The 132731-nt window shown below is 43.1% G+C and overlaps 1 protein-coding gene across 1 annotated transcript; it reads left to right on the top strand.

The window, feature by feature from the left end:
• Positions 1-12868: 12868 nt before the first annotated feature.
• Positions 12869-123184, top strand: LOC137656705 (uncharacterized). The gene is made up of 15 exons (XM_068390930.1): positions 12869-13139; positions 22957-23128; positions 36897-37089; positions 42284-42485; positions 54545-54698; positions 59459-59637; positions 64630-64795; positions 65105-65394; positions 78127-78234; positions 78520-78683; positions 81330-81455; positions 90441-90572; positions 91344-91461; positions 99339-99493; positions 122260-123184. The coding sequence occupies exons 1-15, from the start codon at positions 12987-12989 to the stop codon at positions 122363-122365; spliced, it is 2418 nt and encodes an 805-aa protein (XP_068247031.1). The 5' UTR covers positions 12869-12986; the 3' UTR covers positions 122366-123184.
• Positions 123185-132731: the final 9547 nt, after the last annotated feature.

Raw genomic sequence — 132731 nt, 5'->3', positions numbered from 1 at the left:
GGTTAGAGATAAAAGTATGCGAATTGTGCTGTCTGTGTAGGGAAAAACTAGTGACATTAAACTTCTTGCAAGTTGCAATGCTTTGCACCTATAGTCCATTTCTTTTAGCGATGCATATTTGCACCGACTCGCAGCGGTGCCCTTTTAGCTCGGAAAAGTTTCCGGATCGCTGATTGGTTGGACAAGATAATTCTAACCAATCAGCCATCAGGAAACTTTTTCCGAGCTAAAAGGGCACCGCCGCGAGTCGGTGCAAATATGCATCGCTAAAAGGAATGGACCATAGGATTGTGGTGGCTTATTGGAAACGCCCCTGCCTGGAGATCTACAGGTTTGGGGTTCCACAGTGCTCCTCAATCTCGATAGTTTCATGTAGTCTCTGCAACCTCACTATCCTTGTAAGCTAAGGATGGGGATGTATGTTCAAGGAGTATGTAAGTTTACCTACTAAGTCATCAACAGCCATTGCCTGGTCTTCCCTGGTCATAGCTTGGATTGAGAGAGGGCTTGGGCGTTGATCATATATATATATATATATATATATATATATATATATATATATATATATATATATATATACATATGGCCAGTCTCTAGGGCATTGTCCAGCTAGCTAGGGTATTGTCACTGTCCCTTGCCTCTGACATTCATAAGCAACCTTTAAACTTTTAAACGTGTAGTGTGCCCACACTCATAGTATTGTGGAGTGAGCAACGATGGACCTAGAACTTGGAGAATAATGATATAAAAACAATGGTCAGGATATTTTTAATGTTATCATAACTATTCATGAGCACCCGTGAATTGATGTGCATGGTACCGCTAGAGAGTTATGGGGTCCTTTGACTGACCAGACAGTACTACATTGGTTCTTTCTCTCTGGTTACGGTTCTTCCCCTTTGCCTACACATACAACGAATAGTCTGGCCTATTCTTTACAGATTCTCCTCTGTCCTCATACACCTGACAATACTACCAATAATTCTTCTTCACCCAATGGGTTAACTACTGCACTGTAATTGTTCAGTGGCTACTTTCCTCTTGGTAAGGGTAGAAGAGACTCTTTAGCTATGGTAAGCAGCTCTTCTAGGAGAAGGACACTCCAAAATCAAACCATTGTTCTCTAGTCTTGGATAGTGCCATAGCCTCTGTACCATGGTCATCTACTGTCTTGGATTAGAGTTTTCTTGCTTGTGGGTACACTCGGCCACACTATTCTACCTAATTTCTCTTCCTCTTGTTTTGTTAAAGTTTTTATAGTTTATATAGGAAATATTTCTTTTAATGTTGTTACTGTTCTTAATATTCTATTTTTCCTTGTTTCTTTTTTTCACTGGGCTATTTTCCCTGTTGGGGCCCCTGGGCTTATAGCATCTTGCTTTTCCAACTAGGGTTGTAGCTTTAGCAAATAATAATAATAATAGTAATAATAATAATAATAATAATAATAATAATATGGTTTAACATCTCCAGGAATCCTCTCAGCAATAGCGAAGACCACGGCGATGTATTTTCGTTCTTGTTCGTTTTTCTGGTTTTTCTATTTCTACATTTGTAAATAAATCAGCTTTTTATTTAGTCCTGGGCACAGCTTAGCTTTTTGTTTTTGCACTTAGATCTTCGATACATGGCTCTGATTTTTTTTATTAGACCTGAATATGAAAAGGGTACTTTCTCTGAAACCGATTGTTCATATTAAATGAAAATATTCATTGTAAAATTTGGCTGATTTTTTTGTTTTTATCAATGCTGCCATCCCCGGTATAAATTTTAAACACCTATCTTTCTTTATATCTATCTACTTCACAATATCCTAGGTGTAAATATGTGGTTGCCGAATTCTTTAACGGAGAGTAGTGTACGGTGAACAATTTGGCCGATGAACAAAAACCCTTATAAAACTAAAAGAATAATACATCGTAGGCTTAGGATAATGGACCCTCCTTACCGTTTTCTTTTCATTGTTACTGTTTTACCTTTAAAGACATGCAACTAGTTTAGAATTTCACGTGTCATTCTTGAATTCGAATTTGCTTTTGAGAAATATATCCGATCTATGTCTTCCTCAATTGTTCAGTAAATCAGTATATTCAAAGATACCAAATATTTTTGGAAACCTGCCTATCCTAAAGATACTCGTTATCAATCTTATCTTATGATCTGGGTGTTGATCTATGGCATCGTCGTTACTTAGCTCATTATGCATTCTTTACAGGATTTTCCTAGTACCGACAATTCTTTGCAATCAAATCTTAATAAACTATGCCACTTACTACCCAACACTTGATCTGCAACATCTTTTTTCTCACGTAAGGCTCTATGACACAGTCATCGAGGAATTTTATCTTGGCTGGGACCAAATTAAGGAATGATAGTCATAATCGAATCGTAGAATCGGTGGAACTTCAACCGTTGCTAGTCCATTGTGGGGAAAAGACCTCAGACATGCCTTTATTCATGTCTGGGGTTTTGCCAGTATTCATCACCACGCTGATCAGTATGGCTTGGTGAGGGTAGGAAAATTTTTTTCTGATCGCTCACAGCAAACCAACGTACAGTAGTGTGGTTGGCTCTGACTATAGTACTGCTTTGCTGATCAGTGTAATACACAAACCCTTTCACCACGTTAAGGTATTCCCACTCAAAAAGGATATATATATATATATATATATATATATATATATATATATATATATATATATATATATATATATATATATGTGTGTGTGTGTGTGTGTGTGTGTACAGTATATATACAATCTGTGTATTATTATGTCATGTAGCTCTTGATATACCCACAGGCGTAATAAAAGCCTTATAATATCCGCTCAAATGGCATTAATTTCATTGTTCTGTTTTTTCGCTATCATGAAGAACATTCTATTTCAATAAAACTTCTGCAAGAATCATATGTAATGAGAGAGAGAGAGAGAGAGACGTGTCAATGGTATGCACTACGTAAAAAGTATAACTTATGAAAAGTGTAACAAGAAGCATCCTTCACTCGGTTTTTTTGTCGCCTAACGACAGCTACAGAAAATTTATTAAAATAGAGCAGTACAACGATAACGTTCCCAATCACAGCCTCGGAGAAGTGTCCATATGAACCACGTCCATTTCATTAATCCCTCCTACTTCTCCCGGTGCCTCTCCCTTTGGTCCACCTCCGCTTCGTTCTTTGTGGTTTCAGAACATCGCCTCTCCTCCTCAAGGGGTTTGGCGAGAGGAGGGGACTTGTAACTACATCGGAGACCCTCCCAACACCCTAAATCCCTCTTGCAGGTGGTATTAGTTGGCGCTTCTGAGATATTTCCGGATGGCAACGCGTGCATGACCTGCCATTTGACCCTCCAAGTAGCCCGTCCGTAGGTAAATATCCCTCCCCCACGAACTCTTTAGCTTTCAGTTACCGCCCTTTTTGTCGGTCAGCAACTAGGAGGATTAATTTTTCCTCCAAGGTCAGCAACAACCCCCGTTTCTGTTGCTATCCTGGTCGTCGTTGTTCAACTTCTCGCCATCCATTCTCCTTCCCGTTGGGCCTGTTTAAACTGTCGTTCACTAAGGGGTTCAAGGGGGTTCCCCATAGCAACTAGCTGCAATGCAACGACATAGTTTTCTTCTGTTTCTTTCATAGTTCGACATCCTCTCTCTCTCTCTCTCTCTCTCTCTCTCTCTCTCTCTCTCTCTCTCTCTCTCTCTCTCTCTCTCTCTCTCTCTTCGCAAAGTGCCTGTTACCAAGGTCTCGTGGATGTTTCCTGTCATCCCAGTTATGCTTTTAAGTCTGTCACTATGGACGCTGCGGTTTGCAGCCAAGGAGGTTACACCAGAGTCACGTAGAGGTTGAAGAGTTACCACTTGGAGCTCCTGCATATGCTTGCCAGATATATTGATACAATCTATGTCGGGGTCATGCCTCTATGGTTTTATGCGAAAGATGTCTTTATGATATACGAGTCCATTTTTTTTTCTTTTTTTTTTTTTTTTTGGTCGCATTACTTCTTGAGAAATGTTTTACTTGCTTCCCTTTGAAAAATATAGTCTTGATCTTAACTCATAAAAGTTGTTATTATTATTATTATTATTATTATTATTATTATTATTATTATTATTGTTGTTGTTGTTGTTGTTGTTGTTGTAATGATGATAATTATTGTTACGGCAGTTATCATACTTTTTTTTTTATGAAAGCGAGGTAGCCTATTTATCTTATGATACCTCGAAATCTGATCAAGAGATGTGCAATTCGTCAATTGAACTAAATCATCTTCTTGGCATTTTTTTTATAGAAATAGGCAAAATATTGGCAAAACTGGCCAAGAACATAAATTATATAAAAAAAAAAAAAACATGGAGGGACCTGCGGAAAGTGATAGACACGTGTAGAGGAGGGTAGGCTATGAAAATGGGGGAAAACGGATGCAATGAAAGACTTTCGGAGTTTTGGCGATGAAGAGATCAAAACGTCGTCGAGTTTAAAAATTTGGGGATTGCAGATTGCAGGAGGAGATTGGCGAAAATTCTTGGTCTTCGTTAGTGAAAAATGATGATGCAACGTTCTGTCCTTTAGGGTTAACGTCTTGAGTATCTCCTCTTTGTAATAAAGAGCATTATCAGACGAATAACTATTCAGTCTCTCTCCGCCCCCTCTCCCCGTCATACCCTGGTGAGTGGGGAGACCCTAAGAGGAACGCTCAGAAACCACAGTCGGTGGGATTGCGTGTCCGTGCACACCTTTCTAAATATTTAACCGTCAATTTTGACGGCTGGAGTACACTAATATATATATATATATATATATATATATATATATATATATATATATATATATATATATATATATATATAGCCTATATATTGGATCCTTCTCTCTGGTTACGGTTCATTTTCGTTTGCCTACACATACACCGAATAGTCTGGCCTATTCTTTAGGTATTCTCTTCTGTCCTCATACACCTGACAACACTAAGATTGCCAAACAATTCCTTCTCTCAAGGGATTAACTACTGCTCTGTAATTGTCCAGTGGCCACTTTCCTCTTGGTAAGGGTAGAAGAGACTCTTTAACTATGGTAAGCAGCTCTTCTAGGAGAAGGACACTCCGAAATCAAACCATTGCTCTCTGGTCTTTGGTAGTGCCATAGCCTCTGCACCATGGCCTTCTAATGTCTTTGGTTAGAGTTTTCTTGCTTGAGGGTACACTCGGGCACACTATTATAGTTTATATAGGAATTATTTATTTTAATCCTGTTACTGCTCTTAAAATATTTTATTTTTCCTAGTTTCCTTTCCTCACTGGGGTATTTTCCCTGTTAGAGCCCCGGAGTTTATAGCATCTTGCTTTTCCAATTAGCGTTGTAGCTTAGCAAGTAATAATATTAGTAATATACATATACATATACATATGTGTGTGTGTGTGTGAGTGTGTGTGTTTATTTGTGTGTATATATCTGTACATATACTTAATATGAATATGCATATATATATATATATATATATATATATATATATATACTGTATATATATATATATATATATATATATATATATATATATATATATATATATATATATATATATATATATATATATATATATCACTTACGTTAGTTGTCCTAAAAATATATAATATGCTTATTCTAAAGAGACTAGAGAGAGGGACCAATGAATCGCTGAGCTGCTGCTGAGAGGTGAATATGCAGGATTTAGAAAAGGTAGATAGAAGTTGTACTGACTAAATTTTTATTTTCAGACATGATATACAGCAATGTGTAGAATATAGAAATCCACTTTTGATGACATTTTATGGTCTATGGAAAACCTTTTGATAGTGTGCACCGGCCAATTTTGTGGAAAGTCCTGCGTTATTATAGAATTCCTTTTCAATATGTAAATTTGATTAAGTCTGTTCATGAATATAGGAAGTGCAAAGTTAATGTTAGAGGAGTCCTATCAAGTGAATTTTCAGTGAACAGTAGAGTACTTATGTTAATAATGGTAGGACCATCTGATTAAGTACTTTTCTGTTTAGAGAAAGCCGCCTTTCACCTTTCATGATCTTATTTTGTTTACCAAAAGCTCTCCATCTCATGTTTATCCTCCTTTTTTATTTCGGTCTTGTGCCTTGGAGACACCTTTACTGTCTGCCGTAAGTACGTATATTCACCAACAATCTCTTAGAGGTTCATCCAAAACCCTTATTTGTGGTCTCTGCATTTTCATTGAACATTATCTTGGTTTTACTCATATTAATTTTCAGCCCTTCATTTCTGCTTTCTCTATTCAAATATTCTATCATATTTGCAATTTTTCCCATGATTCCCAAAACAGATCTATGTCATCAGCAAATCTTAAGTTGTTAAGGTATTCCCATTAGTATTCATTACCACATTTTCTCAATCTAAATTTCTTAAAACTTCTTCTAGGCATGCTGTAAATAATTTAGGAGAGATGGGGTCCCCTATCTAACTCCTTTCTCAATCGTAATTTTCTCACTATACTCATGCAATTTTAAGATGGCTGTACTCCCTGTATAGATATCTTCAAGTGTCCTAATATAAGATTCATATATGCCTTGTCTTTGTAGGGGTTTCATTACTTCAAAAGTTTTAACAGAATTATAAGCTTTCTTTTAGTCTATGAATGCCATCCTTAGTGTTTTGTTATACTCTGTTGATTTTTCCATTAGCTAGTTAATTACATAGATTTGGTCAGTTTCTGAATATCCACTTCTAAAGCTTGCCTGCTCTTTTGGTTGATTAAAGTTTAGCTCTCTTTGTAAATATTTTATATATTACTGGGATTAAACTTATTGAGAAATAATTTTTCAAGTCTGTTGTGTCTCCCTTTTTGTGAATTAGTATAATAATAAAGATTTTCCAAGCTGTAGGTATAGAGCATTCTTGCAGAGATTTTATGTAGTTCAGCCAGTTTTACTACCATGAAATTTCCTCCATCTATTATTAAATCAATTGTTAGGCCATCTTTTCTTGCAGCTTTGCCTCTCCTACTGTTACGTTTGGTATCGGCTCATGTATTTTTATTGGTAACGTTTTTTCTTATATTACTTTTGTATAGCATTATATAGAAAGCCTCTGCAATTTTTGTCACTCCATCTATAGTGTTTATATTTCAATTTTTCATCCTTTAAAGCAAACACCTGTTGGCACCTTGTTCCAAGTCTTCTTTTCATCAATTTGATGTTTCTTCCTTTCTATGTTGTTTTCTCAATTTTGGTTTGATTGTGTTTACGAATGTCTTGGATTATTAGTTTGTTTATTTTTTTTTTTATAGTCAAGCTAATTCTATTTCATCTCTCTTGGATTTTACACTCATTTCCTATCTTTTCTTGATTAGGTTTTTGGTCTTTTCTGATAGTATTCCTTGATCTTGTTTAGTGACTTTTACACCTATCTCTTGTGCAGATTCCATACAAATTTTGTTAAATACTCTTCATTTCTTCTTTACTTGCTTCCATTTCACCATGTAGCTGGAAGTAACTATTTCGTATCGCTAAACTAAACTCATCACAGTTATCTCTTATTACAGGAGTGATTATTTCATTCCTTAAAATTAATCTCTCTCTCTCTCTCTCTCTCTCTCTCTCTCTCTCTCTCTCTCTCTCTCTCTCTCTCTCTCTCTTTAGATCTAAATAAATTTTGCTTCTAACCATTCTATGATCGCTTGACTAACTTTTTAGCATTGTTGCATCTTTAAGTAGATTAACCTTTTCACTGAGAATAAAATCTACTCCATGATTCATTTCTCCATTTGGGCTTCTCCACTTCCATTTTCTATGTTTCTTTTTATAAAAAGTGTTTATGGTTTTAAAATGTTTCTTTCAGCAAATTCTACAAGCATGTCTCCTCTGTAATTCCTTGTGCTTACTCAAAATTTACCAATTGCTGATTCTTCTATTTTCTTTTGACCCACTTTAGCATTGAAATCACACGAAACAAATGTAAATTGAGTCTTGTGTTTTTTCATTGAAATCTCCAGATCTTCATGAAGAGTTTCTATATTTTCCTCTGTATGGGATATTATTAGTGCATATGTTTGAATGATCTTCAGTTTTTATATGGGAAATATTTTTTTTTTACGTGTATCCATATATAGGCCTACATATAATAGGATTACCGTAAGCCTCAGGAGAGAAAGCTCATTTGGTATATATATATATATATATATATATATATATATATATATATATATATATATATATATATATATATATATATATATATACATATTATGTGCGTGGTGCGGGTGTGAACTTACTTAGGCCTACATGTGTACTGTCTGTGAAGTTTAGTGTACGTCTTAGTCTTCTCATTTGTGTTTGTGTATGTGTGTATATACTGAACACTGCTGTTTCAATGGCAGTAAGCAGTATAAACTGGAAACTACTGTCCAAGGAAGTGCCAGTTGTTTGAGTGGATGTCTATATATCTTACCTCAATATTCAATAGCTATGCATCCCTTGGTAAGAGTAATTATCCCTATATGAGTTTTCTTTCTTGTGGTCTACGGTAATCACAATTTCATTCGTGTAGGATGCTAGAAAAATATTTGCTTTCTTGCTATAGTATATTGTTTAAAAAACGAAAAACACACCAAATGGCCTAGGTATAGGACTTTTTGCCTCATGATTAATATCATTGTTACACAGAAAATTACAGAACGCCAAAATGTAGGAAGTTATGATCCAAAGAAGAAATATATTGATGTGACAAGAGTTAAATGGCAGTACAGTATTTGCAGCAATTGTCAAAGTAAATAATTATGTCTCTTAAGGGTAACTGAAAGGTGCATTGCTAGAAAACTCGGGGGAGTTGTTAAAATACAAATGGGATAGTAGAAGGATTGTATGGATGAAACTGAGTATGACAGGAGTATAACATGTGATACTACGTGTAAATAATCTACAGAGGGGAAAGAGTTAGAGTAACAAAGAACTTATGTTTTATTTGGGGATGGGTTGATCCGAGATATGAACCTGTTCCTAGCTGTGTTTGAAGAATGTGAAAGGGTAGTTGTTCCAGGAGATTTGAATGCAAATGTAAGTGACAGAAAAAAAAAAGATAATTTCTTGGTAAGTATGATGATCTGGGAATAAAGGAAAGAGAAAAAGATTGATGGAAATTGGTTTTTATTTTGGTGTGATTGTCAAGCACATTATTTCCAAAGAAGTATATTGATAAGTCTAAATGGGGAAGAGAAAATGTTGAGGAAAGCGTTCGCTAGATTAGAAGTAAGAGCACTTAGTGAAGAGAGGTGTGGTCGGAGGTATATTGTCCAGAAAAAAAAATGTTAAAAAAAAAAGTTAAAATGGATATGAGGAGAGAAAACTAAGAAATATCTGTAAATTTGGTAAAGGCAATAGATGGTAGAAAGAAGTGAGAAGGCATAGATGGAGAAAACATGGCGTTTTACTCAAATAAGCTTTAGGGATGATGGATGAAGAAATTTCACACGCCCTGTAGTGAGAGATTCAGCAGCATCGTTTAAAGAGGTCATGTTCCGAGGCTGAAGAAAGAAATAAAGATTAAAATGATTTTAACCAAAAAATAGTTTATGCTGAAGCAGTAGACATTATTTGGTGAGCCAAACTATATCCTCATATCAATCTCTTTTCTCTCTCTCTCTTTTTTTTGCATTAAGAACTTCAAACTTATTTACTATATTAAAATATGCGGTTCAAAGAACATAATACATGGTATGCATTAATACAATATGTAGCCTACAATATCAAAGTAGGAAGCAGCATCTATTAGTAAAAAATGTGCCATGGTCGCTAATAACGACATATTCTTATAAAGTAAATATGAAATTTTCATAAGCTAATGAAGAATTACCCATAGTCCATTGAACATTACATTTAATCCATTCACTTTTGTTCAGGCATCTAACTTCCCCAATGCATGGCGGCTCATGACGTCTCGAGCCTCATTAGCATATGCAAGAGATAACCAGTTTTTACTGGACCTTCGAGTGATCGTGCATTTGTATATTTCACTTTATAGGTGTGCAGCTACTGTACTGTATTATCTGCCTTATATTCAGACCGTCCATCGAATTTTAATAATGTTCAACTTTTGAAATGTTTGAAACCTTTTCCTATTACATTTCGACGCACTTCGTAATCCCTGGGTATTAGCAAATTGCTTATAATGAGATGCGTGTGCAGGTGAACCACAATAGGTCTCTAATAACAGAACTCTTTTTCTTTGTCGTGGCTATCAAAGTTGGAAGATATTTATTACCGTTTGTCTTTGGTGTTTAATTAGACATATTTTGTAGAAAGTTTCGAAATTCTCATTTTCTTTATAATGTGACCAGCTCTTGCATTTCATTACTGAATTTATGTGCTTTGACGTAACCATCAGGTGGATCTATCTTTGCTTTTGCCTATTCTTAGATATAATTTCCAAGTTATTTCAAACACCAATGAAATTTTCTCAAATATGGTCCCCGATCCTTGTTACAACGTCGGGCAATATCTACTAAAGAGTAAATTACGACCTGTGCCGATACGAGGAGGGGTAACATTGTTAGATAATTGTTAACAAAAATGTACTCCTCAGTCACGTGACATCATGATACCATGATAGGTGCACCGCGAGAGAAAAAGTTTCTGAACTAAATGGTAAGGCAAAACGAAATCCGGGAATTGATGATTTCGGTTAATCTGAGGTTTCTTTTGTACCAATGATGAACTACTGGAATCTAGATGTTAAACCATGAAATATCACAAATGCTCCTACCAGACCTTACGTCAAACTAAAATAATTGCGGGAAACGGAAATTAGACCATGCTGGTTCCTTGAGACACCACTTTAGGACAGACCACTCTTCAACACGCGAGCGCGCGCGCGCACACACACACATATACACACACACACACACACACACACACACACACACACACACACATATATATATATATATATATATATATATATATATATATATATATATATATATATATATATATATATATATTTTTTTTTTTTTTTCTTGGTAAAGCTATGAAACTTCGCTTAGGACTGGCTCAGCACTTAAGAAGTGGACAGTGTGTTGAAACTTGCAATATGTTTTATTAAGGTGTTCCATTCTGAATACAAAAGAGACTCCGTTTTGTCATTCAACAACAATGCGCCACAATGTTGCCAGATCAGAAAGAAACCCAAGGCACGTCCAAAACGTTACCCAGATCATCCCAAGTAAAGTGCGTTTGAATAATTATTATCTAGTCGACGAGTTACAGAGACTATACCACACCACAGTAACTATTACTAATAAGCACAAAGATAAGAAAAAATATAGATGTCCGTTGTGAGATAGCGATGAGGGAGGCTTAGTGAAAGAAGAAGATTGTCTGAAGATAGAACTCTGTCGATGCATTCAAAATAATCAACAAAAGAGGTGATAAAGGTTATTCATCTATTTAATTATTCCTTTATGGGATCAGTTCTTCCAATATAGAAGATTAGTTTTATATTTGGGACTTTTTACCTTCAGTTTTCTTTTGCTATGGGGTTAAAAAAAAAAGATTTGTCTGGTAAATGATCTCCTTGTGCTTACTTTACTAACTTTAAGGACTGCTAATTCTGTTCCTATATAGCAGGGGAACCCTACTCACTACAGGACCTACAGTCATTCTATCATGCTCGTTCGAAAACATTCAACATTTCACACCGCTTATTGCTCGTTTATTGTTAAATCGTCATTGTAGAAGTACTCACATTAGTATTTGTTCCCGGAGGTTTGTAAACTGCTACAATGGATATATTTTTTGCGTAAAGTTTATTTCTATTCAAAGCTTACCATGTGATCTTATGTACCTTTTATATAGGAATCCTACTAATTTGGTCACGATTCAGTTGACCTTAATGAAACATTGTTTTACCTCTGAACATCATGCAATACCCACCGGTCTATCACTTCCTATATTTAAACTGAAAATGAGAAATCTTCAATTGTGTGACTTTCCTCCGTTTCTCTCTGAGGCTACAACTTGATATTGTCATTCTCTTCCAATGCTCTTTAATATCTTTTTTACAGGTCAGTACATCTCTCTCTTTTGGATCAGTTTCTTTTATGGTTTCATTTTCTCTCCCTTTCTTGATTCCATTGAGCGCGTTACATTCCCTAGTTATTTTTCTTTCATATTGTAGTAGCTCATGTACTACATTATCCATTTACGTTATTCAACATTAAAATGCTTAATTTCATCCTCAGCATTCAGTCATAAACATGCTAGAACAACATTAGTTCCTTCCATTCTTGTATCATTCAATTATTCTTCTCTTCAGAGAACTCTAAATCAATTAATCAATCTACTTCTCTTCTGTCATTTACTGTACAATTGCGCACGTTTGACTATCTACACATATCACTTCTTCATCAGGATTAATAAAGAGCACTATTAATCCTGCTCTTCATCAGTATTATTTTCTTGTGATTCATTTCGCTTGCTTATCCATCTTTGCTTATTTTTAACACAAAAGCTAGTTCGCATTTTTCCAATCGTCCTTTTGTAGGCCTTGTAATGCTTAGGGTTCATGTGTGTGATAGGATAAGGAAAACATCCCTTAACATGGAGTAAAATAATGTTAGCAGATCCGTAACAAATGTTTTTTAATACAAAATTACTCAAAATAAACCTGTTTAGATCAATGGCAACGAAGGGTACACGAATTAATGTCCCATAACCAAATTGAGTAAAATTCTCAAAGTTTCAATTATAATAGAATTTTTTTTTACAGCATGATCAGAGAGGATTTCGATTTTAAATGGTTTTTTGGATCATGTGTTTGACGGAGCTCTCACCTTTCATTACCCCACCCTAGAAACATCCGCCAGGTAAACGGTTTTGGCAACAATGACAGGTGTTACCTGTTGAGGCATTCAGCAGGGGAAGACGTTGTACCTGTGATTTCCGTCCAACACAAAACCATTTTGAATAGTGTATATGTGATTAAGAGCAAAATGCAGGGCTTGATGCATCTTGCACTGCTATATTTAGCTGCTACAATAGGCTGCATTGTTGGGCAGTTTGAGTATTTGGAACAAGATGACTTCGACTTCATCGATAAGAAGCTGATGAAAGTTACATCTGAAAATTGCCATATTAAACCAAAGGTTTGTACTTTATAATGATGTATTGATATGTTCCTTGTAGTCCAAATGAATTTCCCAATTGAATGTCCATTTATGCACTGAAATGAAACTTTGTAGGCGTTTGGTTGACCAAGACAGTTTTAATCTAGCATTGGTCTGCGTCTTAAGTAAGCTACTTAACACGATTAGTAATAAAAAGGAACCATTTTTATCATAATTTGTGGTGTGATGTATATTGGATTATTTTGCCTATGTTGGAGGAAACCACTTTTTTTCCTGTATTTACCCCTTTCACAACGAACCACATTCACCCCTTACAACTGAAAATCCTTATTTCAAAATTGGAATATAAAGCACGGGATATATCCTAACCTAAGATTCCTACCTATCTTAACCTAAGATTCCTTCCTATCCTAACCCAAGATTCCTCTCCTTCCTTAAGGGTTCAAGGGTGGTGGTTGCTGGACCCTCTCTGTAACCAACCTAGGTAGCTCATATCCCTGTATTGACTTACCGACTGGCTTTCTTTGTGGTTGTTTGCCAGATGTATCTCCTACTTTTACTCATCATAATTGTAAAGTATGGCTTTCAGACAATTACCACATCTAGACTCTTCAAAACATCGGTTTTATTTTACATCTCACAATTTTCCCCAAACTATTTTAACCAGCATATTTCAATGAATCGTTACTAGTAAATTCGTTTATCTCATAACCATCAATTGCTGAGTAATGATAATGGAGGTAATCATTCTAAGTTTGTATAATTGATGATTAACGCAGAAATACTAACCCACGGAGCTAAGGCGCTTAGCGAAACATGTCCCGCTTCTCAGACCATAAGAACAATGACATACCGTAATGTTTAGTCATGAACAAAGCAAGCATACATCAGAGCAAAAACCAATAGATAATTAGCTCTAGTACGGTAAGTAATAGGGTATTTGTGATACGGTGAACACTGTTATGAACATGTATAGAAAATGGGATGGAAAGTCACGTTTTCTAGACGTCCGGAAGTCCTGGCAAACAAAAGGTCCAGTATTTTGATAGTGTTTCATTACTATTTTTTAATTGTGGTTTGAATATGGGGACATTTTTTATTACGGTGACTGGTTTTTCAAGATATGGGGGCCTTTGTATATCAGCGGCCAGTTCCTCCCATGTGAATTAAAAGTGGACATCAACTAACTTAGGCTCCCCCCCCCTGAACCTAACCTACAAGCCGTTTCCTTACCTACTTACCTAACTGAGGGGACTAAGTTGGCCATAATCATACAGAAAGGTGGCCACTATCATACATACACCACTGATGATGATTGGCAGAAACAACATAGTTTCAAAAAGTTAATTTAAACGTCATACAATATGACTGGTACGCGTTATATTTTAAGGAGTTTCTGACATGATTCATGAGGACATCTAGCGTAAAACCACAGGTTTTCTGTTATGGTTGTCATTCCACCATAACTCAAAAATTATGGATTTCCGACAGAAATCATTATCAAAAACGTTCAAAACACCAATAATTACACCATATTCCTGTTTTTTTAAAGCCATAAACAATTTTGTTACAAAATAAAAAATAAACGAAACACCAATAAACCATAATTAACACATCTTATTTCTAAATTATGAATTACGGACCTGGTATCACTATGCTGATTGTACAAAAAATGTTGAGCGAGTGGAAAAGTCTTAGAAAGGTCACATGGAAAAAGATTGTAGTAATCAGTTTCAATGGTAAAGAAAATGGGAAATTGGTTTTCAAAGACACTGAATTAAGAATTTTTAATAGAATTGAGTATCTAGGTTGTAATAAGTCTAGTCTCACCTGTATGATGTGGAGACTTCTAATATAGTAAATCTGAATGGGTGGGGGGGGAGTGTGGTAATGAACTAGTTTCTTAACAAAAAGAATGGTGATATAACCAGGTATATATACAGTAACTGCAGAATAAGATTATGCTTTGTGAGAAAAGTGTCAAATCCAGCACTAGTGAAATCAAAACCTTGCATTGTCCTTGACTAAACTGAAAATGCCATGACCTAACTTACCCCCCCCCCCCCATTTACCCATTTACTGTAACTGGCCAAGGACGAAGTGTTCTTGCTCATCAAACATTGTAATATCTTTGAACTGTGCACAAGTACAGTATATCCATTCCTAAAAATCTGCTGACATATGTGACTTTAAAACCTTGTATGATTTATGGCACTTGTTTCATGGATAAATTAATAGTTTAGACCAGGGCTGGATTAGGAACTTCAAAATAACATTTATCTACAAAACAGTAGTTTGCTTTAAGCAAATATAAGGTAGTGAATAGATTTCATGACATTGCTTAATTCACCCTTTGATCTGATGCAACATACCTCCTACGAACTTCCTTCTTACACAAAATTCCGTTGGGCCTTCTGAGTTTCCCCAAAACATCATGCATCTGGTAGAACTTTGAATGCCCTACCCTGCGGATGAGTACATCCCCCCCAGGTCTGGTCGGACAAAGGTATCCTTCCCTATTACAACTCTGGTCGTTGCCTTGTGTACAGGTCAACTGTCTGCCCGTAGTGCGACCTCTTTCATTTGTGTTGCATAGTCCACGTTCCCTTCCTTCCGTTGTGTCTCTGTTCAGCGTGTTTTCTATTCAGCATGGATTCCGAGCATGTGAAACGTCTATGTCTTGAGTGTAAATGAAAAGTCGTGAAAACACCTGTCCGGAGTGTGTTGAGTGGCCTGACTGGCAGTGGATTCTTATGACAATGAAGAGTAAGAAGAAGGGAAAGAAAGACGCTTTCTGTCAAAGAATAGTTACTTCCATGAGGAGTCCTTCTGTTCCAGCTGTGTCTTCTGCCCCATTCAATGATCTCGCTTTTTCTCCTTCGCTGGGAGGGGGTCCCTTGTTGTCAGAGCCGTCGCCTTCCCAGGAGCCCTCCGTGGAGCAGAGCCTTCTTGCCGTGTGGGCTTATTTTGGGTTCATTGGGGCTCCCTTGGCCAACTCTATGTCCAAGATGGCAGCTGCCTCGTGTGCCATTTTGCTTGCAGCTTCCCACCCCTGGCCACTTCCCTTGCAGCCTCCTCCCACCTTGCTAGTTTCGAGACCATCTGGCTGCTTCAGCTCACTCTCTGAGCCACGTGCGAGTGCTGGCTGTCTCAGAAACCGCCTCGCTGGCCACGTGGTTGTGCATTCTGCCTTAGGAGGTGCTTCACTAGACCATGTGGGCAAACCAGCCTCCCTGGTACTGTTATGGTTGCTTCGAGAGGTCCTCTTGAGCTCCCTGTACTAGTGGCCGGGCTACTGATCTGGTACCCCTCTTCCCCTTTGGGTCTCCTCATAGGGACCCGCAGCCGTTCTGGTCTATACCTGCCCAGCTGTTAACGCTGTCGATGATTAGGAGGCCCCTTGCTAAGGCAGTCCCAGTTCGGAGGTCAAGGAGATCTTTCTTTCCCATGTTATGACAGGACAGATGATCAAGGTAGGAAGAGACGATGGTGGAGGTCATCTCCCACTCCAGGATGTATCGGGTCTGGACTAGCCGAAGTGATAGGAGCCGCCGTAGGTCCTTGTTGCGTCATGGAGACAGGAGTAGGTCACCGTCAAGTAGGAGTAATCGTCATTGCAGCAGGAGTCCTAGCTGCCTATGTGGCCATTCATTCCCATGAGGCTCATAAGAGCTCCCTTGCTCATGACCTTTGGGTCCCAGCGGTGTTTGGGAAGGCGGCTTCTCCCATCCCCGCTCACTCCGCTGCAGCGCTGCCCGATGCGTTGAACGATGCTCCTTGCCACGCCGCCTGTCCCAGTGGTTCCAGCAGGGAGCACTAGTCATCGACACCACTCCCTCACCATCATCAACGCCCTGCTTGAGTTAGCTCACACAAGTGCAGTAGGCTAGGTTCTTCACCGCCGTCAGGAAGTTTGCCTCCTCCACGATCAGAAAGATCGCCTCTTCGTTCAATAAGGAGGCTTGTTGACCATTCTTCGGATGGGGATTTGTTAAGGCCGGTGCAAGACCAAGGCTCCTGGGAGTAACCTTCCATCTTTAGCCAGGACATCACCTTGATGAGTAGTTGGGTAGGACTTGCCTTTCTTGCGCCTCCTCCGATCGTAGAAGGTTCCTCAGAGGTGGAGAGGATCCTGGGTACTCCTCTGGAAGGTAAGCCACCCCTCGCTTTCCACCAATCGAGACCGATGTCCCTGGCTGTCGCCAATGTGGTCAAACTGATTGCGAGGCCCAGAAACTCCGTCAGAGCTTATAGCTTCTTTAAGTTCCTCCCGCTGACGAAGGTGCTTCACAGGCTCGTTTAGGCTCTAGAGGGCGTCGCATCGGGGCATCTGCCAGCTGAGGACAACCTGGCGAAGTTGGTCCCTGGCTCCACGGAGGACAAGCTGTTAGGTGGGGGGCTGTCAATCTCCTTCCAGGAAGCGGCCCGATGGAGGCCGTATTTTCGTTCGGCCTCGCACGTGGCTTCATGGGTCGACATATGAACACGGCCTGTTTTGTCTTTTATCACGCGTCACATCAAGTCCGACGATGAGAGGGAGCAGTTCTAGGAGTTGGTGCTGTCAGGGGACAAGGCAGTCAACTTCCTTTCGCCACACGTCTTCACCCAGTGGGTGAACTGTTTGCTTCGTCGGAGGGACACACTCCTGGATTGGCTTCCAAAGAAGACCCCCGGACAGGGAGGCCCTCTTCCCGGAGGACCTAGCCGCTGACACCTTAGAGAAGTGGTGCAGGGCTAACCAAAACCTGGTTCTCCACAGGGCCACTGCCATAAAGCAGTCCAGCAGCTGCCCTAGAGACCTTTGCCCTAGACCTCCATATCTGCCTCAACCTGCTGCCACTTTTTCCCACTCTAAATCCTCTGCCAGCTGCAGGCCTTGCTACGGACGATTCTCTAGGAGGAGATAGGAAGAGAGGCCCCAGTTCCTTCAGGGAAAATCAAGGGGATACCCTTGGACAGTGCAAGTCCTGAGGGAAGGCTACCGTATCCCTTTCCGGGGTGCCCTTCCCCTCCTCATCAAAGGGCGGAACACTTCCCTTCAATTGGAGGATCAGCTATGGAAGAGGTCCCTGGAAGTGGAGGTGGAGATGCTGCTGAAGGGGGCCTTGCAGAGGATAGATGAGGCATCACCAAGATTCTTCAGTCGCCTCTTCCTGGTGGAGAAGGCCACGGGCGGCTGGAGCTTCTCTTTCTCAAGGAAAGCCTTGACGAAGCAAAGGGACGAGCTCTTTTGTTCTGCGAGGAACTGGGAGTCTTCTTCAATTAAAAGAAGTCGCAGGTGTCCCAGTCGACGCGATAGGCTCAACTTGGGGATGGAAATCTGTACAGTGGAGGCCAGGGCTTTTCTGGCGAAGGAGAAGCTCGACCACCTGAACGAAGTCTTCACACTGTTCCTGCAGGGCTCTGTGGAACCTTTGGTAGCCTTGCAGAGACTTGCAGTGGATCTGGTGTCTTTGGAGAAGCTGGTGCCACCTGTCAGCCCAAATCGTGGCATCCGTCATCAGGCTCAACCAGCAAGTTTCCCCCATCTCAGTCATCCAGAGAGTCACTCTTGTGGTAGATGGATCGGTCCAATGCGTAGAAGGGCATCTCGCTGCAAAGGGACGAGGTCTTTTATTCAGCGATGAACTGGGAGTCTTCTTTAATTACAAGAAGTCGCAGATGTCCCCGTCGGTGAGATGGGTGTACTTCGGGATGGAAATCTGCATAGTGGAGGCCAGGGCTTTTCTGGCGAAGGAGAAGCTCGACCGCCTGAACGAAGTCTTCACACCGTTCCTGCAGGGCTCTGTGGAACCTTTGGTAGCCTTGCAGAGACTTGCAGTGGATCTGGTGTCTTAGGAGAAGCTGGTGCCACTGGGCAGGCCAAATCAGGGCATCCGTCATCAGGCTCAACCAGCAAGTTTCCCCCATCCCAGTCATCCAGAGAGGCACAAATGTGGTGGTTGGATCGATCCAACGCGTTGAAGGGCATCTCGCTGCAGGATCCTCCTCTGGAGCTCCTCATTTTCACAGATGCATCCAAGGAAGGATGGGGGCTGCATCTGTTCAAGGAGACCTGGACTCCAGAAGAGAATGCTCTTCACATAGCTGGAACTTTGGGCAGTCCAGAGAGCTCTTCAGTCCTTGAAAGATCTGAGTGCAGGGAGGGCAGTAGCTCTCATGTGCGACAACGCCACAGTGGTGGTGTACGTCAAGAAGTAAGGGGGAATTCAAGTCTCGGATGTTGTGCAGTCTGACCAAAGAAACCCCGGGACGGGCAGCAGACAGAGGGACATCACTGACAGTGATGTTTATCTTACCTTTCTTACAAGCTCTCTCCAATTAACAAGCACTTGCCTGAACCTGATGCCTAACCTATTTGCTTGCTATTTAATTACCATGTACAAATTGGATACTGAGTTCTTCCTTGTGTGCATGTGAGAGTGCGCTTCTGCTCGCCCATGCTCTACTGTTCATACACACATCCCACATGGTCCTCATTCATCGGAACTTGAATATTCTCCTGTTGGTATAAGCTTACCAGTTAGCGCTCATTCATCTATTTAAGCACTCGTTAAGTGGAGAGTGCGCATTTAACTTGGTATAGATTCTCTATAGTTCCACGATTATTCTTCTGTTCTCGTACAGTCCTAGTGGACGAACATTCTTCAGATCATGGATCCTCATCTGTTCGCACATGTGCATACTCTTCTGTGGATGTACCTGTTTGTTCACAAGGGCTCTCCCTTTCACGCATGTTCTATAGTTTGGGTGAACTCTGCCTTTAGAAACTGCTTTCCTGTTTAGGTGTGATCAGCTGTTTGTGGGCTAGCATGCTCAGTTGTTAACACCTGCTCTTCAGTTAGAAAACGATCCATTCACACGTCCACTCCGGATAAGACCCGCTCATACACACACTCCCATCAAGATCTGCTCACCTGTTAAATTGCCCTTCCACTTATGAGGTGTGTGACTATGTGATTAACCCATTTCAGAAAACTCACCGTTCAGTGCACTATCTTCAGAGGAGGATTCCTTACATGCAACTTACTGAAGGAAGGCTACCATGAAATACTATTCATGAGATCGGTCTCCGGATAAGGAGCTCAGCTTTGAGAGAGACTCCCTTAAGACAACTATTCTCAAATGAATCTGAGGAAGGGTGAGGCACACACCTGAGAGACCTGTTTGACTGAGGTGTGTGGTCAGTGGAAGAAAGCATCTTCACATAAACATCCTGGAAATATAAGCAGCATGTCTAGCTCTGTAAGCATTCCAAGAATGTTTGAGGAGGTGCTTGGTAGTTTTGATGAGCGATAACACCTCTGTAGTAGCCTACATCAATAAGTGAGAGTGCAGGTTGACAAAACAGATGCACATCTGGCTGGTGTATCAATACCATAAAGCTTTCAACCAGTTACATTCCTGGAGAGAGGAATATATTATTTGACACTCAGTTGCCAGAGAAAGGTTATATGGTTGGTGAGTTCTCCACATCTTTTCTAGGAGGGAGACTTTTTGCCCCATGTGAATGAACCATCCAGTTTGATACATGGCTAAGCAAGAAGCATCCAAAGTTTTGTTCCCCCATCCAGACCCATGAACTACATTCTAAACCCCTTCCAGCACCCATGGGTTTACTTGGATGCTTACACTTTACCTCCATTCAGCCTGATTTGCCTGGTGATCAGCTGAACGATGACGTCAGGTCTCAGGAGGACCCAAATTGCTCCCAGATGGCCTTATGACAAGTGGTATGCCGAGCACTAAGAGTAGAGGAAACTACCCTTTGGACCACGCGTCTCAGTAAGCTGCACCATCGGAAATACTCTACTACTCTTAAGCATCAGCAAAGAGAGTAGGCTGAGGGTGGAGGGAGGTTACTTGGTTTTGTACCAAGGTTCGTGGCCTAAACTCAGGAGTCATTGAGTCGTAACCTTGGGTTCGAGACCTTCTCCATCTGCTCTCAATGTGAAATGTTGGGTGGTAATTGAGAGGAGAGTGTCAGCGTCTCATCCTTAGTGCTGGCAAAACCAAGGAAGAGGTGTTGAGGGTTACATCTCTTTCTGGCTTTGTGAGACAATTAGGGCATATGCTACAACTTATTAGGGGTTGGGGGTACCAACTCGAACTAAAGCTGATCAGCTCTGATATTGATTCCACTTAAGTGATGGAGTTTTGATGTGCCATATGATTGTCACAGTCCTTTTTAAGGGTGTATCCCCACAAGTTCATCAATACTTTAGTTTTTGGGCCTGTGATGGTGGATCTAGTAGTTGATGTAGTCAGCCAGCTCCCATATGGGACAGGAAGCATTTTGTCTGTAGTAAAGTGTTATTTGTAAGTGAGGAGGAATTGTTGAATGACTTGCTCTTCTGCTTCTTCATTCCTTCCCCTTTCTTAGATTTGAAGGATTTTTACCGTTACATGCTATATCTGATATTGATGCTGGTAAGCTACATTTCTGAGCACCACTCTTATTAGGCTGGATTTGTAAGTACTGTAGTTCTCCCCCATTCCTCCCTTTACGAGGGGGAGGGTAGTGGAATGAATACCCAATCTTGGGCATCATGCACCAGGTACTGTATTTCATTCCAGACTGCCTTTCCCCTTTGGGGAAGAAATTCCTTCATCAACCAATTACTGTACTGTCCAGGCCCTATTAACCTACTTATCCTTATGATAGTTAGATATGATATTGTTGGAGTCCTTTAAAGTTATACAGTATTTCCCACCTCAACTACCCCTGTTAGTATTGAGCCGAAGGTCAAAAGTGAAGGGTTTTTGACTGGAGAGTGGGGATGGCTACTCGCCTGTCCTCACTACCTGTCGTTGAGTACCTCGTTAATGATTTCAACAGTCTTTCCAGTTCGGCTGAACACATTCCTTATTTTAAAGGATAACAGTTTGTATAACTGGGAAAACTTCAAATGACAGAATTTGTTATTTTTCTTCAGATCTTCCCAAACTCATGCCATCCCCACATAGTACAGTTTTAGGTATGTAGTTAATTCTTTCATAAAGCTAATGCTGAGTACAATAATCAAGTAGTTTTATTCTGACTGGGACCAAACTGTTTAGAAAGGCAGTTGTGTCATTTCCTGCTCCTCCACGACATCATCCATGTACTGTACTCCCTGTCCAAGAGTGGACAAGGTAGGATCAAGCAATTGCTCTTGATGATTCAGTAAATAGACCAATCGGCCTCCAAAAACATATTTAGTGCATATAGTAGTACAACAATTTAAAAACATTGTTAGCAAGTGACTCACTACTGGTTTTCTTAGGGAAGCCAAGAGATTTGTTATTTACTAAATCTAAAAACCCTTACTCTCTCGGTGAGGAACTGATGAAATTACCTTACTAGTTGTGACATTCACTCAAAATAGTGGTCTATGGCAGTAAAATGACTCATCTACAAAAGCTAGGCATTTTTGCTAGCCTGAGAAAGTCTTCCCTTTATAATTAGAATAATTTACAGCCATGAAAGACTAAAAGAATCTGTTGGTTGAATTCTAATGCAAGATGAGTAGGCATAAACAACCTGAGGCTTGAGTTCAAAGACAAGAAGACTAGTACAGTATGTACTGGTTGGACTAGTCCACATGATTGACTTCGGAAGTGATATGTTCATGGGGTTTTATCATTTAAAGAATACAGTAGTTGGTTACATTAGTGTTGTATTTGTTTTTACAATACAGTACCTTGAGGTTTTTTTATATAATGTTGTAATTCTGAATGTTTTTATTTTTAAGAGTATAGCAATAAATAATTTCGTAGCTGTTGATATTAGTACCCTAGTGTAACTGTTTAGTAGTAAGCTTGTGATTTTATGTTATCTATTTCTGTTTTCCAGATGGATTTGTACCTGCCTGAAGATAGTGTATCACACTTACCAGACATTAAGCAAGTGAACATCAACCCCATTTTCCCAAATCGAACTGCTCTTCATCATCTGCATAATATGGCTCATTCTAGGGCTTTCTTTTTCTCTTACATCCTTCAGTCACGCTTTAAAAGACCTTCACGTAAGAATTGACTTTTAATATATTCGTTGGAATTTTTATATATTTTTGAAGCTTAGTGACCCAAGGGGTTCTTTTTAAACAAAGCTAAATTGGCAAAATACAGTTGCTTATCAGGTGAAATTTTCATGAAGCTTAAGTTATTGTAAACATAATGTAGAATAGCTCATAAGAGTTTGAAGCCTGGGCAGTGGGTCCATATATACCCAGGCCCAAGACAAAATTTCTTAGGAAATCATGTTTAAAGTTATGATAAAAATTTGTATATAAATAAAAAGATAAATAAATGTAAATAAGAAATTTTGTCAATGATAAAAGAAATTCTTTCATGGGTAATATTTTCAAAAGTGTATGAATAAGAAATTTGTGCATCCTGGACTAAAGTGTAGTGCATTTAAACTTTCTGATGGTTATCAACCTAACCTGCATATGAAGTGCTGACTTGAGGCTATCTAGTACTGTATCAAGTTATTGCATTTACTATGATGGTTTTTTTATGGGTTTATTAATTTCCCACTGATCTTTTCAGGAGCTAGCTTCTTTATTTATTGATACAGGAGTCCTTACCTATATCAAAGCTATCTATATTGATTCTTTCTTCCCCTCCTATAATATATTCTTTTGCCCTCAATTACCTAATCGATTAACTCCTAATAAACAACTCCATCAAGTTATACCCCATTCAACCTATTCCTCCAAGTTCATTCTTCTTACCATTTAGATTTTTCCTCCTACCATTCTAAGTACCTTGTCTTTGCCTGTGTTCCCTCTTGCCTAATTTCATGATATTTTGTTGTCAGATTTCCATTTAGAAAATTTGTAATTTTCATTATTTGCATTTGTTCCGACACATATACAAACCTTCGCTATTTATAATAGGGTATTACTTTTGGCGCAGCTGAAAGACGAGCCATGATAATTTTAGTGAGGGATAACTACCCTATCCGCTAGTTAGCGGGTGGGGGGTGGGGTAGACTGGCTACCCCGCTCACTCACACCTCTCGGCTGAGTGACCACTTTACTTTTTGGCTCAGTAGAGGACGGACATGCTGCCCGTCTCTCCCGCAAAGACTGGCCTTGATGTTTTCGTTTATTTTTATTTTTGGTTTTCTTGTGTGTTTTGATTTATCTTATATATATTTGAGTGTATATATGTATAAATGGAAATATACGTTGTTAGATACGTGTAACTTTAGTGCTGTTGACATCGTATCCAACTGCCTCCGCCGTAAGGTTGTTGTCTTTCAGCAGGTTCTCAACACTGCCGTGTGTTTGTTTCATTACAGAATTAAAGTTTATAACAGTTCAGCTCCCTTTCGAGGAATTATCTTACATGGAAGGTGTCATATTCCCCGAATAGTGTATTTTGTGCAACAGAGAATGAATTGTAATTGATAACACTTTCTTTTTTTTCACATGTAAGAGTGACGTAGTACACATGTGGTAGCTCGTGAGCTGCCCTCTTTACGAGGTAGCATTCACTGTCAACCTTCAACTTGATGTTCCTCCTCTGAGGGGAACTTCTCTCTCTCTCTCTCTCTCTCTCTCTCTCTCTCTCTCTCTCTCGTGTGTGTGTGTGTATGTGATTAGTTTACGCCTATGCTTTTTTCCCATAGAGCTGGGAGAAAGCTTTACTTAGGCTATGTCCTCTTGCGGGAGGACTTCTTTCTCGTTCGCGAGAGATTTTTACACCTACGCTTTTTTCCCATAGAGCTGGGAGGAAGCTTGCCTTAGGCAATATCCTCCTTCGGGAGGACATCTCTCGTTCGTGAGAGAGAGTTCTTTCGCCTACGCTTTTTTCCCATATAGCTGGGAGAAACCTTGTTTTAGGCGATGTCCTTCTTCGGGAGGACTTCACTCTCGTTCGTGAGAGAGAGATTATTAAGCCTACGCTTTTTTCCTATAGAGCTGGGAGAAAGCTTGTCTTAGGCGATCTCCTTCGGGAGAACTTCCCTCTCGTTCGCGAGAAATAACTTGGAGCTTGCTGATCCACCTGGGGCGGTGGCAGAGCTTTCTCCGAAGCAGGTTATCCCTTCGGGGGAACGAGTCTCTTGTCCTCGAGAGAAGACCGCCTCTCTGCATTGGTGGCCCCCCGTTACACTTATGGTTCTCCTTCAGGGGCGGAGCGAGAGCCTTCTCTTAAGCGACATTCTCCTTCGGGAGAACAAGCCTCTTGTGCGGAGGTGTTATCTTGATCCTTCGTCATATTGACCCTGCGGGGTCTCATGACAGTGGAGTCCTTCGGGACTCCGCTCGAAACCTTCGGGTTTCAGTTACGCTGAACCTTCGGGCTCTCGTAACGATGGTAACGTTGAGCTTTCGGGAACTTGTGCCATCAATCAAGCTGACGTTTCGGGGTCTCGTGACAGAGGAACCTCGGTTCCTCGTTACGCTGATCCTTTGGGGCTTGTAACATTAGTTATGCAGAACCCTTGGGCTCTCGTAACTTTAGTCACTCTGACACTTCGGTGTTTTGTGACAGGGAAACTTCGGTTTCTCGTTGCGCTGACCCTTCGGGGTCTCGTAGCATTAGTTACGCTGAACCCTTGGGCTCTCGTAACTTTAGTCACTCTAACACTGGTGTGTTGTGACAGGGAAACTGCGGTTTGTCGTTACGCTGACTCGGGGTCCCGTAACATCAGTTACGTTGAACCCTGGGGTTCTCGTAACTTTAGTCACTGACACTTCGGTGCTTTGTGACAGGGAAACTTCGGTTTCTCGTTACGCTGACCTTTGGGGTTTCGTAACGTTAGTTACGCATAACCCTTGGGCTCTCGTAACTTTAGTCACTCCGACACTTCGGTGTGTAGTAACACCTCGGTGTTTCGTGACAGAGAAACTCCGGTATCTCGTTGTGTTGCTCCTTCGAGTTCGCGCAACACAGTTAACGCTGAACTTTCGGGTTCTCGTGACCAGAGTCATTCTTATTATGACAGAGTTTTTAAACTCTTGTTGTGTTGATCGTTCGCGCTCACACAACACAAGCTATCGTGAACCTGCGGGTGAGCGTAGCAGTGAGTTCTCTCAACAACTTGAGAGCTCTCGCGCGCACGACCAAGTTGGCGCGCACGGCCAATTTGGCGCGCACAACCAAGTTGGCACGCATGGCCAATTTGGCGCGCACAACCAAGTTGGCGCTCACGACCGAATCGGCGTGCACGACCTTCAGGCCCGCAAACAAAATGGCGATCATGGTGCGCGAGTTTATCTTTTGGCACGCCATGCGCGCTAGCAACCTTATGAGCACCAGATGCGCGAATAACCTCATGTGCTCCATGAGCGCGGAAAAGGTGCGCGCAATCGGGAAGGGCATGCGCACGAGCTCCCTTCCGCTTACCAACAGTGCGGCACAAGAGCAGCGCACTCGATCGGATAGGAGCGTACGACCATATTGGCGTGCAAACACGATCGGATTGGAGTGCACGCAACCGGTTGAAGTGCGCGAACAACTCTTACGATCCTTCGGGGTCTCATAATGCAGTTCACGCTGAACCTTTCGGTTTTCGTGATCATAGCCATACTTATATGACAGAGTGTTCACGAGTGCAGAAGAGGTTTACTCTTATGACAGAGTTTTCGAACTCTCGTCCTGTGAATTGTTTGCGCGCCCATCGTCATCAAGAGTTTTACTCTGATGACAGAGGGATGCCTGCTGCCTAAGGGTTTATGAATCCCTACAGATGACTATGACACAGATCCTTTGGGTCCTGGTCACGTATCACAATTCCTGGAAATTCCATCAAGAATCAGCGACAGAGTTCCTGCGGGTTCTCAGCACAACTCAGCTAAGGTCATGTGGTCGATGTCGGAGCTGGATCATCTCGTCAAAGGTGTTTTTGGAGCCTTTGAGGTTTTTAGTTTTCTAGACTGGTCGCTAGAGACTCTGGCAAGAAAAACTGACCAGATGGAAGGAACTTGGGACCTTACCATTATTATGTCCTGTATGGACAAGGCCCTCAGAGATGGGGCGAATGAGTTGGCTGCGCTGTTCTCAGCTGGGATCCTAAAGAAGAGAGCCCTGCTTTGCTCTTTTGCTTCAAGGTCTGTTACCATTGCGCAGAAGTCTGAGCTTCTTTACGCCCCCTGTCTCAACATCTTTTTCCCGAGTCCCTGGTTAGAGACATTACGCTTTAGCTGGCCCAAAAAGCCACCCAAGACCTATTATCTCGTTCAGCTCGTAAGCCCTTGGCAACCACTCCTTCGAAACGAAAGGAAAAGAAATTCCAGCAGCCCTTTCGGGGCAGGACTACTTCTTCAAGACCAGATTTTAGAGGAAGAAGGCAAGAGTCAGGACCAAGATCTACCAGGGGTTTGTTCAGACCTCGCTCCAGAAAATAAAGTTCGTCTCCTCCAGACAGTAGGCGCAAGACTGTCAGGTTTTTGGCAGTCTTGGAAGAAGAGAGGGGCGGACACCTGGTCCCTCTCAGTCATCAAGGAAGGGTACAAGATCCCCTTTCTGAAGAAACCTCCTCTCGCAGATGCTCCTCTGGCCTTAGTAGCCCGGTACACAGATCCGGGGAAACAGAAGGCCCTATTAGACCTAGTCGACCAAATGCTAGACAAGGGAGCGATAGAACCGGTTCGGGATCTATCCTCCCCAGGCTTTTACAATCGCCTGTTTTTAGTGCCCAAGAACTCGGGCGGATGGAGACCCGTCCTGGATGTCAGTTCTCTCAACGTCTTTGTGGAGAAGACAAAGTTCTCCATGGAGACGACTCAGTCGGTGCTGGCATCAGTACGTCCAGGGGACTGGATGGTGTCCCTCGACTTGCAGGGTGCGTATTTCCATGTCCCCATCCATCCGACTTCAAGGAAGTACCTAAGATTTGTAATGCAGGGCAAGTGCTTCCAATTCAGAGCCCTTTGCTTCGGTCTCAGCACGGCTCCTCAAGTCTTCACCAGGATTATGGCGAATGTGTCAGGCTGGCTGCATCAAGAGGGAATAAGGATATCCTTCTATCTGGACGATTGGCTGATTCGTTCACGATCGAGAGAGAAATGTCTGGAGGATTTACGAAAGACTTTTATGATGGCTCAAGATCTAGGCCTGGTCATCAACAGGGAGAAGTCTCAGATCAAGCCGAATCAGACTATTCTCTATTTGGGGATAGTTCTGAATTCAGTTCTTTTTCGGGCTTCTCCCTCACAAGAAAGACAGACCAAGTGTCTCGAAAAAGTCAGAAGTTTCCTGGACAAGATGAGGTGCTCAGCGAAGGAGTGGATGAGTTTGCTGGGAACTCTATCCTCCCTCGAACAGTTTGTCTCTCTGGGGAGACTCCATCTAAGGCCTCTACAGCACTTTCTTTCGAAAACGTGGAACAGAAAGACGCAGGCAGACTCCTTTTCCTTCCCCATCCCAGCAGAAGTCAAGAATCTTCTGAAGTGGTGGCTGGATCCAGCCTTGTTAGGGGAAGGGATCTCCTTATACAAGAAGAACCCAGACCTAGTGTTGTTTTCAGACGCATCAGAGTCAGGTTGGGGGGCAACACTAGGAAGCAAGGAGGTCGCAAGCTATAGGGAAGGAAATCAGCTGGAATGGCACATCAACAACAAGGAGCTGATGGCCATTTTTCTGGGGCTAAAGGCCTTCAAAGACTCGGTGTCTGGGAAGATTGTGGAGGTCAACTCAGACAACACCACAGCTCTTGCTTACATCAGAAAGCAAGGGGGGACTCACTCTCTGTCTCTGTTCGAAACAGCAAGGGAGCTCCTTCTTTGGGCGAAGGAGAACAAGATAGGCCTGCTGACGAGGTTTGTTCAGGGACAGAGAAATGTGAGGGCGGACATGCTCAGCAAGAAAGGGCAGGTCCTTCCCACAGAATGGACCCTCAACCAACAGGTCTGTCAGAGTCTCTGGAGGCTGTGGGGGAGACCCCTCATCGATCTTTTCGCCTCCAACTTATCCAAGAGGATCCCCAACTATTGCTCCCTGGTTCCGGACAAGGAGGCAATAGCAGTGGACGCCTTTTTGATGGATTGGACGGGGATGGACACACATGCCTTTCCCCCGTTCAAGATCATCAATCTGGTAGTCAGGAAATTCGCTCTCCTCGATTCGGGACGAATGATCCTGATAGCTCCTTTCTGGCCGATGAGGGAATGGTTCACGGAGGTGGTGGACTTGTTGATGGACTTCCCAAGAAGCCTTCCTGCAAGTCCAAAGCTGCTCAGACAACCCCACTTCGAGAGGTATCATCAAAACCCCCTCGCTCTCAATCTGACTGCCTTCAGACTATCGAGAAGCTTGTCAGATCGAGAGGATTTTCAGCGCAAGCTGCGAAAGCTATCGCCAGAGCGAGGAGGGTCTCTTCACAGAGGGTCTACCAGTCCAAGTGGGAGACTTTTAGGGCTTAGTGTAGGAAGCGCAAGATTTCCTCATCCACTACCTCTGTGAGCCAGAATGCTGATTTCTTGTTGTACCTCAGGCAGGACGCTAAGCTGGCTTTGTCCACAATCAAGGGGTACAAAAGTATGCTCGCTTCAGTCTGTCGGCATAGAGGCGTGGACTTGTCTCACGATAAGGACTTACATGACCTCTTGGAGTCTTTTGAGACAACCAAGCAGGTCCAGTTAAAGCCCCCTTCTGGGAACCTTGATGTGGTTCTTAAATTTCTGTGCACCAAGAGATTTGAGTCCATCTCACAAGCTCCTCTTAGGGAGGTTACGAAGAAAACCCTCTTCCTTTTGGCCTTAGCAACAGCTAAAAGAGTCAGTGAAGTCCATGCAATTGAAAAGCAGGTAGGCTTCAATCTGAATGGGGCAGTTTGTGCCTTAAGAATAGACTTCCTCGCCAAGAACGAGAACCCTTCAAAGCCCTGGCCAAGGACCTTTGAGGTTCCTAACTTGACTAATCTAGTGGGTCAAGAGCAAGAGAGGCTCCTCTGTCCAGTACAAGCCCTCAAGGCCTACTTGTCTCGCACAAAAAATGTGAGAGGCTCTTCTAGCTCCTTGTGGTGTTCTGTGAAAGATCCTCAAAAGCCCCTTTCCAAGAACGCTTTGTCTTTTTTCCTGAGGGAAGTTATAAGAGAAGCGCATCTCTTGTGTGAGGAGGAACATTTCTGACTTTTAAAAGTGCAGGCTCACGAAGTGAGAGCTATTGCGACCTCGCTTGCTTACCGCAAGAACATGTCGGTCAGACAAATTATGAATGCGACATTCTGGAGGAGCAACTCTGTGTTTGCCTCTCATTACCTCAGAGAGGTGAGAGTGGATTATGAGAAATGCTATACCTTGGGCCCATACGTAGGTACGGCTTCTGTATTAGGCAAAGGAGTTACTACCTCCCCTCAACCTTAGTTTTGTATACTTGTGCGTGGGTTGGTGTTTCTAATGGTTGTCTGAGGACATCGACTTGTGTACAGTCACCTCAGTCTAGTTAGATAATTTTTGTCTATTTTGCAAAGATTAGGTGGTTGGTTTTGGTAAGGTTGCCGTTTTTTATATTGGGCAATAGGTAGTCCTGAAGTCTAGTCAGATTGTTGGTCTCACCCCGTTGACAGACTCGATTGAGTGTTTTCAGCACTGCAGGTCACATCCTGGCTGACACTCCTAAGGGAAAGTGACTCAAGAGGCAGGAACCTTTGAAGTCAGCTACCTTAGCAGGTAAGGAATCAAGGTGTTTTTTATCCTACAACTTTTTTGGTTGTTTCCCCAACGATGTTTACTGTCTATCACCCTCCTCCAAGTGTGTTAATCAGCTATGTATATATAACTGCCAGGTAAGTTCTATTCATAAAAATGGAGTTTTTATGATAAAACAAAGTTTTGTGAATACTTACCTGGCAGTTATATATACATTTGAAGGCCCACCCACCTCCCCCCAGGAGACAGGTCGGGCATAGATGAACTGAAGAACAGAAAACGGGAATGATTCCTCGTACCACCCTTTAACGGGTGTAACCACCCAACCACCACAAGGCGGTTGCCGCATTTAGAAAAATTCTGACGAAATAGAGATTATTAGCTATGTATATATAACTGCCAGGTAAGTATTCACAAAACTTTGTTTTATCATAAAAACTCCATTTTTTCCTAAATATACAAACCTTAGCTATTTAATCACTTGCCCGCCAGCCCTATCCCCCTTGAAGTCCTACCTTCAAGCAAAGTGAGCTCAAGCACAGGTGTGTGTGAGGGGGGAGGGTAACAAGCTACCCTCCCCTACCCTCCACTAACTAGCGGTGGGGTAGTAAACCCTCGTTATAATTCTAATGGCTCGTTATTTCAGCTACGCCGAAAGTAATACCCCTATTAAATAGTTAAGGTTTGTATAGTTAGGAAAAATACAAATTATCTATGAATTTGTGATGTTTCGCATTATCACTAGACCTTTTTTCAGTGTACCTTATTGAGAGCCTTTTGATTGCAATTATTAGTTTCCATATGCTTAAGTAGCCTTTCTTTTGTTCATTATATCCTGTAGCCTCTTAGATCTACTGTTTCTCTCTGGCCATTTTTTCAAGAGGACTCAAAATTTCTGCTAGGAGGCCACCAGGTCCTTTAGTTTTAAGTTTTTACTTTAAACTTGCAGTGCCATATCAGCTTTACTGTTAAGTAATGCAAAATCTATAGAATGGTCTCAATTCTGATGGTCTGTCAACTGAAATTCAAAACTGTGACTGATTTAACCGATTTAACTTGTTAATTACTCTTAACCAAGTTTCCTTTTCAGTACAGTACTGTATCATTCTTTTGTATGGTTCATTATCTTTCTGCATAGGAGATTCATGTCCAGGTTTAATTATTCTTTTCAAAAGGTTTTCTGATATACTAATGTACTTTCTTGTATTAGAGAAAAAGTCCTTATCAAACTGCTTGTAACAAAACTTTATTTGAATCTTTATTTGTCTCCACACAGTGCACAAGCCCTCTTCCCTTACTCAGGAGAATGATATCACAAGCTGGAATACAGCTGTTGAAAGAGTTAACAATGTGTAAACAACTGGTTGGCAGTTTCCGGCCCAGCCCAGTAGCTTACTCACAGACAACTCACTTTGATTCTAGACCTTGGGTCGGCGTCAATGACCTTTGATGGCAGGATGCCAGAAAACCTAAAATCAATCAATCAATTAATCTAGACATTAGGGAGAATGAACATTCTCTGCAGCTTTCTCAATTACCAGGAAATGTATCCTCATGAGCGTTGCCTCTCCCGCAGAGGACACTCCTGCAGTGTGGGGTTGCCCTGTGCTGAGTGTCAGGAGTGGTTGCCCTCTGAATGGGTTTGGTATGGCAGGTGGAGGAAGAAATCTAAGAGCAATTCTTTCTCCTCATGATCCTCCTCGAGGTTGAGATTGAAGAAGGCTCGGCTTGCCTCTTCTTCCTGCAGTATTCTCCCTACTGTCTCTCTTTCTTTGGCTTCCTTTGGGGGAAGATTGGAGAAGCGGTGGCCCTTTTAACATCTGGGCAAGCCCTTGGGCCAGGGGTCCCTCCATTTTCCTTAAGAGAAGCAGAGGCTACTCCTCTTCAGGGGAGACTACCTTTTCAGATGATGACGCTGTATGGTTGCTGTGGCCCTCCATGAGGTTTGCTGGCTCCCTTTCGTAGACCATCTCAGCTGGACACTAGTAGCATCTCCAGCTCTTCTTTCGGAGGATGTTGGCCCTTTTGTGTTTGTGCCTGCTCCAGCAGATGCCTCTTTATCACCTTCAGAGGGCCCGGAAGGGTAGTTTCTCCCAGGATATCATCCCATCTGCAACGACCTTAATCTTCTCACTGAAAGTCTAAGGATTGAAGACACAGGAAGCGGCGTGATCCTCGCTATCTCCAAAGGTTTCCCCTTCAGGGTCTAGTACGCTCATAGGGATGCTAGCCAACGTTAGATCCTTCCTCGTCTGAGGAGGATTGTAGACTTGCCTCCCGTAGGTGGTCTGCCCAATCTGGATTTCTTAGAGACAGGTCTCCACCACATGTCTCCACCTCACACCCTTTGCCAAGGAACTTCACCAGTGAAAGATCACCTTTCTACTCCGACTCCCTTCTGGCCTCTACCTTGATCGTGACTCCTCCCATAGAGCCTCAACCTCTGATCGTGCCTCCTCTCATAGAACCTCAACCTACCAGTGTGCTTCCTCTCAATGAGCCTCCCCCAACAAGCCTCAACTAGATGCACCTCTGCCCAATGAGCCTCAACAAAACTCTCCTCGCCCAAACACATCACATCTATGTTTGCCTCACCTGGACTTACCTCGCCCAGCTGCACCTTACCTTTTATTCACTTCAACTAAATGTACCCCTTCTATGAGCTCACATCAACTAGATACAAATCTCATATGCACTATTCCTCAAGGCCACGACGGCACAGGTTGACGAAAAACCTGTGCCTGCTTAACACGTCACATGACAGACCCTACTCCTCTAGTCGTCTTTCTACCTTTGCTGTGGAGTTGCGATGTAGGGAGTCGATAGACTACAAGACTAAGCCTAAGAGGTCTTCCAATCCTCTCCTAGATTCCAGGCTTGTAAGAGTGCCTAAAGACTAACCCTACTTGGAAAATGAGTAGGACTACAACAGCTCCTCTCCCACCTCGGCCTTCGCTTAGAGAGGAAGATCAGGATTTGGGTGAACTTTGATCCCCTCGTAGCTGGCCTGGTACGGTTTTCGAGTGACAAATTATTTTGGACCAGATTCAGAGGATTTTGATGGGATTTTTCCGAATCCAGCAGCCCCAAAGTCCCCCCAGGATGCAGAATTAGGTCAGTCTGACTCCACCTTTTTCCAGGTTCTCCAGTGTATCTGGAAGGTTAACGGCCTGGAGGATGCACCTTCTCCCCTCCAAGGGTAGACAGCCAGCCAGTGACTGTCTTTGTCAGGCTCCCAGTAGCTCTATACCTCTTTTGGAACTTCTGTGATTTATCCTGGCCCAAGAAGTGCTAGACGAGGTGGACTTGCAGGTTTCTGTGAGGAAGGACTCATTGAAGGCAAGAGTTTTCCAGTCTCATTCCTCCAGCATCCGTCCAGCAGAGGAAGGGCTATCGTACAAGAGTCCTTCCTTTTCCTTCTCCGCTAGACCCTGCAGTGGTGAAGTTGAGAGCGAGTGGTCAGCAGATCGACTGGCCTTGTCCTCAACATCCTTCTTGGTGACAGAAGCCTCTTCTATGGAGGCTATCCTCCTAGCATCATCTTGGTTGGACCACTGGTCAGGAGTAGTTGGCTATTTAGCCAACAGTGAAAATCTTGCGCATCCTGACAGGCAGTGAGCCATTAAAGATGTGGTGCTTGCGGGCACAATGGCCATTGAGTTTCTGATGCATTGGGCAGCGAACCAGTGAACCAGTTGGGTTCTCAGATGCTAAGACGCCATAGCCCCGGGATTCATAGTTCAAGTCACGGGCAACCTCGATCTAAGTTATGGCCCCAAGTAGAATGGTAACTGAACCTTCTACATCTGCTAATTGAGACTCCAAGGGTATTGCCACTTTTGCATCTCTTGTGCGTTACACATGCCAGGATCTTCCACCAAGCAGTGCGATCCCTTCAGCTTCACATACTGAGGTTATCCAGCATCTCTCAAAGAAAGCCTTCGTGCGAAGTTGTGCAAGAGATGTCCGGATACCGACTGCATTCCTCCACCTACGTATGTCAGGCTAAGTGGGTCATCTTCCGTGGTTGGTGTCGTAGGAGGGGGGTCTCTTCTCAAAGCCTCTATTCTGCTCTTAAATAACTCTACTTTATCTCAACAAGGAGAAACTGCTCTGTTTCAGCATTAAAAGGCTATCGCTTAGCTTTAATCCAAGTATTTTGGCTAAAGGAGTAGACCTTTCTATTTAGGTAAAAATCTTGATGCTTATATGAAGTTTTGAACAGACCTGTCCTCCAGTCAAAGTAAGACATCTCCCATGGAATGTAGTGAAATTTTTTGCCTACTTGTGAACTGTTGGAATGAGCCTCAAATAAGAAACCTTATTCTAAAAATTACTTTCTTGCTCGCTTCGGTTTTGGCAAGACATGTTGGTGAGCTCCATAATGTTTCTTTTGACATCGCCCATTCAAGGGGTTGCAGGCAGGTCTTATTCACTTTCGTCCCTGAGTTTGTTGCTAAAACACAAAACCTATCAGTTCTGGTTGCTAGGTTTTTATCTTTTCAGGTTAATAGCCTTTGAGAGAAACCGATATTCCTGATTTGTTGCTTTTGTGTCCTGTGAGAGCTCTTCGGGGCTATCTCAAGCAAACTTGAATGACCAGACCAAACCTGCAGCACCTATTCTTTGATATGGGTTGGGTAAAGAAAGTTACAAAGAACACTATTTCTTCTTGGTCATGGGAGGTCATTGACCGTACCCTTTCACTCCTCTTTACTCAAAAGAATAGCTCCAACCAGAGCAATTATCAAAAGTGTTTATGCTTCACTTTCACTTAAAAATATTTTTTCTGTAGCACAGGTTCTTCAGGTTTCTTCAGGCAGAGGTATGGAAACATCAGACTACGTTTACTGCCCAATAACAGCGGGATATGACTCGCAGGTACCTAGACACGTTCACTCTAGGGCTTGTTGTAGCAGCACAGCAAGTGGTATAGCTACTTTGGCTCTGAATCTAGGAGTGGGTTTGGGATGAAAGTAAGAGAGTGACTGGCCTCTCCTTTTTCCTTTCAATCTTCCCCTCTCTTGGGGTACAGCATCAAGAGCCAAGCCAGCTGGAAATGAAGGTAAGACCCACTCAGCGTGTATATTAGTCTTTGTACCACGTTCCTTTACGAGGGCAAGGGTGATGTAGACTGGAAAACACATGTATTATAATTGCTTCGTTTGCAAGGACGTACACAAATCATTAAGTATTTAGCTACGTCTTATGACTCAGAGAGATTCAGCTCGAGGATAACCCTTAATGCCAGAGCCATGTAGCTTTGTGAGTTTGCTGAATGTCTGGTCTACTAGGTGCCAAGACCCTTATATCTTCAGCATTTTTTAATGCAAGAGGTTTGAGTGTTTGGGATAAGTTTTCAGCAAGTAGAACATGGAACGTGGATTTCCTTTCATCTAAGGACGAGTCTCCTATTTAAGGAACCGGTTTGTATATTGGGTGGGAACAAATCTGAAGGTAATTTATATTTTTCCCTAGCTATACAAATCTGAGTCCCTTTCTTTTATTTGCCCACCAGCACCAACACCCGAGTAAGTCCTGGCTACAGTCAAAGTGAGTTGTTTGAGCAAGCAGGGAGGCAGGCAGCTCCAAGCTACTGGGCTGGCAACTACCGAACAGTTGTTTAAACTACCATATTCCAGCCTGCGCTATTATCATTCTCCTATGTAAGGGACTCGGGAGATTTGTATAGTTATAGGGAAAAATACAAATTATCTTGCTGGATGTTGTTATATATATTTTTCATATAGAAATGATTTCTTGCTAGTTATTTTGCATTACTTTACTTGAATGGACTTCTGAGGCATAATTTATTTACGTGGGTGACTCACTTGGTTTTTTATGTATTTTTTAAGACAAGTCAAGCATGATCTTGAAAATTAGTTTCATTGATATTGGAACCAGTTCAAATTAGAGATCTGTTTAGTGATTAATCTATGTTGTTGCTAATTTTGTTGTTGTTAATGGTTAAATATCAAGGAGGCAGTGTTTATATTCTGAGCTTATATATGTGTTTTTTTTTCTCGATTTTGCTAAAGTAGTATTGTTTTATATGACCAAGGTCTGGTTCTTTTCCTTGTCTCAGAAGACTTTCCAATAGAATCCTTATCCAGTTACTCATATTAATACAAAGAATGTGTATTTTTTTGTTTTACTTTTTATTGATTTTATTGTTCAATGTAAATTTCAGTTAATGCAACAGAGAGTGCATCCGAGTATGATCCAGGATTTATGTACTATTTTCTTGGAACTGTAGCAGACGTAGCAGCCAATCCAAAGATAAATTCTAGTGGGATCTACTTTCAACCCAACATGGCATATTCATCATCATACAAAGGGTTCTTTAACAAGACAATGCCTCTGTTTGCTCCTCGAGCATTTAGGTAAGCCAGTACTGTAGTTTTCAAAATGTTTAATTGTGCTATTATCATTGAAGGTAATGGTAATCGGCTTTATTGAGTATTAGCTGAAATATAAAGCAACAAGCTACGTATGTAAATTACATATCTTTTGAAAGGAAGTTAACCATATTTTTTTATGGAGTGCAAAAAAACCTCTTTTATGGCAAATATTTTTTGTGGTAAAGTTAAGAGATATTTTTATGGGAGCTTAAAATCAACATTTAAAAATTTGATTATTTCTATAAACATTCCCTGGCATTCATATTGCTTCCTGCTTAGAGCTGGTTTAATGTCGACCTCTACCCTAATATCTAAAAATTTCTCATTTTCTTTTACTGTAATAGCATTCATTGCCCCTTGAGTGGTGTATTAGGATTATATGGTAGTATATGCCTATCAACCAGTTGCATTTTCAGTCCTCTCATCTTTTCTGGTTTTAACAGGTGTGTAGTTCTACCTGCAAATTAGCAGTTGAATGGCATCTGTACCAAACATTTTTAATAATGGTAGGATGACCCTCATCCTTTTAATCCAGGGGTGTCTTTTGAAGTAAAGAAACTGGCTGTATCTTTTCTCGTTTATGCCTCCGTTTTATCTTGATCTGTTAGGCAGGTGGGTATTGTAGGATTCAGTATACATCTTAATTACTAGGAAATCATGGCTGTACTCAAGATCCTTCAGACTCAGAAGTCTATAGTAATAGGTAAGTGCATGGCATTTTTTTCAGACAACAATACATCACAGGCTTACATTCAGAAGGGGAGGATCATGTTGAAATCCTTGTTCTGGGTTATGGAAGTGCTCTTATCTTGGACAGATCTGAGGAGAAAAATTCTTCTACCTCAGTTTATTCCAAGGAAGCTGAACATATCTGCACATCGGCTGAGCAGGAAACAAGAGCTTACGTACATCCAAACGATTGGTTTGTATCCTTTAGTGTGTCAAGAGGTTTGGGTAGTGATAAGCAAATTCAGGTTATCTTTAAACAGTAGGATGACAATGGTGGTCCACTTTTAGACTCTTAAGAGAGTTGTTTACAGATGGATGACCTCTGTTGCTGGAGTACCCGAAGAGATTGGCTTACATGACCAATTTCGAGGCTAGTTCACCCAAATTCCCACGATATATTTAACCTCATGGAGAATATCCACAGTATACTCAGAGAAAAAGATCTTTTTATATCTTCAAGATTGCCTATATTGGGTTTCAAAGATTTTATACCAAAATTTTTTATAAATGTCATTGGAGTGTAATCTGATTTTTGTAGACAAAGGAATGTTTCAGTAACAAGATCTAGTATATATAGCGTTAGTTGCATGTCTTGTTTTGAAAGTAAATTGTAAATTTCTACTATTAAGGGTGATAGAACCATACTTAATACTATCCTTAGGCATCATTGATTAGATTTCTCCACTTCTCGTGTTATTACGGATATACAGTGAACCCTCGCTACTTCGCGGTTCGACCATCGCGGATTCACCACTTCGCGGATTTTTTTCATAACCCATGTATATACATATATCGCGGATTTTCCAGAAATATCGAAAATACCGCGATGTGACCGATGGTGCGAGATTGGAGAAAGTAAGGAAAATTGAATCGTGATTGATTTTCAATATAAATGAAACTTTGAGGAGCAACAAAGATATCATTTGTTAGAGAGCTAGAGAGAGGTAAGGAATGGGAGGTAGTGAAAAGTAGCCCACAGAGAGAGAGAGAGAGAGAGAGAGAGAGAGAGAGAGAGAGAGAGAGAGAGAGAGAGAGAGAGAGAGAGAGAGAGAGAGAGAGAGAGAGGGGGGGTTTAAATGTAATAAACAAAAAAATTTGATAGGTTATAACACATTGGTGCTTATGTAATATCAACTGTATACTGTAGACGGTTTGAATAAGTTAAGAAATGGTATAAATGATACTTTGTTAGTGTATTCGTACACACTCAAGAGCGGCAGCTAGATGACAGCTGATCTAATCACAGCCAAAAGTAAAAAAAAAAGAAGTCAACAATACTCGATTTTCAAAACAAACCCGAAATTTAAAAACAAAAGTACACGCTTTCTTAATGTGCAATTAACTATTTAAAGAGTGGCAATTTTCTAGAATAAAATTATATTTCCCAAAAAATAGTGGTTTGCTGATGAAATCGGATGCCGTATTTTTAGCTATGATTGAAATGGATGTAGACTCGGCCTAATTATTTCGTTTCGTATTTAATTGACACTAAGAAAACTAATTTTAGTTTCTTCATCTAAATGTAAGTATTGTATAACACGAAGAGAGAGGGAGGGAGGGAGGGAGGGAGGGAGGGAGGGAGGGAGGGAGGGAGGGAGGGAGGGAGGGAGGGAGAGAGAGAGAGAGAGAGAGAGAGAGAGAGAGAGAGAGAGAGAGAGAGAGAGAATATCAGCTGTTGTACTCAAATGGCGTGTTTTTGTTTCGTGAGAATTTTATCGCCACGACTTTAACAACAACATACTGTACTGAACTTTACAGTATTATACAGACTACTGTAATATGATAAAGTAAAATATTTGTAATCTATTTTATATGAAATGGGGCTATTTTTTGTTTGTTTAAAATTTACATTTACGTATGTAAAACAACTCGCTCTCTCTCTCTCTCTCTCTCTCTCTCTCTCTCTCTCTCTCTCTCTCTCTCTCTCTCTCTCTCTCGTAGATTGTTTTCCTGCTTTGCTACGTATGTATGATTTTATATAGATACGGTAAATAATATTTGTAATAACATATTTTATTAAAGCTTTTACTGTAATATCATTATTTATCACTTTCATCATGCGCGTTAAATTCCTTAGTTTGTTTACTGAGCGTACTTTATGACGCCGTCGTTTCAGGCGGCGTCATAAAGAAAAAAATTTCATGTCCTAAGAAAAATTAAGTAAAACATTAGTAATAACCAAATCAACATACTTTACTGAATAATCAATATAATCGATGCAGAAACTAACCTATACACAGATGTGTAAATGCGTTTGTTTCTTCATTATAATCAGAGATAAACGTAAACAAAACATTGGTTGCCATTTTTTATCGTGCTTTTTGGCGTGTTTAGGAAACGCATGATATAAAGTCGACCTTAATATTTGTGCCTGTTTTAGTTTAGGGTACAGTAGTACATGCATTAAGTGTTCTGTACATTAAAGGGTAGTTTTTTTAACAGTACTACGTACAAGGGAAGGTTTTAAAAGTCTGAATATACATGTTAAATAAATAGGTAAATATGGTGTCACTACTTCGCGGATTTTCACCTATCGCGGCCGGGTCTGGAACCTATCTACCGCGATAAACGAGGGTTCACTGTATTCATTTCCTTTGCAATTGAGAAACCTCTGGTTGCTTAGGAGGTCTGTTGAAATTTAGATGCAGTGTTATACTATTTAAAGAATTGTCTTTTTTTAATCTTTTGTGAAGATCTCTCTTTTAAAGATTAAATCTAAGACTACTTCTCATGGCTTTGGCCCATGTTGAATATATTAGTAGCTAAGGTCTTTCCAATATTGTGGAATTTGATGTTGAGAAAATTATTTTCTCTTTTTTACCTATCTCCAGGGCTAAAAATTGTTATAAGAATAGGTCTCTCAAATTTTCAATAATATTGAAGAAAAGGTTTGTTAGTACTTCAGAAATTAGTTTTTTTTGTCCCACATGAGTGGTTAACCCTTTCACTACAAAGCAGTAGCTGCATGTGAGATTTGTCTTCATCAGATATACATGAACACTATATTTCCATGTTTCTTTGTTTTACTCTGATTACAAAATACATTTTTGAAAATTTTGCTTTATTTTCTATTTTACTTCAATCTAAACAGCTAAGTTCTTTCTATTAATTGTGAAGAGAATAGAATGATTTCTCAGAAAATTGTTTTGTTGATTTATTTTGTTAAAGCACAGAGATTTCACGAAAAAAAAACTATTTATTCATTGTGAAGTTATGACAGTATGTGATTGCATAATTATTCTTTGGTTGGTAGGTGCTGAAAGATATAAATCAAGGTGATATACATTTCTATGCACAGGATGATGTTAATCCATCCATCCATAACTACAGCTACAATGGCATGTACATGCTCCTATCATGCTAGCATGGCTAATGATGTATATGCCACCCTTCACTGGGTACTGCATGAGACCAGGAGACTGTTGCGACGTACCCCATAAATAACACTTTTCCTCTAATTTCCATAATCAGTAATTTCCACTTTTCTTTAATAATTTTGTTATCCGTTTCTGATGTTAAGGGTTATTAATCATTCTTTATCATTACAAAACCTTTAAAAATAAGTACTGTATACAGCCTCCTGGCTAGTACAGTGGTAACGTGTTTGCCTAGCATTCGCATGGCAGCAGATTGATCCCTGCCCAGGCCCTTGAGATTAAGCTGTTTACTAGGGAGGCCACTGCTGTGTTTGGGAACCACAGTGTGGGGTGGTGCTTGCCCGGCTGACGTTCGGTGAGCATCGATTCTGATGAAACTGGAACTGAAACCAGATACCTTTCACCTTTATGTGTAAACATCTTTGTGTGGAATGGATCGAGTGAATTTGCTCTATTTCTCATGGGAAAAATTATTCTATGATCTGGGCATTTTAGGTTTCAGTTAAAGGGAATTTCAGTTAATTGTATGATTATAGTCTACAACACATTTTCTATCTCTTTCCTTCATTATGTACCTCGATCAGAGTGTGGGATTCAGCAATATGAATGTAAGGGAATGTTCATAAAAATTAAGAGAATTTTTATAATAAAATTGGCTGTTTCTTAATACACACCTTGCATTCATATTATCTCCCTGTCTTCCCACTGACTAGTGATTCCAAAGAGCTGTTAGGAGTGATTAAAAAAGGCAACAAGGTCATAGGTTACGTAAGGACTCTTATTACCACACACTGCCATACTGTATACTGTATTCTTTTTTAACATTAACTTTAAATTTATACATTAATAAAAAAGTATTGGACATGAATCAATAGGAATTATTTATACTGTACATTCAGGTACAGTATTAAATTGAGCTAATATACTGTTCAATGGGAAATGGCATTGTGAAAATCATAGGCAATTGGTTTAAGAAAAAGAATTGGGAACTTTTTAAGATTATATGCTTTCACTAAAGGTGAAACAGAATCCCCCTTTTTTTTATCTAATTTTTGTTCAAAATTTCTCAGAATGGATGACTACAATGATCCTGTTCACTTGGAGCGTCTCTCAACATTGAATTTCTTTCAAGTAGAAGATTTAGGAGCAATCATGCCAACTGGCCAGAGATCTCATAATTATACTTTGGAGGACTATCGAATTAATGAGTGGTACTATTCCTGGTTGCCCCATACCAACCATCAGCAGCAAGATAAATTAACAACATATCAGGTATTCTAACAATTTTACTATTAATACGTTGCCTTGATAGTCTGGTTGAAGGATAATGATAACAATAATTATTATATTTTACTTACTGTACTCTTTTTTAATAATGATAATGGATTTAATTCTTAATGTCAGTGTTTAACCAGAGTACAGAGTCAAATTTACATTTGGGGTTCTTCCAAAGAAAATGTAACAAAAACAAATGAACACTGCAAAGAACATCCACCATTGCCTGTAATACATTTTGGAAGCAGCACAGTTGGCAGTGATTTTCATGTAGTTGATGTGGAATGTATAAGTGGAGTACAAATAATTTTATGCTCAGTAATATTGCTATGTATTTTTAAAAAGATATTTGTAGTACTAAAATTTGGCTTTAGAATTCTGATTATTGATGGGAAGAGTAGCCTTTTACTTCAACAGAAATCACTCTAGAGAATGTTGCCATATAATAGATCTGACCTAATATAATTAAAATGTTTTCAAGTTTTCAAATTTCAAATGAAGATTTAAGTTTTGGTTTGCCAAAATGTGCAGGAATTAAATTTCTTGATAATAGTGAGTAAAAAGTTATCGAGATTATTTACACAATTCATAGTAACCTTTTTTTTTTTAGTAGATATTTACTCTAATAACCGGTAAGAAAAGATGTTACACTATTTCTACTAAAGTTCATTAAAAGGAAATGATACTATGAGTTATTATATTTTTTGTCTGTTCTTATTGTACCTATCAAGCAAACCTCCTTTTATTTATAATTTGTAACATTATCATTATTAGTTAGGAGTCATTTCATTAAGAAATGATAGTAGAAATAGATATAGACTTGGTTTCTTTTTTCGACTCCACTTTCGAAGGTAAAATGCAAAGGTGTACATTATTAGATAGTAAACCAAGTTGAACAATCAAAGAACTTATTGTATTAGCCATAGTAAAGACTTGTGTCTAGATGGATTTTTCAAGGGTTGACATGTATTGTTTTTTCTAATTTGTAAAGATTGCAACCAATTGACATGAGCTGTTACTGAATGTGTTTGATAGATTACTGAAATTAACAGTAAAAAAGCAGCTTATAAAATTTGCCATTAGACAAGAAAAAACTGAGAGCTATACTAAAGTTGAATGTATAAAAAAAAGGTGAAGATGGAAACATAAAAGTTAATTTGTTCCGTAACTGAAATACAAACCACACTGTTTAATAGGGGTATTACTTTCGGCGTAGCTGAAATGACGAGCCATTAAAATTTAACGAGGGTTTACTACCCACACCGCTAGTTAGTGGGGGGTAGGGGAGGGTAGCTTGCTACCCCCCCCCCCCCCCCTCACACACACCTGTGCTTGAACTCACTTTGCTCTCGGCTCGGATGGTAGTCGGATGTGTCCGCTGTCATCCTCGCCGCTCTTGGCAGCCATTAATGCTTTTTTTTATTTTCTCTTTTTGACAGTTTTGTGTGTGAAGTTGGCCTCTGCTATTATGCGCACCTGCCCTGGATTACCCGACCGCCCCTGTGGAACGTTCATGTCGGCGGTTGAGACAGACCCTCACGCCCTTTGCCCTGCCTGTAGAAGTCAACGGTGTGATAGTGATGATAAGTGTAGTGAGTGCAGGGAGTGGTCTACCTCCCAGTGGGAGAGGTTTTCACGGCGACGGAAGAAGTCCAAACGGGATATTTCTCCATCGAAGGTTTCTTTGAAAGGAGGAAAACCCAAGGCCTCTTCTTCCGTTGCTCAAACCTCCTCCGAAGCTTCCACTCGGTCGGTCTCTTTCGAGAGACTGTCGAGTGGTAGCGTATACCGTGGTACTGTTTCCCGATCTTGGGGTTCGAGAGATGGGGTTGCCTTCCCTAGCGAGGCAGCTCCACCTCTCCCCCCGGGGGAGGATTTGTCTCTAACCCATCTTTTTCAGCTTTGTTCTTCCTTGAGTCTTGAGGGTTCGCCCTCCAAGGAAGCATTACTTGACTACATCCGATTGGGTGCCGCTATCAAGCAATCCCCACCTCCGTGTCGTTTGTCGACGTTGTGGTGTCAGAGGTATCCAATGTGGTATTTCCTACTACCTCTACCTCTTCTCACTGCACAGTAGCTGAAGGCTTAGTTTCTCCCATTCCTGTTTGACCGAGGGAGAAACTAAGTCCAACAGTCTCTCCTGCTGGTGTTGGGGGAGTTCACTTACAGAGACTCCTCTTCGGAGGACTGCAGAAGGTCAGCTTGCTGATCCCACGGCCCCTAGAGGGCGTATTCGTCGGAAGGCTCGCCTTCCTCTTCGCCATAGAGGCCTTCCTTCACCTGCGGTGAGGAGGCGCCTCTTTGGTTCTACATCTTCGTTGCAGTCCCCCGCAGAGGAGCCTCGTCAGCGATCACCGACTGTTCCTGCTTTGGTCCTGGACCTCTCAGCGGGTCGTTCGCGATCCCCTTCGGTGGAAGGTCGTCCTTTCAAAGGACACGTCGACCTTCCACCCATCAGACCTGCCGACCTGCTCTCACCGTTCCTGAGTGCTGATGCGCGCTACGCGCCGACGAATCCTGACCTTCACGCTCGTCAGGCATCATCTAACCCTAATACAGGACATCACGCGCTATGTCAGCAAAGCAGAGCATACGCGCCCACGTTCTCCTGTGCGCCAGGCTTTACGCGCCATGACTCACTTGCGCACCAGTGCGCCACTGCGCGCTAACGCTCTCCTGCGCGCCAGTGCTTTCCTGCGCGCCAGCCCTCTCCTGTACGCCAGCGTTCCCCTGCACGTCACTGCTCTCCCGCGTGCCAGCGCCTTCGGACAGCAGTCGTCTCTCCTGCGCCCCACAATCTTCGGATGTGGCTGCTGTGGGGAAGTCTTATTCTGACTTCTCACATGCGCCAGCGCTCGCCATCGCGCAGACACGCGCAGTCCCCTGCACGCGTCCACGAGGATATGCGCGCGTGCCCCGCGCACCCTCGCCCATCCTCGCTCATCCTCTCCTGCAGTTGCGCGCCACCATCCTAACGCGCCCCCACGAGCGTCACAGGCTTCATCTGCGCGCCCACGCACCAGGGGTATCTCTCCTGCGCGAGCGAGCCCTACAGCTTCTTCAGGGGCGCGCGAGCTCTTGCCCGCGAGTTCAACGCTCTGATCCTGCGCGCCCACGCACGCGCGAATATTCTCACGTGCGCGCGTCATCAGTCTCCCGCTCGCTCACGTGTGCGCCCACAGTCTCCCGCGCGTGCTTCTGCATGCCATTAGTCGCCTGCGCGCACGCCAGCAGTCTCCCGCGCGCGACCCCTGGTATTCTCCATCGCGCGAGCGTCAATATCCTCCCGCTCGTGAGGCTCCTGGACAACACACGGCAAGGTCACCATCGCTGCATTCTCCTCCCCCGCAAATGCATAACAGCGCGTATTGCGGTGGAAGGGAAACATCCAGAGGGGTCCAGGATCCCTATCCCTTTTCAGGCAAACCCACCTTTGGGAACTCCTCCCAGGGATCCCTTGATCCCTGTCCCTTCAGAGGGGGTGTCTGACAGCGCGTCTGTCAGCTGACAACCTTGGTTTGGTGCGCTAATCAGAGCTGTAACACAGGCTTTCAAGCCTGTTTTCTCTGAATTAGGGCACAGATCCTTGGCTGTCTACCCCTCTGAAGAGAAAAGGAGGAGTTCCGGACGCGGTAGCTTCTCCAAGGGCTAAGTTGACTCTACGTAAACCTTCGAGGCAGGCTCCTTCACTCCCCCAGACTTTCTCTCCTTCCCTGTCGGACGAGTATTTCCCATCCTCAGGGGAATCGCGTGAGGTGAGACTTTCCCCCATCGCACCAATGAGGGAAACCCCGCCTCGCGGTGAGAAATCTTCCCAAGTGGGGTCTGGAAAGAGCTTGCCATCTTCCATGTTGGAGTCCTACATCCTTCCCAGGAAGGAGTGGAAGGATTCAAAGACTTTACCAAAGTCCTCTATAAGACCAAGGACGGAGCCAACTAGTCACTCGGAGAACATCCGCGACTCTCCCCAAGAAGAGCCTTTGAGGACAGGAGACTTCACTGCAAATCAAACGTCAGGAGGGGAACAGCAAGAGTCAGAGCATGCGTTTTGGCAAGTTCTGACTCTAATGAGGGCTCTCAATGAGTTTGCCGACCCAGAGATCCTTCCTCGTGAGGGCAAGGACCGTGTATTCGGTACTCAGCAACCATCTAAGGCCAGTGCAGCTCTGCCCTGGTCTCAGTGGGTTAAGAGTACCAGGGACAAGACTGCTGTATCTCAGAGTTGTCCGCCTACAACCATTCCAGTGCCGGCAACAAGCTCCTCCCACCTCCTCGCGTACAGCAGAGGAGGTACTTTGAGATCTTGGAGGAGCCTTGTTTAGCTCTTCCTCTCAACCATTTGTTGGAAAAGCTTACCAGGGGAGTCCCTCTTGAGAGACTCTCCAACCGGCAGGTCTCGTTCTCGGCAACCGAGATCCTTAACCAGGAGAAGGTTGCGAAGTGTGCTATGCAAGCTACTTCGTGGCTGGACATCTGGTTAGGGACCTTAGGTATCCTGATACGCTCTGAGGATTTTTACAAAGAACGTACCAGGAAAGCTATGGAGACGTTCCTTCTCTCAGGCACTCGCACGATTAAGTTTCTGGCCCACCAAGTCTCGAACTTGTGGGCAAACACCATCCTGAAACTTCGGGATGCATTGGCTGAGAGATTCCATCGGAAGGTCCCTAGCACCGAGATCAATAGGCATTCTTCTTTAGAAGGAACGATCCTGTTTGAGCCTAAGGATGTAGAACAGGCCGCTGAGAGGTGGAGGAAGTCACACCAAGACTCCCTCCTTCATAGGGCTTTGACATCTAAGCCCTATAAGCCTCCAGCACCCCAGCAGTCCCGTCCGACTAAGACCGGAAAACCATCGACAGCAGCGAAGACAGTGGTGTCTAAGCCCATTCCTGTCAAGGATAGGAAAGGCAAAAAGTTCTCCAGGGGAGGTAAGAATCCTAGAGGGAGCAGCCGAGGCCGCAAACGCTAGGATTGGCAGTCCCTCTGCATGTCCACCAGTGGGGGTATGCCTACAAAGTTGCTCAGACAGGTGGCAGCAACTCGGGGCCGATTCCTGGACGATTACTGTAATCAGGGATATCGCATCCCGTTCACATTCTCTATCTCCTCTGACGACGAATCCAGTGTCATTGAGCTCCCTTACCGTGGGATCAGCAAGGGGGCAAGCCCTTCGGGCAGAAGTCCACACCCTGTTGAAGAAGGGTGCTATCCAAGAGGTCCTTGACGGTTCTCCAGGCTTCTTCAGTCGACTCTTTCTTGTAAAGAAGGCGTCTGGAGGCTTGAGACCAGTCATCGACCTCTCAGCTCTGAACAAGTTTGTCAAACAAACTCTGTTCAGCATGGAGACGGCAGACACGGTCAGACTAGCAGTGAGACCGCAAGACTTCATATGTACACTGGATCTAAAGGACGCGTACTTCCAGATCCCAGTCCATCCGTCTTCAAGGAAGTACTTAAGATTCAGCCTAGACAACAAAGAGTACCAGTTCAAGGTGCTGTGCTTCGGTCTCTCCACAGCACCACAGGTTTTCACCAGTGTTTTCACCCTAATATCGTCGTGGGCACACAGGATCGGCATCCGTTTCCTTTGTTATCTGGACGACTGGCTAATCCTAGCAGACTCGGTGTCATCCCTTCTTCAACACCGGAACAAACTTCTGAGACTTTGCCCGAATCTGGGGATACTGGTAAATCTCGAGAACTCACTGCTTCTCACTCAAAGACTGGTATATCTAGGCATGGTTATAGACACCAATCTCCACAAAGCCTTCCCATCAGACGACAGGATAGCAAGGCTGAGGAAGGTCGCAAGCTCTTTTCTCAGACGAGAAGAACTTCCAGCCCAATCGTGGTTACGTCTCTTCGGTCACCTTTCATCATTGGCTCGTCTAGTTCCCAACGGTCGCCTCAGGATGAGATCCCTCCAGTGGCGACTCAAGTCCTGGTGGAATCAAGGTTACGATTCCCCGGACGTCCTGATCACTATGGGACCTGCGGAACTGACGGACCTCCAGTGGTGGGTGGCAGACGAGAACCTACAAAAAGGAGTGGACCTTCTCGTCCTCCCCCCGAATTTGATGCTGTTTTCTGACGCTTCAAAGAAAGGGTGGGCGGCCCATGTACTGCACCACACGACCTCAGGCCTGTGGTCAGAGTCAGGAAAGTATCTCCATATAAATCTCTTAGAGATGAAGGCCGTCTTCCTGGCCCTTCAACAGTTCCAACAATACCTGGAAGGTCACTCTGTGGTGGTGATGAGCGACAACACCACAGTAGTGGCTTACATCAACAAATAAGGAGGTACTTTTTCGCAGCAGCTATCTCATCTAGCAGTAGAGATACTGAGATGGGCCGAAATCCACTCGATACCGCTATCGGCACGCTTCATTCCAGGCAAAAGGAATGTGCTCGCCGACAATCTGAGCAGAGCGTCTCAGATAGTGAGTACCGAGTGGTCTTTGGATCATCTAGTAGCCAACAAAGTCCCGACTATGTGGGGTTCTCCGACTGTGGATCTGTTCGCAACAGCCCTGAACTTCAGGCTCCCGCTGTACTGCTCCCCAGTCCCATACCCCAAGGCTCTCTGGCAAGATGCTTTCCAACAACGGTGGGACAACATCGACGTTTTCGCCTTTCCCCCCCGTTCTGTCTGATGAGGAGGGTGCTCAACAAGATCAGAACATCGGTCAATCTTTCAATGACCCTCATAGCTCCGCTTTAGCATCACGTGGAATGGTTCCCGGACCTTCTGCAACTCCTAACGGAGCTACCGAGAGAACTCCCTCCATGGCACAATCTGCTCAAGCAACCACATGCCAACATCTTCCACAAAGCCGTAGCTTCGCTACGACTTCACTCCTGGAGACTATCCAGCATCTCCTCTCTGAGAGAGGATTTTCGCAACAAGTTGCGGTCAGGATGTCTGGACATCTGCAAAAGTCATCCGCAGCAGTCTACCAGGCAAAGTGGAAAGTCTTCTGTGGTTGGTGTCGTGGAAGGGGTATCTCCACTCGATGCCACTATTCCAGCAATAGCGAAGTTTCTTGTGTATTTGCGGGAAGAAATGCGCCTTTCAGTCTCGGCAGTGAAAGGCTATCGCTCAGCCTTAAGTCTAGCTTTCAGGCTCAAAGGAATGGACTTTTCTTCATCGCTAGAACTTTCTCTACTCATACGTAGTTATGAACTTACCTGCCCTCATTCGGAAGTGAGACCTCCTCCATGGAACGTGGTTCGAGTCCTCAGGTCTCTTAAGAGACCTCCCTATGAACCATTATGCCAGGTATCAGATCGCCACCTTACCTGGAAGACGGTGTTCCTGCTAGCTTTGGCTTCGGCCAAGCGTGTTAGCGAACTTCTTGGTCTCTCGTATGACATCACCCATTCAAGGGGAGGGGGGGAGGTAACGTTCAACTTTGTCCCTGAGTTTATTGCTAAGACTCAGAATGCAGGGGTGGTGGACCCTCGGTTCGATTCCGTCCGGATTTCTAGTCTCCGCTCTGTAACAGATGACCCAGACCATCTATTACTATGCCCAGTAAGGAGCTTGAGGCTATACCTCAAAAGAACAGCTGCAGTCCGTCCTCGTGTGCCAGCACTATTTGTCAGCACAGGGAGGACTAAGAGGAGGGTCACCAAGAACACCATCTCTGCATGGATTTGTAGGGTCATTCATATGGCTTTGAATCCAGATCATCCTCCGCCACATCGCCCTAGAGCACATGATGTCAGGGGCATAGCTACGTCCCTGGCCTTCAAAAGAAATTTCTCTGTGAAGCAGGTCCTTCAAGCTGGGGTGTGGAAGCGTCAGACAACATTCACAGCCCACTACCTGACCCACAGGAGGCTCGATACATTCTCTATCGGGCCTGTGGTGGCTGCACAACAGATGGTTTAAAACCTCAAGCTCCTTATTGGACAAGTAGCCGAAGGTTGAGGGCATTGTTACACGGTTTTTAGTCTGCATGAATGAAAAGGTTTGACTAGCCTTTATTTTCATCATCCCCCTCTCTTGGGGAAAGCAGCATCCTGGGTTCTCTGCATAGCTGACCTCAAACAACTGCAGGTAAACCATGCTCCCTTGTGTTCCTAGTATTAAGTTAATACTGTTACGTCCCCATACTCTGACGAGGTGGTATTGGGAAAGTCCTAGTCTACAAGTTTCCATTGAAAGAACTTCAGAACAACTTCCTAGGACGAATCACACTTCTTCATACCTTCACACACAGCTTGCGTAGGCCGCGATCCTTGTGTAGCAAGGTTTTACTGAGGTGCAGGGACTCCTTATTTCTTGGGTGCTTACACACTCAAATATCAAGCCCCCGGGCAAAGCCAAAAGCCAGTACTGGCTAGGACGTCCACCCTTCCTAATGGGTGAGTCACCCCTATTAAATAGCGTGGTTTGTATTTCAGTTACGGAACAAATGACAAATTTGTAGATAATTTGTATTTTCCCTAACTATACAAACCTTAGCTATTTAACCAAACTTGCCCGCCAGCCCTATCCCCCTTGAAGTTCTACCTCTAAGCAAAGTGAGTTCAAGCACCGGTGTGTGTGAGGGGGGTGTGGTGGGTAGCAAGCTACCCTCCCCTACCCCCGCTAACTAGTGGTGTGGGTAGTAAACCCTCGTTAAATTTTAATGGCTCATCATTTCAGCTACGCCGAAAGTAATACCCTTATTAAATAGCTAAGGTTTGTATAGTTAGCAAAAATACAATTTATCTACGAATTTGTCATATTATAAGAGAAAAGTACTATGTCATGCAGTGAAAGTTTCCTGGGAACTCAAACCTTGAAATTCTGGGGGTCTGCAGGCGTATGTAATTTCAAGAGGCCTTCACAATTATCTATCTATATACCAAGGCACTTCCCCCAATTTTGGGGGGTAGCCGACACCAACAATGAAACAAAACAAAAAGGGGACCTCTACTCTCTATGTTCCTTCAGCCTAATCAGGGACTCAACCGAGTTCAGCTGGTACTGCTAGGGTGCCACAGCCCAACCTCCCACATTTCCACCACAGATGAAGCTTCATAATGCTGACTCCCCTACTGCTGCTACCTCCGCGGTCATCTAAGGCCCCGGAGGAAGCAGCAGGGCCTACTGGAACTGCGTCACAATCGCTCACCATTCATTCCTATTTCTAGCACGCTCTCTTGCCTCTCTCACATCTATCCTCCTATCACCCAGAGCTTTCTTCACACCATCCATCCACCCAAACCTTGGCCTTCCTCTTGTACTTCTCCCATCAACTCTTGCATTCATCACCTTCTTTAGCAGACAACCATTTTCCATTCTCTCAACATGGCCAAACCACCTCAACACATTCATATCCACTCTAGCCGCTAACTCATTTCTTACACCCGTTCTCTCCCTCACCACTTTGTTCCTAACCCTATCTACTCGAGATACACCAGCCATACTCCTCAGACACTTCATCTCAAACACATTCAATTTCTGTCTCTCCATCACTTTCATTCCCCACGACTCCGATCCATACATCACAGTTGGTACAATCACTTTCTCATATAGAACTCTCTTTACATTCATGCCCAACCCTCTATTTTTTACTACTCCCTTAACTGCCCCCAACACTTTGCAACCTTCATTCACTTTCTGACGTACATCTGCTTCCACTCCACCATTTGCTGCAACAATAGACCCCAAGTACTTAAACTGATCCACCTCCTCAAGTAACTCTCCATTCAACATGACATTCAACTAGAATACAGTATTTGGGAAGAATGGAATGTACGTTATGAAATTATTTCTTTTCCAAATAAATGCACACAATAAGTGCTTAAAAATATATATAAAGCATTAGAATGCCCTTCAAAAGCCTGTTAAAACTACCTAAGTAGTAAAGTATTGTATAGTGATAACAAGGAATGAAAGAAAAATATGTCCTTATTTTGTAATGCCTGCTGCATTTGTTGCAGTGGTTTGCTACACATTTTGGGGTGGAAGTACAGCAGATTGGTATCTGGATGCCATAATTTTATAGGCATTCATTTATTTGCTCTTAAGCACTCATGCCTTTACTTTACCTTTTACCACAGTCTATTTTCAAACTTGTGTTTTTTATACTTAATGTAACCTTACTTGTCACATTCAACTCCTACATTTTGCCCTAAAAGTCTTGTACTCACACACTTATACATTAATTAACATGGTATTCCACCTGTTTTCATTTATGATGCACAACTCTTCAAAATTTTTGACATTCGTAACCCTTCCTTTACTCTAGTGGTGAGATTCGAGAGTTCACTGAAATTTTTTGTTAGTCGTGTATTTACTGTATTTTTAATTTAAGTTCTCTGTTTATACTGGTTTTCTGTGCTTTGATGGTACAATATTGCCATTTTTTAAATTAGTATTTTCCCTCCAGGATAATTAAAATATATTGTACAATAATGTCATGATGTGAGTTTGGGCATAAAAATATAAATCATCAGTCTGTAATCCAGCGATTGTCTCTGATAATAGGTACATGTGGACAAATTTAAAATTAATATTGTGAAATTAGTAGGGAATTTTGTACAGTATGCAGAAAAACTGGTGATACCTTTTTATTTTTGCTTCGGACAAGTGTTGTTCTTAAGTTTCCGCTTAGTATTAAATCTTATATTTCACTTTGTAAACATGTGTATGTGAGACAACGTTGGTAACTTGTTATGGATAATTTTATCATTAAATAATGTTAGATCGTTAAAAAAAGACCATTTCATGCTAAAATGATACTTCAGAACAAAAATTAGATATGTTATTGTAGCATGAATCCCTTTGTCAGTGTGACTCCGTGAGAGTCAGTGACACTAGTCTTTGAGCTGTCTATCTGGATAGAAGGATTCAAACTGGGAAAGAGGGTGTCTAGATGGAGAACAGTTTAAGCAGAGCTCTATAGTCTAATGATAACAATTTATGCATTTGGGGTATGATATCAACGTTATTACTTATTTTTTGCTTGTATGTATAAAACAAAACTTGCAATAAATTATTACAAGTCATAGTTTAGACTATAGTCAATGCTACTTATATAATTCTAGTCTCCAAATGGGTTTTTTTCAGTTTGGGGAAAAATTAATAAACGAATAAATAAATAAGCGAGGTGGTGAGTTATCTTTGCTATTAGAAATATAATTAATTCTACCTTTCTATTATTTTACTTTTACTTTACGAACTGAAGACTATAATCAGGTCAGGCATATTCAGCCACACGTGTTATTTGCAGATTCTACAGAAAGACAATAACAACGTATCCTAAATTATACAGTAATAATAATAAAATTGATGAAGATGATAGGATGGCTCTGGAGTCTAGGTCTATGCTATTGGCTTTATAACTCTTTGTCGTCTTCTGCGGTTGTGCAGCAGCAGCGTCTCTTACCTCTTAGGATGGCTTTTCAATTTTTCTTGTTCATTATATCTTTTAGCCATCCATAAACAGTTGTTTCGTTGATGTTAAGACGATTGGTTATATCTATTTTTTTTTATAGAGAATCTGGTGAAATAAGCTTAACTACAATTACAGTTATCTGGTAGCTGTTGAGTGGCTTTAGCCATATTTGACAGAGGACTTGCTTGTGAGAGTGCCACCGTGAGACTGCCAGTTGATGTCCGGTTAGACCCTTCCCACAACTACATCTCCGATACGTTCTTTACGATAAATACTTGCCTATGGTGGCTAAAATGTCACTCATTAATTTTTTATTTTATCATAAATAACGATTATTGGGTTAATTTTTCCATAATGATCTGGCTGATGTTTTGATAAAAATATAGCATAAATTCTTTAAAATCATACTTAATGAACTGTATCTTTTATTGAGCGAAGTTTCAAAATGCTTCGTTCCTTGAACCTAGTCTCATTAGGTATGTGAAGAATTTGAGAGTTGCCAGTTAGTGTCTTTCGAACGAAAATCTCTGAATTCAGATATCACCAGTTTTGCTGTATACTGTACTAGAAATTATTATTGTTACATAAGTAGGGAATTGCTAGCTTACTATATGTAAAAGTTTCTTTGGGTGTAGTCTCATTACTGCTCATATCTTTTAGGTTAGAATCCGTTATGCAAACAACACCAATGAGACATATGTGTTCCATGGTCCTAATGCCCCTGAAGAAAATCCTGGACCTGTAAAATTCACTAGACCATATTTTGACTGTGGTAGATCCAACAAGTGGTCTGTTCCTGCCATCACTCCTTTTGGTAAGATTGACTCTTTTTCTCTTGAACTGATTTGTGATCAGGTTAATGAATTAAATTTGTTTATCTGTTGATGTAATCTTATTTTTCATGGCTGGAATTTGAAAATTAATACTATTAAGCTTGAAGAGCAATGTTGATGTGTTGGATATTATTTTGTAGCATGTAAATATATTCGGAAAAAGAAGAATGGTAGTGACTTGTTGGTTTACTTTAATTAAAATACAATTTTTCCTACACTGATACAAACCCTCATTCGCTACTATAGGAGATGTTTTAGCGCAAGCTAGAAAATATGACAGGAAAACCTTTACAAGGTCGTTACGACCGGGCAGGTAGTTATCCACCTGTTAGAGGTGGGGTACTGCCGGTCCGTAGCTACTGTTTACTTTCACTGGGATTCTAGCCGTTGCAGAGGTAACACCGCTTCTCCTGTTTTTGTTTGACTGGCAGACTAGCCTTTCTTTTTTGTGCTTTTGATAAATTCTTTTTCTTTGTTGGATGTGATGTCCTCTATTATGAGGAAGTGTCCCGGGGTGCCCCTGAATTCCTGTGGCACCTTTATGTCGCCGCTGAAGGTGGATCCTCATTCCCATGCCCTGGGTGCAGAGGTCGTAGGTGTTCTGAAAGCTCCCCTGCCAAGTATGTAGAGAGTGGTCGCCCTCTCAGTGGGAGAAGTTCGGGAAGAGGAAGAAGAAGAAATCCAAGAAGGACTCTTTACCTCTAGGTTCACCGTCGAAAGGTAAGGAGTCTTGGGCCTCTTCTTCGGCCTCTCGTTCTCTCCTTTCGGACTCTTCCTTGCCTCCCTCCTCCGGGGGGAAGTCAAGGAAGAGTGGCACCATTAATTTAACCCCCATTCCTCTTGGTCAGGCAGATCCTTTTGCCTCCCCTATTGGGGCAATGTTTTCCGCCACCGGGAATGTTTCTGTTCTCCATTACCGCTTCCATTCCAGATCATGTAGGAGGGGTATGGCCTTCACTTGGACTTCCTGGTTCTCCTTCGGAGGAAGTTTGGAACCAGTTCCTCGCGGGTAAGGTTGTGCCTCAGGTCCCTTCTGTTTTGGAACCCTCGGGAGTTCCGTACCTCGCCTACCTCCCGTCAACTCAGTCGGCGCCCGCTGAAGTTTCAGAGAATGTAGTAACTTCAAGGCTCTAAGAACCATGTTTAATATCTCAGGCCTCAGCTGTTTGCAGCTTAGCAACCACTTCCTCTCTCTCAGCCATTTCCCTCTGTGGTATCTTATGTTGATGACCCTTGTGAGGATTTGGATTGGAATAGGCTGTGACCTTCACTAATATCTACCATAGCCCAGAAGGTTTCTGCTCGTTCCTCCTCTCCAGCTCCGCTTGCGGAGGAGGTATCTAACGAGGCTTTGATGACTAGCTTGTTCCTATGGAGGAGCCCCTTGCTATAGCAAAAGTGTTGTCAACTGATGCAAATCTCAATGGTTGTGAAGAATGGCAAGAAAAAATTGACTGTCCTTGCTCTCCTTTTCCTGTTTTTTCTCCTCCTATGCCTTCATCTCTGGTTTTGGAGGTGTTGTCTGCTGCCTGGAGGAAGACGAAGGAGAGGAAGTCGTCAAAGCACAGGACGAATGTTAGTTCGAAGTCTTTGTGCACAGGCATTCACCTATTGAATTACTGATTCATGCACGATTGTCCAGACGTGATGCATCATACAACCAGGAAACATATATGGTCAAGCTCCCGTAGGACACTCTTGTCTTGATTATTGTCACCTGGTGTCAAGCAGCCCAAGGACTCTCCAGTCTGTGGACCCTCTTGATGTGAATGTGCTAGCCTTTAGGGATACAGTACAAGTGTCTACTTCATAACTCAGGGAATAAAGGGGCCCTCGAGGCTGGCAAGAGATGTTCCGATCCTGTAAGAATCTCCATAGTACTACCCAGGCTTAGTACTAGTTCCAGGTAGGAATAATTCTACAGTACACTAGATCTTTCCAACCTTACTCGGATTGAGATGACACCCCCCCCCTCTGGCCATTGGTCAAGAGTCATTTGACGCAATCGATGCTTCGCCTCCCGAGTCCGAATCAGCCTTTTTAAATGTGATGCCCTTCATTAAGCAGGTTAACAGTTTTGGGGTATCAACCAAAGTGATGAGGAAAAGAAGGAAAACGTATCAAGAATCTTTTCGACACTAGACAGATCAAAAGCTACTTAGGACCTTCTCTGGTCAGAATTGGCCTGGGAGATAATTGACGTTGTGGATGCATTAATCTTTAGAGCAAGGAGCTCTTTTTGTGTGAGCCTTTCGTCAAGAATCTTATCTCCAGTGCTCTGGGTAGAGACAATCTCAACTCCATCGCTCTAGGCAGAGACAATCTTTTACCCCCAAAAGTCTAGATAAAGACAATTTTACTTCTCGGAGAAATCCAGTCCCTCGCCACTGCCAGTATACTCTGCACTCAAACCTTAATAGCATGTACATCAATAGGGAGATGATCTCAGCATGGGACTCTACACATGTAGAGGCTACCTCAATGGCTAGTCTCTAGACAATGTTGTGGGTAGAACACTGGTCAGGAATGGTTGCCTTCTTTGCTTCTTATCTGCCTGAACCTGGGAAGAAGAAGCAGAAGTTCACAGACCTCGTTCTGTCATGAGTGAAGGTGGTCACCTTCCTTGGTCACCAGTCATCCAACTGGGTCCTTAAATGGTGAGATTCCGTAGCTTCCAAATTCACCAGACAAATTGATCAACATTCTGGTTTTGAGGAACGACCTGACTACCACGGCCCAGCTCTTTTTCCACTTGGGGAAGTGGAAGGAATTATGGAAAAGTCTAGGAAGTCCAATCAGGACTCTCCAAGTAATAAAGCTATAACTTCCTTGAAGTCATCCCTTTAGAAGACTCCTATGGCTCTGAAAACTAGAGCATCTGCACCAAGAGCTCCATCTGATAGAAGAGCTGCAGATTCTGCTCAATTATTTTTGTCCCCATTTTGGCTAGCCTAGAAAGTGAAGGGGCAGAAAGGGAGCTAGAACCCACTAGTGAAGGCAATCCCGTTCAACTACCACGAGTTGGGGATGCCTAGTAAACCAGTGGAGAAGGTGGCAGAACTATGGGGCAGAGGACTGGACAGTGGAGATACTCAGACATGGATACTGGCTCTCGTCTTCTCATCTCCACTTGGACTCCAGCGACAAAGTTGTCACCACCTGAATTTACTGAAAGACCTGATTCTTTAGGCTGAAGTATAAAAAATGATGGAAGAGGGCACACTGCTTGTAGTTCTGTATTGATCTCCAGGCTTCTGCAGTCAACTATTCATAGTGGAAAAGTCTTGAGAATGCTAGAAACCAGTAATCAACCTCTCTGCCCTGAAAACAAGTTTCTACAAACTCTATTCAAGATAAAAGGCAGCAAGCACTATAAGAGCGACCATCAGGAAGAACGATTATATGTTCTCTCTGAACCTGAGAGATGCATGTTTCCATATCGTGGTCCATCAGTTGAGAAAATTCCTCCTCTTCACCTTGATGGGAAAAGTCTTCCAATTCGAAGTTCTGTGTTTTGGACTTTGAACTGGCCCTTAGATATTCACACCCATATCTGCTTGGGTGTTTGCCAATTGGATATGACTACTCAAGTACTTGGATTATTGGCTGATCCTCCCATCCTCCCAGTGTCAACAACTCCTTCAACATCGGGATAAACTTCTTTCTTTTTGCCACGAATTTGGGGATCGGGGTAAATCTGGAGAAGTCCAGGTTCATACTCAAGCAGTGGATGGAATATCAGGGGATGTTAGTGGATATGACAAAGGGAAGAGACGTTCCAGCCAACAAGCAGGTGACAAGACTCAAAAACAGTAGCGCACCTTTTCTACACCATCAACACCTACCACCATGTCATTGTCAGCAGCTACTAGGTCATTTGTCATCATTAGAGAAACTTGTCCCTCTCAGCCATCCACATCAGCAGTTGCTTCAATGGTGTGTGAAGAGACACTGTGAGTTCGGCATTGCAGGCTTATGAATGGGCACTGAACAATGCTCTCAAACAGACTGTTGGCTTGATTCATTGCTGGTAAAAGTAATGTGTCCATCGACAATCGACATCCTAAGTCGACAGAGACAAGTGGTAGAATCAGAGTGGTCCCTGCACCCTCCAATGGAGAAGAACCTCTTGACTTGGTGAGGTTCCCCAACAATCGACCTCCATGTGACAAGACTGGAGAAGAAACTCCTGATTTACTGCTCACCAGTTCCGGGATAGGCATTGGCATTAGAGGACGCAACAATTTGGTAAAAAGAACTTGGTCCCTCCCAAGGATCAGTCTCCTATTAAAGGACAAGGGTTGTATCCATTTAGAAATAGATAAAAAATATTTAGTCATTTGTATTTTTCCTAACTATACAAATGTGAGTCCTTTAAGTTATACTTCACCACATCCACCCCACAAGCTCTAAGGTGACGGTTGAAGTGACTACTCTGTGAGACAGAATGGGGTTTTGGGCCTCTCCACTACCTGCCAGCAATTGCTTTCACCTCTATAAATTTTGAGAGCCAGGTTCCAACTTCGCTGTAATCATGATGATATTAAAGACCTCGGGTTTGTACTGAATTAAAATTACTTTTATGGATTTGAGATTTTTTAGTTGTTTATGCTCAAAAAGATTGTTTTTTATTGTTAAATCAAAATTAAACCAAGATATTTTACATCTCTCTTCTCAAAGTCTCACAAGAGTTAAGGGTGCATCTTTACTGTTTCTTAATATTTTTTTTTTACTCCAACAGCTGATTTATATCCACGTCACACTCAGTACCGTCATATCGAATATCCAACATTAACAGGCATTGCTGTAATGGAAATGGATTATGATCGAATAGATATGAATCAGTGTCCGAGAGGAGAAGGTAATGATGGTCCGAATAGGTTTGCTGACACTGCAAGATGCAAAAAAGATACTACAGAGGTATGTCTGTATGTCTGCAATTTTAATAACTGCTTTGCTAGGTCTTTGCTATTGTGGTTACTGCTTGGTATTTTGAAGACAGTTCTAGAATTTAATTTTCAAGTTTTTATATATATATATATATATATATATATATATATATATATATATATATATATATATATATATATATAATATATATATATGTATATATATATATATATATATATATATATATATATATATATATATATATAATATATATATGTATATATATATATATATATATATATATATATATATATATATATATATATATATATATATATATATATATATATATATATATATATATCTGCTTTGCTTTCCAATTTTTACCTACGGTATGGCCCTTTTCCTAATTTTATTTTAGCTAACCAACTACTTAATTTTTAACAGTATCAACTCATGCCCTCCTCAATAAACCAGTGAAAGTTTAATAAGTCTGAACTTATGAAAATCCATTCTCTTTAATTTTTTATTGATTTATAAGTAATTGAATTCTGTTTATCAGAATTATTTTCATGAAATTTCCCCGGAGTCATAGAGAAAAGGTACTCTAAGCATGAAATTATCAACCTTAGAATGAAAAATAACACTTTTTTTTTTTTTCTCTCAACTCTTATACTGTATAATTTTTTCTGGGAATGATCGGGTTTAGCATCGTTAGTCTGACTGGGGATCCGATTCCACTCTCAGTGGTATAGGAGATTCACTTAATCCAGTACTCTTATTATTATCTATGGAGTTTGTGAGTTTTGGTGGAATTTTGTTTTTCTCAATGTATTTTTTAGTGCTACTTTTATTTTGGTTTATTTATGGTGAATTTATTTCATAATTAGCAAGGTGTGTCATCATCAGCCTTTGAAAAGCATTTTTGTATTAAATTCTCCATTGGTTGGCTGTTATTAGAAGATGTATACCCTCACTCCCTGTGTGTACTACACACATATGCACTATATATTATATATATATTTATATATATATATATATATATATATATATATATATATATATATAAATATATATATATATATATATAAATATATATATATATATATGTATATATATATATATATATATATATATATATATATATATATATATATATATATATATATATATGTATATGTATATGTATATGTATATATATATATATATATATATATATATATATATATATATATATATATATATATATATATATTTATATTATATATATATATATATATATATATATATATATATATATATATCTATCTATCTATCTGTCTGTCTGTCTGTCCATCCATCTATTTATCTATCCCATTCATCATCATCATACTCCTATTGACGCAAAGGGCGTTGATAATATTTTGTCTGCCGTCTCTATCCAGAGCTTTAATTCAGTACTTCTCCATTCATCATCTCCGACCTCACGCTTCTTAGTCCTCAGCCATATAGGTCTGGGTCTTCCAACTCTTCTAGTACCTTGTGGAGCCCAGTTAAATGTTTTGTGAACTAATCTCTCTTGGGGAGTGCGAAGAGCATGCCCAAACCATCTTCATCTACCCCACACCATGATCTCGTCCACTCATGGCACTCGAGTTCATAATCTCTTGTGATTTAATTTCTAATGCTGTCCTCCCATTTAACTTCTATAATCTTCTTAGGGCTTTGTTCTTAAATCTAAATCTATTAGAGATTGTTTCATAGTCATCCCACATGTGTCCATACGCTACCACTGATCTCACTAAAATGATATATAGCTTGATTTTTATACGCAAGTTTGCAGTTGCTATGCTCATGAACAGACTTAATCAAATTTACACATTTAAGAACTCAATAATAATGCAGGACTCTCCACAAAATTTGCTGGTCCACACTATCAAAGGCTTTTCCATGGTCCACAAATGCCATCAAAAGTGAATTACTATACAGGTAGTCCTCAACTTATGACATATGCAACTTATAACGATTCGACTTTACTACAACATTTTCTGGGTGATGGCGTCACGAGTCTATCAGAAATAGTACGCTAATAGGACAAATATTTCCTTGAAAATATATATTTTTTTTTGTATAAAAATAAATTGATTTATCTTGGTAAATTATTACTTTCTTTTATTGATAATAAATTAAAGAAAAGTTTTGATATCTGTCGAGTTCATATATGTCGGGTGACGTCATATTCCCAGTGGAAAGCCACTCGGCAATACAATGATTTTCTTTCAAAAGGCTAACGATTAGTTTTAGTATTCCCATTACCGAAATATCAAGTAATGGTACAAAGTATTTTTTTTTTGGCTCTGTATCGGTTGTCATGAATACAGTACTTTGTAGCGTAAATTTGACTCTACGCTAGTTTTATTTAATCTCTGATAATAGATTGATATTTATCTAAAGAAAGTACACTAATAGTACAAATATTTTCTTAGTAATAATATATTTCCTTTTACAATATGGAAATGAAATAATATAGCTTGATAAGTTTGTATTTACTTTCATTACTTGCAAGAAAAAAGAAAATGGATCGACATATTTTGCAATTCATTCTTTGTAGAGTTTACGAATGATATCCTTTCAGCGTGTTACCGAATAATCTTATTATAGAATTCCCATCATCAAAACACCGAGTAACGATATCAAGTGTTTTAGTGGTCTGTACCATTAGTTATGAGAATCTACGGAAACTTCACTTTTTAAGTTCGGCATACGTCGAAATCTACTTAAAACACGTCTCTCGGTCCCTATCTTTGTCGAAAGTCAACGACTACCTGTATTCTGCACATGTTGTACTTGTCTCCAAATGAAAATTTGGTAAGTACAACTTTTATCTTTTCTAAATCTTGCTTATTTATCTCTCAGCTTTTCATCACTCTTTCTCTCTAGTCTCTTTAGACTAAGCATACTATATATTTTCATGAAAACTGACGTAAGTGGCAGACTTCCTTTTGTACATCAGGGAGGAAAAGCTCCTCTCAGTCTCGGCGATTAAGGGCTATCGCTCAGCTTTGAACCTCATTTGTAGTCTGAGAGGGGTTGACCTTTCCGCCTCGGAAGATATCGCCTTGTTGATTCGAGGTTTTGAGAGATCTTGCCCCCCAGTTGAGATTAGACCACCACCTTGGGATGTGTCTTTGGTCTTACGTTCTTTGAAGGGTTTGGACTATGAGCCCTTAAATAGGGCCTCAGACTACTTTCTGACCCTTAAGACAGTCTTCCTGGTAGCTCTGGCCTCGGCTAAAAGGGTCAGTGAGCTACATGGTCTGTCTTACGACGTCACCCATTCTAGGGGATGGGGGGAAAGTCTCTCTCAACTTCGTACCAGGCTTTGTGGCTAAGACTCAGAATCCTTCATCTGACGATGAGAGGTTTGGAGAATTTCAATTTTCCAGCCAGTTTCAGCTGGACTCGCCAATGGAAATAAGGTATGAAACTCGTCTGATTCCTCTCACAGGGTATAAGTTATATTCATGGTCATGAGGGTTTCCCCTTTTCAAGGTCGGGGGAATCCTAAGTATAAAGGGGTCCAAGCCGAATGTTCCTGACCCACTTCATCCTGAAATGTTTGTTTCCACAAATCTACAAACTTTCACATGTGCTAAGATTATGGGGATCTACAAAGAAAGAAGATTTACAGGAGATTTTTTCTTCACAAGAGTCTAGTCTGAGGACTATCTTCCCTATGAATATGGAACTCCTTGGCCACCCTAGCCTCACGACTACGTCTCCTATAGTAAAGAATGAGGGTTTGTATCAGTGTAGGAACAAATGACAAACTTATAACAGAGTTTGTATTTTTCCTAACATACAAACCCGAATTCTTTACACAAATCTTCCCTCCATCACCGCCCCCCTGGAATAGTCCTAGCTAGAATCCGATTGTAGGTAAACAGTAGCTACCGACTGGCGGTCCCCCACCGCTAACAGGTGGATAATCACCTGCCCGGTCGTTAACGACCTTGTTAAGGTTTTTCTGCCATATTTTCCAGCACGTGCTAGAATATCTCCTATAGTAAAGATTTCGTGTTTGTATGTTAGGAAAAATGCAAACTTTGTCATTTTATTAATATTTTCTTACTTTATCATTATTTCATTTTCTAGTTTCATATGCTCTAGTAAAGCATTTTTGTATTCTATTTTTTAATTTCAGAAGTATTAACAATCAACAGTTATCAATTTTTTTGTTTACCTTTTTGTTGAGATCAGCTGATCTGAAAGGTCCCGCTACTTTATCAAGAGAATGCGTACATAGCCTATGTATTGTTTATATAATATCTTAATTTATTTGAAATATCTTCTTGATGAATATTACATCAGCACCAATACTGTATGTTACTGAATATCATAGTTTTCATACAGTCCATTTATAACCATTATTATTAGTTATACGAATGCGTTCTGTATCTTTCTCTGTGCATGTACTGATAGTTCATGAAGTATTTAGTATTTAGTATATTATTAAGCCATTATATTACACTACATGTAAACATTGTTGCATTTATTTATGGTTTATCAAAGCATGTTTGTATTCTACTTTTCAATTTTGGGAGCATTTCAATAGTCAAAATATAATTTTTACCTTTGTTAGGCATCAGCTGATTTCAAGTTCATGCTGCCGTATTGCGATTATGAGAATAACACGGAGTGTTGTTGATATAATTTATAACATTCTAAATATCTTTAAATGAATATTACATCAGCACCAATGTGTTATATGATATCACAGTTTCCATACAGTTCATTTATAGCCCTTATTATTAGTTATATGAATACATCATTTGTTCTATAATTGGAAGGAAAAAATTGTACATAGATAATATAGATTATCATAGAATTAATGTGCATACATATCCAATGGAGCTACTGAAGAGGGATCCAATGCCTTGTAGTGAGTGGGTCAAGTATTAATTTATTAAAGATTTATGCCATATTTATGGGAAATTTATTTGCATCTTAAATAGCCATGTGTTATTGATGTTTATTTCACAGTGTGAACCCTTGGATGGCTATGGTTTTCGAAGAGGGGGCTATCAATGTCGATGCAAGCCAGGTTATAGATTACCAAATGTTGTTCGTCGACCTTACCTTGGAGAACTCATTGAAAGAGCAACCCTTTTCCAGTATCGAAACTCTTTCAGCTGTACCCCTATTGGCTGTAAGTACTAATTTGGGGTCTAGAGTTTTTTTAGGGTTATTTTCAGATTTCTTTTTCCAACAGCTGTACTGTTTTATGCCTTTTACATCTCATTCATTCTTTTAGTTTTAGGTGTCTTCCTGTAATTTTCTTACTATTTTTTTAATTTCTCCAGTAATTGTAATCGATGTAATAACATATCCTTTGTTGAAATTGTATTAGTAATATTTGTGACATCTACCTAAGAGGGGTAGTTCATCATCTCAGTCATACAAAAAAATATCTAATGCACTGTAGTTTCACTTTAATTTCTAGAATTTTCTTTACCAGGGATTCAAAAGCTGCCATTTGACTACAATCGTATGGAGGAATATGAACGAATGAAATACCTTTCGAGGGACTACAACAATGTAACAGGTGCCAATGCATCTCGTACAGACAAAATGAATGTAGACGAAGTGATAGAGTACCTGAAGTCGGTAACTCCAGAGAACTGTAAACTGTTTAGTCCTGATGAACTAATTCTCCGTGGTGACATTGCATTTGGAGTTGAGAAACAGTTTGAAAATGAAGCTAGAATGGGCTTGAGACTTGCTAATTTCTTGAGTGCTTTCCTACAGGTATGAATAAATTTTTTTAAGGTATAAGTATTTCATATTGGGATTTAGGAATATTCAATATTTCATTATTTTGCTATTTTGTGAAGCGATCTAGTTTTTCATGCTTAACCTGGTTTTAAGATAAAGTTTTGTTAAAGTTATGGCATTTAGAATTTTCTTCAGGATGGTAAAAGCTACATTGTAATAGTGGACAGAGTACAGAATGTTAAGAAATGATAGCCTTTCCGGAATAATGTCTTGGAAGTAAACAGTACTGTAATTTCTGGCACATAAGTAACAGAAATGCAAAACTTGCTGTAAATGTTTGGGGGCATATGAGATAAAATCCAATTACTTTTTACCTGGTCTCCACAGTGCCCTTCACTTTAGGTTACTATGAAGCTTCAACTGCCAATATCAATATTCAAATAATGATTATTATAAAGAAAATAACAGTTGGAATGCACACTATATTGATACTATAATAATATTTTTAAGCCTATTTAACCATTTTGAGATTTCAATATGCAGATATTAAACTTTAGGCCAGTTAATTCAACCATGGAGAGCCTGATGATATTAAATGATATGCTGTTGGTTGGAGGCTTTAGGAAGCAGCTATTATATGGTAAACTTTTAACTTAGCCCTCAATAGTTACTTTAAACTAAATTAGTTAGTTACATGCTCTTCTTTGCTCCTTAGACTATTTAGCCTGGATTTTGGTGACTTACATAGTTTTGATTTTGGTTTTGATTGTTCTTAGAACGTGAAGGAATTGAAGCTGGAAGGCATGCCTCTTTACATGCATAATTTGAATGATTCACTTGATCGAGTAAGGGGAAAACCTTCATTTAAACTTTACTCTTGAGGCACTAGAGGCATTACAAATAACTCTTTACAAGCCATAGTACACCCTATAAAAGGGGGCTTATCTGTTCTTGAGCTATAGTTGTGTGGTGGACATAGGAAATGCCTAAATGAATCTGTTTATCTCTTGATTAATGAGTGATTTAGATAAATTGTTGATGACCAAAGTGCACAAGTGGACAGTTCATCAGCCCCTTTGTGACAGCCAGTTCCCAACAAGGTTACATTGTATAGGACATTGATATTGTGTGAGCATATCTTAAAGTAAACATTAAGAAATTATATCTAAAGAACCAAAACCTAATAAAAAGAATGTTGCTGGTGCAGCTAAACAGAAATCCAACTGCAGCTAAATAAGCAGAAATAACACTTCTCAAAGGAAATCCATCTTCATTGCCTTAGTATCCAATGTATACAAAATTCTATGGAACGTTTATGGACTTAAAACCCGGTTGAATCTAAGGGAAATTCAAAAGACTTAAAAAAATATGGCAATACTGTCAGCCTACAGCATATTAAAGATACTTAGTTCCATCACATAATACAAACCATTTTGCTCTTTACCATGGATTTATTTCTTTTGCTAAGGTGAAACTAGCCATAAAACTTTATAGTGAGTTATAAAAAGCCAAGAAGGAAAATGTCGGCTGAATATTTTGAAAAGTTACTGAATTTTGAGTTTACTAGGGAAGTAGATATAATTACTGTTGCAGGTGTTGAAATGAGGGCTGAGATGTTAAAGGAAGGCAGTGTGACTGTACTTGAATGATTGGTAATATTGTTTAATATATGTTATCAATGGAACCAGTGAACTGGGTATGTGTGTATTGTTCCGCTATATAAAGGTAAAGGAGATGTTCAGGAGGAGTGTAATTCAATGGGTATTAGTTTGTGGCCTGTAGTTGAAAAAGTGTATGGTAGAGTGCTAAGTAATAGGATTAAGGATTAGACAGAGCATGCAATCTTGCAAAGTACAGGGTGATTTTAGAAGAGGTAGGGGATGTGTGGATCAAATTTTCACAGACAGATATGCAAGAAATATTTAGCAAATGGTAAGGAGGTGTATGTTGAATTTATGGATCTGGAGAAAGCTTATGATAGAGTTGATAGGGAAGCAATGTGGAATGTCATGAAGTTATATGGAATTGGTGGAAGGTTATTGCAAGCGGTGAAGAGTTTATACATATGCAGTAAAGCGTGTTTATTCCAACACTAACAAACCTTACATTATCTATATATGGATGTATTCTTTTGGCAAAGCTGGAAGGCGGCCAATTAAAATTGTAGTGCGAGGTGGCAACCCGCCGGGAGTACCCAGCCACCTCTATATATATACTTGCAGATTGGTGATCTAGTCACTTTTTCTATTTGGCTGGTAGAGAGTGGTGGTCTCCTCTCTCTCCTCCTCAAGGCTTAGCCATAGTCATTGGATAAATTGTTGCTTTACACTCATCTTTCAGGTGTGAATGCGCCTCTTCATTCATTGACTCTCCCATGCGTACCTTCCTGGTCGCAAGAGTTGTCCTTGCTGGACCATGTCATCAGTTGCGACTGATCCGTTGCGAGCAGGGCTCAACCTGTGACGAGTGTAGGGAGTGGTCTGACTCCCAGTGGAAAAGATTGTAGCTGCGCAGGTAGAGGAAAGCCAAGCGCAATCGCTCTCCCTCAGGATTTTCTTCCTATATTCAATTCAATTCAATTTGGGGGCGAAGAAAGAGCTAGCTGCTTCTTCACGCACTCCTGTATCTCTTTCTGAAGTTCCTCCTCACTTGCTTCCTCCGGGGAGCGTTATAGTAGGAGCGCAGACCCTTTAACTCCTGGGCAGCCTTGGGGTACAGAGGGGGTTGTTGCTTCCTCTAGCGAAGAGCCTTCTCCTTTGGCTGTAGGATGCCCTTTTCTCTTACAGATGTGTTGCAAGCATGGCTGTCTTTGGGGATATCTGCTTCCCCTAAAAGGGAAGCGCTCTTGCAGCTTCTTTAGCGTAAGGCTAAGAAGGATCCCTCGCAGTGGCTTCTTTGCCCTTGGCATTTGTGAGGTCCTTATCTCCAGACCAACGGGTACTTTGCCCGGTAAGGAGTCTGAAATGTTACCTTAAAAGAACAGCAGCAGCTAACACTGTGTGTCAGAACTGTTTGTCAACATGGGGAATGTCAAGAGGAGGGTCACAAGAAATACAGTTTCTTCCTGGATCCGCAAGGTCATTAACTTTGCGCTTAATCCTGATCCGCCCCCTCAAAAATAACACAAAGCTCATGACATCAGAGGCATTGCAACATTCCTGGCCTTCAAGAAAAACTATTCTGTGGCGCAGGTATTGCAAGCGGACTTATCGAAGCGTCAGACGATTTTTGCCGCCCATTACTTGCAGGATGTAACCCACAGGAACATGGATACGTTATCCATTGGTCTTGTAGTGTCTGCACAAGTGGTCTAAAACACCTCAAGCTCCTTGATGGACAAGTAGCAGAGGGTTGAGAGCTAATGTTACCTGGGTTAGTCTGGGTATGCGGAAGTGCCAAACGACCTTCACTGCCCACTATCTACAAGACGTGACTCGCAAGAGCCTTGATATATTTTCTATCGGTCCTGTGGTGGCTGCACAACAAGTGGTTTAAGATACCCCGGGCTCCTTGTTGGACAAGTAAAAGTTGGTTAAAGGCACTGGCTACCTGGGTTAAGTCTGGAATGAATGAAAGTATGTCTGGCTTTTTCCTTTTTTCAATTTCCCCTCTTGGGTTACAGCACCATGTGTCCCTCGGCAAGCTGGATTCAACCACTGCAGGTAATAACCATTTGCCTTGTGTAACCTAGTATAGTTTATATTGATATACTCGTACACGTCCTCATTGCTTCCCGCGAGGTAAGTATTGTGAAACGTCTATTTGTTCCGTAACTGAAATACAAACCACGCTATTTAATATGGGTAATTACTTTCGGCGTAGCTGAAATGACGAGCCATTAGAATTTTAACGAGGGTTTACTACCCCACCGCTAGTTAGGGGGGGGGTAGGGAGGGGTAGTATACTACCCCCCCCCCCCCCCCCCACCACACACACCTGTGCTGAGCTCACTTTGCTATCGGCTCGGGTGCTAGACGGACGTGTCCCCTATCACCCTCGCCTACACTGACAGCCATTAATCTTTTTTTGCTCTTTCTTTTTGACAGTGTGTTTGGAAGTTGGCCTTTGCGATGCGGAAGTGTCCTGGCTTACCTGACTGCCCTTGTGAAACTTATATGTCGGCGGTCGAAACAGATCCACACACCTTATGTCCTTTTTGTTGGGGGGCCAACGGTGTGACAGAGATAAAGTATGTGGTGAGTGCAGGGAGTGGTCTACCTCCCAGTGGGAGAGGTTTTCCCGGCGCCAGAAGAAGAAGTTGAAACGGGATATTTCTCCTTCAAGGGCTTCCTTGAAGAGAGAAAATCCCAAGGACTCTTCTTCCGTAGCCCAAACCTCCTCCGAATCTCCCACTCGATCGGCTTCTTCCGAGAGGCCGGCGAGTGGTAGCGTAGGCCGCATTTCTGTTGACCGATCTTGGGGTTTGGGAGAGGGAGTTGCCTCCCATAGCGAGGCAGCTCCTCCTCCTCCCCCGGGGGAGGATTTAATTTTTTCTAATGTTGCTAATGATGATTTGTTACAGCTTTGGGCTTCCTTGGGGCTTCAGGGCTCGCCCTCCAAGGAAGCCCTGTTTGACATAATCAGGTTAGGGGCAGCTGTCAAACAGTCACCGACGTTAGCAGAGGTTGATCGTCTGTCTATCGTCGACGTTGTTGTGGCAGAGGCTTCTGATGAGTCATCTCAAACCTCTGCTCCTGTTGTTGATGTAGCTGAAGGCTTAGCTCCCCCCTCCGAACATCCTTCGAGGGAGGAACTAAGTCCAATGGTCTCTCCTGCAGGTGATTCTCCCCCTCGGGGGAGTTCACTGACAGAGACTCGTCTTCGGAGGACTGCCAATGGTCTACCTGCTGCCCCCAGAGGGCGTATAAGGCGTAAGGCCCGCCTTCCCCTCTGCCGTAGAGGCCTTCCTTCACCTCACAAGGATGTTAGGAGGCGCCTCTTCGGCTCGTCTTCGCCGCAGTCCGCCGCAGAGGAACCTCGTCGCCGTTCACCTGCCCTTCCAGCTACATCCCTGGACCTGTCTGCCGATCATTCGCGATCTCCTACTCCTGCCTGACCTGCTGACCTGCCGTCGCCCTTCCTAGCTCCCGACGCGCTGTGGGCGCCCACGCATCCTGTGATCAAGCAGGCCACGGTCCCTTCGGGACAAAGGGACTTGCTCAAATTGTGGCAAAGTCCCTTAAGCGCCAGGTATCCCCTGCTTGCCAACGTTCTCCTGCGCGCCAGCGCGCTATTGCGTGCAAGCGCTCTACAGTTGCTGACTCGGAGATAACGCACCAGCGAGCACCTGTTCCTGAGACTTCGCGCCAGTGCTCATCTGCGCGCCGTCGATCTCCTGTGCGCCAGCATTCTCCTGCTCGCCCGCGCGCCACTGCGCACCCGTATCCTGATGCGCGCCATGCGTGCCCACGATCTAATGCGTGCCCTAGATCTCCTACGCGCCAGCCCTCGCCTGCGCGCCAACGTTCGCCTGTGTGCCCACGATCTTCAGATCTGGGCGCAGGAGGGAAGATACCTTCTTCCCCTGCTCGCCTGCGATCTCCTACGCGCCAGATGACACCGACGCGCCATCAGACCCCTCCGGCTCACCAGCATTCTCCTACGCGCCATCGCGCGCAATCACCAACGTGCGCCCACGAACAGTCACCAACGAGCGCGCACCGCCCGTTCGCCCATTGTAGATGTGCGCCCTCTTGCGCGCGAGATTTCCCCGGCTCGCGCGCCCAACGCTATCACCCTCACGGGCTCATAAGGATCCTGCACGTCCACGCGCTCGCGTGCAATCGCCTCCTCGCGCGCCAACGCTTGTTCAACCTACTGCGCGCCCTCGGCATTTTCCAGAACGCGCCACTGCGCACCATCGATCACCTGCGCGCCCACGCGCTCCATCTCCTGCGTTCCATCGCTCGCCCGCGCTTCCTCGCTCGCCCGCGCTTCCTCGCTCGCCCGCGCTTCCTCGCTCGCCCGCGCTTCCTCGCCTGCGCGCCATCGCTCGCCCACGCGCACCCTCGCCCTTACCCCCGCGTGCGAACAATCGCCCGCGCGCGAACCAGATAAACTCCTATCGCGCGACCGCCAGCGCGATTCACAGCGTGATTCGCAGCGGGATTTCCAGCGTGATTCGCAGCGGTATTTCCAGCGTGATTCGCAGCGGTATTTCCAGCGTGATTCGCAGCGGGATTTCCAGCGTGATTCGCAGCGGGATTTCCAGCGTGATTCGCAGCGGGATTTCCAGCACGATCCCACGAGCGAGGCTGCAGGACCGCGAGCGACCAGGTCATCTCCTTCACGTCCCGCCGGAGGGCAGGAGAACACCGGATAGGTTCAGGAACTTGCATTCTTCTCCGTCTTCTTTTCAGGAAGACCCTGTTGTGGTTTCTACTCCTAGGGATCGAACGATCCCCTTCCCTCCAGAGGGAGTCTCTGACAGCGCCGCTGTCAGTAAGCAGCCATGGTTTGGGTCTCATGTCAGGGCTGTCGTGCAGGCCTTTAAGCCTGCCTTCTCTGAGTTGGGCCTCAAATCAGCGGCAGTACCGACCCCCCTGAAGAGGAAGAGAGGAGTGGACGACGTGGTGACTTCCCCAAGGGTTAAGTTGGCTTCTCGGAAGTCTTTGAGGAAGGCTCCCCCCCCCAGACTTTCTCTCCTTCCCCTTCGGATGAAGATTTCCCGTCCTCAGGGTATTCTCGTGAGGTGAGGCGTTCTCCCATCGCACCAATGGGAGAAACCCCACCTCGCATAGAGGAGTCTTCTCGGGTAGGGGTGGAGAAGAGCCTCCCGCCATCGCTGTTGGAGCCCTGTATCCCTCCCAGGAGGGAGTCGAAGGACTCTAAGACTGTTCCTAAGTCGTCCTCGAGGATGAGACGGCAGACACGGTCAGATTCGCAGTGAGACCCCAAGACTTCATGTGTACACTGGACCTGAAGGACGCGTACTTCCAGTTCCCAGTCCATCCGTCTTCAAGGAAGTACTTGAGATTCAGCCTAGACAACAAGATCTACCAGTTCAAGGTGCTGTGTTTCGGTCTCTCCACAGCACCTCAGGTTTTCACCAAAGTGTTCACCCTGATATCATCGTGGGCACACAGGATCAGCATCCGTCTCCTCCGTTATCTGGACGACTGGCTGATCCTAGCAGACTCGGAGTCGACCCTTCTTTGACACCGAGACAAACTTCTGGGACTTTGCCAAGATCTGGGGATCATGGTAAATCTCGAGAAGTCCTCTCTGCTTCCTACTCAAAGACTGGTGTATCTAGGCATGATCTTAGACACCAATCTCCACAAAGCCTTCCCATCAGACGACAGGATAGCAAGGCTGAGGAGGGTCGCAAGTCCTTTCCTCAGACGAGATGAACTCCCAGCCCAATCGTGGTTACGTCTTCGGTCACTTCTCATCCTTGGCCCATCTAGTTTCCAATGGTCGCCTCAGCATTAGATCTCTGCAATGGCGACCCAAGTCTCGGTGGAATCATGGACACGATTCCCCGGACGTCATGGTCCCTATGGGTCCTGCGGAACGGACGGACCTTCAGTGGTGGGTGACAGACGAGAACCTACGAAAGGGAGTGGATCTTCTCGTCCTCCCCCCGGACTTTATGCTGTTTTCGGACGCCTCAAAGAAAGGGTGGAGGGGCCCACGTTCTGAACCACAGGACCTCAGGCCTGTGGTCAGAATTAGAAAAGTGCCTCCATATAAATCTGCTAGAAATGAAGGCCGTATTCCTAGCCCTTCAACAGTTCCAACAATATGGCGGGTCACTCTGTGGTGGTGATGAGCGACAACACCATAGTAGTGGCTTACATCAACAAGCAGGGAGGTACCTTTTTGGAGCAGCTATCCCATCTTGCAGTTGAGATACTGAGATGGACCGAAGTCCACTCGATTCCACTATCGGCTCGCTTCATTCCAGGCAAGAGGAATGTGCTCGCCGACAGTCTGACCAGAGCGTCTCAGATAGTGAGTACCGAGTGGTCTTTGGATCGTCTAGTAGCCAACAAAGTCCTGTCTTTGTGGGGTGTCTCGACTGTGGATCTGTTCGCTACAGCGTTGAACTTCAAGCTCCCGCTGTACTGCTCCCCAGTCCCAGACCCCAAAGCACTCTGGCAAGATGCCTTCCAACAACGGTGGGACAACATCGACGTTTGCGCCTTTCCCCTATTCTGTCTGATGAGGAGGGCACTCAACAAGACCAGAACATCGGTCAATCTCTCAATGACCCTGATAGCTCCGCTATGGCATCACGCGGAATGATTTCCAGACCTGCAACTCCCGACGGAGTTCCCGAGAGAACTCCCTTCATGACGTGAGCTACTCAAACAACCACACCCCAACATCTTTCACAAGGCCGTAGCTTCGCTTCGGCTTCAATCCTGGAGACTATCCAGCATCTCCTCGCAGAGAGAGGATTTTCGCAACAAGTTGCGGAAAGGATGTCTGGACACCTGCGAAGGTCATCCGCAGGAGTCTACCAGGCAAAGTGGAGAGTTTTCTGTGGTTGGTGTTGTGGAAGGGGTATCTCTCCACTCGATGCCACTTTTCCAGCAATAGCGGAGTTCTTTGTGTATTTGCGAGAAGAAGTGCGCCTTTCAGTCTCGGCAGTGAAAGGCTATCGCTCAGCCTTAAGTCTCGCCTTTAGGCTCAAAGGAGTGGACATTTCTTCCTCGCTGGAACTTTCCTTACTCATACGAATTTATGAACTTACCTGCCCTCAGTCAGAAGTGAGACCACCTCCATGGAACGTGGTTCGAGTTCTCAGGTCTCTGAAGAGACCTCCCTTCGAACCATTACGCCAGGCTTCAGATCACCACCTAACTTGGAAGACGGTGTTCCTACTTGCGTTGGCTTCGGCCAAACAAGTTGGGGAACTGCATGGTCTCTCTTATGACATCGCCCATTCAAGGGGATGGGGGAAGGTAACGTTCAGATTCGTCCCTGAGTTTGTTGCTAAGACTCAGAATCCGGGAGTGCCAGACCCTCGGTTTGACTCTTTTCGGATTTCGAGTCTTCGTTCCGTAACAGATGACCCAGACCAGACCATCTCCTACTGTGCCCAGTAAGGAGTCTGAGGCTCTATCTTAAGAGAACGGCTGCAATTCGTCCTCAAGTGCAAGCATTGTTTGTAAGCACTGGGAGGACAAAGAGGAGGGTCACCAAGAATACCATCTCAGCTTGGATTCGTAGGGTAATCCATCATTCCCGAAATCCCGACCCTCCTCCGTCACGTTGCCTAGAGCACATGATGTCGGGCATAGCTACGTCCCTGGCCTTTAAAAAGAACTACTCAGTGACGCAGGTTCTACAAGCAGGGGTGTGGAAGCGTCAGACGACCTTCACAGCCCACTACCTGCAAGACGTGACACACAGGAGGCTCGATACGTTCTCTATCGGCCCTGTGGTGGCTGCACAACAGCTGGGTTAAACCTCAGGCTCCTTAATGGACAAGTAGCAGAGGGTTGAGGGCATTGTTACCCAGTTTTAGGCTGCATGAATGGTAAGGTATGTCTGGCCCTTATTCTTTTCTTCATCCTCCCCTCTCTTGGGGAAAGCAGCATTCTGGGTTCTCTGCACAGCTGACCTCAAACCACTGCAGGTAAACCATGTTTCCTTGTGTTCCTAGTATTAAGCTAATACTGTCACGTCCCCATACCCTGACGAGGTGGTATTGGGAGAGTCCTAGCCTTAAGTTTCCATCTAAAGAACTTCAGGTCATCCTCCTAGGATGAGTCACACTTCATTCCTCCACACACAGATTATGTAGGCCGCAGCCCTTGCAGAGCAAGGTGCTAGCGAGGTGCATTGACTCCTTATCGTTGAGTGCCGACACACTCAGATACTGAGGCCCCGGGCAAAAAGCCAAAAGCCAGTAATGGCTGGGACTTACCACCCTACCTAAGGGTCGAGTTACCCATATTAAATAGCGTGGTTTGTATTTCAGCTACAAAATGAATGACAAATTCGTAGGTAATTTGTATTTTTCCTAACTATACAAACCTTAGCTATTTAATTAAACTTGCCCGCCAGCCCTGTCCCCCCGCGAAGTCCTACCTCTAAGCAAAGTGAGCTCAGCTCAGGTGCGTGTGAGGAGGGGGGGGGGAGTATACTACCCCTCCCTACCCCCCACTAACTAGCGGTGGGGTAGTAAAACCCTCGTTAAAATTCTAATGGCTCGTCATTTCAGCTACGCCGAAAGTAATTACCCATATTAAATAGCTAAGGTTTGTATAGTTAGGAAAAATACAAATTACCTACGTCCTACGAATTTGTCATTTTTATGTGTGAGGTTCCTATTTAATCTCCGAACATTCTTACTTAGATGTTCACATGATATATCTCACAACCAGTTTTGCTCTGGCCGTCATCATTCTCACTTTGTTTTGATAAGCAAGGTGGCAAGGTTTTCCTTAGATTACAGTCTAATACTCTACTAGGCAAAACCCTGGTCAATAACTGCTAGTATTTGGACTTATCCACCCACCCAAGTGTTAGTCATCCATATATAAATAACGTGAGGTTTGTTTGTGTTGGAATAAATGACAAATTCAAAGATAATTTGTCTATTTCCTAACTAATACAAACCTGGAGTTGTTTATATAAACTGTCCCACCATCATCTGTTCCCACTATATGTCCTGCCTGCAATAGAATAAGTGACTAGATCACCGATCTGAGTATATATATAGAGGTGGCTGGGTACTCCCGACCACCCCCTACCGTGTCTAGGTAGGGTTGCCACGTTGCACCATAATTTTAATTGGCTGCCTTTCAGCTTCGCCGAAAGAACACATCCATATATAAATAACTCCAGGTTTGTATTAGTTAGGAACAATACAAATTATCTTTGAATTTGTCATGTTAGGGTAGGAAATAATTGAGGGAGCAGTTTCCAGTGAGAGTGGTACCGAGACAGGGCTGTGTGATGTCGCCATGGTTGTTCAATTTCTTTGTTGATAGAGTTGTGAGAGAAGTGAATGCTAGAATGCTTGGTTGAGGATTGAAACCGATAGATGAGAGTGATCATGAGTGGGAGGTAAATCAGTTGTTGTTTGCTTATTATACTGTATGGGTTGCAGACTCAGAGGAGAAGCTAGATCGATTAGTGACACAGGTTGGGAGGGTGTGAGAGAAGGAAGTTGGGATGTAATGTGGGTAATAGTAAAGTTATGAAATGCACGAGAAAGGAGGGTGGTGCTTGTTTGAATGGAGAGTTACTAGAAGTAGATCAGTTTAAGTGCTTGGGGTCTGTTGTTGCTGCAAATGGTAGAATGGAAGCAGATGTACAGTATGTCAGAGAGTGAATGGAGGATGTAAAGTGTTGGGGCAGTGAAGGGCATGTTAGAAAATAGAGGTTTCGTAGTGAATGTAAAGAGAGTTCTGTATGAGAAAGTGATTGTACCAACTGTGATATATGGACCAGAGTTGTGCACATAAACAAGCTTTTCGTGTGCTTGGGCGGGGTCAAGAGGAGGGTCAACATGAATATGATCTCTTCTTGGATTTGACAAGTCGTACATTGGGCCTTGAATCCAGACTCTCCTCCATCAAATCATCGACCAAGAGCTCATGATGTTCAGGGCATGAGTTCATCCCTAGCATTTAAAAAAACTACTCTGTGGGGCAGGAATTTTAAGCTGGTATTTGGAAGTGTCAGACGACCTTCAGAGCCCATTACCGGCAAGATGTAACTCACAGGAACATGAATGCCTAGGTCTGTGGTGGCTACACAACATGTGGTTTGAGATACCTCGGCTCCTTTGCAGGACAAGTAACAGTAGGTCGAGGGCAGAGGTTACCCGGATTTAGTCTGGGATGAATGGTAGAGTTGACTGACCTCTTCCTTCATCTTCCCCTCTCTTGAAGCATAGCACCTGTGGAACTCTGCAAGCTGGCCTCCTCCATCTGCTGTAAAAACCATATCCCATGTGTAGCCTAAAATGTGAAATATATTTGTTACGTCCCCGTCCTCCCAGCGAGGAGAAGTCAGGCAATGGCTAATTTGAGTAAGTGGAGTGTTCCACTCCAAGAATCCTTACCTGGTCAAGTCACAGTGCCTAGTTACCACACACCTACTGATTGCCCAGGCCGTCAGTTCTTACACACATCTGAGAATTTTCGAGGTGTCAGGGTGCCTCTATTAAGCTTGTATGAATCACAGAGTCACACCCCTGGTCAAGTTATTATCTAGTTGGTTAGGACTTCTACCCACCTAAGGGTGAGTCTCCATAGTAAAGAACAAAATGGTTTGCATTAGGCATTGGAACAAATGTTAAAGTACTGTAATTTGTATTTTTGCTAACTATACAAAACCTTAGTTCTTAACTCATACTGGCCTGCCATTATCTATCCCCCCTGTAAGTCCTGCCTGCAATAAAAAGTGATGTTATTTCACAGGTATGTGTGTGAGAGTGGGGCTCCTCTAACCCCCTGCTAATTAGTGTTGAGTTGTTATACCTCGCTAAACAGTTTTATGGCTAGTTCCAGCTTCACCGAAGAAATTTATCCATAGTAAAGAGCTCAAGGTTTGTATAGTTAGGAAAAATACAGATTACCAACTAATTTGTCAGAATACTTCTATAGAACATTAAACACTATCATCTCCCCAGTCCCTTCTACTGATGCATTAGGAACTGCAACCTATAATGTATCTTTCGATACCAAGATATTTAACACAAGAATTTTAATTATCAAGTCGAATAAGATATGATGTAAGGGGAAGTTTGATACTACTATTCAGTGATGATGTTATATATCGTATTCCATTTATTTACAGATCGTAGATCATAAAGAAATTTTCTCTGGTGTACGTGTTGTTGATAAGCCTCTTACTGAAGATCAGATGATGGGAGAAGTACTTTCTCTTATCCTTGGAAATAGTCGGGTGAGTTTATAATAATCTTAGTACAACAGTAATTAGTTTTAAGATTTTTGGGGGAGGAAATCTGGATATCATGATGTAATTTTTCTAAGGATACATTTTAAAAAACTAGTGCTATCTCCAAAGTACATTTTTAAGTAGAAAATTATATATAAAAATGTAAAAAATGAGCTAATTGCAATTTTAAGATTAAGCGAGATATCTTAAGTTACCAGTCATTGATTTTAAATCAAAGTACTGTACAGGTATTGATGTGCATGATTTATTGCTGCATATTATTTTTATCAGATCTGGGCATCAGGCATGTATTGGGATCGTAGTAAGTTTACAAACCGTACTTTGTTCGCTCCTGTTGCATACAAGACGCAACTAAATACCAGAAAATTTGCTATGGAAGATCTTGCTCGTCTCAATTCAACACGTAATGTTTACACCAACAAGCCATGGTTCAGGTACAGTAGCCCTTGGAGTTTATTTGTATTGGTGCTTAGGTTTGTTATTGTTGTAAATAAATGTCTAAATCAGAATCTTAGAACTTGAATTTTATACAAGACAAATTTTCCGGCCATTTAGATAACACAGGCACTTGGCAACATTTTACTTTTGTTGCTATGAAGTAAATGTTTATGCTAGTTTAATGGCCTTGGTTTTTTTTTTCAAAATAATTATTGTATTTTATAATTGTATGTTAAAAAGACAAAGTATGAAAGATGAAGTAATAAAATGACAAGATGAAGTGGGCAAAAGACAAGTTCTATATTTTGCCATGAATATTAATATCCAAAAATAAGATAATAGACATGAAGTTATTTATTTATTTTTTTTTTTTTACTGTAATGACTCTTACCTAATATTCATTGTGTTATATGGCCTGAAGTGCAAGCTTTGGTAACTGGAGAATAATAAAAGTGGTTTTCAAGATTGGATTCATATCTGATCCAAGTGATAAACAAAGAATCATCAATAAAAGACAATAGGTTGTGCATACAGGAATCCTATAAGGTGCAGTCTTAGTTTGAAAAGCAGGAGCCTCCAAGCCCAGGGGCTCCATTAGGGAAAATAGCCTAGTGAGGAAAGGAAATAAATGAACTATATAAGAGAAGGTAGTGAAGCATGTGTTAGGATAGGAAATGAAGTGAGCGATTGGTTTCTGGTGAGAGTGGGGCTGAGACAGGGATGTGTGATGCCGCCGTGGTTTTTTAACTTGTCTGTTGATGGAGTGGTGAGAGAAGTGAATGCTTGAGGATTGAAACTGATAGACGAGAATGACCATGAATGGGAGGTAAATCAGTTGTTGTTTGCGGATGATACTGTACTGTTTGCAGACGCGAAAGAGAAGCTTGGCCGATTAGTGACAGAATTTGGAAGGGTGTGTGAGAAGGAAGTAGAGAGTTGATGTGGGTAAGAGTAAGGTTATGAGATGTACGAGAAGGGAAGGTGGTGCGAGGTTGAATGTCATGTTGAATGGAGAGTTACTTGAGGAGGTGGATCAGTTTAAGTACTTGGGGTCTGTTGTTGCAGCAAATGGTGGAGTGAAAGCAGATGTACGTCAGAGAGTGAATGAAGGATGCAAAGTGTTGGGGGCAATAAAGGGAGTAGTAAAAAATAGAGGGTTGTGCATGAATGTAAAGAGAGTTCTGTATGAGAAAGTGATTGTACCAACTGTGATGTATGGATCGGAGTTGTGGGGAATGAAAGTGACAGAGAGACAGAAATTGAACAAGTTTGAGATGAGGTATCTAAGGAGTATGGCTGGTGTATCTAGAGTAGATAGGGTTAGGAACAAAGTAGTGAGGTTGAGAACGGGTGTAAGAAATGAGTTAGTAGCTAGAGTGGATATGGATGTGTTGAGGTGGTTTGGCCATGTTGAGAGAATGGAAAATGGCTGTCTGCTAAAGAAGGTGATGAATGCAAAAGTTGATGGGAGAAGTACAAGAGGAAGGCCAAGGTTTGGGTGAATGGATGGAGTGCAGAAAGCTCTGAGTGATGGGAGGATAGATGTGAGAGAGGCAAGAGAGCGTGCTAGAAATAGGAATGAATGGCGAGTGATTGTGACGCAGTTCCGGTAGGCTCTGCTGCTTCCTCCAGTGCCTTGGAAGACTGCGGAGGTAGCAGCAGTAGGGGATTCAGCGTTATGAAGCTTCATCTGTGGTGGATAACGGGGGAGGGTGGGCTGTGGCACCCCTAGCAGCACTAGCTGAACTCGGTTGAGTCCCTTGTCAGGTTGGGAGGAATGTAGAGAGGAGAGGACCCCTTTGTTTTTGTTTCATTTGTTTGATGTCGGGTACCCCCCAACTTTGGGGGAAGTGCCTTGGTACTGTATATGTATGTATGTACATCTGTACTAAGGGATTCAGCAAACCAAGATCTATATTCAGTAGATGAAATTGGGGCAAAGTAACATAATCTGCATAGGCAGCGAGCTTGTTTTGTAGGCTAAACTGCAAATCCTATATGTGTTTGCATGTGTGTGAAAAATAATGTGCTCAGATCACTACCATGAGGAACACCAGATATTACATTCCTATAATCACTATGATGCAATCTATTACTTAAAACTTGAATAATGATGCTAAGAAAAGACCCCCTACTCCCATCTGTTTGAGATGAACTTCCTGACAACATTCAAGGTATTTTTGTACACCATTGGAAGTTGGAAATCAGATGCTCCATGGCTTTAGCAAAAGCTAAATTTGCAAATTAAAAAACAATAAAGTAAGTATTTTGAAAAAAAAATTGCATTTACAGTATATATATATATATATATATATATATATATATATATATATATATATATATATATATATATATGTATATATATATATATATTTTTTTTTTTTTGTCATTTAGTTACTTAGGTTGCACAAAAGAATATTTTCTGTCTGATTTCCTGGTGATGCCAGAACATGCTCACACCTACCTGTGCATTGTCATTTTCTGTACAAGCCCCGTTGATTTTTGGATTTTAATTTTTTTTTTCTTTTTTTCTTATATCATGAATGTAGACTTGTATGGATGGGGGGGTTTTCATTTGATAAAATGCCATTAATGTTCTAATATTGTAGATATTTTCTGATACAGAAGTAATTTTTCTCCAGAAAAATGAAGAGCACATGGTCTACAAACTTTGATGACCTGGAAAAATATTGGATTAAGCTCAAGCTTCGTCATAATGCAACAGGAATGCACTCGATGAAATATGAACGATATCCCACTTTTTACAAGTAAGTTTTTGCATTTTTTTGTTTTTATTGTATATAAAATATGAAGTCAGCTGCTTGTATAGCATTTCTTGTTGGTTTCCTTTAATATCACTATAAATTTACATTATAGTTTATGATTGTCGTACCCAAAATTTATATACTATATGCTCTTAAGCATAAGTGGCAAGGCAGCTAAAATTGAGTTTACCAAAGGATTTTAATGAGCTTGATTTTGTTCTTTGAATCTTGTAATCATGAGATATTCGTGTTTAGTTTACAATGCCAATCTTGCTACTTGTCACGGCATTGTACACGTGTTGTACTGAACAGTAGTGATTGTGAAAGTTTTGGATACCCAATATAGTTCTGGCATGATAAGTATCATTATTTGCTATGAAGTTTTATTTTTTATTTTCTAAAGTCAGCCTTCTTATCTGTGGATTTATCACAGGTTTGGAAATATAATGTCAATAACTGGAAGTACAGTAATTACAGTAGGCTAACTTTACTCGTGAAAACAATTAACAATACTAAAATGAAATATGTAAGACATGAAGGTGATATTATTTTGTGAGAATGATAGTTGAGAAAAAAAAATAAAATAAGAAAAAGACAAATCTTGTCGTGTGTCAACAACTTTCATTACTGCTAAAACGTTTTTTTGACATTGTGGGTGGGATTTAGAGACGGAGAACTGATGATGTTTTGAAGAGCTACTTAGTACTATCTGTGTGATTTGAGCACGTATGTCAGGATAGAAATACAACAAAATAGACCTTGCATGATTATGAATAAGGACTAGAATTGCAAGTTTGTTCCGTAACTGAAATACAAACCACGCTATTTACTATGGGTAATTACTTTCGGCGTAGCTGAAATGATGAGCCATTAGAATTTTAACGAGGGCTTACTACCCCACCGCTAGTTAGAGAGGGGGGGGGTAGGAAGGGTAGCTTGCTACCTCCCCCCCTCACACACACCTGTGCTGAGCTCACTATGCTCTCGGCTCGGGTGGTAGTCGGACGTGTCCGCTGTCACCCTCGCCTTCTGACAGCCATTACTAATCTTTCTTTTTGCTTTTCCTTTGACAAAGTGTGTGTTAAGTTGGCCTCTGCGATGCTTAAGTGTCGTGGATTACCTGACCGCCCTTGTGGCACGTATATGTCGGCGGTCGAAACGGACCCCCACACCTTGTGTCCTTACTGTAGGGGCCAACAGTGTGATAAGAGTAATGTGTGTGGTGAGTGTAGGGATTGGTCTACCTCCCAGTGAGAGAGGTTTTTGCGGCGCCGGAAGAAGTCCAGACGGGATATTTCTCCTTCGAAGGTTTCTTTGAAAGGAGAAAATCCCAAGGGCTCTTCTTCCGTGGCCCAAATCTCCTCCGAAGCTCCCACTCGATCGGCTTCTTCGGAGAGTTTGTCGAGTGGTAGCGTAGGCTGTAGTTCTGTTGACCGATCTCGGGGTTTGGGAGAGGGAGTTGCCTTCCATAGCAAGGCAGCTCCTCCTCCTCCCCTGGGGGAGGATTTTAATGTAACAGCTTTGGGCTTCCTTGAGGCTTGAGGGTTCGCCCTCCAAGGAACCCTTGTTTGACATGATCAGGTTGGGGGCAGCTGTCAAACAATCGCCGACTTTAGCAGAGGCTGTCGACGTTGTTGTGGCAGAGGCTTCAGATAAGTTGTATCAACCCTCTGCTCCTGATGTTCCTGATGTAGCTGAAGGCTTAGTTCCCCCCTCCGAACATACTTCGAGGGAGGAGCTAAGTCCAACGGTCTCTCCTGCCAGTGATTCTCCCCCTCGGGAGAGTTCACTAACAGAGACTCCTCTTCGGAGGACTGCTGACGGTCAGCCCGCTGACCCCACGGCCCCCAGAGGGCGTATAAGGCGTAAGGCCCGCCTTCCTCTTCGCCGTAGAGGCCTTCCTTCTCCTCACAAGGGTGTTAGGAGGCGCCTCTTCCGTTCCTCCTCGCCGCAGTCCGCCGCAGAGGAACCTTGCCATCGTTCGCCGACTCTACCAGCTACATCCCTGGATCCCTCCGCAGATCATTCGCGATCTCCTTCGGTGGAAGGTCGTCCTTACAAAGGGCACGCCGACCTTCCACCCACCAGACCTGCTGTTGCCGTTCCTGGCTGCTGATGCGCTGTGGGCGCCAACTCATCCCGTTGTGAAACGGGCAACAGTCCCTTCGGGGCATAAGGGGCTTTCGCACAAAATTTGGCCTAAGTCTCTTACGCGCCAGGTATCCCCTGCCCGCCAACGATCACCTGCGCACAAGCGCTCGCTTGCAGTTGTTCCTGTTATAGCGCGCCAGCGTTCACCTGCGCGCCAGCGCTCTCCTGATCGCCAACGCGCTACTGCGTGCCCTCATCCTGATGCGCGCCACGTTCTCCTGCGCACCAGCACTCGCCTACGCGCCAATGCTCCTGCGCCAACGATCTCCTGCGCACCCACGATCTTCAGATCTGGGCGCAATGGGGAAGGTAACCTCTTCCCCTGCGCGCCATCGGACCCTGCCTGTTCTCCGGTCTTTACCTGCGTGCCATCGAGCGCAGTCTCTAACGCCCGCCACGCGATTGCACACGCGCGCCCACCACCACAGCCAGATGTGCGCTCTCATGCGTGCAAGGGATATATCTCCGCGCGCACGCGCCCAACGTTATGGCCCTCACGGGCTCTTCGGCTGGATCCTGCGCACGTGAGCGCTCATCCAACCTTCTGCGCGCCATCGCTCGCCTGCGCGACCCAGGTCAAATCCCATCGCGCGAGCGCGCCCCGGGCAAATCCCATCGCGTGAGCGCCAGCGCGACTCCCAGAGCGACCCCCAACGCGATCCCACGCGTGAGGCTGCAGGACAACGCGCGGCCAGGTCATCATCGTCACCCCCCCCCCCTCCCCCAAGCGCGCCGGAGGGAGGAGGCTTCCGGATAGGTCCAGGAAGTTTTCTCCTTCTTTTCAGGCAAATCCTCCTTTGGTAACTCCTCATGTCAGTCAGCAGCCTTGGTTTGGGTCCATTGTCAGAGCAGTCATGCAGGCTTTTATGCCTGTTCTCTCTGATCTGGGCCACAAATCATTGGCAGCTGCTTCTCCCCTGAAGAGGAAGAGAGGAGTATCTGAAGTGGTAACTTCTCCAAGGGCGAAACTGACTCCTCGGAAGTCTTTGAGGAAGGCCTCCTCACCGCCCCCAGACTTTCTCTCCCTCCCCTTCGGACGAAGATTTCCCGTCCTCAGGGGAGTCACGTGAAGTGAGGCGTTCCCCCATCACACCAATGGGGGAAACCCCACCTCGCGCCGAGAAGTCTTCTTCTCGGGTAGGGGTGGAGAAGAGCCTCCCACCATCACTGCTGGAGTCCTGCATCCCTCCCAGGAGGGAGTCGAAGGACTCTAAGACTTTGCCAAATTCATCCTCAAGGACTAGACCAGAGCCAGCCAAGCCCTCAGAGAACGTCCACGAGTCCCCCCAAGAAGAGCCTTTGGGGACGGGAGACTTCGCTGCTAGCCCTTCAGGAGGAGAGCTGCAGGAATCAGAGCATGCCTTCTGGCAGGTTCTGACCCTAATGAGGAATCTCAATGGGTTTGCGGGTCCAGAGATTCCCCCTCGTGAGGGCAAGGACACGGTCTTGGACTGAGTCTTTGGTACTCAAAAACCCTCTAGGGCCAGCGCGGCTTTGCCCTGGTCTCAAGGGGTTAAGAGTGCCAGAGATAAGGTCGAAGGCCAGCTCTTCGAGCTTGCCTCCTCCAGCCGATCCAGTGCCGGTAACAAACTCCTCCCGCCTCCTCGTGTCCATCAGAGGAGGTACTTTGAGATCATGGAGGAGACTTGTTTAGCCCTTCCCCTACACCATTCGACTTGTTTAGCTCTTCCCCTACACCACTCTGTGGAAGAGCTTACCAGGGGAGTCCCTTTAGAGAGACTCTCCATCCGGCCAGTTTCGTTCTCCGCAACGGAGATCCTTAGCCAGGAGAAGGTGGCAAAGTGTGCCATGCAGGCAACTTCGTGGCTGGATATCTGGCTAGGGTCTCTGGGCATCCTGTTACGATCTGAGGACTTGTCCAAAGAGAGTACCAGGAAGGCCATGGAGACCTTTTTACTCTCAGGGACTCGTACAATTGAGTTTCTAGCCCACCAAGTCTCAAACTTGTGGGCTAATTCCATCTTGAAACGTCGAGATGCGGTGTCTGAGAGATTCCACCAAAAGGTCTCCAGTTCCGACATCAGCAGGCTCAGACATTCTTCCGTCTTGGGGAAGACCTTGTTCGAGCGTAGGGACGTGGAGCAGGCGGCTGAGAGGTGGAGGAAGTCCAACCAGGACTCTCTCCTACAGAGGGCTTTAACATCAAAGCCCCATAAACCTCCAGCAACCCAGCAATCACGTCCTACCAAGAACACGAAACCGGCAGCTACAGCAAAGACAACGGTGTCTAAGCCCTTTCCAGTCAAAGACAAGAAAGGCAAAAGGTCCTCTAGGGGAGGAAAGAATCTTAGAGGGAGCGGCCGAGGCCGCAAACGCTAGGATTGGCAGTCCCCCTGCATGTCCACCGGGTGGGGGATGCCTACAAAGTTGCGCAAACAGGTGGCAGCAACTCGAGGACGATTTCCGTAATCAGTCAGGGATATCGCGTCCCGTTCACAACATCTCTACCGCGCCTGACAGCGTATCCAGTGTCGTGGAGCTCCCTTGCCATGGGATTGGCAAGGGGGCAAGCCCTTCGGGCAGAAGTCGAGACCATGTTGAAGAAGGGCGCTTTCCAAGAGGTAGTCGACCAGTCCCTAGGCTTCTTCAGTCTCGACTCTTTCTTGTAAAGAAGGCGTCTGGAGGCTGGAGACCAGTCATCGACCTCTCAGCTCTGAACAGGTTTGTCAAACAAACTCCGTTCAGCATGGAGACAGCAGACACAGTCAGACTTGCAGTGAGACCACAAGACTTCATGTGTACACTGGACCTGAAGGACGCGTACTTCCAGATCCCAGTCCATCCGTCTTCAAGGAAGTACTTAAGATTCAGCCTAGACAACAAGGTGTAGCAGTTCAAGGTGCTGTGTTTCGGTCTCTCCACAGCACCACAGGTTTTCACCAGAGAGTTCACCCTAATATCGTCGTGGGCACACAGGATCAGCATCCGTCTCCTCCGTTATCTGGACGACTGGCTGATCCTAGCAGACTCGGAGTCAGCCCTTCTTCGACACCGAGACAAACTTCTGGGACTTTGCCAAGATCTGGGGATCATGGTAAATATCGAGAAGTCTTCTCTGCTTCCCACTGAATGACTGGTATATCTAGGCATGATCATAGACACCAATCTCCACAAAGCCTTCCCATCAGACGACAGGATAGCAAGGCTGAGGAGGGTTGCGAGTACTTTCCTCAGACGAGAAGATCTTCCAGCCCAATCGTGGTTACGTCTCCTCGGTCACCTCTCATCCTTGGCCCATCTAATTCCCAACGGTCGCCTCAGGATGAGATCTCTGCAATGGCGACTCAAGTCTCGGTGGAATCAGGGTCACGATTCCTCGGACGTCATGATCCCTATGGGTCCTGCGGAACGGACGGACCTTCAGTGGTGGGTGACAGACGAGAACCTACGAAGGGGAGTGGATCTTCTCATCCTCCCCCCGGATTTGATGCTGTTTTCGGACGCATCGAAGAAAGGGGGGGGGGGCACGTTCTGCACCACAGGACCTCAGGCCTGTGGTCAGGATCAGAAGAGTGCCTCCATATAAATCTGCTAGAAATGAAGGCCCTATTCCTGGCCCTTCAACAGTTCCAACAATACCTGGCGGGTCACTCTGTGGTGGTGATGAGCGACAACACCACAGTAGTGTCTTACATCAACAAGCAAGGAGGTACCTTTTTAGAGCAGCAATCCCATCTCGCAGTAGAGATACTGAGATGGACCGAAGTCCACTCGATTCCACTATCGACTCGCTTCATTCCATGCAAGAGGAATGTGCTCGCCGACAGTCTGAGCAGAGCGACGCAGATAGTGAGTACTGAATGGTCTTTGGATCATCTAGTAGCCAACAAAGTCCTGACTTTGTGGGGTGCCCCGACTGTGGATCTGTGCGCTACAGCGCTGAACTTCAAGCTCCCGCTGTACTGCTCCCCAGTCCCGGATCCCAAGGCACTCTGGCAAGATGCCTTCCAACAACGGTGGGACAACATCGATGTGTATGCCTTTCCCCCGTTCTGTCTGATGAGGAGGGTGCTCAACAAGACCAGAATATCGGTCAATCTCTCGATGACCTTTATAGCTCCGCAATGGCATCACGCGGAATGGTTTCCAGACCCTCTGCAACTCCTAACGGAACTTCCGAGAGAACTCCCTCCACGACACGAGCTACTCAAACAACCACACGCCAACATCTTTCACAAAGCCGTAGCTTCGCTTCGACTTCACGCTTGGAGACTATCCAGCATCTCCTCGCTGAGAGAGGATTTTTGCAACAAGTTGCGAACAGGATGTCTGGACACCTGCGAAGGTCATCCGCAGGGGTCTACCAGGCAAAGTGGCGAGTTTTCTGTGGTTGGTGTCTTAGAAGGGGGTATCTATCCACTCGATGCCACTATTCCAGCAATAGCGGAGTTCTTTGTGTATTTGCGGGAAGAAATGCGCCTTTCAGTCTCGGCAGTGAAAGGCTATCGTTCAGCCTTAAGTCTAGCCTTCAGGCTCAAAGGAGTGGACATTTCTTCCTCGCTGGAACTTTCCCTACTCATACGAAGTTATGAACTTACCTGCCCTTAGTCGGAAGTGAGACCTCCTCCATGGAACGTGGTTCGAGTTCTCAGGTCTCTTAAGAGACCTCCCTACGAACCATTACGCCAGGCTTCAGATCGCCACCTAACTTGGAAGACGGTGTTCCTACTAGCTTTGGCCTCGGCCAAGTGAGTCTGTGAACTTCATGGTCTCTCGTATGACATCGCCCATTCAAGGGGATGGGGGGAGGTAACGTTCAGATTCGTCCCTGAGTTTGTTGCTAAGACTCAGAATCCGGGAGTACCGGATCCTCGGTTCGACTCTTTCCGGATTTCGAGTCTTCGTTCTGTAACAGATGATCCAGACCATCTCCTACTGTGTCCAGTAAGGAGTCTGAGGCTATATCTCAAATAACGGCTGCAGTTCGTCCCCAAGTGCAGGCATTGTTTGTGAGCACTGGGAGAAAAAAGAGGAGGGTTACCAAGAATACAGTACCATCTTGGCATGGATTCGTAGGGTAATCCATCTGTCCCTGAATCCTGACCCTCCTCTGTCATGTCGCCCTAGAGCACGGCGTAACTACGTCCCTGGCCTTCAAGAACTTTTCAGTGACGCAGGTTCTACAAGCGGTGGTGTGGAAGCGTCAGACGACCTTCACAGCCCACTACCTGCAAGACGTGACCCACAGGAGGCTCGATACGTTCTCTATCGGCCCTGTGGTGGCTGCACAACAGCTGGTTTAAAACCTCAGGCTCCTTAATGGACAAGTAGCAGAAGGTTGAGGGCATTGTTAACTGGTCCTAGTCTGCATGAATGGAAAGGTTTGTCTGGCCCTTATTCTTTTCTTCATCCTCCCCTCTCTTGGGGAAAGCAGCATCCTGGGTTCTCTGCACAGCTGACCTTGAACCACTGCAGGTAAACCATGTTCCCTTGTGTTCCTAGTATTAAGTTAATACTGTCACGTCCCCATACCCTGACGAGGTGGTATTGGGAGAGTCCTAGCCTAAAGTTTCCATCTAAAGGACTACAGGTCAACTTCCTAGGACGAGTCACATTACATACCTTCACACACAGCTTACGTAGGCCGCAGCCCTTGCGCAGCAAGGTGCTAGCGAGGTGCAGGTACTCTTTATTGTTGAGTGCTGATACACTCAGATACTGAGTCCCTGGGCAAAGCCAAAAGCCAGTGCTGGCTGGGACTTACCACCCTTCCTAAGGGGTGAGTCACCCATATTAAATAGCGTGGTTTGTATTTCAGTTACGGAACAAATGACAAATTCGTAGGTAATTTGTATTTTTCCTAACTATACAAACCCTGGCTATTTAATCAAACTTGCCCGCCAGCCCTATCCCCCGTGAAGTCCTACCTCTAAGCAAAGTGAGCTCAGCACAGGTGTGTGTAAAGGGGGGAGGTAGCAAGCTACCCTCCCTACCCCCCCGCTAACTAGCAGTGGGGTAGTAAACCCTCATTAAAATTTTAATAGCTCGTCATTTCAGCTACGCCGAAAGTAATTACCCATATTAAATAGCTAAGGTTTGTATAGTTAGGAAAAATACAAATTACCTTCTAATTAGTCATATTTTGGCTGGTGGTGGGGTGAGATGCGAGGATCCCTATGTCTCTAAGCTTTGGGTGTCGCGGGAGGGGTTGAGTAATGCCACAGGTAGGGAATGTCACCATTGGCTAGAGAGAGTGGTGTGATTTTATATGGTAACATAAAAGGCGACTTAAATAGCTCTTACGCAATCAGAAATAAAGACTTCATTGGTTGGCTGAAGAAAGGAGGAGGAGGGGCTAATATGAGGTAGAGTAGGAGATTTTTCTATTAAAATTTTTTGAGTGTTAACTGTGTGATATACCCTTTTGTAGGATATATGATTAATTTTAATCTCTATGTGGTTTATATTTGTAAATGATGTATCCGGATGTCATCGTCTGTATCACCAGGGATGTTTAGACATCAAATGAAGACATTGTAGTGGGGGGGGGGTTAAGTCTTCTACTATTCCTCCACTTTAGCTTCCTTTTTCTATAGCTTTCATATGCCTTAAAGCTTCTTAAATTTTCCTTCCTACTGCAACTGCAGTTTTTCCCATGATACTGTTGTGTGCTGAGTGGTGTCCAAGTCTCCAATGCCAGATATCTTGGCCCAAAGTCTTAAATCCAATCATCCTGTTGTGATTATTAATATTGTGGTTAACCAGTGATCTTAACATAAGAAATGGTGTTGTTCCTGTACTATCATGTGTATTTCAACAATACTGTATTTAGGAAAATATTCAAGTATTTGGTAACTCATCATTTGTTCTTTACAGAGCAGCTGAGCTCAAACATGGTCATTGGAGCATTCCGGAATTTGAGTGTGATGGATTTGTCAAGAAGTGGGTTGTAAAGTATACTGCTCCCTTCTTCGGTTGGGACTCCCTGCGTGCAAAATTGGAATTCAAGTATGGTCATTTTATGTAGTTTTATTTGAGAAAAATTCTGTGTGGTAATTGGTATTTAATATTTTGTACAAGTTGAAATAAAAGTTCATATTGTGTGTAATCAGATGTTAGGTACTATACAGTATTTGCCTATTATCTTTGTATGTTTGCTTTGGAATATGAAGATTTAAGGTGAATTACAAAACATGCATATGTGAGGTATGCAGGCAAAGTTGAAGGGATTTTGCAAGTCAGTTGCCATTTGTTTAAATTTCATGTTGACTGACAGTTGATCAAAGACAAAATTTAAAAAATGGTTATACTTTAGCATCTTGTGCTTATGAACATAGGGAAAATATTGAAATGTGAATAGATTGTGTTTGTGTCATTGTTTGGTGGTACAATTTTATTAATATAGGAAATCAATTTCTGATTGCAAATACAGACACATTAAACATGATGAGATTAATCATTATTCTTTCTCATGATTGTTATTTTTAAAAGAAATTTTAGTATGTAAAATATCTTGTAGACTGGGGAGCTACTTTAGTTGAATCAGTCTTCTTTGTAGCAAAGGCATTTGATACCTTTGAGAGGAAGGTGCAATTTAATGGTGCTATGTAGCAGAATTAGTGAATGTGGTTTTAAAGGTGGATAACAGATGAACTCAATTACTGAGTAAATGGAGATTGTAATTTAGAAAACTTTTAATACAAAGCAGTATATTGTTCATCATCTATACTTTTATGAATCATCTTTTTGTGTAAATTATACTTTGTAATTTATTTTCAGAGGTGCAGTTCAGGTTACCATGGACTTGTTGAAGCTGGACATCAGTCAGTGCCCTGGTGATTATTTTACTCAGAATGCATTTAAAGATACCCATAGGTGTGATAGAAAAACATCATATGTAAGTTATTATACTGTACTGTAACCTAAGCTTTTTGTTATGCTGAGAAAAGAGAGTGAATGAGTCTGTCTCTGTAATTGGACTTATGAATATTTAAAACAATACAGAAATGTAATGAACTGTAATAGTAATATATTACAATGCATTACAATTTAATGGTGTCCATATTAATATCTCCTCTCTCTTGTATATATAATACCTTTTATTGCTTTTATTGTTCTGTACAACATTAAACTTTTCCGCTTTAAAAGTACAAGTATAGACAAAAGGCCTGAGAAAAGACCATTCAACTAATGGACCTGTAAACATAAGTATTTCATTATGCAGAAAGCAATGTAGAATTCATAATACATTTGTAAAGGGTAACTCACTTGCACTTGAAAATATGGGGAGTAAGGTTTTTGAATTGGATAGCTAAACTATACTGGGAATAATACATATTGCTGTAGTGACAACACAATACAGTACTGCCCAGTATAATATATAATAATACAATGTTGATAATATTCATAATAGTAAAACACATTAATGAAAAAAAAAAATGGATACAAATAACCTTATCATTAATATCTGCAAACTATTCAACGTTAACTGTGCCATCTCATATCATGTAAAATGATGTTTCCAATGAAAATGATTGAATGGCCCAAAATACATACTGTGTGTGTTAAGGGGTATGGCTAATGGTATGTCTGATCATTTTTTTGCTGGAAGGAAAATTAGTTGTAGCAAAATAATGGAGGAATAGAGTAGGTGGATGTAAAAGGGAGCTAGTGAAGGTTAAAGAGCTAATAAAACCGGCGGTAAAAAGTATTTATCAAGAAAGGTTGAAAATGGCATGAGATGCAGTGAAAGTAAGAGAAACTGGTAATTTAGAGGAGTGGAAGTTAGTAAAAGAAAATTTTGTTGGGATTGCAATTGATGTGTGTGGCAAGAAGTTTGTTGGAGGCAGCATGAGGAAGGGCAGTGAATGGTGGAATGAAGGAGTGAAGGTAAAAGTGGAAGAGAAAAAGAGGGCTTTTGAAGAATGGCCACAGAGTAATAGTGTAGAGAAGTATGAAAGATATAGAGAGAAAAATGTGGAAGTAAAGCGCAAGGTAAGTGAGGCAAAAAGGGCAGCTGACCTGAGGTGGGGTCAGTGATTGGGTCATTCATGTGACGAAAATAAGAAGTAGTTTTGGAAAGAAGTGAAGAGAGTAAGGAAGGTTGGCTCAAGAATTGAAGAGACAGTGAAAGATGGAAATGGAAGGTTGTTAAACGGAAAAGAGGCAAGGAAAAGGTGGGTGGAATATTTTGAAAGTACTGAATGTTGAGGATATTAGGGAGGCAGATATAATTGCTGTTGCAGGTGTTGAGGTGCCGGAGATGGGAGATGGGAATGAGAGAGAGATTACAAGAGAGGAAGTGAGGAGAGCACTAGATGAAACGAGAGTAGGAAAAGCATCTGGTATGGATGGTGTGAGAGCCGAGATGTTGAAGTAAGGGGTGTGACTGTACTTGAATGGTTGGTGAGATTATTTAATATGTGTTTTGTGTGCGTGTATTGTACCACTATATAAGGGTAAGGGAGATGTGCATGAGTATTATTATTCAAGGGGTATTAGTTTGTTGAGTGTAGTTGGAAAAGTGTATGGTAGAGTAATGATTAATAGGATTAAGGATAAAACAGAGAATGCAATCTTAGAAGTTCAGGGTGGTTTTAGAAGAGATAGGAGTTGTATGAATCAGATTTTTACACAGGCTGATATACGATAAATATTTAGCAAAAGGTAAGGAGGTGTATGGTGCGTTTATGGTTTTGAAGAAAGCGTATAATAGAGTTGATAGGGAAGCAATGTGGAATGTGATGAGGTTATATGGAGTTGGTGGAAGGTTGTTGCAAGCAGTGAAAAGTTTCTACAAAGGTAGTAAAGCATGTGTTAGGATAGGAAATGAAGTGAGCTATTGGTTTCCCATGAGAGTGGGGCTGAGACACGGATGTGTGATGTCGCCGTTGTTGTTTAACTTGTATGTTGGAGTGGTGAGAGAGGTGAATGCTCAAGTGCTGGGACGAGGATTGAAACTGGTAGACGAGAATGACCATAAATGGGAGGTAAATCAGTTGTTGTTTGTGGATGATACTGTACTGGTTGCAGACGCAGAAGAGAAGCTTGGCCGATTAGTGACAGAATTTGGAAGGGTGTGTGAAAGAAGGAAGTTGAGAGTTAATGTGGGTAAGAGTAAGGTTATGAGATGTACGAGAAGGGAAGGTGGTGCGAGGTTGAATGGAGAGTTACTTGAGGAGGTGGATCAGTTTAAGTACAGGTATTGCTAGACTTACGACCTATGCGACATACGACTATTCGACTTTACGACCATTTTTTCAGGGTGATGACGTCACAAGTTTATCGGAAATAGGACGAATATTTCCTTGAAAATAATCCATTTTCTTGTATACATATAAACTGATTTATCTTGGTAAATTATTATTTTCTTTTATTGTTAATATTCGGTATTTATTTTCAGTTAAAAATACATTAAGAAAAGTTTTAATATCCGTCGAGTTCATATTATGTCCGGCGGAAAGCTTCCGGGCAATACAGTGGAACCTCTACACACGAACGTATCTATATTCGAATTTTCCAACATCCAAAGTAAAATTCGAGCAAATTTTTGACTCTACACCCGAATTTTATTTCGACACACGAAGTAAACATTACGCCATTGAGCGTCGAGTGCTCAGTTCTCTATTCTTGTGTGTATCGTGTGGTTTTCCTCTGTTTGGTCTGTTATTAACAGTGCTTATTTTCTTCCTTTTCTCACATTTCCTTTTTGATTTTACCTATAATCATGGTGCCTAAGAAGCTAAGTTTCAGTACAGGAAGAAAGCAATTCTTTCATTAGAATTGAAGCAAGAAATTATAGAAAAACATGAGAGCAGTGTGCATGTGAGTGATACTGTATGGCTAAACAATATGGCCGGAATAGGCCTATGATCTCGAGGATCATCAAGCTGAAGGCAGCCATTAAAGCAAATAACCATCGAAGGTGATCACCATTATTACAAGACATCTTAGCAATACCCTGGAAGAGATAGAACGCCTTTTGTTGATAGGGATAAAGGACAAAGAGATTGTTGGCAACGATCATTTGTGAGAAGGGCCCAGCGTGATGAACAGAAAGAAAGAAAAAAGTGAAGCAAAGAAAACCATGATAGCATTAACAAGCTCTTTTAAATAAGACTTCTCTCTTTTTCTGTTTCTCTCTAAACATAGCATTAACATGTTCTTTAGATAAAATATCTCTCTCTCTCTCTCTCTCTCTCTCTCTCTCTCTCTCTCTCTCTCTCTCTCTCTCTCTCTCTCTCTCTCTCTTTCTTCTTCGCTGTTATAGTGTTAGATACGCCTATTATTTTTTTTTCCGAGAGAGAGAGAGAGAGAGAGAGAGAGAGAGAGAGAGAGAGATTAAACAAAAATGTGTTTAGAATACATATGATTTTTGACAGTGTCAACGAGTTGAAAAACAATTAAATGTAACTAAGAAAGTAATAACAGCTAATTGAATTCCTTTATTAACTAAAACAAATATTGATACAAACACACTCGTGTGCGTATGCACAAACACACACACAGGTGCAAAAATTACTACGCAGTAAGAGAGACGGTCGGGGAGGAGGTAGAGATGGTGACTGCGAAAACATAACGTAACTCGTCACTGAAAGTGATGAAAATAAAAAATCAATAGAAAAAAAATGTAAAAAATATGAAATATAAAAATAAAAAAAAAAAAATAAGCTAAGTTAGATTAAAATTTCCGTAGTGTAAGCTAAGTTAGATTAAAATTTCCATAGTGTAAGTTACGGTATGTTATCGCAGTCACCATCTCTACCTCCTCGCCGATCGTGTCTCCTCGTGCGTGTGTGTGTGTTTGCGCATACGCACACGAGTGTGTTTGTATCAATATTTGTTTTTATTTAGTTAATAAAGGAATTCAGATTCACTGATATTGTTTTTTTTAGTTACATTTAACTGTCTTTCAACTCGTTAACGCTGTTGAAAATCATATGTACACAACACATTTTTGTTTAATCTCTCTCTCTCTCTCTCTCTCTCTCTCTCTCTCTCTCTCTCTCTCTCTCTCTCTCTCTCTCTCTCTCTCAGAAAAATTAATAGACGTCTCTAACACTAACAGTGAAGAAGAACAAGAGAGAGAGAGAGAGTATTTATTTAAAGAACATGTTAACACTATGTCTACCCTCTCGCCGATCGTCCGTCTCCTCCTGGCGTAGCAAATCCTACACCTGCGTTGGCCTGTCTCTAAGGTAAAGTGGCAATAAAACACATTTTTTATTTATTATTTCTTTATAATTATCTTTTTTACATGCTTCTTAAATATTATGCAGTTATGTTGTTGTTATGTGTAATTATGTGTAGCCATTTATTAAGGATTTATTATGGGTTTTTAGGCTGAGGAACGAATTAAATGAATTACCATGTATTCTTATGGGAAAATTCGTTTCTACATCCGAAGTTGGTTGTGGAACGAATTAAATTCGTATGTAGAGGTACCACTTCAGTGATTTCCTTCCAATAGGCTAACGATTAATATTAGTATTTCCATTATCGAAATATTAAATAACGATACAAAATATTTTAAGGGTCTGTATCGGTTGTCATGAGTACTACGTAGCGTAAATTTGACTGAACGCTACTTTTTTAATCTGATGATGGATCGATGTTTATCTAAAGAAAATATACTATTAGGGCAAATATTTTCTTGAAAATAATATTTCCTTTTACATTATAAAAATAAAATACTTTTGTTTGTTAAGTTAGTATTTTCTTTTCATTTTTTACGAGAAACAAAGAAAATTAATTTACATATTTTGCAAGTCATTCTTCGTAGAGATTACTGTACGTCACGTGACTTGTGACGTCATGTATCTGGCGGAAGCGCTGACAAACCGAATGATTTCCTTTCATTGTTACCGAGTAATCTTATTACAGCATTCCCATCATCGAAACACCCAGTAACGATATCAAGTGTTTTAGTGGTCTGTATTATTAGTTATAAGATTAGTACAACTTACCGTAAATTTAAGAAAAAAAGTCTGATGATGTCATATTTCTGGCGGAAGGCGTGAGGCAAATCAAGTGATTTCCTTCCGATGCGTTACTATTCCCATAATCGAAACATCGAATAATGATATAGAATTTTTTAATAGTTTTCAAAAAAAAAAAAATATGAAGATACAACCGAATTAAAAACAAAATACAGAGAGAGAGAGAGAGAGAGAGAGAGAGAGAGAGAGCGTATTCCTTTTATAACTAATAATAAGGTTATAAACGAACTGTATGGAAAATTTGATACCCTATAATATATTGGCGCTGATGTAATATGCATTATGAAGAAATTTCGAATGTCAAGAAAATTATATAAATCAGTGTTATTCGCACTATATATATGTGCTCATAATAATAATACGGCAGCGTGACCTTGAGATCAGCTGATACCAACCGAAAGTAAATTAAAAGTATTTGTTGATTATTGATATGCTCAAGAAATTGAAAAATAAAATATAAACGTTCTTTAATAAACCACAATTAAACACAGTAATGTCTAATGAAATATAAAGGCTTAATATTGAACTACTGTACATTACTGTATGAAGCTTTAAAAATGAACTACCCGTATGCGATTGGGAGACCGAGCGCACACACACACACACACACACACACACAGAAAGAGCTACAACGATTTCGCATTATACCTAATGATTAGACGAACTGTATGGAAACTGATTTCCTGTAACATATTGGCGTTGATGTAATATTCATCATGAAGATATTTCTAATAAGTTAAGAAATGATGAAAAAATATGCCATACGTATGTACGCCAAATTTTGATACGGTAGGTAGCGGCACTTTCAGATCAGCTGATCATAACCAAAGGTAAACAAAATTTTCAGTACTCGATTGTAAAATGCTTCCAAAATTGATAAATAGAATACAGTAATGAATTTATAGAGCATATGATATCCTACAAAACAAGAAAATGGAATAATGATAGACAGTGAGAAAATATTGACAAAATATGATCCAGATGATTGCCGAATCATAACGTATCAAAATAAATCTACGGAAACTTCACTTTTCTAGTTCGACATACGGCCAACTCGACTTACGACTCATCTCTCGGTCCCTATCTCGGTCGTAAGTCGGCGACTACCTGTACTTGGGGTCTGTTGTTGCAGCAAATGGTGGAGTGGAAGCTGATGTACTTCAGAGAGTGAATGAAGGATGCAAAGTGTTGGGGGCAGTTAAGGGAGTGGTAAACAATAGAGGGTTGGGCATGAATGTAAAGAGAGTTCTGTATGAGAAAGTGATTGTACCAATTGTGATGTATGGATTGGAGTTGTGGGAAATGAAAGTGACGGAGAGACAGAAATTGAATGTGTTTGAGATGAAGTGTCTAAGGAGTATGGCTGGTATATCTCGAGTAGATAGGGTTAGGAACGAAGTAGTGAGGGTGAGAACGGGTGTATGAAATGAGTTAGCAGCTAGAGTGGATATGAATGTGTTGAGGTGGTTTGGCCATGTTGAGAGAATAGAAAATGGCTGTTTGCTAAAGAAAGTGATGAATGCAAGAGTTGATGGGAGAAGTACAAGAGGAAGGCCAAGGTTTGGGTGGATGGATGGAGTGAAGGAAGCTCTGGATGATAGGAGGATAGATGTGAGAGAGGCAAGAGAGCGTGCTAGAAATAGGAATGAATGGCGAGCGATTGTGACGCAGTTCCGGTAGGCCCTGCTGCTTCCTCCGGTGCCTTGGTTGACCGCGGAGGTAGCAGCAGTAGGGGATTTAGCGTTATGAAGCTTCATCTGTGGTGAATAATGGGGGAGGGAGGGCTGTGGCACCCTAGCAGTACCAGCCAAACTCAGTTGAGTCCCTTGTCAGGCTGGGAGGAACGTAGAGAGGAGAGGTCCCCTTTTTTGTTTCATTTGTTTGATGTTAGTTACCCCCCAAAATTGGGGGAAATGCCTTGGTATATGTATGTATGATGTGTTAGTAATATTTTACAGTGCAGTACAACAAAATGTATGATAATGTGAGTACAGGCAAGTAAAAATTTTTTTTTATTGAAATTTTGATATTGGTTTTATATTAATTTCTTTTCTTAATCATAATTATGGTCTGAGATGTTTGTACACTCATTAAATTAAGGTATATTTTTATTCCTGAGGAATCAATAGTAAAAATTAATCATAGATTGGCATCTTTTAAAACTGTTAGTTTTATTATGGAACTGTAGTTATATTGTAATGAACAGTTTGATTTTGTAGCAAGTATTCAGAATTATGAGTGTCATTGTAATCTGGTATGTTTAAAATCTTCGGGACAAATTCTACTCCCCATAGCCAATCTGGAAAGCCTAATGAAAATACCACTATACTACTGTATTGTGCTGTATATGTAAATGTAAGAAGTTTAAATTTTTAGAATATTAAGTTAGTTTTATCCTTAATTATTATGGGATACCATTTTTAGTGCGCCTTGTCGATGAAACTATGAACAAAAGCAGAATCAATTCATCTTTTGGTTGCGTTGATTTCTACCTCTTACTTCTTTTGCATTCTTTATGGTTTCATCCAGCTTTGTAGTCTGGCATCTTTAACTGTAACCTTCTCCAATTCATACTTTTCATGTTTAGGAAATCCTCTGATTTATTCATAAATATCTTAAAGTAGTTCAAAAGTATTTTCAGGAGAAAGAAACTTGTGTAATAAAGATAGTTTTATAGAAAGTATTACTATTACTTAAAGGAACTGAAAATTAGTGTTTATTCTACCTAGTGGGAGGAAAAAAGGAGTAGAATACTAAATAATTTGTATTCTTTCAGTGTGTGCCCATCCAAGGTAGAGGATTTGACACAGGTGGTTATAAGTGTGAATGCATTCAAGGATTTGAGTATCCTTTTGAAGATCCTATCACCTACTTTGATGGTCAGTTGATGGAGGCAGAGTTTCTGAATATTATCCGAGATCAGAAGACTAGGTGAGTGAATTCTTATCATTTTTTTTATAAGATAAGTGACTTCATATGCAGCTAATTTGTTCATCTATAATCTCTTAGGTTTAATAACCGAGTGATTGCAATTCTTTGTAATAATATTGCAAATTTCACTTGATTAAAATTTAATCATATTTTGAAAAAAGCTTTGTAACTTTTGTAAGACCTTGCTAATTGTGTCTTTGAACAGCATTTAAAAAAAACGGATCTATTTTTGGGTGAGATAGCCATGTCGTCCTGATGGAAGGTTCCTATAAGTAGCTTCCTAGGGTATATTTGACTACTGTGATATTCCCAGAGAATTTACCTTTAGATCTCCAGAATTCTAACTCCTGGCACGAATATCCTTAAAATTTCTCTCAAGGGTATCGCATAATATCAGGGGACGTATATCTTGATATGACACATAGCAATTTTCACCCCGAATAGCGTTTTCGCTTTAAGGGGGAAAGTGGCAAAAATAGAAGGGGAGCCGTTATCAAGGTACCCTTCCTCCGTTACTACCTTGAGTATCTAGATGGCGCCATCGTCGCCGCCATGTTTTATTCCTTGTAGCATTGAGCAAGGTGCTACAGATATAGTATTTTCGGGAGGGATCCTGCCAAGGCCTTTTCTAGTAAAAGGAGAGTGGGTCCATCAGGTCGACATGGTTATCTCACCCAAAAATAGATTTTTCGCTTCGCTCAAATCCGTTTTTTTTTTTGGCTGAGGCCATGTCGTCCTGATGGAAGGTTACCAGAGCATTATTTAGAAAGTACTGTATCTGTGGATTTTCCAAATGTGCCTTAACCTCAGGACAATATTTCCTTGGTCATCCAGACCATAGAGACATATGGCGTTACCGTTATACATCATTACTTCTAATCATGAACTATGTTAGTGCTTCCTGCCCCCTGCAGGGAAGAGTCATATTAGACTTAGGAAAGAGTCTCGAGGTTTGCATATACCATATGAACAACATAGCATCAAGAGCATACAGGTCCCACTGTATGCGAAGCCAGTCAAAGTTTGTACTCTAATACAAACAAAAGTTTATATGAGACAACATAACGTCCAAAGCATACAGGATTTGCTGTATGCAAACCCAGGCAAAGCTTGTATTCGTGTAGGAACAAAGTATGCGTAGGCAGAGAAAGGTTGTACTCATATTAGAACAAAGTTATCTATTTGTTCACATGTCCATATGCAGATTATTGAGGGTTAAATAATACTCCCGCATATCTTTATTAATTCAAATTTGGGGCGAAATAAGACGCAAATACTAATAAAGTATTTATTGGTAATGAATAACCAGCAATTCAACATACAGGTACATAACATAGCATTAGTATAATGCTAATGAATGCAAAGAGAAACATATATAAAGCAGTCAAGACTAGAAATGATTATTTCACCTGAAAAGGAAAAATAATTAGAGCCACAAACTGAAAATTTTATAAATTTTCTAATATGCATTTCTATGAATGACTTTTTCTTCACACTGTAAAAACACACGGCACAAGTGTTATCTCTATGTTTCTTCACCTTTAATAACTGGAACAGTCCATAGTGCCACCTTGGTGACACTTATATTCACGTGTTGCACTGTGAAGCTGTGAAGTGTCAACACCTTCACCCGATTTTAGCAGTCCCGATCAATTCACTGTTCATCGCAGCACTAAGCGACAGGTTTTAGCACACTACCTGCCGCCACCACATAACGTTTCAACTCTTGCACCTGCTTCGCGTAGTGTTTAAAGAATACTCTAGATGACCTCCATCCAGTGTATGAGCGAACCGCTCAAAGTCCATGTATTGGAAAAAGTTCAATGACGAAGCAATTTTCCTGGGATCATGACCTGCGGGTGTACTGTCAGGATCCGCTTTGCGAATGAAATAGGTGATCTTCGCTCTTAGTTGTTTCAGGGATAAGTTTGAACCTGAGGTTTCTCCTTTAAAGAGCTGCCCTCCCTTGAAGTCTGAAGTTCTACAAAGATAGACCTTTAGACACTCTACTGGACACAGCGAGACATCTTTCTTCAGAAGGCAGATTCTCCAGGGACCCCACCTTTTGGTAGGTAGCTCGTTCTTGGCGAGAAACGTTGTGTCAGGAAAGAGATTCAGTTCTCCCGCTTCTGTGAACTGAATATGGCCCCCATCTCTAGAAAGGGCCACAAGCCTTAGGAATCTTGTTAAAGATTTCTTTGGATAAGTCTACTTGGAAAGCGTAAAGCAGAGATCTAGTCAAGGCTGACTTACATGTTGTTATCCTGTTGGTTGCTAAACCTTTTCCATGAAGGTGAATAAAGAAGGATAAACACAAATCTGTTGATCTCTTTTGAACTTCTTGCCTTGACGAAAGCAACCCACTTCTTCCAAGACAACTCATATTGTCTTCTGGGTGATTTAGACTTATATTCTTCTAAGAAGTCTATACTGTCTCTCGAGATCCCAAACTTTTTCTTAACTGCTAAGGAGAGAAAATCATGAGATGAAGGTTTGGGTTTTCTGTGATGAAGCGAAGACAATCGACTTCTGTACTTGTTGAGTCAGTACTGGGTCCGGCAGAGGGACCAGCCTCAGCTTCAGTTCCAATACTAGAGGGAACCAATTGCTCTTCGGCAACTTGGGAGCCACTAGAGCTGCCGTTCCCTGAAAGGATCTCAGCGTGTTAGGACCTTCAACAGGAGGTTGGTTGGAGGAAACAGGTAAATCCAGTTCCATCTGTTCCAATCGAGGGACATGGCTTCCACTGCCTCTGCTAGAGGGTCCTCATATGTGGCCACATAACGAGGTAGTTTCTTGTTGTCGCTCGTTGCGAAGAGGTCGATCTGTAGTCCTGGGGACTTGACGTAAGATGAAGGAGAATGATCCTGCGTCTAAGGACCATTCTGACTCTATTGGCGAGAGCCTGAATAGAGCGTACGCCGTCACATTTAAGGTGAACTGCTGATAAGTGCCATTCTGGACTTGTCGCCACTCAAGTTCATAGAAAACAAAAAGTTCAGGATGTCAACCCTTCAACACAAAAGAACCCTGCTGCCAAAACGGGCGTACACAGTCTCGATAGACATGGCAGATGCCTATTGGCATATTCCAATCAATCGCCCACTCTCCTCCTACCTAGGATTCAGGCTACAGAAGAAGAAATACGTCTACGGAGCCATGCCCTTCGGGCTAAATAGTAGTTAAGAAAAGGTTTGTCCAAGTACTTCTTGGGAACACAAAACAGCCTCCCTTGGAATTTGATGGACTTTGCCCTCCTTATCACCCATTTGCTCAAGAGTTCTTGGCTATATTCTTCCAGAACGGGGGAGTGTTGGAAGAATTGAGGAAATGATGGTGGAGCTGTCTTCCAGCTCCAACCTAGTCCGTTCTTGATTAGGTTGTGGGTCCAGCGATCCCGACATCTTTGGAGTCTTCCTCCTACCGGAAGCATCTCATTGCTTCGGTTGTCCAGAGGACTTGCCTCCTTGACCGGGTCCTCCCCTACCCCCTCTTCCTCTCGAGGGGTGTCTAGAGGAGCCTCTATTCGACCCTCATATCTCAGGTTGAAAGGTAGTGGTCTGCCTCTCATAGGCAGGAGTAAAGGCTGGTGACCGGGCCACCATCTGGTAGGTGGTTTGGGGTTGTGCCACCATCAGTGGCACCGCGGTCATTGAAACTGCGGGAAGTAGTTGTTGTTGTTTCCCGACAGGGCGAAAGGGCAACCTAGGTCTCTTCGTCTTCCTTTTTGGATGGGGACCCTCATACGGGGAAGACTTACTCTTCGCTGACATGCCCCACTTTTGGAGAAGATTCCTGTTCTCCATGGCAGCCTTGTCAACTACTTCTTTGACCACTTCACTCAGGAAGAGGTCTTTTCCCCAGATATTGGAAGCTATCAGCTTCCTGGGTTCGTTTTTCACTGCAGCCGAAGCAAACACGAACTCTCTACATGCTCGTCTGGCCCTAACAAAGCCATATAGGTCCTTGACCAGCGTTGCCAAATGTGACTTGGCCACGACCATGAATATGTCTGGGGATCTATTATTGCTTGCCATTGCCTCCAAGGTAATCTGGAGGGACAGGGATGCGGTTAGCCTTTCCTTTGTCTCTTGGTCCCTACGCAAGAGAAAGTCGGACAACTTAGGGAGGTTTTCGCTGAACTAGCGTCCAGCAATATTCGCCTCCAACTTCCCAACTGAGAAGGTAAGATGTATTTCCTTCCAGTCTTTGTCATCCGTAGGCAGAGCTAGGGATAAGGGTCTACACTCCTCAAGTGTAGGGAAAGGTTTCCCAGCTTCTACTGCCTTCATAACTGCCTTAAACCCTTTTTCCACAAAGGGAAAGGCTAGTTTAGCTGGAGCAAGAAAAGAAGGGTGTTTCTTGCTCAGGGCTGGCACCTTCGAATTAGTGAAGCCCCTGCCTTTCAGACTGCTTGTCATCAAAGCTTTAGCTTTCCCATGGTCAAGAACCTCTTTCGGCTCTGTCTCCTCCTTGGACACAGGTTCCGCCTTCAGACGGACGAAGCGGTCTAGGTAAGACTAAAAGCTGGGCCAAAAGTCGACATCCTCGATGAGGACGGCTCCCAGCTTCTCTGAAATAAAGATCTTCCCGTTTGTAATTGGCATGTACTCTGCATGCCTCCAATGGTTTACTTCAGAACAAGAAGGAAGATCCTTCACATTGAGTCTCTTCAGAGACCCACGGGACGATGCGAGATGGTCCATCCTTCTCCTCAGATCAGCGTCCCTTTCTTCATTTTGCTTACTTAGAGTCTCCATCATCGTCATGAGATTAGCCAAGGCTTTTCCCATTTTGCTAGATAGAGGAGCAGAAGACGTAGAGGGCACTGGTTCTGGGGCCGGAACCGACGAAACTGACTCCAATTCGACGTCATCCTCTTCAGTCTCAGGAGCCAAAGTAAACTCCTCTTCCAGACCTTCCGCAAGAAGGTCTTTCTCGGTGTCCTCCGACACCTCTGACATCCTCTCATCTAGGTAGATGTCCTTCATCGTGTTAGAGACATCCGTATCTACGGAAATCTGGACGCAGGGGATCTCAGGTTGAGGCTGTGGTATAACGGCATCCGCAGTTGCCTTAGGGAACAGATAGGCTCACATCCGTTCATTCGTAAGGTAAGGTCCCGTGGCATTCTTCTTGAAGCTACGAACCCATCTGCGCAGCTTACTCTGTGCTGCATCCCTTGACTCCGCTGTCTTGGGGTCATCAAAAGCCTCAGTAACCAAGGCTTTGCATACATTGCAGTCCTGGGGGTCCCAGTACTTGAGAGATCCCTTGGTGATGGAACAGAGAGAGTGCGCCCTGCACTCTACATGGCCGCAGAAGTCCTTGCTCCTCACGTTGCAGAAGACTCGCAGGCACTCAGGGTGGTCCTCCTGTAAAGAGAGGAAAACTAAATGAGTATGCGGTAGTTCATCTCGCCTGATAAACTATATAAATATTATTATTATTTTTGCATGTTTTTTGCATATAGCTTAGGATATACAAGCTAGAAATGAATTAGGAAAGACACATACTTGTGTTTCCTGCCCAGCCAATTGCTGTGACCTCCCCCAAAATTAAAACCTAGAGTTTTCCTATTCAGGAAACCCAATGGAAGACTTCTAACCTGTAAGGATAGATAAGTGTAACTTAACACTGACTTTCCAAAGGTTTTAATAATGAGGGTAATTTGTAACTGATCATCTATCAGTATGTGGAAAGAAGTCTTTTCTTCCCCTATATAATATGATCTCAACAATAGACTGTGCATGGATACACAGGGTATGTTGGAAAATTAACTACTGTATAATTTATACCATAGTTTTCTGTCTGCAGTATGATCTATACTGCAAATATACTGGCTACTGTATAGTCATATACTGTAGTTTTAGCCGGCATAATACCGGGGCTAGGCTAGCACCTGGCAGCACAATCCAAATGCCGGCTGGGGTGGTGGCCGGCAGCATCAACCCGGCCGGCGGGTGGTTAACCCTGCCGGCTGGGGTAGTGGCCGGCAGCATCAACCCGGACGGCAGCAAGCCAGTTCTGCCGGCGGCTCGCCGATAGCCGGCGGCTCGCCGATAGCCGGCGTCTCACCGGTTGCCGGCGCCTTGCCGGCTGGGGTAGTGGCCGGCAGTGTCAACCTGGCCGGCCACTGCTGGCTAGGTTAGTACCCGGCGGCACTAGCTGATAGAGAGAGAGAAAGCAAGGAGTGAAGGGTGCCCTATTGAATGTGGATCAACAGTAAAGAAGGTTGTAAGTGCTCAGACTACTGCCTTCCTCCAGAATGAGGGTTCAAATGGAAGGGGAGAATGCATCATTCAGGCTTCCACCCAAACACAAACCATTGCCAGTCTCTGCCGGCCACTGGAATGTGAATGGCAGTCCAAGAGAGGACTGGAGAACACTCTACAGTAAACGGGTCTCCTGCCGGCAGCCGGCACAGCCTTCCCGGAGCCTTGCGTCCATAAGGGAAAGCTGAGCGACTAAGCTACTACAAATAGGAGCCTTGGCCGGCCCCACAACCTGCTGGCAAGCGGTAAGATTGAAAGATGACAGCCAAAGGGTTGCGATGGCTAGGCCATAACTAAAGGACAGAGGGGAAAGGGAAAAGGGTCCTGTATTGGGTGTGGATGGGGCCGGCAGGGTTGCCGGTCCATCCACACCTTTAAGAAACTCTGTTTCAGTATCGGCGCCATCCTAGGCAGCAGGAGAATATCTATTCTCTAACCCAGGGTCTGCCAATACAGTTAGGGGCCGGCAGCAAGCTTGCCGCCTCCTCTCAACAAGAGAGAAACAGAGTTCCAGTGCCGGCGCCATCCTAGGCGGCAGAAGACTATATATTCTTCAGCCTAGGGTCTGCGAGCACAAGACTAGTAAACTGCCGGGAGAAGGTGGCGGCATCATACAACCACTTCAGGTGCGGCCTATGGAGGTCTAGCTTCCTATGCCGGCAGCTTAGTCCGACAGGGGAATGACTATTCACCCTGCCGGAACAAGACTATATACTCTGAGGTTCTGACCGAAACCCAAAACCTGCTATCTGCGGCTAGGGGAAGGGACAGAAAACCCTAGCCTAGTCATGCCTGAATGACAACTTGAGGCACGACCAACTAGGGTTGTAGCCTAAGGCTACACTCAGAGGGAAGGAGGGATTACCCTTAAATCTCCACTGGAGACGAGTATCGGTTCATATAATAATTCTAGGAGATATACATCTCCACCTGAATTGATAAAACGATACACTAGGGTAACCGGGGAACACGTAAGAAAGTATACTAAAGCCACTAGGCTAGTAGCCTAGTGGCGGGTAAGAATCGACTACCTTAATCGCCGAAACTCTCGTATACGATCTCAGAAGAGGAAAATTTATATACAATCAATGTATCTTACACGTATAAATTGCCTAAATAGCTTCATTTAATTGTAATAACACTAGGAATGTCTTATTATATGCATGAAAGTAAACTAAAACGCCTAGGCTAGGAAGCTTAGCGCAAGCAAGGTTCGTTTATACCGGGTAAGTCGTTCAGGCTAACTAAATAACTCATGCGCAACGAACGACAGTGCCCATGACGCCTCGAGTTCAGGCAACAGCTATATCACTTAATTTAACCTAATTTCACTGTGAAGTAAAAGCTAAATTTTATACAATGTAAAGATCAAATACTCAACTTTCCAGAGGCAGAAGAGGCTGGAGATTGCACGTTAAATCCAACAAGATAAGCGTAAACACGAGAGCATAAGGGAAAATCACCGAGCTTGTAGACCTACACTTATAGGAATAAAACATGGCGGCGACGATGGCGCCATCTAGATACTCAAGGTAGTAATGGAGGAAGGGTACCTTGATAACGGCTCCCCTTCTATTTTTGCCACTTTCCCCCTCGAAGCAAAAACGCTATTCGGGGTGAAGATTGCTATGTGTCGTATCATGATATGCGTCCCCTGATATTATGCAATATCCTCGAGAGAAATTTTAAGGATATTCGCGTCAGGAGTTAGAATTCTGGAGACCTAAAGGTAAATTCCCTGGGAATATCACTGTAGTCAAATATACCTTAGGAAGCTACTTATAGGAACCTTCCATCACGACGACATGGCCTGAGCCCAAAAAAATTAATTAACTGTCAACCTTTTGGTGTGTGTGTTTGTGTTTGTTTTACTATGAACTGGATCATTCCTGTTTTGGGTATTTCAAAGGCCTGGAAATAAAGACTGCGCATGGAAGAACATGTCAAATACTGTGTAGAATGGCAATAAATGGAAATATGGCAGTAGGCTAACTTTTACTCGTGGAAACAATGAACAATAGTAATATGAAAAATATAAGATGAAGATATTATTTTGTAGAAATGATATTTGAGAAAAAAAGGAGTAAAATAATAATCTTGTCATGTGTCAACAACTTGCATTGCTGGTAAAACATTTTTGTCTGTGAGTAAAACTTGTGATAGTCAGAGGCAGACATAGAAATACAGTAAAATAGACCTTACGTAATCATGAATAAGGACTAGAATCGTAGGTATTTCGGTTGGTGGTGAGATAGAAGGTCCCTACGTCTCCAAGCGGGGGGTGTCGGCGTGTGTTTGAGTGAAGCCTCAAGTAGGGAATGTCGCCATTGGCTAGAGAGAGTGGTGTGATTATCATATGGTATAAAAAAAGTCTAAAATAGCTCTTAAATATTCAGAAATGAAGACTAGAATACCAATGATGATGTTGGTTGGCTGAAGAGAGGAGGGGCTAATAATAGAGTGAGGAGATTTTTAGTGAAATTTCCAGAGTGTGAACTATGTGCGATATACAATCATGTGCTATACTCTTTTGTAGCTTAACTTGTAATAATATTGATATTAATGATGGTGATGATATACCCTGACGTCATGATGTGTATTACCCGACATGTTTTGACATATGACGATATCTTCGTAGGAAAGGGGTTAAGAGAGGATTGGAAGGGATTGGAGAGGGCTCATCAGACACCAGCCCCTTGTAGGGATAACCATGGGGAAGAAGGATCTACCCACTTGCTGGTAGAACCATCGACACCCAGCAACGAGTTCCGTAGGCCTTGTCTTGGGATGGTCTTTACCGACTTCGTTTGACGGAGAGCTTCTATGGCGAAGATTGTAGAGCATTATTGGCTACGACCCTCACTACAAGTCAGCCCATAGCTCTACCCCGTGAGACTCTCCTACTTCTCTACTCGTCTGTCACTATAGGGCTATTGCTTCCACGATTGCTTTTCAAGTCTCTTAGCGAGTCTCCTCATCTAAACCAGACTTTGTCCAGAGCAAGAGCTAGCGCTACCTCATCAACGCAAGCACTCACAGAAGCAGTAGCACACGGGTGAATGTTACATCAATGTTCTCTCGACGGCGGCAGCACACAACTTTGTCCGACAGTTTCTACGGTCTGCGCTACTTCAATAGCTCTTACCACAACATGCAGTCGTGGAGTTTAGCACACACACTTCTTGGAACCTAACCCAGCACTCGCCAACGATAGGAGGGTACAGCACACATCAGCCTTGGTGCTTAATACTATACTTCACTCGCCACTCGGACCTTGTTGTTTTCACAAGAACTTCATATGAGCTTCAGCTCTCGACACGATTTAAAGAGGTAAAGCAGATGGGCAAGCTTCTTCATTAGCTCACCGGTTCTCATCAGCATTCATGAATGCTCAACAACTCACGAACATGCATCGGATCACTTTTACTACTACTAATAGTGGGCTTACATGCTGTGAGTGTTAATGTTCAGTCGCCTCATCTACTCCCTGTCTCTACCTTTTTTGGTCACTTGTTTTGGTATAGGGTTACCTTTCATGTTGATTTCTAAACATATTTGTGCATGACAAGATCTAGGGTAGTAGATCATGCGCTCTCGTCCATACATCAGCCGACCTCACCGGGAAGTTAGAAAGTGGGTCTACACAGCGATTTCCGCAATAGAGGTCTTCCGATCATTTGCTCCTGCCGCCTACCCCGGAGGTTCGGAACGAGACTCGAGAAACATAATCTTTCGTTATTATAGAGAAGTCATTGAATGGCTTACACTGCATCTGGTTCCAATTCCTTGTGATCAACTCTTCGCCCCATCAAGCCTGCATTGGACTATAGTCTAGTAGACATAACTCCTCATGATTATTCTTTTTCATCCCCAATTTTCTAAGGGATTGAGTCAGCTCATACTTATAGTTACGAACTACAGCAAACGTAGATTCAAGGAATCCTCAAATCTTTACACCTTGTCATCATTGGCCCAGGGTACATCGTAACTTGTGCAAAGAACCTTCAATCCTCCTTCCACGGGATTCTTCCATGAGAAGGCTGGTATGGCCAACCCAGAGCTTGACTTTGGTCATGCTCATCAGCTCACCGACACCAAAATACTTCCTCAATCTGAGTAAGCTCAACCAGCCAAGGGAATGCGAAGTCCGAAGCTTCGGCCATTTGTCTTTAGGGATAACACCTTTTTCGTCCGCGATACCTCTCCTACGAGTTAGGAATACTCATTGCTTCTTCAACCATGATTCATCTAACCAGCGGGACTCTTTGGCCCCTGTAGCGAATCCTAATATTGGATTGCACAGGATCTCTCGCCAAACTCCCGCAGGCGATTCAAGTAAAAGAGATTTTTCTCCGGCAAGGGCTTACATGAACAATTGTCATTCATGAAACCCCACCAATTGACGAAAGTTGACTACAGGGACAGAATATTCACAGTTCGGCCACAAAGACATGCACATCATTACAAACCCATCCACCTGTGGAGGTGCGAGGGAGGGTCTCTCTACAATCTACGCGAATCCGAACTTTCGTATAGACATCTGGAATCGCGTTACATTAGCAATGCATGATTACGTTTTTCATCGAGGAGTCTTCGAGCTTCTACTGTCAACTTTCTTGTAGAAAGGCTCCGGTAAGCCGGATTCCAGTACAGTATTCGAACTCTCCTCCCGGAACAAGTTTGTTCAATAAACCTCGTTCAGGAATGATACGACAGGCTCAGTCAGACGAGCAGTTTAGGATAAGGACTTCATAATACAGGTATTGCTCGACTTACGACCTGTGCGACATACGACTTCGACTTTACGACGGTTTTTTCAGGTTGATGACGTCACAACTTTATCGGAAATAGGACGAATATTTCCTTGAAAATAATCTATTTTCTTGTATACATATAAACTGATTTATCTTGGTAAATTATTATTTTCTTTTATTGTTAATATTCAGTATTTATTTTCAGTTAGAAATACATTAAGAAAAGTTTTAATATCTGTCGAGTTCATATTATATGTCTGATGACGTCACATCACTGGCGGAAAGTGTCCGGGCAATACAGTGATTTCCTTCCAATAGGCTACGATTAATATTAGTATTTCCATTATCGAAATATTAAGTAACGATACAAGGTATTTTGTGGGTCTGTATCGGTTGTCATGAGTACTACGTAGCATAAATTTGACTGTACTGTACGCTACTTTTATTTAATCTCTGATAATGGATCGATGTTTATCTAAAGAAAATATACTATTAGGGCAAATATTTTCTTGAAAATAATATATTTCCTTTTAGATTATAGAAATAAAATCCTTTTTTTGGTAAGATAGTATTTTTTTTTTTTTTGTCATTTCTTGCAAGAAAAAAGAAAATGGATTTACATAATTTGCAAGTCATTCTTTGTAGAGTTTACGTCACGTATCTTGTGACGTCATGTATTTGGCGGAAGCGCGCTGACAAACCGAATGATTTCCTTTCATTATGTTGCCGAGTAATCTTATTAAAGCATTCCCATAATCGAAACACTGAGTAACAATATCAAGTGTTTTAGTGGTCTGTATCATTAGTTATGAGATTAGTACAACTTACCGTAAAGTTATGAAAAAAAGTCTGATGACGTCATATTTCTGGCGGAAGGCGAGAGGCAAATCAAGTGATTTTCTCCCGATGCGTTACTATTCCCATAATCGAAACATCGAATAAGGATATAAAGAATTTTTTAATAATTTTCAAAGAAATATGACAAATTCGTAGATAATTTGTATTTTTCCTAACTATACAAACCTTAGCTATTTACACGGGGTAATTACTTCGGCGTAACTGAATGACAAGCCTTAAAAGTTTTAATGAGGGTTTCCTACCCTGCCGCTAGTTAGCGGGGGGTGTAGGGAGGGGTAGCTAACTACCCCCCCCCACTCACACACACACACACACACACACACACACACACACTGGTGAAAGGCTCACTTTACTTAGAGGTAGGACTTATCTTGGGGGACAGGGCTGGCGGGTACATAACTGTAAATAGCTAAGGTTTGTATAGTTGGGAAAAATACAAATTATCTACGAATTTGTCATTTGTTCCGTAACTGAAATACAAACCACGCTATTTACATGGGGTGACTTAACCCTTAGGAAGGGTGGTAAGTACCCTGCCATACTGGCTTTGGCTTGCCCGGGGACCCCGAACCCGAGTTTGAATGAACTCATGGGTTTAGGGGGCCCCTGCTCCTCGCAGGCAGTTGTGAGACTGCTGCGGCCTACGAAAGCTGTTTGTGAAGGTGAGCAGTGACTCGTCCTAGGAAGTTGACCTGGAGTTCTTCAGATGGAAATCTAGGCTAGGACTCTCCCAATACCACCTCGTCAGGGTATGGGGACATGACAGTATTACAACTTAATACTAGGAACACAAAGGAGCATGGTTTACCTGCAGAGGTTTGAGGTCAGCTGTGCAAAGGACCCAGGATGCTGTTTTTCTCCAAGGGAGGAGAGGATGAAGAAAAGAAAAGGGCCAGACAGATCTTTTCATTCACACAGACTAAAACCGGGTAACAATGCCCTCAACCTTCTGCTACTTGTCCAATAAGGAGCCTGAGGTTAGACCAGCTGTTGTGGAGCCACCACAGGGCCGATAAAGAACGTATCGAGCCTCCTGTGTGTCACGTCTTGCAGGTAGTGGGCCGTGAAGGTCGTCTGACGCTTCCACACCCCAGCTTGCAGGACCTGCGTCACCGAAAAGCTCTTCTTGAAGGCCAGGGACGTAGCCACGCCCCTGACGTCATGTGCCCTAAGGCGACGTGACGGAGGAGGGTCAGGATTCAAGGCCAGATGAATTACCTTGCAAATCCAGGCCGAGATGGTATTCCTGGTGACCCTCCTCTTCGTCTCCCCGGTGCTCACGAACAAAGCTCGCACCTGGGGGCGAACTGCAGCTGTTCTTTTAAGATGCAACCTCAGACCCCTGACTGGGCACAGTAGGAGATGGTCTGGGTCATCTGTTACAGAACGGAGACTCGAAACCTGGAAGGAATCGAACCTTGGGTCCGGCACTCCGGGTTCTGAGTCTTGGCAACAAACTCAGGGACGAAGCTGAACGTTACCTCCCCCCATCCCCTTGAATGGGCGACGTCGTAGGAGAGACCATGAAGTTCACCGACTCGCTTGGCCGAGGCCAAAGCTAGCAGGAACACCGTCTTCCAGGTAAGGTGGCAATCAGAAGCCTGGCGTAATGGTTCGTAGGGAGGTCTCTTAAGAGACCTGAGAACTCAAACCACGTTCCAAGGAGGAGGTCTCACTTCCGACTGAGGGCAGGTAAGTTCGTAACTCCGTATGAGGAGAGACAGTTCCAGCGAGGAGGAAATGTTCATTCCTTTGAGCCTGAAGGCAAGACTTGAGGCTGAGCGATAGCCTTTCACTGCCGAGACTGAAAGGCGCATTTCTTCCCGCAGATAAACGAGGAACTCCGCTATTGCTGGTAAAGTGGCATCGAGGGGAGAGATACCCCTTCCACGGCACCAACCACAGAAAACTCGCCACTTCGCCGGGTAGACTCCTGCGGATGACTTGCGCAGGTGGCCAGACATCCTGTTTGCAACCCCTCTCTGTGAGGAGATGCTGGATAGTCTCCAGGCGTGAAGTGGAAGCGAAGCTACGGCTTTGTGGTAGATGTTTGAGTGTGGTTGTTTGAGTAGCTCGCGACGTGGAGGGAGCTCCCTCGGGATCTCCGTGAGGAGCTGCAGAAGGTCCGGGAACCACTCTGCATGATGCCATAGCGGAGCTATCAAGGTCATTGAGAGATTGACCGATGTTCTGGTCTTGTTGAGGACCCTCCTCATCAGACAGAACGGGGGAAAGGCGTACACATCGACGTTGTCCCACCGTTGTTGGAAGGCATCCTGCCAGAGAGCCGTGGGGTCCGGGACTGGGAAGCAGTACAGCGGGAGCTTGGTGTTCAGCGCTGTAGCGAACAGATCCACCGTCGGGGAACCCCACAAAGTCAGGACTTTGTTGGCTATCTGAGGATCCAAAGACCACTCTGTACTCACTATCTGCGTCGCTCTGCTCAGACTGTCGGCGAGCACATTCCTTTTGCCTGGAATGAAGCGAGCCGCTATTGAAATCGAGTGGACTTCGGACCATCTCAGGATCTCTACTGCAAGATGGGATAACTGTTCGGAAAAGGTACCTCCCTGCTTGTTGATATAATCCATGACTGTGGTGTTGTCGCTCATCACCACTACAGAGTGGCCCGCCAGGACTTGGTGGAACTTCTGAAGTGTCAGGAATACGGCCTTCATTTCTAGCAGGTTTATATGAAGGTACTTTTCTGATTCTGACCACAGGCCTGAGGTCCTGTGGCTCAGAATGTGGGCCCCCCACCCTTTGTTTAATGCGTCTGAAAACAGCATCGAATCCGGGAAAGGGACGAGAAGATCCACTCCCTTTCGTAGATTCTCGTCTGCCACCCACCAACTAAGGTCCGCCCGTTCCGCAGGTCCCATAGGGATCAAGGAGTCCGGGGAGTCATGTCCTTGACTCCACCGAAACTTGAGTCGCCACTGGTGGGATCTCATTCTGAGGCGACTGTTGGGAACGAGACGGGTCAGGGAGGAGAGGTGGCCGAGAAGACGAAGCCACGATTGGGCTGGGAGTTCTTCTCGATTGAGGAAAGGTCTCGCAACCTTCCTCAGCCTTGCTATCCTTTCGTGTGATGGGAAGGCTTTGTGGAGATTGGTGTTCAAGACCATGCCTAGATATACCAGTTTCTGAGAGGGCTGCAGGAAGGACTTCTCAAGATTTACCACGATCCCCAGATCCTGGCAAACTTCGAGGAGTCTGTCTCGGTGGCGAAGAAGGGTAGCCTCCGAGTCTGCTAGGATCAGCCAGTCGTCCAGATAACGAAGGAGACGGATGCCGATCCCGTGGGCCCACGAAGAGATGATGGTGAACACCTGAGGAGCTGTGGAGAGACCGAAACACAGCACCTTGAACTGGTAGATCTTGTTGTCTAGGCAAAATCTCAGGTACTTTGAAGACGGATGGATTGGGATCTTGAAGTACGCGTCCTTCAGGTCCAGTGTGCACATGAAGTCTCGTGGTCTCACTGCAAGTCTGACCGTGTCTGCCGTCTCCATGCTGAACGGAGTCTGCTTGACAAACCCGTTCAGGGTCGAGAGGTCGATGACTGGTCTCCAGCCTCCAGACGCCTTTCTCACAAGAAAGAGTCAACTGTAGAAGCCTGGGGACCCGCCTACAACCTCCTAGAGAGCATCCTTCTCCAACATTGTCTGGACTTCGGCCCGGAGGGCCTGCCCTTTTGCCGATCCCATGGCAAAAGATCTCAACGACACTGGATTCGCTGTCAGGGGAGGTAGAAAGGCTGTGAACGGGACGCGATAACCTAGAGAGATCACAGAGATCGTACAGGCATCCGCCCCGAGTTGCTGCCACCTTGTCGCGCAACTCTGTAGGCATCCCCCACTAGTGGACATGCAGGGGGGTTGCCAACCCTAGCGCTTCCGGCCTCGGCTGGTACCTCTAGGGTTTTTGCCTCCCCTGGAGGACTTCTTGGCAGGAAAGGGCTTAGACACCTTGGGCTTCGCTGCGGTGGTCGTCGTCTTTGTGTCCTTACCCGGACGGGGCTGCTGGACTGCTGGAGGTTTGTAGGGCCTCGATGTCAGGGCCCTGTGGATGAGAAAATCCTGGTTGGATTTCCTCCACCTCTCAGCAGTGAGCTCCACATCCTTAGGCTCAAACAGGCTCTTACCGAGAACGGAAGAGTGTCTGAGCCTGCTAGCCTCTGCACTGGGTACCTTATGATGGAACCTCTCGGCCACAGCGTCCTGACGCTTGAGGATCGTATTGGCCTACAAGCTCGAGACTTGGTGGGCCAGAAACTCTATGGTCCGTGTGCCCGAGAAAAGAAAGGTTTCCAGCGCTTTCCTGGTGCTTTCTTTGGAGAGGTCCTCGGACCGCACCAGGATGCCCAGAGACCCCAGCCAGATGTCGAGGCACGAAGTCGCCTGCATGGCGCACTTGGTGACCTTCTCCTGGCTCAGGATTTCAGTGGCTGAGAAGGACACGTGCCGGTTGGAGAGTCTCAAGAGGGACTCCCCCTGTGAGTTCTTCCACGGAGTGGTGTAAGGGGAGACTCATACAAGACTCCTCGAGGATCTTGAAGTACCTCCTCTGATGGACTCGAGGAGGAGGGAGGAGCTTATTACCGGCACTCAATCTGCTGGAGGAGCCAAGCTCAGAGAGCTGGCCCTCGACCTTGTCCCTGGCACTCTTCATCCCTTGAGACCAGGGCAAAGCTGCACTGGCCTTAGAGGGTTTCTGGGTTCCGTAGACGCGGTCCAGGACCGTGTCCTTCCCTTCACGAGGTGGGACCTCAGGGTCTGGGATCCCATTAAGGTTCCTCATGAGGGTCAGGACTTGCTAGAACGCGTGTTCTGACTCCTGGTGCTCTCCTCCCGAAGGACTTGCAGCGAAGTCTCCCGTCCCCAGTGGCTCTTCCTGGGGGGACACGTGGACATCCTCGACGGCTCTAGACGGTTCCTGCCTGATCCTCGCTGACGATTTGGGAATCGTCTTAGAGTCCTTAGGCTCTCTCCTGGGCGGGATACAGGACTCAAGCAGCGAAGGGGGCAGGCTCTTCTCCACCTCTGGACGAGAAGACCTCTCGGGGAGAGGAGGAGCCTCCCCCATTGGTGTGATGGGGGAGTGCTCCGGCTCATCCGACTCTCCTGAGGAGGGGTAATCCTCCTCCACAGGGGAGGGCGAGAAGGTCTGGGGGGGAGAAGGAGCCTTGCGTAAGGATCTGCGCGGAGACAGAATAGGCCTCGGAGGAGGTTCCACGGGAGAGACTCCTCTCTTCCTCTTCAAGGGGGAGGAAGCTGTCGCTGGTTCGTGGCCCGAATCAGAGAGGGCGGGCTTGATAACCTGCACAAGGGCTCTGACCAGGGTGCCGAACCAGGGCTGCTGTCTGACAGTCGCGCTGTCAGACACCCCCTCTGGAGGGAAGGGGATCGAGGGATCCCTAGGAGGAGTCGACAAACGAGGGTTCGCCTGCAGGACTGAAAGAGAAGAGTCCCTAGACCTGTCCGGGAAGCGCCCCTCCTCCGGCGAGCACGCTGGTCTGCGCTTGCGGGGAGGGGAACGTGACGAAAAGGAGTCCGCCTGGCAGCGCTCGCGCTGGGGCTCGTAAGCCGGGCCTTGGTCAGGGTCGCGTGTGGATGGCTGGCACGATACTGGAAACTCGCGCACCCGCGCGGGCGGGGGAGGGCGCGATGGCGCGCAGGCAGAGATTCAGGAGCAATGGCACGCTGGCGATAGCGCGGGCGCGTGTAGCAGCTGGAGCGTGGTCGCTAGAGCGCGTGGGCAATGGCGAGGGCATGTGGCGAGCAGGAAGCGGCCGAACGCGCAGCGCAGCGACCTGGTGCGGCCCCGAAGGGCGCGAGATAACGGGGGTGCCTGAGCGAGTGTCCGGAAGAACCGGCCGAGGGCGCGTTAGCGCTGGAGCAGGGTCGCGAGCGACCTGGATGGAGCGTTGGCGCTGGTCGGATAAGACCGGCATACTCGCCTGTGGGCGCGTTGGTCGTGCCAGCGATCGTGAGCGCGCATGGCGCTTATCAGGATGCGGTCGCACCAAAGCGCGTTGTTGCGGCGGCCTCGCAGGGCGCGCCGTTGGATGATAACGCTCTGGTGTTCGTTGAAGAGTAACCTTAGTCGCCTTAAATACAGGAATGGGGCGTGTAGCGGGAACTGGAGCGTCGTGCACAGTTGCATCAGATGCAAGATCGGGCGGTCTAGAGGGAGAGCCCAGAGGCGGCCGTGAGCGCCCATGCGCTAACTTGGGAGCCTCCTGGGCGACGCGCTGAGTTGTAGCAACGCGAGGGCGCGTTGGTGACCGCGTGGGCGCTGGAGCTGGAACCGCGCGGGTCGCGAGTCTCCCCAGACGGGCGCGACTAGTCCATAGGAACCTGTGGGCGCCTGTGCGCCAGCTTAGGTGCCTCCTGGACCATGTGCGACGAAGCAGGAACTGGAGGGCGCGTGAGCGCAGGTGGCCGCTGGGGCATCGGTGGACGCGTATGCACAGTTGAGCGCAGGAGCGCCGTGTCAGGAACTGGGCACGTATGCACAGGTGAGCGCTGGCGCTTTATCTCGGAAATTGCTGATGGGCGCGATGGCGCAGGTGGCCTCTGGGGCACCGGTGGGCACGCGTGCGCAGGTGAGCGCTGGAGCGCCGTATCAGGAACTGGGCGCGTATGCGCAGGTGAGCGCTGGCGTGCTACCTCAGGAACTGCTGGAGGGCGTTGGGGCGCCGAAGGGCGTGGGCGCGCAGGGGTACCCTGGCTCGTAACAGGAACGGAGGGGCGAATGCCTGAGGGTGAGCGCCGAAGCGCTAAGTCAGGAACAGCAGCAACATCGGCATGCAAGCGCTCAGGCGGTGCCTGGCGCTTGGGGGCAAGAGGCGCAGTTTTGCGCTCAAGCCCCTTCAGCCCCGAAGGGCCCGGAGACTGCCCAGTGGCAGTATCAGGTGGCGCGTCACGCGCATCAGGAACTCTGGAAGTAGATGGTCTGGGCGACAGGTCACAATGTCACCATCCTCCGAAGGGGATCGCGAACGATCCCCGGAGAGGTCTAGGTTGGTAGCTGGCAGGACAGGAGAATGGCGAGTCGTCTCCTCCGCAGAGGACTGTGGCGACGACGAGCCGAAGAGGCGCCTCTTAACCCCTTTGAAGGGGGAAGGAAGGCCTCTACTGCGAAGGGGAGGATGAGCCTTCCTCCTTAAATGCCCACGAGGGGCCGTGGGATCAGCAGGCTGACCATCGGTCGGCCTCCGAAGAGGAGTCTCTGTTAGTGAACTCCCCCGAGAGGGAGAATCACCGGTAGGAGAGACCATGGGACTTAGCTCCTCCCTCGAAGGATGTTTGGAGGGGGAGTCTAAGCCTTCAGCTACTTCAGCCACAGGAACGGGCGTTTGGCTAGACCCACGGGATGTTTCCGTCACCACAACGTCAACCACAGACACAGGATCTATCTCCGCTGAAGTTGGCGATTGTTTGACGGCCACACCCAGTTTGATCATGTCAAACAGAGCTTCCTTGGAGGGCGAACCCTGTAGCCCCAAGGAAGCCCAAAGCTGCAAAAGATCATTATTAAACACAAATTCCTCCTCCCCCAGCTGCCTCGCTATGGGAGGCAACTACCTCTACCTCACCCCGGGATCGATTAACAGCACTGCGGTCTACGCTACCACTCGCCGGCCTCTCGGGAGAGGCCGCTCGAGTGGGAGCTTCGGAGGAGGAATGGGCAACAGAAGAAGAGGTCTTGGGATTTTCTCTCTTCCGAGAAACCTCCGAAGGAGAAATATCCCTTTTAGCCTTCTTCTTGCGTCGCCGGGCAAACCTCTCCGACTGGGAGGTAGACCACTCCCTACACTCAATACAAACGTTAGACCTATCACACCATTGGCCCCTACACTGAGGGCATAAGGAGTGAGGATCCGTGTCCAAGGCCAACATAAGGGTACCACAAGGGCGGCCAGAAAGTCCAGGGCACGTACGCATGATGAGAAATAGAGGCCAACTTCACACACGCTGAAAAGAGAAAGCAAACAAAATTATGGCAGTCAAAAACGAGGAGAGCGCAGACATGTCTGACGTCTCTCCGAGCCAAAAGTAAAGTGAGCCTTTCACCGGTGTGTGTGTGTGTGTGTGGGGGGGGGGGGTAAGCTAGCTACCCCTCCCTACCCGCCTGCTAACTAGGGGCGGGGTAGGAAACCCTCGTTACAACTTTTATGGCTCGTCATTCAGCTACGCCGAAGTAATTACCCCGTGTAAATAGCTAAGGTTTGTATTTCAGTTACGGAACAAATGAAGATTTAACTGCATTAAAAATCAAAATACGGGGAGAGAGAGAGAGAGGGGTGCGTATTCCGTGTATAACTAATAAAAATGTCTATCAATGAACTGTATGGAAAATGTGATACCCTATAACATATTGGTGCTGTTGTAATATTCATTATGAAGAGATTTAGAATGTCAAGAAAATTATATAAATTAGTGTTATTGGTACTATATGTGCGCATAATCGTAATACTGCAGCGCGACCTTGAGATCAGCTCATCTCCCAACCGAAAGTAAATCAAAAGTAATTTGTTGATTATTGAAATGCTCAAGAAATTAAAAAATAAAATATGAACGTGTTTTAATAAACCACAATTACTGTAAACACAATAATGTCTAATGAAATAAGAAGGCTTAATATTGAACGAAAAATTGAATAGTTTATGCAGCTTTAGAAATTAACTACGCGTATGCGATTGCCAGAGCGAGCACATACACTCACACAGAAAGAGCTACAATGATTTCGCATGATACCTAATAATTAGACTAACTGTATGGAAACTGATTTTCAGTAACATATTGGTGGTGATGTAATATTCATCATGAAGATATTTCTAATATGTTAAGAAAAAAAAAAATGCCATTCGCATATACGCCATATTTTGATAGGTAGGTAGCGGCACTTTCAGATCAGCTGATCATAACCAAAGATAAACAAAATTTCAAGTAATTCTTGACTGGTATAATGCTTCCAAAATTGAAAAGTAGAATACAAAAAATGCATTAATAGAGCATATGACATCCTTTCTAAGAAGAAAATGGAATAATGATAGACAGTAATACAATATTGATAAAAATATGATCGTGATGATTGCCGAATTATAATGCATCATAATAAATCTATGGAAACTTCACTTTTTTAGTTCGACATATGACGAACTCGACTTACAACGCATCTCTCAGTCCCAATCTCCGTCGTAAGTCGAGCAATACCTGTACTCTAGAATGGGGATGCTTTTGTAGTTTCAAGGATCTTAGAATCATCTGTATACGACCGGTAATACCAGTTATAAATGCAGTCCTTTCAACATTGACGAACTCGACTTACGACGGAGATTGGGACTGAGAGATGCGTCGTAAGTCGAGCAATACCTGTACTCTAGAATGGGGAGGCTTTTGTAGTTTCAAGGATCTTAGAATCATCTGTAAACGACCGGTAATACCAGTTATAAATGCAGTCCTTCAACTTGATCACACCACCTCCGTTTCTTCATTGGGGATTCACGGGAGTGGCATTCATCTGTTAAGACACTTGGATGGCTGGAGGGCCCACGTGGTCCAGCGAGGCCACCCGTGAGACGGCCTGGGTACTTCTGTGGCCCATTGAGGCAGCTGGGAGGTCTACATGTTTCAGTGAGCCCCCACTCAGATGGGCTGGGCACCCACGTGGCCTGTTGAGGCAGATGAGGCAGGTGGTCCAGCACAGCCCCCCGCAAGACGACCTGGGCACCCATATGGCAGATGAGATGGCTAGGAGGCCCATGTGGTCCAGCGAGGCCACCCGCAAGAGAGTCTGGTTACCCACGGGGTCTAGTGAGGCCACCCTAAAGACTGCCTGGGCACCCGCATGGCCTCGCGACGTTGCCCACGAGATAGTGTGCACGAGCACATGGTCCGTCACAAGCTCCAAGGACAAGGAAGACCATGCCACAGCCGCCATCTTGGTCAACACTTTGGTCGAGGGCGAACCTCTAAGGACGAAATAGCCCCAAACAGCAGCCAAACTCTCTTGAACAGATGGCTCTAGGGAGGCAGAAGGCTGGAAAGCCAGCATAGCTCCTCCCATCGAAGGAGAAGCTGCTGTTCCCTCGGGCAAAAATGGGAAACAGAAGAAACGGAACGGCTCCTCGCTGTTGACACCATTGACGATGACCTGGAATCCTTACTTCCGTTCAAAGGAGAGTGGTCTTTCATGGACTACCTTTTCTTCTTCATAGCCACAAGAGTCCATTGCCAGTCAGGCCACACATCGCACTCCGGACAGGTGTCCTCAATAATGCACATTCGACCCTGACATGAAGAGAACAAAGAGTGAGTGTCTATCTCCCTGTGTGAGAGAAAAGCCCCACAGGACTTATCACTAACACCTGAACAACGACGTTCCACACACTCAGGTTCCATGCTGAAACGAAAGCAATCAACACAAACACAAAGTAAGAAGGAAATGTAGAGGGCAACACAAAGGAAACTGGTCAGATACAGGATGAAAGACGCACAACCTTTCCGCAGGTTGCGTATATTTGTATTGGTGATTATGCCCAGCCATGACGCAGTCTGGCTGAGTACTCTCATACTCCCGGTAAGGTTTGTGGTTACTGCCAGATGTTCTGTATGGGGAGGCCCCAGATCTCCTAAAGGGAAGTTCCAAATAAGTATACCGCATCGGAATAAACATGTATATATACAGCATTTCTTTTACAAAATTATTTCATCAAGATCCTTGTCATATATACAGGAACAGTGTGAACAGACTTGTTCACTAAAAGAAGATTGGGTAAAGTGCATTCAGGCATGTTTTAATTTCCTAGTGTTATGTATTTGTACAATGAAAAGAATACTGAACTGAAAAGTAATTTTCTTCCCAACAGATATGACTTCTTGAAGTGCCGTGTGGCTGGAGCCAGCAGCATTGAAAGTACTTTCATAGTGATTGTAACTCTCCTTATTGTGAATATTATGTTTCGTTGGAACTAAGCGCAGAAAAGTTTAGAAACTGAAGTAGATGATTAACTTTTATCTATTAAATTTATACTTATTTTGGTCATGGAAGTTTTTGGTGTAATGAGAGACTAACTCTCTTCATACATTCCTAAAAGCATGCTATGCCGTCCATATGAAAGTGAGAATGAATCAGTGTGATTTATGGATGAATAGATGTAATAGTTACAGATATTAATTGAAATTGTAAATATATGTCATACTAAGGTGTAAAGACGGTGTATGTCACAATGATAATTGCCAAACTTTTTATTATTGTTCATGTAGATAGATTTTATGTTGATAATAATATAAGTGTTGTAAAAGGAATCATTGAATCCTTCATGTTAATATACAGATAAGACATATCTTTTAAGGTAATTTTACATTCTTGTACCTTGTTAGTATCAGGAATTCTAGAACTTTTGTAATCTTATTGCAGATATCTGAAATCCTTTTAAAAAATATCTATACTAGAGTAGAATTCGTATTGCAACAGTTTTTCAAAATATGTTAGTCAATGAACTGGAATTATGCTGTTAATAGTTACTTTAAAGTCTTGTGTAGTTACCCATTTGAATACAATTCAAAAGTGTTCCTTGCTCTATAGTTACAAATCTCAAGATTTTATAGTACTACCTAGGACTTAATTTTCCAGACCTTTGCATGATTATAATTCCAGTTCCAACCAATTTATTGCAGTACTTTGAAAAAAAGAGTACAATTTATTTACAATTAGAAGTCATGAGAATTTCACTTGCTAAGATTTTGTAAATTTAGAATTGGAAATTTTTTGACAGTTGTAAATATTATATACAGTGAACCCTCGTTTATCGCGGTAGATAGGTTCCAGTCGCGGCCGCGATAGGTGAAAATCCGCGAAGTAGTGACACCATATTTACCTATTTATTCAACATGTATATTCAGACTTTTAAAACCTTCCCTTGTACGTAGTACTGTTAACAAACTACCCTTTAATGTACAGAACACTTAATGCATGTACTACAGTACCCTAAACTAAAACAGGCACAAATATTAAAGGTGATTTAATATCATGCATTTCCTAAACATGCTAAAAAGCACGATAAAAAATGGCAACCAATGTTTTGTTTACATTTATCTCTGATCATAATGTAGAAACAAACTGGAGGTAGAGCTTTGCTTATTACCCAGACATATTTCCCATACTTTTCCCTTAGAACTACATCACATCTTCCTACTTTGGATATATAGATATATATATATATATATATATATATATATATATATATATATATATATATATATATATATATATATATATATATATATATATATATATTTATATGTATACACATATACATACCTACATATATACATAAATACATGCATACATATATATATATATTACTGTATATATATGGGTTATGGAAAAAATCCGCGAAGTGGTGAATCCGCGATGGTCGAACCGCGAAGTAGCGAGGGTTCACTGTATGCACTTGACCAGGAAATAATATTTGCAGTTGTTATTACTTGTAGTCTTAAAATACTAAAAATTTGAGCCATCCAAGTCATTTAGACATGCAGGGGGTGCATGTTGTTTAAAATTTAACCTATGCAGTATTTCTTGCATATGGAAATAAAATGAATTCCGTCCAACATTTCCTGCGTATGGAAAAAAAAGTAATTCCGTCCAGTATCTCTTGTGTATATGGAAAAAAAAGAATTAATTCCGTCCAATATTTCTTATGTATGGAAAAAATTAATTCCGTCCAGTATTTGTGTAAAAATGTGTAAAAAATAAAAGTTCAGATATTTTTATAGTATTTGCCAATGTTTTAAAATGTTATATCTCACAATTTATTTGAATTAATTACTTTTTTTACTACTATAAATACCATTGGTGTTAATCAAATATGTATTTTTAAAATTTACTTTCAAGCTGGATTTATAATTCCTAAAACAATTGAAAATTTTTCATTTTACAATGATTTTTTAGCAACTATAGGAATTCTTTAGTGGTTTAATTCCTATATTAAACAATTAAGCATTCTGTTCTCTCCAGTATGTTAATTTCATAAATTCTATATAGTAATAGTAACCAAGGAAGTTATTGTACTTACAGTAATGTTGAGTGCAGCATTTTTATAAAATAAAGTCAGGGGTGTGAATCTAGTGTATCATTTGAGAGGTTACTTTCTTATACCAATTTGTACCCCTTTAATTCTGACTAGAGCAGCATTTCTCAACCTTCGATTTTCAACCCCCCCCCCCCCAGTCGCTAACACACTGTGTTCCCTGCCCTTCAAGAAAAAAAAATGCAGATTTTGTTTTATGCTGTTTACTAAGTCACTCTAAATTTATAAATTAAAATACAGTAAAAAAGTTTTGCCGAGACCCTTGTTGTTGGGCTCGTGTGACGAGGCCTCTTATGGCCGGCTCAGTCTTGGACACAGCCAGGTGAATATTGTTCCCAACATCAAGACAGTTTTTAGTTGCCAGGTCAGAAAATCCAGATTCGCAAAGGTATATTGTAGAAAATTGAATGAGCATTACGGATGCCTTCTTGCTGAGTAGTGGATACGCATCCTGAACAGACAACCAGAAGCTGGAGAGGTCTTCTCTGTTACTGAAGTCCATCTTCATTGCTTTTAAAACCTTCAACTCTGCGAGCTCCTCTGCTTCATCTTCAGTAGGTTCAATTTTGGTGTTGAATGGGTCTGTGGGTTCAATGAATGCTCTGTGAGCCCCATTTTCTCTTAAAATTATGGGTAAACTCTTGAGTCAGGCACCATCCTGGTCTAAACACTGTGTAAAAAAAACCAGGCGAATGGTTGAAAATATTAAACTCTTCACCTATGACCGGAGTCTCGTCACCTTAATTATACAATCTGAGCTTCTGCATTCTGAATTGCAGTTTTTTGGCATCCATTTGTGGCCCCCAGTTGAAGGCCCTTCCTGTTCCATATACTGTAGCATCATTCCAGGTGGTTTGAGTGGGCAGACCTGTACTAGGACTCTCCTGCAGACCTGACCCTGTCACTGCACCCTCTTGCTCATTTGGAAAATGTCACGAGTTTCCCCCCGCCGGAGATTGTCCCTCCAAAACGGGCAACCAACAATTCCCGTCGTTCCGTTCCCAGTCTGTACCTTTCCGAAGACGGAAAATTAGGAGAGGGTCTCTCCAGCAGTAGGAGTGGCAACCTACCCTGTGAGTCTCTGCACCTGTGGGATATCTAGTAGCCCACTAGGAGAAGTGGCAAGAACATTGGGGGTTGAGTGGACAGAGCAAGTGCTACAAGACTGTAACGATGACTTTCCAGTCTAACCCCAAGGGGGATTTCTATTGGACCTCGCTCTCCATCAAGAGGTCCAGATTATGATGGTTAAGGGAGGTCATCAGATAGCCTCAAACCGGTCTCCTGGTTTCTACAGTCTCCTTTTCTTAGTGGAAAAGACAACGGAGGGCTGGAGGTCGGTCAGCAATCTGTCTCCCTTGAACTGGTTTATCCAGCAGGTGACCTTCAAAATGGAGACAGCGAACACCCCCTTATCAGCAATCAGGAAGGGAGAAGTCATGCCATCACTTGATTTGAAGAATGCATACTTCCAAATAACCCTTCCCCCTTAATTCAAGACCCTCTGCTTCAGCAGATGTTTACTCTCGGCTTAAGACTGGACTGGGGATCATCAGGAATTGGGAGATGCAGTTTATACCCACACAAGAAATGGTGTATCTGGGAATGAGTTTAGAGTAGGTGGAAGCTAAGGCTTTCCCCCTTGGATGACAGACTGTCTCAGCTCCTTTTCTCAACCATCCAGCCCTTCTAGCCAAACTGGCAGAGACTGTGCAGGTACCTCTATTCATTGAAAAGGGTGGTCTTTCATGAAGGTTTCACTAGAGGTCAGTGCAATGGTGTCTAAACACGCAATCGTCAGGGATAGAGGATCCCCTCACAAGATGATCACTATCAAGCAGGAGAGCAGATCAGCCATGGTTTGGAGGTTGGCGGAGGAGAACTTCCAGAAAGGCACCACCAGAGATGCCTCTGTTCACGGACTTGTAACATGCACTCCCTGGGGAAGGAAACCCTTGCATATACTATATGCTTAAGTTTCAGGGGCTTGCGAGCTTAATGGAGAGATAAAGGAATTATCTAACTTCCCCAGTACTCTTGGGCATTGTCAAGGATGATGCCAAAGAGTCCATAGGCTTCCAAACTTGTGTCATTAAACAGGCACCAATCTACACTCAACCTGGGGGGGATAATTCTGAATAATGATGGCCCTTAGACCCAGCACAAATAATATGTGGATTGAAAGCTGCTTTTGACATAAACCGGTTATTCATCCCCTTTTTCTCTCATGTCCATAATGATGACAGACAAAGCTAACACACAAACATCCAAACCAAGTAAAATAAATATATAATTGACAGTCTTTGATTGGAAGGGCAAGGTAAGTGAAGTCTCCTGAATTCAATGACCATTTCAGCTCCACTAAATACATAAATTATTTTGGTAAAATGAAAGGTTTGTACAGTATAAACGCAAGTAGTCATTACTATATAAATAACTAATTTTTTTTTATTATATAAATGTCAGCAAGGGAAAAAACACAAACTGTAATGTGCTTGACATGAAAGATCAGAGATTTCAAAAGTAATTTGCATTTTCCTAGCCATATGAACCCGAATCTTTTAACTCGAAAACTGATTAAAGTTCAGCTGGAAGTAGACAGTGTAGGCAATAGCAGGTAATTAACAGCCAGTAAGGAAGTCATGCCCCACTGCCAGTACACTGAAGTCATTTTTTATTACATCTGGGCCTTCCGGGGGGGGGGGGGGGGGGGGGGATTTAAGTTACAGGATTTGAAGTTTGCATTGTTAGGAAAAATATAAATGACTTGAAATATGTGAAAATCCTTCGTCCTTTCATTAAGAGACTCTTCCTTAATGAGAGGGAAGTTCCTTTTACCAAATTGGCTGGCTAAAGTACCATAATTGTTCATAGACATTATAAGGTACAGTGAACAGCATCCTAGACATCTCAAACCAGGGTCGAAAGTCTTGTCAGGTACATGGGCCAGGCAACCAAGGATGTTGCCAAAGAAAATGTCTTCTTTTGACAATTCAGTCTGTCAACCAAGGCATAAACAATTTGATGGGTTTGAAAATATCCATCCGCCCTTTGTAAGAAGGATAGTGGAATAATTGCTTATATTTAATAGGAATGGAAAAGCTACTTGCTAAACATAAGGCTTAGCTGTATCTCTGTCCAGCTACATTCCAAAAACTGTACCCCTTGAGAGTAGGGGGAAAGGGAACAGATCCTCTCACTCTCTCGACCCCACTTAATGAGCAGCAATCAGAGATTCAAATGAAATTGTCTAAAGACCTGCGAGTGCATTCCGCAAATGATGGGCCCGTAAAGGTGGTCTGATGCTTCCATACTCAAACATCCAAAACTTGATCCATCGAAATATTTTTCTTGAAGGCGAGAGTAGCACTAATTTCTCTCTCATGGCATGCACCTTAACTTGCTATGATGCTCATGGATCTAGGGCATAATGCTCTGTAAATCACCACCCCACCCAACCAAAAGGAGATTGTATTTTAAGGAAGAGCCTTATTGCCCTTACAGGACACTAAAGTACAGTAACACATCCAGATCATTGGTTACTTCCCCAAGGGAAGATACTTTAAAAGATGAAAACCTGGAATCTAAGAACAAAAGATTTTGAGTTTTGCTACAAAGTATGGAATAAAAGATAAAAAGACCAGCCTCCAGTGTTCACAATTAGAAAATGAACATGAGAGCATGTAATTCACCTACCCACTAAGCTGGAGGTCAAATCTTGCGTGGAGGACAGGGTCTGCTTTATACTCCTGACAAGTACAAATACAATGAGGGAATATCAACTCGTAAGTCTCAGTTCCTGCCTCAAGGCCGAACGATACCCTTTTACCGCCGAGACAGAGCGTCTTTCCTTTCAAAGGGAAGCTAAAGAAACCTGCCACTAGTGGAATAGAGGGTCTGAGAGAACTATTCTTTTGACGGTACCAACCACAGAAGGTGGCCCACTTTGCTTTATATACATTATTGGAGGATTTTCTTTGATCTCACAAGATATCTTGTGCTGTCTCGCTCAAAAAATCTCTCTCGAAAGAGGTGCTGGATAACCTCCATCCATAGGGATGCCACTTAGCTGTGGAATCTCCGCAGGTAAGGCCGACGTATCTGGTTGTGTCTCTGGAGAAACTCTTGGAACCTCTAGTCCCAATACAATCCTGCTTGAGGCCATTTTGGAGCTATTAAGAGTCAACTTTGGGTCTTTTGATGAAAACACTTCATTTATTACCATTCAGAGAAAGCAAAAAAGCATAGACGTTGAGACCGTCCCAAGGATGCTAGAACATGCCCTTAAGTACTGCTTCCCGATCTGGCACTAGTGAGCAGTAGACTTAGCAGTTTTCTGTCGAAGCTTGTTTATTGTCTGGGAGTCGCACAAAATCAGGAACATCGTCGCTGCTTGGATATGTAAAGACCATCATGAACCAACTATCTGACCCTTTAACTTAATGTGTTCTCCGTTATGACATTCCTTTTGCCGTAAATGAACCAGGCAGGGAGGACTCCTGTACAGAGTTGTGAATTGCCCATTCGTGCACGACACCATTATTTGACAAAGTCTGTAATACTGTACCACCTTTCTTGTTAACATGATACCACAACAGTTGCATTGTTATTCATCCGTGCAACCAAGTGACAACTAGAAGATACTGGAAGTGTTGAAGTGCCATGAAAGTTGCCTTCATCTCCAGAACATTAATGTGAAGACTTGTGACCACTGACCTGATGTCAGATGGTTCCCCAACTGTCTCTGACACAGCTGTAAACAGGAGTGGGTCTGTAGGGAAACTCGAAACAGATTCTCTTTGTCTAGTCACCATAGTAAGTCGAGTTTGGTGTCGTACTCGACTGGTACTAGTTGTGACTGAGTCTGAAGGTATCAGTCAGTCAATTAGATATCAAATCAGACAAATTCTGTTGGAGAATGCCGATGCTGACACCAACGTAAATACTCGAGTGAATGCCTGGGAGCAGCAGACAGCCTGAAGCAAAGAACTTTTAACTGAAGGACTTTGATCCTTAGGAAAACATGTAGATATTTCCTTGACAAAAACTTATGGGGATTTGTTAGTATGAATCCCTGAGATTGAGAGAGATCATAAAATGTTTTTCCTTACTCCATGACTGACTGTGCTGGGAGTTTTCATCCTAAACTGAGTCTGGTGGATGACCTTGTTCAGGGATGAGAGGTGTATTACTGGTCTGTAATCCTCTAAGGCTTTATCAAGCAGAGTTATTTGGCTGAAGAAGCCCAGAGGGTCATCCTGGACTACTTCTATAGCACCTTTTAGGAGCATAGTCTGCACCTCTAAATGCAGAGAGGTCTTTCTTTGCTCCTAGATGACAGAAGGAGCACGTCTTTGGAGCAGGATTGAGAGGAGGGAGAGCTGGTGAATGAGTGGCAGAAACCAATTTTTAGACTGTCCTCAGCTCTGCCTGTGGAATTGCCACCTCATCCAACTCTCTGTCAAGCATCTCCCCACTAGTGGTTGCTGATTGGGAGAATTTCAGGCTCTAGCATGAACGAGGAGGGCCTTGCCTACCTCTTCCTCTACGATTGTGATTCCGAGACCTTTGTTGATGAAAAAGATGACTAAAAAAGTATCTACCTGCTCCAAGGGAAGAAGGGACATCCTGGTTCTCCAAGTTACAAATTTCTCAAGTTTAGTACCTCTGGTTTGCTTGCCTCGTGAATTTGGAGGACACTGCATCTCTTCAGGCTCAAGATGGCCCATGTGTTGGCCAACTGGTGGATCAAAAGCTACACCCATTTTGTTCTTGACAGAGCAAAGGCCTTGAACAGTTTCTTCTTTTCCATGTCTGAGAAATTTTTACTAGTTTAAATATCCTATTGTCCCTGACCACTTATCTACCCATGATAAGGTTTGAAGGGTTGACATTGTTGAGGCTTCCTTGTTTGAGGCCGCTGAAGCCATAAATGTAATGCCTAGGGCTGCAAGCATTTCAACCTACATAGACGCTGTCAGGGTAGCGACCACTTGGTCCAGAGACAGGGGAAATGGATGAGAGTCCTGGATTACATAATGCTTTTGCCTAGAAAAGGCTGGTGGCATTAGCATTTACTCTAGTTGAGGGCAACTCGTTCAGTACAAGACTGCCGACAGGTGACAGTATGATGTCTAATACCAAAGGAACGACTTTTTGGAATAATCTTGCACAAAAGATTATGCTCACTTCTGTGAGAGGACACGTAGTCAGTGTATAAGCACTTGTATTGCTTACAAATAAGTATCTTCAGGAAAGGAATTTTCTCAGTAAGTATTCTCTCCCCTCAAGAAATTCGCAGGCGAACATAGAATTACCAAGTTTCTTGACTTAAGAGATTATGCACGATTAATGACAAGCAGGTGAGCTGATGCGAGATCGATCACGAACAGGTTAGATGGTACGCTGCCGATGGCAGGTAGTCAAGGTGGCGTTTCCTTAGATATGTGCGAATGCAGGCATGTAGGGTGGTACTCCCAAGAAGCTCATGATTGCAAATAGGTGAATTGGTGGCTCATATGAGCATATAATCGCAAACAGCTATGGTGAAAGCAGGGTAGTGAAAAGTCTTGCCATCTCTTTCTTTGCTCTTGTGGAACAGTCTCTCCCACGGGAAGAGAAACCGTAGGAATGACTTATACAGTATGTAACTCCTATGGATTAGTCTTAAACCACTAATCATTCAATAAGGGAAAAGCAAGGGCAGCAGCCTTGTTTTCTTTCAACCAGCAGCCTGTACAAAGTCAGCCAAGTGCCTAGACTGAGCACACTTAAAGGCACAAATACTCGCACAGATTAATATCCCTCCATTTGTTAAGCATCACGATCTAGGATGAAAGTATGGAAGTTACACTCTGGCATGCTTCTTTATTGGCTGTCCCATGTCTGTCTAGGAAGATTGTGCATTGCTAGCACACTTGCACACTAAGCACAGACAAGGTCTAGTAAAGCAGGGTTTTCCAATCTAGTCTGAGAAGGTTGCACACACGAAGACCAAGTTCATGAGAAAACGATGATTCACAGTCCAAACCTTCCCTGCAAGCTCTAAGACATGCAGCTCGCGAGTGAGCGCATTAGCATGGAAGGGCGTTTGCTGCTCTGAAGATCTGCAAAACTGAGCATGCTCCTCAGACATAGATAGACTATGATCACTCTTTCAAGAAGAAGAAATTGTTCATACCAATACCGTATTTTTCGTTGAACTCTTAGGGTGGTGGGCAATCAGGAAGTTTGACTATTAGCCAGTTGCTCGATTTCAGACCAAATGACACTGTCAAAAGATGAAGTTTTATTCCCCTTCGACGGAGTAAGTGCTAAAGCTAGCCTTTCTTCTGAGGGAGAACCCTGGTGGTTAACCCAGGGAAATTCCAAAGGCATAGCACATCATCAACAGGAACAAGATTTGAAACATTAAAGACTCCTTCAGAGGGAGAGGCTCACCTGTTTTGTAAGGAAAACAGGTGAATCTCCTGGCCTCGAGACTTTTCCAATAGTTAGAAAAAATTTGAAAACCCAAGATTGAAGAGAAGCCAATAGCACACAGTGTTATTCAGAGGCTGGAATAAAAGTGATTGTTTAATGTACTAGCAAGGGGTATGGGCTTCCCTACCACCGGCTGGTAATTACCAGCTAATGCTGATACCTCGTTATAAGGTTTAAATGCCGAGTTCCAGTTCCGCTCGAATTGGTCTCCTAATTAAAGTAAAGTATGAAGGTTTGTATTCTGTTGGAACAATGATATTTTTTACAATATATACACTATTGACAGGTATATCATACATCAGTACAGTACACAACAAAAAAGGGGTCATGTCTAACCAAAGTACAGTAAAGGAAAATATGACTGAAATGTTTAAAAACCATTAATGTTATTTTGTGTCATTTATACTATACAAAATTGTACCATAATCCAGACATTAGTATTATAAAACTGCAGGAAAAATTGGTAAAATATTGAATAGTTTAATAATAACCTGTACCTGCAATAATGTACAGCATCGTACAATACAGTATATCAAACAGTTCATACTTAGTCCATTTCTCTCTCTCCCGATTATGTCTATATGCACTACTACAGTATTGTATGCTGTGTTCATCTTTAAAGCCTGTTGGGTGTAAAATAATTTTACCCAAATATACTCTAATTACCTGTGGCCGCGGGAGCATAAAAATTAGAATAGCGCCAATGTATCCCTGCGCGTCGTAAGAGGCGACTTAAAGGGGAGGGGACGAGGGGCTGGGAACCC

The sequence above is a fragment of the Palaemon carinicauda genome, chromosome 1 (genome assembly GCF_036898095.1).
Source record: "Palaemon carinicauda isolate YSFRI2023 chromosome 1, ASM3689809v2, whole genome shotgun sequence".
Classification (NCBI taxonomy): domain Eukaryota; kingdom Metazoa; phylum Arthropoda; class Malacostraca; order Decapoda; family Palaemonidae; genus Palaemon; species Palaemon carinicauda.
Note: the sequence above shows the minus strand (reverse complement) of the source record. Positions and strands in the feature narration are given on the sequence as shown.

Excerpts from the sequence above, each read along its gene's own strand:
- LOC137656705 (XM_068390930.1), top strand. The coding sequence starts at position 12,987 with ATGCAGGGCTTGATGCATCTTGCACTGCTATATTTAGCTGCTACAATA. Across the intron at positions 23,129-36,896 it reads ACGCTTTAAAAGACCTTCAC|TTAATGCAACAGAGAGTGCA; the intron begins GTAAGAATTGAC and ends TGTAAATTTCAG. Across the intron at positions 91,462-99,338 it reads GTGATAGAAAAACATCATAT|TGTGTGCCCATCCAAGGTAG; the intron begins GTAAGTTATTAT and ends GTATTCTTTCAG.